Source organism: Anarhichas minor, unplaced genomic scaffold, assembly GCF_050575085.1.
Source record: "Anarhichas minor isolate MPS153535 unplaced genomic scaffold, ASM5057508v1 ptg000011l, whole genome shotgun sequence".
In the NCBI taxonomy this organism is placed as follows: Eukaryota; Metazoa; Chordata; class Actinopteri; order Perciformes; family Anarhichadidae; genus Anarhichas; species Anarhichas minor.
Genome location: NW_027466457.1, coordinates 9,723,463 through 9,867,641, shown reverse-complemented (window position 1 = coordinate 9,867,641; position 144,179 = coordinate 9,723,463). Strand labels below are relative to the sequence as shown.

General features: G+C 41.2%; 4 protein-coding genes across 5 annotated transcripts; 2 read left to right on the top strand and 2 right to left on the bottom strand.

The window, feature by feature from the left end:
- Positions 1–46,390: 46,390 nt before the first annotated feature.
- On the top strand, positions 46,391–47,707 carry LOC142947912 (G-protein coupled receptor 22-like). Its single transcript, XM_076089784.1, has one exon. The coding sequence runs from the start codon at positions 46,391–46,393 to the stop codon at positions 47,705–47,707; it is 1,317 nt and encodes a 438-aa protein (XP_075945899.1).
- Positions 47,708–55,887: 8,180 nt separating this feature from the next.
- Positions 55,888–60,265, top strand: LOC142948071 (B-cell receptor-associated protein 29-like). Its single transcript, XM_076089950.1, has 8 exons — positions 55,888–55,919; positions 58,389–58,523; positions 58,785–58,885; positions 58,987–59,134; positions 59,290–59,425; positions 59,691–59,787; positions 59,983–60,083; positions 60,230–60,265. Exons 1-8 carry the CDS (start codon positions 55,888–55,890, stop codon positions 60,263–60,265), a joined length of 786 nt encoding a protein of 261 aa, XP_075946065.1.
- Positions 60,266–61,106: 841 nt separating this feature from the next.
- LOC142948070 (solute carrier organic anion transporter family member 1C1-like) lies at positions 61,107–69,214 on the bottom strand. Its single transcript, XM_076089949.1, has 13 exons — positions 68,344–69,214; positions 67,113–67,245; positions 66,774–66,895; positions 66,270–66,416; positions 65,401–65,499; positions 64,710–64,958; positions 64,167–64,331; positions 63,341–63,536; positions 62,934–63,099; positions 62,518–62,702; positions 62,161–62,225; positions 61,825–61,942; positions 61,107–61,565 (listed from the first exon to the last, which is right to left on the bottom strand). Exons 1-13 carry the CDS (start codon positions 68,483–68,485, stop codon positions 61,340–61,342), a joined length of 2,013 nt encoding a protein of 670 aa, XP_075946064.1. The 5' UTR covers positions 68,486–69,214; the 3' UTR covers positions 61,107–61,339.
- Positions 69,215–75,891: 6,677 nt separating this feature from the next.
- LOC142947618 (cGMP-inhibited 3',5'-cyclic phosphodiesterase 3A-like) lies at positions 75,892–139,768 on the bottom strand. Of its 2 annotated transcripts, XM_076089306.1 has the most exons (15): positions 138,951–139,089; positions 138,171–138,769; positions 104,441–104,491; positions 95,249–95,509; positions 92,815–92,972; positions 86,543–86,616; positions 85,654–85,805; positions 85,378–85,527; positions 85,009–85,120; positions 84,672–84,785; positions 83,822–84,021; positions 83,065–83,268; positions 81,740–81,901; positions 80,243–80,501; positions 75,892–79,610 (listed from the first exon to the last, which is right to left on the bottom strand). In XM_076089306.1, exons 2-15 carry the CDS (start codon positions 138,513–138,515, stop codon positions 79,297–79,299), a joined length of 2,556 nt encoding a protein of 851 aa, XP_075945421.1. In that variant the 5' UTR covers positions 138,516–138,769; positions 138,951–139,089; the 3' UTR covers positions 75,892–79,296. The 2 variants fall into 2 exon arrangements, with proteins under 2 accessions (XP_075945421.1, XP_075945420.1); XM_076089305.1 differs by having other exon boundaries at positions 138,171–139,768.
- Between the last annotated feature and the right edge of the window lie 4,411 nt (positions 139,769–144,179).

The following is a 144,179-nucleotide window of genomic DNA, read 5'->3' as shown; positions in this document are numbered from 1 at the left end:
CTGATGTTAAGCAGTTGTAATATTTACTAGAATGATGGTGCTGGATGAAAAAGTCAGGGGATTACCAAAGTAATATTACAATTTATTCAGAGGAAGGAACATGTATGTATGCAACACATTTCTTTCTTTAAAAAGTCATACAATGTGGCCACTGTGGCTAAGTGGATAGCAGGGCCGACCTACAATCAGAGGATCGGCGGTTCGATCTCCGGCTCCACTAGCCGCATGCCGATATGTCCTTGAGCAAGACACTTAACCCCAAAATTGCTCTTGTGTAGAAATGTGATAGAATCTGAATTGTAAGTTGCTTTGGATAAAAGTGTCTGCTAAATGACTGTAATGTCATGAAGTCATAAAAATGCTATAAAACATGTCATAGTATAGTATGTCACAAAAAAAATCACTCACTGTAGCACACTCCAAGCAGCCACACCCCCAAAAAGCGAGGGTACTGCACTGGTTGTTAAAAATCTGAGGCTGTTGTAATCTGAGGCTGTTGTATTTTAACAATAAAAAAATCATCTAGTACAATATAATTTCTACAGACCTAAAAAGACCAATAGTGTGTGACAATGAACCGTATGTCTACTGGTCTACAAGCCTAATAAGACTCATGGTGGTGGCCCCATTATAATTAAGAAGTGACGTGAAATTACAGAGTTATAATAATGTACATATGGTGTGATCTTAATCAGTTCCACACTTCATTTGGTATACGATAGGTACATAGAGAAAGCCTGAGTTTGGACTTTTGGATCTAAGGAATTTAAGGGAGAAATAATTTGATTGTTGCATCCTTCGGGAAAGAAAGAGCTTGTTTGGTGAATCCTTAGAATGGCATAGCCCATCAAAAAAATAATTGTATCATTAGTTGATAAAGAATATAACTGTCCATTGCAACCCTAATATAATGGAAATGAAATGGAAGTCAGAAAGCAAAAGTTAATCCTTCTGTGAAAATGGTCAGACAATGAGATGAGTGAGCTATTATTACTGCCATACACTCATCGATTAGTCCGTTCAGAGAAATTATCCTCAGGGTTCAGACAGAGGCTCAAGCTAGTACATGACTGAAAACAGTAAACATAATAAGCCTCAGATCCTCATTTCCTGTGTTTATTATATCGAAAGATACAACTCAATCTTTGATAATTCAATTAACCGCTCCCCGGGATCAATAACCCTAGAGAACATCGCTAATGAGACATCAAGACATGACAGAGAGAGACAGAGAGAGACAGAGAGAGAGCGAGAGACAGAGAGAGAGCGAGAGAGAGAGAGAGAGAGAGAGAGAGACAGAGAGAGAGAGAGCGAGAGAGAGAGAGAGAGAGAGAGAGAGAGAGAGAGAGAGAGAGAGAGACAGAGAGAGAGACAGAGACAGAGAGAGAGACAGAGAGAGAGAGACAGAGAGAGAGACAGAGACAGAGAGAGAGAGACAGAGAGAGAGAGACAGAGAGAGAGAGACAGACAGAGAAAGAGAGAGAGCGAGACAGACAGACAGCGACAGACACCTGGCTCGACAAACATTATGCTCTAATGATGTACTGAGAGTGAATGAATGGGAGCTTAATAAATATATTTTGTTCTATTGGGCACCATAAAATTCTAGTTAGTGAGATCTCAACAGGAAATTATTAATTTATCGTTGACATATTATAGGGTGATTAAAATCTAATGTGATCATCCAATGTTATTGCCTTCTTACTTGCTCAGGAGCCCTTGTGAGTAGTCTAAGCTGTTTGCCTGAAGTGAGCTGCAGTATTAGGAGACCAATAAAGATATTTGAAATCATGCAGCCGAACAATTCATCACAACAGAGAAGCTACCAGATCTAACATGACATGCAAGCAGCAGAACGGTTATGATCATTCCGTGATGCAGGCGTCCTCGTATTTTAGAGTTGCGCACAAGTACAAAGATGACAATGGGTCATGGACTAGTTCACAAGCTACAGACTGAATGTACTACAGATGTCCATGGAGAAGCAGTGAGAGTTTGTAATTAAGCTGTGACTGCGCAGTGGGAAATAATTTTGGTTTCAAAGCCTTTATGCTTATGTGCATAACAATGTTAAACGACTAAAACAAAAAAACAGGAACACAATACTGTTACTTTAACAGACCATGTCATTAAAAGTGACAACAATAACTCAAATGTATGTTAACATATTAATTAAAAAGAGAATGCCAGTAAATCTGTGACTGTATGCTTTTTAAATGTGCTAAATCCTCTATTACAATATATATAATTTTAAATAACAAAAACAGTATGCTGTGATAATATTAGTGGAGAATCTTGAACATCAATTCAAAACTGTTGATGTGTGATAACCAGAGAGAAACATCTGTTGGCTAGTCGTGTATATTCAATACAAATCAATGCACATTGACGCTAAAATATCATATAACAAAACTAAGAGTCTCTAGCTCTATGAGGCTGCAAATAGGCAAAGCAGAGTTTTGAGCTGCAGTAAATGTGGCATGCTAGCATGCTCTCAATGACAAAACTAACATGCTGATGTTTGGCAGGTATAATGTTTACCATGTCCACCATCTGAGCTTAGCCTGTAAGCAGTTAACATTTGCTAAAGGCGGATGGGTAAGTCATTTGTTTCGCGGGTATTTGGTCCAAAACCATGCATTTTTGTACTACATGGCAATCCATCAAATAGTCATTGAGATATCCTACGCTGAGCCAAAGAACCTTTCATAAAGCCACGCTGCTAGCTGGGCTACATATCCAATATAGTCATGAAGCATTTTTGTTCCATTGATTTGCAAAATTGCCCACAACAACCTAATACAACCAAATACATTACCAGAAAAGACGGAACAGTATAAACAATAAAGTCAAACTTGTGATGACAAATTTTCATTTCCCCACAATAGTTATTGTCCTAAATCACACAACTCTAGTTCAAAGTGCCCCCTCACACACATCATTCCAAAGTAAAAGATGAATTCCTTAACCTGAGAGTCAACCTGTGCTTCACACCATAAACATGCCAGCATGAGTGAGAATTAGCCCACGCTAAGGACACAGAAGAAGGTAAGCAAGCACTGCTTTGGGGATCTGGGCGCCTTATCTTTTATTGAATCTTTGGAGACGTCAATGACAACCAAATAGGCTGCTGCTCTTAGCTCGCCTGTGGTACTGTATGGGCAGATCCCCGATCACTGGTCTGCCCCTCACGTGTGTATATCACAACCAACATTGGTACTCAAAAACACTGGCACAACTCTGATCTCTGATAAGGGTTTTTCCGTTTGCAATTTCAGACTGTAAAACAAAAAGGTACATGATCTTGCAGGAGACGAGCTGTGATTTTGGGGACTAATTCTCTAAAACTCAGACATCTTCTCTGAGAAGTGTTTACTTTTTGTTAGTGTTTCTTAGAATTATTCTATATTTTATATTTGTAGCACAGAAGTGAATACATATATATATATATATATATATATATTTCACAGAGCTCACAACAGCTTTTTGCAAATACAATATAGTGTCTGTTATGCTTCCTAGCTTGAGGGTTCATAGCTCATCAACAGACTTTTTTCTGTCATATATTTGCCATATGTATTTCTGTATTTCCATATCTTTTGCTATTTGTTACTGTGCATAGATAACCACACTAGTAATTAAGTTAACCAATCTAATAACAACATTGTTCTTCAAATACATTTTTTGTCTAGAAATTGCTAAGAAACTAAGGCTGAAACTGACAATTATTTTCATCAGAAACTTATCTGTAGATTTTTTTCTCAATTAATTGATTTAATGACAGAAATAGTAGAAATGTCCATCACAATTTCCACAAGCCCCAGGTGACTGACTACTGTAAATATGTATTATCAATAATAGCAATAGCGACTACCTTTCTATCGATCGGCCTCACAGTTTTAGCTCCACTTGAAACACGATGCTTGGAGGGTTGAATATAGAACAAACAATCGGCTATTGTACAGTATAGAACATCTTTTAAGATAGCAAGTAATTGAGCCTTGCAGTCAATCATCAACATGAGCCCCAAATTGAGAAGCATGACTGATTTACAGCAGCATGTTAATGTTGGCATGTCTGGTCGGTTCTCCATCTCCAGTGCAACAACAGACACAGAGAAGAGCTTTCATAGACCTCAGCTATCATCAATCAAAGTCACCTCCCTCTTAAACTAAGGCTCACCTTTTGATGACATCTCACTTCTACCTTCCAACATGAATAATTCCTCTCCAGGTTATTAAATATTTCACCACGTGCAGCCATTTCATTTTATTACTTAATTTGTTAGGGAATGATGTTAGTGGACAAGGGAGGGGACTCATTTTAATGTGACAAATTGTACTTGATACATTAAGGGGCACTGAAAAAAATACTATTATGTCAAGACTATTATGTTTTTATGTCAGACAAGTATTGCCTGATTGTATCGTATAATAAGGTCAACCTATACAGGAGCCTAAAATAATAGGTACACATTACAACGCAATACAACAAAAGGACAAACTATGGTCTCAAATACGAGTTGAATTACCATATTTCATACAGTCTTAATAAAAAAAGTTTAAAGTAGGGCTACAAGTTGTTCATATTTATTCTAAATGTGTAGCTTTTATAGTGTTTACCACATTTACATAGACAGAATAAGTCTTCATTTCGGCTTGGTTATTTGACTCATCTTTGACATTCTTCGCAACAGGGCGTGCAGGCATAGGCTACTTTCCTGTGACCAGGGGCCACAACGTCCAGAACAAAGAGCGGCAAACATCCCGTTCAGGAGAAAGCGACCAGACATTTAGGAGGTACGCGCCAGCAGGATAGTAGGGATGGCACAGCAGAGAGAAGCCTCACCTACAACCTAGAGCAAAGTCTAGATGGTAAACTGGAAGTGGACCTCGGCAAGCAGCTGAAGTTCCCGGCCTCGATGACATCAACACGGCTTCATCCAGACATGATCATCGTTTCAGATTTCCACCAAACAACTGATCATGCTGGAACTCATGGTTCCCTGGTAAAAGTGTATGGATGAGGCCAATGAGAGGAATCTCACCAAGTACTAGGAGCTTGTGGAAGAGTGCAGAAGGCAAGGCTGGCGAACTCGCCGTTCACCCTGCTAATTGTTACGCTTCCGAGCATCACTGGGGAGGCAAAAAGGAAGGTCATTAGAACCGTGCTTGTACGCATGTGGTGTACACACAGACAGCATTGCTGCGAGTCTTTAGATGAGCCGCCCTCAGCCGAGCTGCTCACAGTCCATGCGTCTCTTTCTTCATGTTGGTTAAGATGTAAAAGGTTATGTCAGCTTTCCAATTCTTTTTAAGTTTCATGTAAATTTGTCTGGGGTGAAAAAAGATGAAATGAACTTTGAAATAAAAAAAAGTTAATGTGATAAAAATGAATCTGAATCACAAACCATTTACATTATGGGCATACTCCTCCCAAAACAATAGATGTCTATACGTCATTTTCATTCTTATTTTGGCGCCAATGAAAATATACAAAAACACCAGTTGCTTTATTTACAGTGATGTCCTGTGAACTGCAGCCGACTGAAGTGGACAGGGTTTGTCACACTGACATTCTTTAGATTGATTACAGTGGGGACACTCTGTTGCAGCTGTATACCTGCAGGCCACAGCCCATCGGGCAGAGTCTACGACCTGATCTGATCATGATGGATGGTAAAGTCGGCCCATCAGGACCACCCCAAACTCATGAATATGCACACAAACACACACAAGCTCCGGGTATGTAAGGTGAGAGGATTCTATTTTTCCTAATTTCATTTGTTTATTATTTATCTTCATTTATCTTCTGCTCTTGCATAAACAAAGCATGTGGGGAAAAAAACTAAAACTAAAACCATTATATATCTACAGATTATCTCGGTAAAGAGCTTTTGTCCCAGGATTTCTCCAAATAACTGGCGAAATGTATATGTGTCACATGTAAAGAGCCATCTCATCTTTACTAAATCAATATCCATTTCTATCTTACTAAACAAAGCATCACACTGTTTGCAGTAAAAAGGACAGTAGGAAACAAAATGCAACTCATTTTCTGTATTGTTTAAACAACCCATCAGACAGATCCGCCTTTCTTCTTCTAGATTAACATGATTAACAGTTTCAAAAGTCAAAGGTAAAACACCAGATCAGAACTGAGCACATAGAGATCTTTGCTTTTTTGACTCATTTTATTCAACCTCATTTTCCGTACCATATTCAGTTTTTATCATCATAAAAATCTGCAATTTAGGTTTTGTCCACAAATCCATCCTTGGCAAATATAGATTATCTAACAAACCAATGATGAGTATTTCATTATTAATGCCTCAAAACAATGGGCATATCTTTAGATCAAGAAACAATATTTTGTTCATCCCAGATCAATATTTGCCTCATCAACCTACTTTCACCCATATCGACTAACCGGTTCCATAAATACATATCACATGATTCCCATCCCAATTTTGGTGCGTATTTGCATTATATGTTATGGAAACACTCTAAATATAGTTGAAAAAGACAATAAAACGAGAATCAAAATGTAATAAAGGGAAAAGGGAACAGAAAGAGACACTTGAAGTAGGTGACACTTAATGAGAAGAAAGAGCGAGCACAGAGAGAGCTGTCATGGTAACGTTCTAAAAATGACAGAACAACAGTTAATTACCACCTCCACCCACAGGTATGATGCATACATAATGGGGAAGGTGACAGGACACCTGCTACAAAACCTCAGCTAGTTATCACCTGTAGGTATTTCTGGAGCGCCGTGTGCCGGGAGACTAGACCAGTGTGATTATTTTTTCTTCTTTTTTTACAGAGTACATAAGGAAGATGTGAAAGTGTGAGGGGAAATACCAAGAGATTTGCTGCTGCCAGAGATACACCGTGGCATGTGGTCCCTGCAGGTTTCGCAAGAGACAACTTAAGAGGTTGCTAGTTGTAGCTACTATCGACCCTTTGTGGGTGGTTACTACATGCAGGATATAAATGCAGTGTACCCCTAAAGATGTTTACAACCTAATAAAGTGGTGAAGACATCCCAGTAAATATCAGCTATAATCGTAGCTTAAGTATGTATCATTATGACACGGCTGCCGCATTGCTACGATGTTGTTTCAAGCCCAGGTGTGCTGTCACCCACTGACTGAGGCACTTAGTTAATCTGTCTAGTCCTTCTGTTATATGTCAGACTTCAGACGCAAATCAGTCACTACTCAGACAAACTGCAAGTTCATCAGATAAGATGTTTGAGAGCTCTGGTATCATTACAACAGCAGGGATAAAACGGCAATTGACCCGACACCTTTAAGTGACCTTAAGCTGGCAAAATGCAGACGAAGCAACTGCAAAATGGGCTACAGGCTCAAACAGGAAGATTCCCACACCTCTGATAAAATGACTGCCAGACACTACACAAAGCAATCAGCCTGAATGGCCATGGAATTAAAGATACAACTACATTACACACTTTTGTTTTTGTCTCAGGGCAGCAAAATGTAATCGTACTTCTGCCACCTGCTAGTCCTAAAGCAATTACCTCAGTGACCTTTGTTGTTCCTATACAACCTCTCTGTGCAGCCGTATATACTGCTGTATGCTTCAGAATGTCACAGACACACAACTCACCCAGTATAATACAGTTATAAGAGGAGGAAATGTAAAAAGACAGGTCTTACACACTTGTTACATTTGTAAGTGGCTCACTCACTTTAATTCCGGAGATGGAGTGTGATGAACTGTGTGACACAAACCTCTGAAGACAATTGAGGTCAAATTTGAAGTAAAGTAAAGCCCCTCATCAGCACCAGGCCTGGGAAAGACAATTGTACGGTGCATTATTTTTAATAATACAAGGTTACTCTATAAGTAATGGTGCTGAGCATGAGATACTGTTTCCATCAGTGCCGACTCAGAACACCCATCTTTCTCTTTCTCTCGGCTCCCAGGGCTGAATATGACCGGTGGCTGCAAGCTGTATTTTATATTAAGAAGGTTTTCCACACTTCCATCAATGTGCAGCTAAATGAGGTGCTTCTTTGATCAACCTCCGCCACGATCTCATACGTTCTCTTCTCTGGTGCATTTGACATATGTAAATAAGGGCTAGTGTTATGCCATGATCTGTCCTCAGTTACTCGTAAAAACAAAAAAATCCATGCATAAAAAAGGAGACTGATAAACAGCAATAAACATTTCTTCGATATAAAGACTTCAGGGTTTGTAGCCACAAAAAGTAACGCACTATAATTTTAATATTACCAACTTAATCAATTCGTATCGATTCCTAAACCGAACCAAGTAGTTTTGTTGCCTAATCACCACAGAGGCTTCTGATCACTGGTGTTGCTGGATATCTCATTTGGTAAAGATTTCTCACGATGAAATTAAAAGCAAAAAAATCACCATAAAACATTGATAGCATTTAGGAGTTATAAGCTAAACAACAGCATTGTTGGCTTGTTTCCCACACTACATTGTAGAAGTGTAATTAGTGTCTACTCTTACATTCATCTGTGCTCACTAAGCAGGGGTGCAGCACAACATTCTGGCCCCTAAGCAGCCCCTGTGGGCCAAGTTATGCATACAGGATTGACTTAGACTCGTAACCTGCGTATAATAGGAGACACATCCCTTTTTTTCAAGACTACTTCTTTTAAAGATCAAATCCGTTTCTTTATAAAGAAAATAATTAAAGCTGACCAGAAAGCACCAGGGCCAGTAACACACTGAAAAGGTAAGCTGATGTATGTCTTATGGATAAGGCAAAAATTAAACTGCAGTCAACTGGTAGGCCAATTTCTAACATAATTTAACCACCGAAAAATGTAAAATGGAACCATAGCTTATATTTCAATTTGACTCAGAGATTACCATGATTTAAAAATTGAAATGACTCTCCTCTTCTCAGTTCTTGGTTTACTTGGCCTACTTTTAACCCTCTGAACATGATGTGGGATTATCTGGCATTAACATTACTGTCTTTTGAAGGCCATTGCAGGTTTTTACAGCAGAGGTATCACATGAATTCGTTGATACGAAACATGTCATGCTGGCTTAAAAAGGGGCTAAATATCACTCCAAAGTTGAGCTGTCTTTACTGCGAGGTCCACGACCCATCAATGTCAAATGGTTGCTTGTAATAACTTTTAGTAGCCACATCATGAGCTCACCTTGTCCCATGTCCTCGGTAACATTATGAGACGATAAGGGACATGCCGATGATGTTGATAAGTTTATGATTATGATTTGATTTCAACCAAAACAACTTCTGTTATTAGCTTAAACCGTTAAACAGGGTTGTGTTCACCTTCATTTCGTAAGAAATCAGTCAAAAGCTGTTTTCCCTCAGTTTGCTTTCTGTCCTGAATCCTATAGTGCAGGGCCGACTCAGCCCGTTTGTGCTTTTTGTAAGGGGTGAGAGAACCTCCACTATTTCATCTCTTTGTTTGATTAAAAGTTCAGTCACTTAACCAATTCATTCAACCAATTTCAATGCAGTTATAACACTAATATCTTAAAAATAAAAAATGGCAAACAAAAACAAACTTTCAATTCCAGGCTTTCTGAGGGCCCTCCCACTCCCCATGCTTTTGATTTTACGGGGCACAGACAGCAAGAAGGGGAACAATGAAATACAAGGCTACTGTTACTTATTGAGAAACCTCCACACTCTTGTACCCACTTAACATAAAGGCAGAGGTCAAATCTGACTACTTCTCACTTGCCGCCATTTCTCTTAAAGGTTGTCCAGTTCAGTGCGGTCCAGAGGGAGGATGGAAGATGAAACACCGGCGTAGCCTGCACTTGGGGAAACAAGATCTTCAAAGCGAAGAAGCCGAGCTAAGGCCACGGCTGACCGCTACACTCTGGGGATGAGAAAGACGGGAATGAGGAGACTGCATCGTGTTGCTTGTTATCGGATTCTTACTGCTGCTGTTATTACTATCAAACAAACAGGACAATTGTTATTACTAGAGCAACTGGGTTTGGTCTGAAGAAAATGGATTTCAAGAGGTCAGCGATCGCTTATTTTGGGATGATGATATCACTGCTGTTTTTGAAAGGAACATACAAAACTCTGACCTCTTCTCACCTCACACAGGCACATACATCCTTCCAGCTTGACGGTTCATCTTTGAACAGATGGCTTTTTGGCCGGCTAAAGCAGCGATAAGAGCCCTAAGACAAGCTAATAATCACGGTTTCCTCCCAACAGATGGAGAAAAAATGTCTGGACTTTCACACTTACAATAGGTGATGATCTAACTAGCAGCGATAAGTGGTGGCACTTCAGAAACTCTCCAGTTTAAGACCGTTAAGCGTTTGCTGCATACAGACAGAGTCAAAAGCAAACAGCTCTCACCAGAATTGCTGAGGAAGTCTCCCCAGATGTATCTACTTCAGAAGTTAATCTTTATAGACAACTGGTGTAGTATCCTCATAAGAGTTTAAAATGTAAAAGCTGGAGGTAAAAGGAGGGCAAAAAGTTTATTTCCATCTCTGCAAATCCACACTCTTTAAATCTCCAAAGCAAAAAAAACTCACAAATTCATCACTCCCTTTTTTCAGGAGCTTTAATGTCGAGCAGCAAGTTCCCCATCATAGACTCAAGATCCTCTCAAACTGTAACACATCCAAATGTACACAAAAAACAGGCCTTGTAGGACAGTCTCTGAATACCAGTATAATCAGCTGGAAAGAATATTGCTGTCTACTTTCTTTTCTATTTAAACATAAATATACTACTCAACAGACTTCAGCTACCTTACAAAAGGACAAAAGGACCCCTCCACCAAACAGCACATATTCAATCGCTGCTTGGCAAAAACTAAAACTAAGCACAGCAGGTAAGTTTGAAATGGTGTGAATGGAGCTTGTCTTACACCTCGTTACCACACAGTTTTGTTTTGTGTCCATCATTTTGCATAGTATATGAAGCATGTCCCCTAGTGTTCAACGCAAGGAAATGCATCACTTTGCAGATAGGTAGAATTATTATCATTAACTCGCTAACACAGTGCATAGTCTTCCTACATCTGCTACAAAAGTACATTTTTTCTTTTACATACTTAAGGCGATTCTGGACTGCAAAAATAAATAAATAAACAGAAGGAGGAGTTTCGCAAACACATCAGAGATCAGGGAGATTCTCATTTGAATGGACTTGCGGTTGACTCGCATACGTACCCAGAGATACGTGGAAAGGCTTAAGAGTGACACATTTAAAAGGGTTTTGTCTTATTTTAGCTTTTCCAGAAGCAAATGGAGAGCAAAAGCCTAAAGAATAGACACAACTTGTTGTGGCTGTGGTGTGCCAAATTGACTTTCCATGGAGGTTCCCAGTCGGCTCTGGTGGCAAGTGACACATGCACACATTAGCACAAGGGAAACTCTCAGCTTCCATTGGAATTACTGACATGACTGCATTTGAACAAATACAGAATAGGCTGAAACAGGTAAGCCTTCCCAAATGATGCAGGCAGAGATAAATAGAATTGGAAAAGAAAATGAAGACAATATGATGAGAGATTACCATCCAAAACAACTGGGATGTGAAGGAAAGTTTAATGCTTTATTTTTTTTCATTAAGCAGGCGTGCACACTCTGCTGCTCGTCCTGTGAGCTTTTTGTTGTCTTCATCATATGACATACGTGCTTTTTCTCTGGGAAGGGCCCTCAAAAACAATGTGTGGACAAAGCTGATCACAGACCTTCTTTGCCCACCACAAAATTCTTATATCTTCAAAATCTCATTTCATCACTGATATGTGTGAGTGTAAGCGATTATAGCATGTGCAGGGTGCACTATTTATTCACTGCAAATTTAAACAGTATTGAAAATCAGTGCCAAGGACAAAATTTGTGATTTGGGCTGAACATTTTGCTGCAGACAAGGTTTTGGACTGCTGGAGTTGATTTAGCTTTTTAGTTTGAATGGTAGATGAAACACATCACTGTCCTAACACTTTCTGACAGCACCAAATGTTGCCGTGAGAAGAATATGTAACATGAGAGTAAAGTAGTACAACACCAGTTGTGTGCCTGAACGGCCTGTTACGTATTCTAACACTACAGAATATGTACAGCATTGATATTTGGCGTCTAGGTTCAGCCTCTGGGCAATGACCCAGCTCCGCTGTTTGGATCTAATTATGATATGAAGAGTATCATAATTATGTCAACAGCATAAAGCATCGTTGTGTGTGTGTGTGTGCCAACAACAACCAAAAAGAAAAAAAATCTGCTCAGCCACTACATGGAATTAATCACAACAGCTAATAACTTCACATAGAGTCTTATAGATGCAGCAGCCTAAAAATAGCAGAACTTAGCAGCCAGCAGACACAATGACATGACATGTACACTGTACACAGTGCAGCAAAGCACATACTAAAGTCAAGGGGAAATAGTTTTTTGTATTCCACTGCTCTGCTTTCCCACTGCATCACACATAAAACATTTTAATAGTATGCAGTAAAAAATGTTCTGTTTCGCAACCGTCCAGAGAGGACTTTTTGGTAAAGCATTACATTTCCTCTTGAAAAACACCAGAATCAAGTGTTACAGAAACCTGTACATCAAACTGGAACATGTCAAAACTCTGTGACCTGGCTGAGCGAAGGATTCATGAACACATCATCGCTTTTCCATAAACACAATGTTATGAGCAGTGATACTGGCAGCTGTTGAGGTCATGAAGAGGTGCTCCTTGAAGCTTTATAAAAAAGTTTAAAGGCAACATTTTATTGCAGGTGTTGGGGAATAGCCTGCGGATCAGAGCAGAGCTTTCTTTGCTCAACAATCATTTACAAAATAAAGCTATGATATCCTCTAATGTGTGTCTGATAGACTATTATTAACTGTTTTAAATGATTGTATCACTATAGTCGTACAGCTATGGGGTCATTACTCAGAAACAAAATGTTCATTGTCTTTCCAGTGTCACCAATTTTAAGTAATTCCAAGGTTTCAACATTGATTCTTTTGAGTTTTACTCACAATTGGAAATTAGACTAACTCCACACTAAGCTAGACCTAGTAAGATGTATGTTTTGGGGTCAATTTATGCTTTTGTAATGATTGAAAAAACTCCCACCCAAACTGGGAAAGTAGACCGGAGAAAAACAATGAGTTCTCTCTGACAACAATAGGACTCCATACAGTATCCCAACAGTAAATACACACATTTCTGCTCCTGCAAAGTCGATATGGGCTACGTCTTGAGCTACAGCCTTTCAACCTCTTTAGTACTACTTTTATCTCCTGAAAAGGTTAATGTAGCGCCAAACCTCTGCACCTCTTTATACCCGACATGCTGCCGTTAAATACTAGAAAACCATTTCTCAGCATCAGTAGAAATAGCTACTTTGAGATGGATGTTGTTTGAGCCCATGGATTATCACAATGATTAGCCTATGCAGGTGGTCTAACTCTCTCGATAATGTTGTGCCATCAATTGCGTTTGCTTCCCTGTCTGTGTGGACCAGCATTAAATGGCCATATAGTCTGTTGTGGCCCACTTTCAGCCTCTCTTCCCCCACCAAGCTATATGCAGCAGGGGTTATTAATGAGAAGTGTGAAGCAATGCATCACCACAGAGCCAGGATGGAGGAGTGGGTTTGTAATGGGTTGCAGCAACACTACACTAAGCCCAGAATTATAATGACGACCACAGCCTCAAACCTGGAGCACTTGCCCCATGAAATGTAAGGCATGGAGAGGCCAAGTAGATCTGGGTCCTACAGGACCAACACGCTGTGAATCCTGGAGAAATGAAATCTCATTGGGAAGACCGTAATGTATTTACATTAATACAGATGGCAGTTTTATAGCCCTGAGCCCAAAGAAAAACAGACATCATTAAGAACACCCGTAGCCCTGATTAGCGTTCACACAGATGTCAAAATTACTGGGGTTAATCAGATAACCAGGAAGTGCAGTGTAACACCCTGAAGTGGGGACACACCAATTGCCAACAGAAGGAAATGTACACCATTGAGCTTAGCATCAACAGCTCAGCAGACAACTTAAACACAGTATATTAAGGTGTATTGACATCCATACTTGAAGCTGCAGCTTAGCAGAGGATCTGTGCACACATTTGCACGTGTTAACATGGATGGCACACTATCAATTTTGCATTTGCAACATACAATAATCTTTCTCTTTGACAGGAGACTAAACCATTTAGAGTCCGAGACGCGGGAGCAAATAATGACCTAAACATGGCTTTGGCCAACAGGACCAGTGACATCTTGAAAATACATTTTATATGATACCCAGTCTGACAACATATGGCTTCTAAAATTAACCATGATGAATCAATGCACAGGATATGCATTGGTAAAGGTCTACAGACTGCATGGCCTTCACTAACCATCCTCGCACACCAATTCAACTTATTCCCACATTCAAGAAGTCAGACGGGAACGGTTTGCTAAATTAACTGCACCGCTATTGTTGCCGCCAAGTGGCTAAAATAGACCAGTTAAGAGGACCTCATCAAAATTCTTTATTTATGTTACGCGCTTATGTTCAAAAACTAAATATGCCGATATATTATTACCAGACGTTTTACTCCCAAAACCTAGTTATCTGTATTAGCTGCAAACTGTCAGTCTCCGTCTGGCTCTTGCTGTTACTAACTATGATGAGACAAAATGACTCTCGGTGGGATTGAGATCATTGCCTTTTTGATTAATGCATGCATCATTTTTTGAAAAGATAAATCATCGTTGCAGCTTTCGCATAGGCTTAATTACAACAAATATTTCTAATTCACTCCAAAAGACTCTGCAGAGAATGTTGCCTAGCAGTGCAGCTAAAAGACAGCTGGATAAATAAAAGGAGCACAGGTGTGCAGAGCAAGTAATAGTCCTGTGTCTGAAGGTGACAGGAAGGAAGTCAGTGAAAACAAACCCTCACTATAAGCCTGACAGGAAGGGGATGAAATGGAAATGTTATCTAAAGAGCAACATGTCATGTACCAAAGACAGGTGGAGGACCCGAATTCTACACCACAAGTAACACAATTAAAGCTACAAAAGCATCAAATCCCTGCATCAAACACAACCTCCACTTTGGGATCCAGGTTCTGGGAGTCATGGCAAGGACCAATAACAGGTCTTGCTTACAGAGAATCTCATTCACTAATGGCTGACCCGTGTGACATTTCCACTTGCTGATGTCTTTACATTCGCAACCAAGACAGGATCCCCCTCTTTTATAAAAAATAAAGAGGCCTGCTTTTCCTCCACAATCATAATACACGAAAAAAAACTTCTCATGAGAATGAAAGTTCTGTTGTTCTATCAGTGCAATAAGGGAAATGAAAGGATATCATCATCAAAGAGCCTCAGTGCTAAAGATACTGCAAAAAAAAGTTATTTTAAGTACAAGGCGAAACAGTGCAAAAAAGAAGACGAGTTTTTCTAGAGTCTGTGGTGCATAACTCCACTGTGTTGTTTATAGAGACACTGTCATCCATTTCCACAGTGCACTGAAGCAGAGGGCAACAAAAACACTTGGTCTGCATGTAAAAGAAGCCAATAGTCTCTGTTCAGACAGGCAGTCCAACACATCAATAGGCAGAAACTGAGGGCTTTGTTTTTGGTGAACAAAACAACTTCTGAAGACACTTCAACATTTCCTCACAATACATTTGACTTATATTTCTAAAGTTTTATATTTTCCTCACTGCACAATGATGTGATATGACACTTCAACACCTATTTTCAATAATGGTCATTGTATTTGGTTTTGGTAAATGACTTGTGAAAATGACACAGCTTAACATACGGTTATCTCTTCAGGAAGCTGATGCATTGTTTGGGCTAGCAATGTTTATAAATCCCACAAAACAGACACAAACCAGCCACAGTATAATGCAGATATAAAATATGCTCGATAAATATGGATGACAGTGGCAGAGGTAGAAGATGAATGTGGGATGATAACTGAATGCAGAAACTGATTTACATGCGGCTGAAGACAAGATTCCTGCATAATAATATTGAATCACTATACAAGGAATACATGACGATCGCTGCTGCTGACACAGGGTACACTGATTTTATTAGAAGAAAGCAGCAGTACATTTATGAAGGTTCAACACTACTTTTAAAGCTGAATTTATGCATGGCGTCACCCTCTTCAGAAGCCACAGATCTACAACAAAAAAAGCTGGAGTTGTGGGAGATTTCGAGGAAGCCTGCAGCTAGTTTTAATCAGTACACTGTGATCCAAAATTGGGTTTATTCTGATTTGTCTGATAATACAAAAATAGAGTGGAATGCATTGCAGTGAATTTTCAAATTGTCATCTTTACAGTTAACCCGGAGAGGTGACATCCCACCACAGTAGATTTGGATTGTTTTGACTATATATAATTCATTTGAGCTGCATCAAATACAGATAAATACATTTCCTTACCTATAAAATAATAACTCAATTTTAAAATGAATTTCACGTTTAAAAATAGTCATGACCATTTAAAAAAAATTGAAATGAGCTTTCACCACTCATTTTTCATCACACATTCACTAAAAAGCACAGTTAAGATTAATCATAGCTTAATTGGTTCATTAACAAATAATTATTTATTGATTTAATCTGGTAATAAAACCCTACCAATATTGGAGTTGTAAGGCCAATACCAATTTTAATATTTAAAAGTGAAAACAAATGCGAGAGCCATATAATTAGTTTCACATAAGTAGGCGACATCATTTTAGACAAAGATCCCTTCTATTTGATTAATGAAGAGTTGTGATGATTACAGTAACTATATGTAATGGTGACTACTTTATATCGTCTCAAACATATCTCTGGAAATGCTGTACTGCAAGTTTTTGTCAATCATAAGCATACATACATGACAATACTGATGTATCTGCAATAAGTTATGTAATATCAGCAGATAATATCAACCAGCTGATTAACTAGTCAAGACTATTATACTACTATAAGACTAGTAGACTACTTTAGAAACGGATCAAAGGTGATCTCAGGTGTTACTTAACTAATTATTTAAAACTATATATGTATACATAAAATAGCTTCATCATATTGATAATTTATGAATGATAGCTTCTGTAAAGTGCCAAAAAACACACCCAGCAGCACAAAAGTAAGCCAGAGACAATCAGCAGTACCTGTCTGAGACACCGCAGAAAAAGTTATTACTGCCAGGTTCAGCTCAATATGTGACCTGAGGCGGGAGCAGAAATAACTACCCAAACAAGCGGTGTGTGCAAACATTTCCTCAGCCCAGTGGAGGCGAGACGGGAGGAGAACAACAAGCACTGGAGGACAAACGCAGGAATCGATTGGTGCGATGGTAGCTGTGATCATCTGAGCTCTATGGATCAAAAGGGTATGCTTAAACGGCTCCTCCACTACTAGCACACAACAACAATCCCTTCCTTTTGACACAAATTACACTTCTGGGAGATGTTCACACTCTGGGAGCTCGCACTGAGCCACTATACCCTGAGACTTAAATCCATTTTTATACCTACACCTATCTTTCCCGCTAAATTCTTATTAGTCAATATAAATCACAGTCTTTCAAACCATAAACATAATAATTTGTCCAAAGTATATTTCAGAGTATGAATTCACTTCTGGAATAATTTATTAATGACGTTTGATTGATTAAGAGGTACTGACTCGGTACATAACGATTCATTTTAAATTCCAATTTAAAGCAATGAGCTGTCAAATTGTTTTTTCATAATGTCCGTGTCTGCTTATTGAGTGTCTTTTGGGTTTTATTCTCCAACAAAGTAATCTATAAATGTCATGCTGATCAACAGCCTACTTTCATTTCGGAGATTTCAGATGCAGCCTCTTACCAGCATTCATATGTGTGTATCAGTAGAGGCAAGCAGCCAGCTGAAAGTTAACAGTGCATCACTAAATATAGATTCACGGAGATAGCCAGCTTTCAAACGTTCACAATGTACTAGATGTAAACAAATCATTGCCTGAAAGGTTGGAACTACTGCTCTGGAAAATGTTCAGCACACGCATTAAGAATATGTTAAATAGAAACCCCATAAAAGACATTTTTCAAAGTGACAAAAGGAATTTTCATAATAGGCTTCTGAATACAAACAATACAAAAACAGAGAGAACACATTTGCTTTGAATATTAGCTATGCAGAATAATGCTTTAAAATGTAGGATACCTCCATAATCCAAATTGTTAAAACAGATGAATGTTCTCTGTATTGAGGTTATAACAAAAGCTGTCCCAATTCAAAGTGAAAAATGCTGCTCTCATGTTTTTGTTGCTCACATTCAGATCTGTGTCACTTATGAGGGCAACATCATGTAAACTGGGACACCTTAGTCTGTAGTGTGAACACAGTGCTGCTGAGAGATGCACAGAACAAAAGTTTAGTTCGTGATGGAGTTTTCCGTCGGGCTCATATTTTTATTATAATGCAGCACAGTACTAGAAATGTCAAAATGTGCACCCTCATGCCAGCGGCTCCTCTATGTGCCGGAGCGCCTTGCTCTGCATACCAGAAACCCAACAGTAACTGCTGTCACTATACTCCACATAACATCCCAAAGGGTTTTGGCAGCACAACATGGCAAGGATTTAAATATGTGATGAGTTTTCAAGTGAGCTCAAAGTCAGGCCCATGTACAACCGTGCCACCTGAAGGCATACCTGTTTCACATCTCCTGCACCTTTAAACTACCCAGATTAGTAATGGTAATGAAAAAAATGAGGTGGCAAACCAAATGTCCTGTATTCACTGACTGAGTTAAAAGGGAAGCTGAAGAGACGACACCGCTGAGATCAGATGAACATAAGCACCATCACATACGATATTAAAGTGTATTAACTATCCAGTGGACTTAAAAGTGTTTAGGAAAACAGCTGGTTGGTGTGCATCCTGACTGAAGTGTCTGTTCAGTAATCTGAAAGGCAGTGGAGCATCTGTACAGGGGCATAGCAGACTCCTCCAGGAGCACAGGCAGAATGCTAATGCTGTAATGCTCACCTCCGTCCTCTCTCTTCTCTGAAACATACAAGGGCAATGCTGCATTAATCATGGATTCACAACCCTCCTTCTTCACTCTCACCTCCCTCCTAACACACACACTCTGCCTTCCTGTTTCTCTCTGTCACGATCACACACACACACACACACACACACACACACACACACACACACACACACACACACACACACACACACACACACACACACACACACACACACACACACACACACACACACACACACACACACACACACACACACACACAGCCTTCCATCATGTGCAACATCATTAAAAGAGACCTAACACAGACTGCAAAATCTAAATGACACTTAACCTGGGAGGCATGAGACTGTCAAATCAATGTAATCAGATTGTCCACAAAATAATCTGGATGTCCCTGAAGCACAACAGAAAATACAGCATAATTCGCATATCTCTAAAACAACACCCACTCCAAACATGCACGAGTACGTGCGCCCACACACACACACACACACACACACACACACACACACACACACACACACACACACACACACACACACACACACACACACACACACACACACACACACACACACACACACACACACACACACACACACACACACACACACACATTCTTTGCTCCACTTCTCTGGGCAAAATGAGTGGGAAAGAGATACAGAAGCACACAGTTGTATCTGTGAATTTCATTTCAAAAACCACTTTGAGAGAAACAAAAGGATCAGACGCACATAATGGCCAAAGACCTGTGCAGAAAATGCAAGTGTTCAGATATTCTAAACCTTTTTCTTCATGGAGGGGTGCAGGTTCTGCACGTTAGTTTCAAACTATGTAACAAAATGGTGCCAGCCGCCCAAAGGTTGGAGCGGTTTGAAGAGGAGGTGAAATATGTGCAATGACATTATGAGATTTCACTTTATTCATAATTAATAGATGTTACAGAGGAAGGCAGATTGCCCTGTGCCAGACAAGAGAGTGGGCAATTAGCTGTGTTAACTCTGTGATTAAGTGACACCATGAGGACATTGTGCACAGCAGACGCAACAACTCAGGACAGGAATGTAATTGAACCTTAATATTACTTTGTACTATCCCTAGAAATTTGTACAGACTCATTTGTAACAATAGGTGAGGAGTAAGCTAATGTGCGGCATAAATGGTTAGAGATGTCAGCCAATGCTGATGATCGGTATCGGCGCATATCCGGGGGTAAAAGGAACCAGATTGAGCAAAAATAAAGCCAATCAAATATCAATCCTTTACTATGGGGCCTACATTTTGCTGCATAGGCCAGTAAAATACAGTGTCAATATTAAAGTCAGTATCTCTGTGTTCAATCACATGTGGAGTGTTTTAGTAGTTCCGATCGAGACATCCCTTGTTTCTCATATAAAGGCCTTCTCATATTCATTGCTTTGGCTGTTACACACACAAAGAATTACTCTGAAACTGATTATCATAAATGTTGCATGTCAAACAATTACACGGGGCGGTTTTGGGAAACTTTACCCACCCTGTTTTTGAGCTCCTCAAAAAGGTCAAAGAACAAGATCAGGTGCACAACTTCACTCTTGTGGCTGGGACACTTCAGCAGAGCTTTGCTTTCTCTCATTATGGCTTCTACCAGAGCTTGGTTCAAGGATGGACTCCACGCCCGCTTCACCACTCTGCTACCCAACGGAATTCATTTGTAAAGAAACCATTAAATAATAATCAAGTTTCAGCTTAGTAAGCAATCTAGTGCACCAGCTGTTGAAGTTATTATTGAAGCAACACGTCATCTCATACCGGTCAATTACAAGCTACCAATACACAAATACAAAATAGGCAGCTGTCAGAGGAGCAGCATGATCAATAACCCCTTTATTGCTTTACCAGCCTGACAGCGAGAGTCCATGTTTAGGCACTAATGCACTCCCCACTCTGATCAATAACGAGAGCTGCTGATTTGAATAAAGGGGAGGGACGAGATTGATACTTTTATTTTAGGTCTTTTGCAGCAATGTGACTTTGCCTTAAGTTAACACTGTCTGGACATCAGTATTGCCAGACAAATGTTTTGGCTAAGATTAGACAAAAATATGAGAATCATTAGGAAAATATAGCAGGTGGTATTGGTGATGTTGCCGTGTGTCCTTCGGCCAGGTCAGAAAAAAAAGGCTTTAAAAAGGGCACATAGAGATGGACTTTGAGATGACAAGTCGGCTCCAAAAAGAGAGCACTGCGAGGGAATGATAATGGAAAGTGTAAAATGGACCTTAGGAGAGGGATATTGGAAAGAAGATTGAAGTTGGTAAGAGGCTAGACAAAATGCAGGGTGCAGAGAAATGTGTTGTGTGGAGGAATGAGAGGCTTTAAGAAAAATGAAAGAAGGATGTGTGGTGGTGCAATAGCAAAGGGAGTTTTAAAGCACTGATGCAGCTGTGCCACATAAAATGTACCCAATATACCCAGAAAATTAGCAAAGTTGATACTGTAATTTTTGTATTTTTGTTCTATGTCTATGTTAGCAATTCAGAAGAGTGTCACTGGAAGCCAGGAATGTGCTTACAAAGTCCTAAATACTGAATTGTGCCACTTGGAATATAAACATTGTACAAAAGCAGGTGTGTATTTGGTGTGTTGATGCATTCTTTTACACTTTTGGCAGACAAATTGAGTAAAATAGATGTCAAAGCTGAACAGCATGACATGACAGCATGCTGCACGTTAAGCAGTGGGGTGAAAACCAGATTGAGAGACAGGATGATGCTTATAGACTGAGGACATTGCTTCCTGCTGGTCACTGTGAAATATAAAATTATAATAAAAAAACAAACAAAAAAATAGCATGGTGGAGATCTGCGTCCTGCTCACATTGTTTCCATTTAACCCCCACAACAGGTAGACTACCTGTGGAGACTCAATTAGAAATCCATTAGCCGATGACAGACTGAGGGCTAATTACTACCTGAGGGGAATTCAGAAATGGGAGGATTCCATGTACAAGGACATGAACACACCATGAAATCCATCAACCAGCAACATATTTCACAAGGACAGGAAGCCTCTTTCACTGAGCAGACATTACTGAAGTTTGATTAATTTTTCTGGCAGACAGAACGGCATTGAGGCAAACAAACAAATCTGCCCCGTGTATGTAATCAGCTATTATTAGTAATGAAAACCACTCACATCGTAGTCCAGAGGCTTTCACAGGACAACAGCAATGTTTGAGATTTATATATTCCTATGAGTAGTGGAGAATCAATACAATCACTACAATTGTGCTCCATACTCCAAGCCCGGCAACTCTGAAACAAAAAGCAGGGCTATTAACAGATGCAACTGATGCTTTGAAAAGAGTACTGTAATGGGAAAATATGTCATAGTCTCATGTACAGGTTTAAAGAATGTAAGTCCTAAAAGAGCAGACACCAAACTGTAGTTTCAGTAGATTACTTTAATTAGTTTAGTATCCAGGTGTCTTGTTATCTGTTATCATTGTGCACTGTTTCTTTCTTCTTCGTAAGACAGAGACACAGAGAGGCCTTGATTAACAGAGATCCTCTGTTTGAAATACTTTTGACTTCCTTTGCAGACGCGTTATCTGAAGTTGTAAAGGCGTAAACCTTTGCATGCAGATATGATGTGTGAGGGTAAAGAATGTCTATTCTGTCTCTGCAATGGTCATTTTAACAATGTCACAGTGGCTTCAAAGGAAGCATCTGTTGTGAGTTTAAACTGTTTATTGTAAGGCAGACTGTGAACAAAGGGATTTGCAAACAGGAGATAAAGCATCTTCCTGACTGTCTTAAATGATCAAGTATACTAAGGCTCGAAGGATGACCTGCCTTTAACTGTGTTCTTTGTGTATTCTTGTTAGCTAAAGCAGATAACAGGAAGCTGTCTGAGTATAAATGTCCATGCATTCTGACTGTTGGGCAGAGCACTCATACAGATCACTGCAATGTGTCTGTGAGACTGTTCTCTTTGCTTGCAAGCAAATAAATTGACTTTACAAACCTTGATCGTTCATCAAAACTCTGTTTTACTTTATATTGATAGAAAACCTCAACTTTCTTCTCCCGACTAGTCATAAGAAATATTCCACAACAACTTGGTGTCAGAAGTGGGATCGCTGACCGTCCATCAGGCTCCAGGGGGACCGTCCGGAGAAAAGGCCTTTCCAGGTTCAATAACTGTTTCCTGTCTCAATACCTCCTTAGACAAGAGAAGAGAGAGCCGGCGGAAACCGAGGAGTTTCTGATTGGCGGCACGCGAATTCAACGACAAAGAATTAATTTCTACAATATCGGGTAAGGAAGTTAAAATTCCAATTGTAAAAGTAATTGTAAAAGTAATTGTAAAATTGTACTAAGATCGTATAATTTAGCAGACACAGATGAATGATCAAGTAGTCATTATTATTTGGGTAACACAATTGTTTTTGACGTTTGTGGTTTTGTTTTACGAATGGTTCATGTAAACTCCCTTTTTCGTTTTCTGACGTATCACTATTACACGCTTTTACGTAGGAGACAGGATTGTGTTATACGGTGATGATTTAACTCAGAATAAAAACATTTTGAGATCGTAACACAGATCGCTTGACTACAATTGTTATAGGTTTGATGTAAGACCGTTGTTAAATTATCCAATACGTGAATTCTACTAACGAAACTGATAGGATAAGAATCGTGATAAACTAACTTAACGTGAACTTCAAATAAGGTTTTTGCAATAGTTTTTTCCTTCGGTAAAGAAACTTACGCTTTATAGTGACGACTATATTGTTTTTAAGATAACGTTAACGTGTCCACGCCTGAAAGATGGGTGGTAAGCAGAGTAAAAGCAGGGAACCCTCGGGTCCGATAGTGAATATGATGCGACAGAAACACGGAGACGGGTGTTTAGAATGCCTCACGTACTGGTCAAAGGAATTTGGGTTTCCTGAAAACGGCTCATTGAGCGCCGCTAAGCTCAAAATGTTACGAGGGGATTTAGAAGGTAAATTGAAAAAGATGAAAAATGGCAAGAAAGTCAAAGTTAAAGACTTGGAAATGTAAGAGAAAAACCAGAGGTGTTTGACACAGTGGGAAAATGAGTGTGAAACTAGGGACAGAAAACAGTTTTTCTTCAGATATCTCACATTTTGGGGTAATACTTCTGTTGTTATTGAAATGTCTTATAACATATTTTTACTATATTGTGTGATTACTGTATAATCAAAAGAGTGGAATGTAATGGGAAAATATGTCATAGTCTCATGTACAGGTTTAAAGAATGTAAGTCCTAAAAGAGCAGACACCAAACTGTAGTTTCAGTAGATTACTTTAATTAGTTTAGTATCCAGGTGTCTTGTTATCTGTTATCATTGTGCACTGTTTCTTTCTTCTTCGTAAGACAGAGACACAGAGAGGCCTTGATTAACAGAGATCCTCTGTTTGAAATACTTTTGACTTCCTTTGCAGACGCGTTATCTGAAGTTGTAAAGGCGTAAACCTTTGCATGCAGATATGATGTGTGAGGGTAAAGAATGTCTATTCTGTCTCTGCAATGGTCATTTTAACAATGTCACAGTGGCTTCAAAGGAAGCATCTGTTGTGAGTTTAAACTGTTTATTGTAAGGCAGACTGTGAACAAAGGGATTTGCAAACAGGAGATAAAGCATCTTCCTGACTGTCTTAAATGATCAAGTATACTAAGGCTCGAAGGATGACCTGCCTTTAACTGTGTTCTTTGTGTATTCTTGTTAGCTAAAGCAGATAACAGGAAGCTGTCTGAGTATAAATGTCCATGCATTCTGACTGTTGGGCAGAGCACTCATACAGATCACTGCAATGTGTCTGTGAGACTGTTCTCTTTGCTTGCAAGCAAATAAATTGACTTTACAAACCTTGATCGTTCATCAAAACTCTGTTTTACTTTATATTGATAGAAAACCTCAACTTTCTTCTCCCGACTAGTCATAAGAAATATTCCACAACAGTACTTCACCTATATATATATATATATATATATATATATATATATATATATATGTATATAAAAGCGTGGGCTTTCTCCGGTTTCTCCTGCTTCCTCGCAGTCTAAAACGTAGGATAATTAACCCTAAGATTGCCCCTAGGTTTGAAAGTGAGCGTGAATGGTTATCTGTCTCTGTGTGTCAGCCCTGTGATAGCCTGGCCCTGCCCTGCCTTCGCCCAATGTCAGCTAAGATCATCTGCAGCCCACCCACGACCCAGAATAGGATAATTGAACAGATAATCGAAAACCGGATGTCGACATAACCAGACAGCACACAATTTGATGGGAGATTTGGATGCGTTATGTCAATAGTGGCTCATGGAACCTCGGAGCCGCTAGCTGCTAGCCTCAAGCAGAGACGAGGAGCAGGCTACAGAGGTCTCTTAACATCACTGGCTGGCAATTTCCATGTGTTCATAGACGCAACACTCGAGGACCCTAATAAAGCGTTTGCCTAAAAAGCTATAATACCAACAAACTCGTTTTGTAAAGCCGTTTGACTGATTCAGCCATTGTTGGCCAGAATAATTACAACAAAACAAAAGATCATGAAGAGACTGAATAGTGTGTTCCTATTAAATAGTCCATAAAAGAAAGGTTATTAGATTAGGTGTGTAAACAAAGAGAATCTCCACATTGTAATAAAATAAAACAACCGGGTTAATGGCTTGAGAGCATTCATTGGAAAATTAGGTTTATTACAGCATGTTACTGAGCTGTTGCTGTCAGTAGATTATTGATATCTCAATAACGTATTTAGATGCTTATTGGCTGTGACTGACTGACTTATGTAGAATCAGATTACATATGATGTAGCTATTCTCTTTCACTGATTCTTTTACACGATATTAAAGATATTTAAACTGAAGGATTTTGGAAAACATAACTAGTTCTGAGTCCATTGAAATCAGTAGCTTTAAAATTATTATGCTGTTGAGGTCGAAGAGGCTTAAAACTTCAAACAGAATGTTCCCATAGTGCTGCATGCCGCATAGGGTTCCTAAAATTTCAACAGACGTCTTTGGCTTCATGCTGAAGTTGTCAGGCCTCCAGCGTTTCAGACAGTGACGTCAGCAAGACGCAAGTAAATCTCCTAAAACTGGGTCATATTCAAATCTTTCTCTGCAATTGGCAACAATTGCTGGATTCAAAGTGATCGTTGTCTGGGCTTTTTAAGTAGTCACCCGTTTCAGCTAAACACAGCATTCATACCGTATGGGCACCATGAAGGATTTATGGGTTTAGGAACTATAAAATGATTTATTTTCATGTTGGTAGTGTTTGTTAGCACTAGAGGAAAATACCCACTGCATTATAAAACTCTCTCTAAAAGCTTACTGACAAGATAAAGTCTTGAAGAGCAAATGTAAATAACCTCAAACTAACCTTCACAGATTATCTCAAAAGCAGACGCTCTCACTTGCCAACAAAACTGGATTAAAGTTTTGTATGTTTATTGTATGTGCATTGTTGGGACTGGATGTTTGGATTCGTCTTACCTTTGGAAAATATAAAAGATTTTTTTAATTCACTTTCACATCCAACAAAAAAAATGTTGCACTTGTGTTCCGTGGAACTGAGTGTTGAGGTACTTCTTCTTGAAGGCTTCTCCTTGACCTACTGTGGCTTGTTTGTGTGTCATTTGTACATTTCTTTAGACAAAAGCGCAAAATGCAAATGTATTATTGTTATTTTGATGGAACATATTTCAAAATTGCCATATTGTTAATCACTAGTCTGCTTGTAAATGTGCATACCTAATTTGACATTCAATTTATTGAGTCATGCATCTTAATTAGTCTCAATTACTAGGAACACTCACACAAGACAGATGACATGATTAAGTGTCAACCCACTCTCCTGATTATTCTTTCTGTTTCCCTCTCATCCTCTTCACATGAAACCACTTTTGCATCGTAGAGAATCACTTTGATGGCATTGGAGAACAATAATGGTCAAAAATAACAGTATTGTCTAATGGTGTGTAACAGAAGGAAGCAGGCTGATAAGGTCTTGTTGTTCTAGTCTGTATGAGGGTAATGCAATTTTGATGCAGAGTGATTAAGCACAAAAAAAGAGCCACTGAGCTACTGATACAAATTCAATATGTTGGCCTCAGACCCTCGGCCATGGATGACTCCTCACCAAAGTTAATAAATAAGATATTTTTCTACTGTAACTATGATACCCTTTCTACAGTACAACCCGCTCCAAGGCGATGTTGAGTTCTGTTCCAAGAACTCAATTTACTTTATTGTAGCAGGTTTGAGTGATTCAGTTTCCTTTCAGGAAGAGCGAATGGCACGAAATGGCTTTGGCCGACAATTTGTAAATTCTGAGAGCAATAGGAAGACCTTCAAAGAACAAAATATACCTTTGATTGGATAAGCTAGTGAGGTGACTTCACCCTCTGAAAGCTTTTTTAATTTTAAAGTCTCAGTGAATTTCAAAACAAGATCAGTCATCTCATATTAGTGCAGCTAACTTAATGAAAGCCATTGGGTGCAATGACTTTATTGCACAAGTTGTGTTGGACATTTTATTTGAAATTGTGTCAAGACTTCTAATTTCATGTCCACCTTGATCAGCTCTGGAATAAATCTATCACTTTCTCTGTCCATCTGTCCCTCTCTCTATCTATCTCCATCTCTTTCTCCTGTAGCATTGTGCTTGCAAGATGGGCTGATATGGACATGCATTATTCATCCTTGTGTCCTTTCTGTCATTGCTGAGCTGAGCTGTGAGAAGAGGGGTGCGGAGCAGGACTACAATCAATCAACCAGGGTCTGACACTCGACACAATGGGATACGTTGATTGGATGTCACAAGATATCCATGCAAATAGAGAAGTGTTGTGAGTCCATTCTGTACACACTGAGATTGTCTGGGCCCTCTTCACACCAGCAACAGTTGAAGTTCATTGATATTCTACTCCTCAGCCGATGAAATACTCAAACCACCTGTTTCAGAAAAGACCCAACTGCTCGCCACAGTGATGGCCTGGATATGAATACGGTTACTTTGTGGGGTGCTCGAAGAGTTAATCATAGTGATATAAATGCAAATGAAGAAAAGCCAACGCATGTCATGCAAGAACATTTTCCCATAGCATCCTAAACATCTGATTCAGTAATCTCTCTTTACTGCGTAAAGTTGTCATAAGTTGCTCATTTCGACTTGATGAACGCCACCTGTTCATAAGTAGGAATGAATTCAAGAGATGTGATGATTCGCATAATTGATGCCCATAAATGTTTACATCAGGCTACATCCATTTTCTCACTAACTGAAACGTTGCTGAAGAGTAGAATATGAAGTCCTGATGTTGGATGGAAACATAAAACATTTAGCAGTGTACGTAGTCGTGTTCGAGGTCCTGAAGTAATTAGAAAGTAATTGATACAGTTACCAACGACGTGTCATCAGATTTATGAACTGCAACAGAATAAAAAGGGAAAAGAGTAACGTAACGATAAATAGTCCTGCTAAAGCTATACAAACCATGACTTAGGATGGGAAGAGGTCAACTTCTACAAGCTTGGACCAGTCGAGAGCTCTGTTTGCAATGTCGGTACATAAACAGGTGAATTGAAGAAGGTGAATCTTTTGAATTATCTGTAAGAACTAATCTTTTGTTGCAAGAGGTTATTGCATGAGGCCCATTGTTGCTTCCTGTCTGACTTTTAAGTATACCCCCCGTGTTGGAAGACAAATCACGTTCATTGTCATGCAGTAATTAAAGGCAGACAGAAGACATTTGCACTAGGAGGTCCTAACGTTTGCAAAGTGTCATCAGAGCAGTTGATTAAAACGCTATTTCAGCCAGCATGGAAGTTTGCATTTGCTGATTGAGTCATTTGTTGACACACTGCCTTGAATATTAGCATTCCATTATTTATGCAGTTTGGACACTTTCTAAACGCTGGCTGTGGCGTGGGGGTTAATGCTTTTAACCCAGAAAATTGGTCCAATCAATATTCTGCAGCACACGTTAAAGAAGTCGCGAAGTAGAAAACTCGATAAAGAAGAACTCCTGTGCACATGTGCAAATCCAGTTGTTTGAAAAAAAAGTACTGATTTTCAAATGTAATTATGAATTTCAAACAAAAGGGTTGGAATGCGGAATTGGTCCCCTAAACTCTCATCGGTTCTTTATTTATCAGAAAAGTCAATTTCATGGCTAATAGGTTCATTACTGTGGTCATGCTTGAAGAGCCTTCTCTGATAAAACCCAGAGTGCTGGAGCACAGGTCTTAATACGGCTCTTTCTCCGTCTCTCTGCTTCTCTTTCTCGCTGCAATATTACAGTGAAGTCAAACTTCGACCCTTTTGTTCATACAACTCCTGTATTTTAGACTATTGTGACTGCCGTGAGGAGCAAATCCAACCACACAAGAGAAATCTCCTTGTGTAGAAAAGGGCACAGCTTTGCCTCAGCTGCTCTATTCACTACAGACAATTTATCTGCTGTTCTGGGAGAGAGAGTTTCTGCAAAGGTCCAGCTAGACAAGACGGGTCTGTGCTGCATACTAATGACAGCAGACTGTTTCTACCACACAGCCTTGGCACATCATGCATTCGAGGCATGTTCTCATGCTGTCACGCTGCGGTGGAGATGGAGCGCTTTATGAGGCGATGCGTTGCTACAGCACGTGCTAGCTCCGACTTGTGTTTGAAATTGAATTCCTTATTGTCATGCAGATAGGCCCAGACCCAACCTGCGTCATGCCGCCATATATATATATATATATATATATATATATATATATATATATATATATATATATATATATATATATATATATATATATGTATATTTTTTTTTTAGCAAGTTCAACATACCACACCGCGATATCCTGACTCAGCACATCCTGACAGAGGCTGAGAAAGCGTTCTGCCAGCTCGTCCACCTGCTTAATCCCACATGCATGTGCAAGGTGCATTAACACAAGTTGCTCTCCAGAAATCTCATTTCACCCTCTGCTCCCCGCCCAACTGCATATTCTGATTTAAAAATGCATCCGGCAAACAAAGTGCAATTAAATCTTCAATATGTGTATGCACAACTTGGCTGGGCTAGAGTTCTCCCTTTCATCTGTTCTAATCTAACACTCTCATGTAATATTCACCAGAAGGCTCTCGGCTTATCATAATGAACCATGAGGGCTAAATAATCCACTCTTTTGTTCCCAATCTGATTACTTCAGTTTTTTCTCTCCGCTTAGATTTCCTGCTCTCTCTCTTTTTGTCATTCACACTTTCAACCTTCAAGAACACTGTTCCAAGGTTTAACAGTGCATGCTTAGCACTGCAGTTAGCACTGCAGGTACCACACACACACACACACACACACACACACACACACACACACACACACACACACACACACACACACACACACACACACACACACACACACACACACACACACACACACACACACACACACACACACACACACACACACACACACACACACACACACACACACACGCACACGCACGCACACATATAAATAATGGAGCTTGTAATGTTGTGGTCAGGAAAAACAAAAGAACAGTGGTTCACGTGTTTGCAAGCTATTTGGCGGAGCAGGATCAGTGCTCCTGTCTAATCCAGTATAACTGACCGGCCTCACCGGTCCGTATTGATTTCCAACTTAAGTGGAAGATAGATCCTCAGAAGAAAGATGGAGTGAATATCTCGGGCTGCCAGGGAAAGGGAATTACACATATTTATACGTTGCTTCTAAACTGTTGGCGTGACTTTAGCTGGAAGAGGTGAGATGACAGAGTTTGAATCAATACACAACACATTTATCTGTGCTGAACACACGAGGAAACTGTAGCATCCGACCAGCGTTTTGGGTCAAGTGCTTCATAAGGAGCCTCATGGAAACTAAACCCTCTTTTAGGTTTTCAGTTGGCTAAACTAGAAAGGGGGAAGAAATAAAGCTCTAAAAGTTCGTGCTCCTTGGCAAAACGGCAATCAGCTCTATAAATAGCTTCCGCAGACGGTTCTGGCCAATTATTTATGAATAATAATGGAATGACTTGCATGGAGACACGTCACAGTTCAACACAACATCATCCATCTCTCCCTCTCCATCTTAGCTCTCATTGCCCAAGGGGAGGTGGTGGAATTGGGGGTGAAAGGGGGTGGGGGTGTTGGAAGTAAAACAAAGCAGAATAATCTGTGATTTTGAGCAATGCGCGAGGTGAATGCCTGCCTGGGTAAACCACACTGACACGTAACACATCAATCAGAAGGAGAGGCTCCAGAAATAGCAAGAAATCAAAATGTCTTCATCAAACAGTGTTTCAGGGTCAGAGGAAATTGTGAGGTGAAAGTATTTCTGGATCAAAGATGCATCTCCGTTCCCTGCCTCACTCTGTAAAACACAGAGAATATCACTATTCAACCGCTAATGAGAATAAAGAGATTTCAGCTCTACAACACACAGTCACAGTTTCAAAAGCATTTAAATGATGTCCACAAAAGTATACGAGCAGTATGCCTTTGGCATAAATTCAGCAAAGTTATACGGTTGTGATACTTAACTAAATAATATTTTAAAACTGATGGTTTCTACGTGACTGTAATGCAGTGTCTAGCTGTTTATTACAGAACTCCTGTCATTAAAAGTGCTTTCTAAAGCATGCTGGCTCCGAGTATAATAACTAAAGCCACTGGAGCGTATCACATTTTGGGAATTGGACAAGCTTGGCCCATCATCAAACATTACTCAGCATCAGTGTTCAGTTTAGTGTAAATATCAACCGCGGGGGCACACAGAAAAGCCTGTGCCATCCTTCTAGTGTTGCCTCATTTGCATTTATACAATGAAACACTGACATATTATTGTGTGACAGTCGTGATGGTGGTGAAATTGGTTGTAGACTGAGTAATGGAAGTTTCTAGGCAAGTGTAGAACTTAACCCAACATAAATACAACTCTAACCTGGAGCTAAGTCACTAACTTGCAATATCATGCAGTCCTAAGTACACTTGTGTCCATGGCTCTGGATGGATGGTACAGGCTTTGTATTGTGTATTAAGAAAGAATGGCGCAGCTCATGTGATAGAACATATTGCATAACTCTGGAACTGAATATTGTGTAATAAAACAAAATCTACCAATAACTTAAATTTGAATTACTTTAAACAACCGTTCAACCAATCAGGGACCCATGAGAGCAAAGAAAGCACCACCTCAACCCTCATTGTGGACACCAATGGTTGGTTCAATAATCTCCATAATTTGTATATTATACCAAATTCTGTAGTTGCTGGATGAAGGCAGGGATCATCTCCATGCATTATTTACTTCCTCATTTTTACTCGCTGTTCATCCTTCCATTGGTCCCGCATGTGGATTACATCTAAATCAGGGCAATGCCCCCTGAGTTCTCCTCGACCTTTCTGGGTCACGATGATAAGAGACTGAGCCGGTGTTTCTTATCCCGAGTTGAAAACATCTTGCATGACATTTTGGCTTCTATTGACTGTCACTCGAGAAAAAAAAGAAAGAAAAAAAAAAAGGTGCAAATATGCATTAAAAGGTCTCAGACTGTTATCAATCAAAATACATTCTACAAAGAAAGTCATCTTACACTGGCCTGAAAACATTCACGTATAACAATGATCCACATGGCTCCAGGTGGAATACAGCTGTATGGACTGACGCTTTTCATTCAGCAGGAATAAAACTGCCTTTGCAATGATTACAAAGAATGGGTCTATTTGCTACTCAGCCAAGTTTATTATCCCATCACAACATCATTTTAACAAAAAGGTCTTCCATTGTCGACAAGATAAAGGGTACTTGGAGTAACTGGGTGTGAACGAGCTCAGACGATCAATCATGAAATTATTCTACTCGCAAGTGTCTGGACACTGACGCATATTCTTGATTTTAGGGGTGGGAATCTTTGAAAATCTCTTGATTCAATTCTGATTCTTGGTGTCACAATTAGATTCAGTATCAGTGTGCCAAACCCTTCCCTTTTGGCAGAGCTCCACTGGGTTTGCTACTAATGTTATGTCTCCAGCAATGGTGAACAAAATGAAACAGATTGTACATCTAATTACTTGCTTCGTCTGATCATTGGTCAAGTCACTAGTGCTGAAGATCGGTCTTTAGGTGATGGTGTTCTTAGTATTTCCCAAAGATTTCACCTTCGTCTTGAAAATCTAATTATTAAGTCCAGGTGGTGCCTTGTTCAGTCATTTTATTAATGTACAAAATCCTTTTTTGAAAATTGTGAATCGACTCAGAATCGGAAAAATTATAAATGTGATTTAGTGTGAATCAACGCTTTTCGCTACTTTATATTGTGTCATTTTTGGAAACATCACCGAGCTAAGATATTGTGCCAGAATAAACATGACCATCCTTGCCGCCACAAAGTGGTTTGGATCTGCTGTGTTCGAAGCAGGAATAGATGACAGCACCTCCTCTTTGCTGCCTACACTTAGTGTTGTCTTGTAAATGGAAAATGTGCACCACCTGCTACAGTAGAGCAAGCCAGCAGCCTCTAAGCCAGGCCCAGACACACATCTCCTGGTCTTCTGAGTGTGTAGGCGGACAAACTCCCTTTCACTTGGTAACAGCCGGAATGTCTCCCCAGTACATGTGTGTGAACTTCAGTGCCTCCTTCAGCAGGCAGCTTCTTCATATGTACTGTATGTCACTGTAGTCTTTTGAGAGAGAGAGGGGGGGAATTTAACAGCATCATTTCTGGCCTCCCCCCCATGAACCACAATGCAACCTGATACAGTGCAAGATCAGAGACGGAGGGGGAGACAGACAGTGGGGGGGGGGCAAAGAAAAAGTAGAGTACTGTAAAGGTACAACGAGGAGATTCATCAGTGCCGCTACGCTGTATCCTTAAACAAATTGAGAAATGTTAAAACAAACATCATTATGCAACGGACACTGTGGGATTTGGTTGCATAAAAAGTCAAAGACAGAGGAGGCAATGGCACAGTTGTTGTGCTATCTGCTGTAAAGATCAGATCTGAAGAAAGAGCGTGAGCGAGTTTTCCACCCGCTTAAAAATGACACCTATAGTTGTAATGCAGACAGATGGCCTGATATCATCCATCCAGGCCATTTTTTTTCCCTATGAGTTCTTCCAAACGCACAACCCTACACTGGACTGCAGGGCCCTGTTGCTTGCCATCTGCTTGCCATGTTTGGCACTAGAGCACGCGTTTCCTGTTCGAGTTCTCTTCTATTGGGGACACTATTGACTACTCAATTTGACAACCCTGTCATAAAGAGTTAGTCAGTATTTACATTCCAAATTGCAAAGAAAAAAATAACTTTTTTGCTTAATCTTTTCTATTGGGAGTTTCCCCAAAACGGTGTTATTTCATGCAGAAGTGATTCTCAGTCTCTGGGTAATGCAAAAAGAGCATTTGAATCAAGACTGAGCAGTTGTTAGATGTTTGTTTTGCTAATGCCTCCCTGTGAATTTCTTACAGAGCCCAGCAGAAATCCAATCTCTACCGATCATCCAGCCAGCAAAAGAAATTACAGTCAATTTGTCAAGTGGAACCAAAATCTAATCTGTTTGTTTAATGATACGAGGCTCCTATCTACAAGGCCCACTAAACAGCCTGTTTTTAAGTCCCAGTGCCTTGATTGCTTATCACAAACAACATTTAAATAGCCCCAAAAACACATCCATCAGTCTCAGAACTGTCATGATTTTAGTATATTATGGTCATAGCTTCGGTGTATATTACATATATTACAAGCAGATAAAATGTTGAGTATTTATTCAAGGTGTCCTACATGATTTCACATTAGTAGAGGGCAATATGAAGATGTGAATATGTCAACTATCATAGATTTCTCTATATCGTTTATATACTGTACAAATTATCGCTTAATATTTTGGTTGGTTGGACTATAACAATATCAATAAATCTGTTGATTAAATCTCGTTAATTGGATTAAAAAACAAAAGAAAAATGATATTTCCAGCATTTTATTTAAAAACCTTAACTTATTCATCTTCTTGTACAATGCTATTTAACTACAATTAAAAAATAATTAAATAAATGGACATTGATTTAGCCATGCACTGAAAATAAAAGGGAAATATAATATATATTTGATCATGATATTGCTCACGTCTCTGACTGAAATAAGAAACAATAAATAAATGGGAATAAGTAGAGTTTGTGAATTAGGAGAGTACTGGCACTTATTTTCTTCCACTTCATGCAGTGGATTAATGAGAACTAACGTAATTTGGTATTTGTGTGTTAATTTGAATGAAACCCATGTAGCCTGATCCCAAAACTACGTTGTAGAATTAACTTTGACCCGTTTACTGACCGTACCTTTGCTGCTTCGTTTCAACGAGTGCCAACGTAAGTCAGTTGCATTTTACAATGTAAGGCAAGAGCTTGGTGTCAAATTCTAAATCTTCCCCAGATTGCTCTTCAGTTAGTTTAGTGTAACTATTATCCGCTCAGCCCGACTTGTTAGTTTCCTCCATATAGCGTTTACAAACTGAACAATAATAGCAGCATAGTTAACTGATTGGGAAACAGATTACCCAGTGCTAGAGTACAAGACACGGCCCATTCAAACTTTAAATTCAATCAGATCAACCTGATAGATCAGATTAAATCATTTCCATGTTTGAATATTAGTTAGAATTTCAACACTTTTCCGACACATCACCACTATTTTACTTCATCCCCCTTTTAATTCAATTTCCAAGTCACTCTGCCTGGATTTCTGCCCGGAGAAAGTACGATCAATTCATATTCTGCAGAGATGAGTAACAGCCTGAGAGCCTCAGCATCCTCCATGCTGATAGAGAGACTAATTCACAGTGGAGGCAAACATTTCTTAATGGAAAATGATCACTAAATACCACAGACACTCAATAATATTCTTGGTTCTTCCTACTTTCGAATGAACTAGTGCTTGATTTCCCGTAGTTGATAGAAGTATTTGATACAACTAAGTGCACAGCACAGGATGTACATGTAACAGTGCAGCGTATGAGTCAGTGTCATCAGCAAGGACGCACTGATTATATAGAAATAGTTTGCCTCCTTTAACATGACTCATAGCGATACACAGAGAAGCACTAATAGCATAGCAACATTCTAATAGCAAAAAGACACACACTTTCAGCCACCCAGTGGTGTTAAGAGTGTGTACCTCGACAGTGAGAAATGCTGATGGTAGTGACCAGCCCTGCGTTACCTTGACCCTGTGCCAGACGATCAAGGGCAACAGCCTGTTACATGAGGGGCAGAGCCAACACCCTACTGCTGCCACCCACACAGGCTGTTACAGTCATCCCACTGCTGCACGGGAGACTGGACTAAACTGGACCTGGTGTCTCTGAAGCTCGAAAAGGCTAAATATTCTGCAGTGATTTAGAGACAGCAGACTAATTCTGAAAATGGCAAGATAAATTACCATTCATTCCACACCTGTCAACGGTTAAGTTATGTGCCCTTAGGTACCATAAAGAGCTCAATTCACTGCTACACATCCTCACTACAGTATACAGAACAAGAATGAGCAGCTTATTGCTGAATTTAACTCTTAATTACATATAATTGACATCTATTTCCTGCCATTCAAACAGTGGAGAAGTTACAGGAAAAGATACTGGCTTAACATTTTGCGGCATACACCCAGACTCTTAACATCCTGCAGTGTGGATTAAAAGTTAGGCTGATATCAAGGTTCGGCTTTTATATGATTGAGAACAATCGGCATCAGATCCATTCAGTTCACACTTCGGACGAGAGGGGAGATATGCATCCATGCTCCCGCCATCCTGACTCAAATTGCTGGACTGGATAACGTTAACAATAGGCCGATCTGGTATCGGAAACCACTATTTTAAGAAATAGTAATTCAGTAAATTTATATCTGTGTATTATTGGTTCCATTTGTTTGTTTTTTAAAATTAGGAAAACAATATTTAAGTCCAGCTTGATGCTGCCTTACACATAAAAGAATGATCCGTGTCTGTTCCACACCATAAAGCATTCAGATTATTCATTTAAAACAGGTATTGGATTAGTACTACTCGGTATCGGCCGGTACCCAAAGCCCAGGTATCAGTATCGGGACTGAAAAAGTGCATCTCTATATCGGCACTTGGATATTGACCTAGGTGGGAGGAGGAGCTGAGGTGCTGTGAAGATCCCCATCTGGTGTGACAGACACAAGGTGCTGATCTTTGTGCCACAGTAGCTTGAGGCAGGTCTTAATGAAAAAAAAGATTCATCCTGGCTGTCAGAGCCAAGGCAGTGGCCCATTAGTGGTCGGCCGCAGACAGGAGAGGCCTCGCTGACAAGGTGCGACTAGGGACAGGCACTCGTCGACAGCTAGCAGTGGCTAACTATTGTTGGGTGCTAGGAAGGGTAGTGAAGAGAAAGAGTGAGGCCAGGTGAAGGCAAAAAAAAAAAAATTTGCAATTTAAGCGTGGGAACTATACAGCAAAAGGTTTGTGTCATGTCATCTATATTTACAAGGTGTAATAGTGGAACTTCTCCCTGGAGGCATTAGATTGTATTTAAAATAGGCCAGTTGTCAAGAGCCAAATAAATTACTGTACAGGGAATCTGCTCTAGTGTAAAAATAAGAATTAAGAATAAGGAATCCCCTCGTTGGCTTTTTTCATTTTTGTGGAAGAGTTTAGCTTCCTTAACAGCATAGCTTACTAGTCTCGATAAGGATAACTTGTGACTATGTATTAACGCAAATGTACAAAGTATACAAATTGTTGTGTTTGTTTGTCTGTCGGCCTGTGTGTGAATACACACGTACGTGTACAATGAAGAGCAACTCTGCTTATTAGTGGGCCTCCTGTTGGTGTTCACTGGCCCATTTATTTGAGGTTGATCCAGTCATCCCTCTGAAGACTACAACTCAAAAGGAGATACAGAAGAGAAAAACAAGCTTTGTTTGGCGCCAGCAACCACAAGGCCACAGTGTTCCAACTACAAAGCCTTCTTTACATTACTGATCAGCACATTACACACAGTACATGTGCCGATAAGTGCCACAACAAACTAGTTACACATATCTCACCATCAATGGAGCCTTATAGGACCTTTAAAGTCACTGCTACATGACAATAGTGCTGCTTTTCAGAAACAGATGACAGAATGAAACCAACACCAGAATAAGAGATAACAACTAGTTCCTTGACTAAATATAGCAGGACTAACTTCAAAGTAAGTGCTATTTCTACCTTTCTAATGGTGAAGTAACCCAACATGGATAACGTCCTTGAAGGAAATGCCAACCCTGTCTCCATATTGGCGAGCTACTCTGTGACAAACAGCATAAAATGTCACTGTGCTCCATTAAGAAGTCCTTTGTCTATGTTTCCGTTGTGGCGTGGTCTTCAGAGGCTAATGGTCTTTGTGGTCCAAAAGTAATTTCTTTAGAGAAGGGAATTCCCTCTCTGTCGGATCCCCTGTGAGCACTGAGCACAGGGATAAGGCATTCTTATTAGCAGATAGTCAGGAACGCCAACGGGGCCGAGAGGCTTAAATCACAGACAGCATGGTGGTCTCAGCTCTTAATAACACAAACAAACTAAGACAGACTTAAACACACATGTGCGCTCGCACACACACACACACACACACACACACACACACACACACACACACACACACACACACACACACACACACACACACACACACACACACACACACACACACACACACACACACACACACACACACACACACACACACACACACACACACAGATATACAGCCTCAGGGGTGGAAATGTCCTTTGTCCAAAGCATGCGTAATCAATTTTTCCTGATTTGCATTTAAAACAAAGGCAACTCAAAATCACGTTTACCCTGAAGTTAGTCAATGAAAACAAATGGGTTACTGAAGTCCTTAAACTAGTTGTTAAAGGAGAGAAAACTGTGTAACATCTACATGGACTCCCAGGGGTAGAAACATGATGAAATGAGATGACAAACACTGAGTGCTCTGATGGCTGAGTGCCTGCTGTAGGGAGGAGCATGCATGTGAGCATTTGTGTTTATCTGCAGAGTGTGAGCGGTTGTCCTCTACGTGCTTCCTCAAAGATTCAGCCCTCCGCTGCACTCGCACCTCCCTGCGAGTGTGCGTTCCCACGCCTTTGTCGATGCTCTTCGACATGACAAACGTAAACAGATGTTGCGCTGTGACAGGAAGTGGCCGACTTCTGAGGGGCTGATGGAAAAGGAGCTGTTCTTGTCCGTGACAGAGGACAGCGAAGGGGTCACAGTACAGCAGGAAACGGCAAAGAATCCGTCCCAGGCGAGCATGTGTGTAGGTTCATGTTGGGGATTGAAAAGGCTGCATTTATAATCTCTAACCCCGTGGTTCAGGGTTAAACAGCTGACTACTACACCTTCATGGCTCCAACCTTATTGAGCCGCAATACCACCAGGACTGTAAATCAATGGCAGAACACAGAGATTATATCTAACCAAAACAGGCAGAAGGACAAGTGATTAAATAAAAGAGAGCGAGAGAGAGAGAAAGAGAGAGCGCGATAGAGAGAGATTATACAACTTTGGCACCTAATGAGTAATAGCTGTAGAACTAAGATAATAAATAACCCTTGAATGACAGAAACAAAGAATATTGCAGCAAATCATGAGCTACGTGTAAAGTGCACTTGATGGGAGCAATTCACTTACAGCAGCACCGGCCTCTATGTCTGTTGCACTTCTGATCACAGCTGGGCGTCATATTAAGTGCTCCACTCTACTTGTTACCACACCTAAATGTGATGTAGTTTGGTACTTTAGTGCTACGCTACATCACTGGTACTCAAGGTGTGGAAAAGGCATGTTGTAGCCATTAGTTGGCAGGGCAACACCAACTAAAGTTAATCTTTAAAATTAGTTAAAGAATGTATTCTTATTCCCTGGTGAGTATTTCCCAGATTGATTTTTCACAAATTCAGTCGGCCTCAATTATCTAATCCACTATATGCTACTAAAGCCTCGGACATACTTTCATGCACACAGTTTCAATCATGCTACAATTGAGGGGCCGCGTCGGTTGAGGGTTGTAATCTATTGTGTAACCAAATTAACTTTGTCTTTTTTTTTAACTGTATTCACCGATGATACCAAAAAAAACCTTGTACAATATACTGTACTAAATTACATGCACAAATGAAGACAATTTCTTTTGCTGTGGTGCTCTATGCTTTGGGAAGTGGATGTAAATGATATGGAATAAGTAGAAAAACTGGGGAACAAAAACAGCAGCTTTTAGGGACACCTTTAAGACACCTCATTTGTCTTTCTCCATTTCTGTATGACCCCCACAGATCCATGTGAGTTTGGACCACAAGTTCCAGAGGGTTTGCGAAAAGGACAATTTAAATAGATCAGATGACAGCAGTCCACTACAACATTTGAAACCAGCCACTCCATTAGCGCTGAGCTAGCTCTGTTCTGGAGCAAATCACAGTGGCATCAAATGGAAGTGCAGGGCGCCTGCTGCAGGGAGGAGATAAAAGTCTGTGTGCTGGGTCCTCTGGGCCTGCAGGCTGCCATCCTACTGTTGAAAGATTGCCTGCTGATGTTTGGCATGCAGATGAGATGGCACTTTTGACAGAAACACCACATACACAGTGCTGAAGATGGCGTGCACATGCAGTAAGTGTAGGATATGCAAAAAATGCACACATTTAAGGATCAACAGGCGCATCAATGGACGTCTACAGGCACTCAGAGTGAAAGGGGAGAAAAACTGTAGTGTATGACAGACAGAGGAGTCTGGGGACAGACAGAAAAAGCTGGATGAAATATTAATGGGAATGAAATATTCACGTCATTCTTCTATTGAACTCTGAAGTTTTGGGAATGCAGTGATTTTGCAGCATCATGTTAACCCCTCTTTAAACTAGGATTCCTGAAGAGACGTGGGAAGGCTGTCATGTGGTCCGTCCTGTCTTTTCATATAAATGTGCACTTTCTACTTTCTTCAGGATGCTTCTTATGAAACGCCTTTAGTTGCAGGCTTTTGCACTGATGTGCTGTGTAATTATAGTCTGACAGCCAGAGGCCTACAGATGGATCCCGTGTAGGAGGCAGGTGATGTTGGCTGCAGACATCGAGGTACACAAACATGCAATCCAAGGGACACATAGGCACCCAACCTTATTGACAAATAGATATGTACAAAAGACTTGCTCACGAACTAACAACAACCACGGATAAGGCTTTTTCATTTTACTCCATCCACACATACAACTTCTGTTGACACGTGCCAAGCTCCATCACATGTATTCCAGTGAGAATTAATGACAGGCTTAACAAAATAAAAGTATTTGCTCTTCTTAATCCTCTAATTAGTGGCGGTCTCCTGTGTCAAGTGGAAGGGAAACACGTATCTCTGTATGAGCAAGAGCATCCAATGCCCTCAATAATAACAGATTGTAATTTACGTTTTCCCCATAACCTCCAATTCTACATTGGCACTGTATCAGGGACGTAAACTGCAAAGCCTACCATGCCGCTTACAACATGTATGACCTAAGGGCAAGGTCATATGTAGATAATGTGGAGACATAAAATTGTCAACATTTAGCCACGAGGTATAAGGCTGCAATTATTATTGTCATTATCAATTTTTGTGTGAATTACTTCAATGATAAATTGATTCTTAAAACTGTCAATTAATTTTCTGTCAATCAAAAACTTAATTGAGAAATAGTTTCCTTACTACCAAGGTAATACAACATCACAAGCCCTTCTAAAGCTTTAAACACTGTTCCAATGCAGCAAGCCAACTTTAAATGCCTTGAAAACAAGCCGAAGCATCTGCCTGGCAAAGTGCAATTATTGAACTGTCACCACCAGAATAACTACACCTGATGTATTTTCTGTGGGCTTTAATCGTTAAGTTATCAGTTAGCCATGCCAACGCGACAGATGCCCCCCCTCTTCTTAACTGGACGCTGTCAGGTACCAGGATGGCCGTCAATAATTGCACCTGACAAAGAAATGGAGGGTGGTCAAGCTCTTACTGATCTGACGAAGCAACTTAATTGAAACTATCAATCAGAGAGCCACTATACTCTTCTTTTCTGACTTTCATTCCTTCCTGCATAATCCAGTCCTCCCAGTCACAGCTTCAAGAATGTATCTTCTCTCTGTCACTTTTGCTGTCTCTCATGCTCACTTGCACACGCATATTAAGAGCTATGCATGTGTGCAAAATCAATATAAAAAACATTTCTCCATCCTCATCATTCCCCCTACTATGCAAAAACACATTGTCCATGACATAGTGACAGAGCTAATTAATACATCATTCCTGTATTTTCTGCTGTTTTTCCTTCAACAGTCTGCCTATCTGACTCTGCAGCAGGTTGTGTGTTTAGCGCAGTGTCATCTAAGGTCCCTACGCTAAAGCGTAGTACTGTAGAAGCTTTTTTCCAAATCACTACAGCCCCACAAGGGATGTCACAGTCACTGTCAGGGAAGAGAGGTTAGAGTGAGAACAAAAGGAAATACCTCCCCTCGCTGGAGAGGAAAGGGTTAAGCCTATTACAGAACACCAATCATGACTGGGGGAGCACTGCAAACCTCCGCAGTAAGAGAGAGAGAGAGAGAGAGAGGGAAAGAGAGGAGAGGAGTGCAAAGCGGGAGATAGAGAGATACCAGGAGTGTGATGGTTTGCACTTCTATCTAGACAGTTAGGCACGGAGGGAGCGCAACAGAGAGTTGGTGAGATGAGTGTTCACAAACCTGTCCCTATGGATGGTTAAGAATTAAAGGGAGGAGAAGAATCCCACCAACATCCCTGTCAGGACTAATCTCTGTGGACTTTGTCTTCCTCGGTCTGGGACTCCGGAGGGAAAGAACATCTTTCAGTTGTGTGACCCTTGCATGTTCATCGATATTCAATCTCTATTCGTGGATTACTGCTTGAAGGAGCAGGAGATCAACCAGCAGTTTCAATCGGTCGACCTAGATTGCTGCAGGGCTGCAAGGAGAGGGGACAGCGTGGTGTGTGGACCAGCTCCGAAGCATCTGTGTTTACCCTGCATGGTGAGCTCTGCCGTGTTTTGATGGGGCACTCTTATTCATTGGTTTGATTTTCTGCCATAAGTGGCGTAGAAGGTGTGTGATGACAAAAAAAAACTCATTGCCAAACAGCTCTGTCACCACAACAAATGCATTGGATTAGAAACTATCAATATTATTTCCTGAATAACTTCAGGTATAATGTATTGTTGACTTATTGAGTAACACTGGTTATGGTTCAAGTGAAACCTATTAGTAACTGATTAAAAAAGCTTGTCTTGCAATTCCAAGTAGCATGTAATGTAAACATCACACTCTAAAAGGCTCTTGATCATTTGTTTATGCACTACGATACCTCACATGCTGGGAGCAGATCTGTTTGTGTCGTATTCCTACACATATAAATATTCCAAACTGTCTAGGCTGAATATAGGAGAAACTTGATATGCAATTGTTCACTTTAAGATCTTCATGACGTACATGATCCTCTTTTTAATCTAGTCCTGAAGCATGGTACTTAGTGACCATTTCTGCTGACATTGTGGCATAGTAAAGCATGGCATCCCTCACTGAGACAACCTTGAAAAATGACCGACGTGTTCCTCTGAAGAGATTACATGGATGATATATAGTGACACACGAGAGGGCATCCATGTCTTCATGACAAGTTCCCAGAGGAATCACACGGCACTAAAGCTCTAAGCAAGTCTGGCCTATAATGAAAATGGTATGACCCTTTTAGCACCCCTGTTGCTGTACAAGTGACATACACTAATTACCACTAAGCACGTTACTGTAATATTTTACACAAAAACAACAAGAATAGCAACATATTACTACAGTTAATCCGAAAAACGGGAAGGTGGGATTATCTAATACCAGTTGCTTTTATTGGAAGCCCTTGATTAGTGCTACTGTTATGTTAATGCAATAGCAAAGATGTAAAGTGAATCAGGCGATACGCAGGAACATGATAAGACATCAGAGGCTTGTTGCTATGCTAATGAGAGTTTCCTTGTCGCCTCGCTGCTGAGGATATCTTTATTTTCAATAATGCATCCCCCACACATCCCTGTCCTACTCCTCCTACTCTCTCTCTCTCTCTCTCTCTCTAATCCATTACCCTATCATTTCTGTCTCTTCAGGTCGCTGTGAGAGAAAGATGTGGAATTGACGGACAGACAGATGATGCATGCAGCTCCCTCTACCTGAAGTCCATTTCTTAGTCCGGGATCTTTTTGCAAATCCACAAGGTTCATGAACTCGCTCCTACTACCTCATGAGGATGACCTTCTCCTGAATTCCTGAATCAACCCCCCCCCACTACCACTACATATAAAAAAAAGTGATGATCACAAATGTCTCAGTGATCACACATGCCATGGTGATTGGACACACACGTGCTCTCAAATAATCTGCTCTACTCACGCCATTTCTGGTGATTGAGGGTTCAGCATGTCGAGGGCAAACGGGAGACCTGTGCTCGATTTACATGTCAATGGCAGCTGGAGCCAGGCGTACAGAGACTGATGAGAAAGGTGGAGAATAAAGGTCTGTTCCATTAGTGGTCCCAGGGGGGACATGGGCCTGGATGCTGCCCGGACACACTGACCTCTCCTGGACAGATTCTGGACAATACTATGGTGTACACCGGGGGACTCCACATGGCCGACTGACAAACTCTGCCTCTTGGAGTACAAGCTGATGGATGTAACTGTTTTTTTGTATTTACAGATCTGAGTACTATCTTCTCATTGAAGACAAAAAGGCAAGGCTTTGAATCATCGCACAATGAGCAGTACATTCCAGCCCTGCGCAGGGGAAAGAGACTGTGTGTCTATGTTTTCTTGGTTGGCTGCGTCTCTCCTGCCTGGGAATATCATGAGATTATAAACAGGAGGTGGCTCCAACATCTTATCCCTGTTCCACTCATCCATCAGAGCTCCCACCATCACCAAAGAAAACGGACCAGACATCTGAAAAAAAGTTTGTAGAGGACATTAGCCTATATACTCTAAAACCCACTGGGTGCAGGTGGCTGATTCCTTAGCTTTCTTATCACTGGGGTCAGGAAGAAAAGACTGGCTGCCCACAGACAGTCTTTGGCGAGACGGACAGGTGTTTTTTGGGCTGTCAGCCTCTCTGGGAGGGACTAGCAGTGAAAGGAAAGGCCTCGCTGGGGGGCTCTTCTGGAGCGGAAACTCTTTTCCAAGGGCTATGTTTGGATGTGATGCTCGTCTCTGTGGATGCAACATGGACTTTATGGCCTGATTACACAGCCCTGGTATTCAGATAGTGCTGGCGGGAAGGGTAAATATGTTTAAAAAAAACACTTGTTTCTCTCCCTGTCAGCTTTTATTAGTATCATTATTATAGAGTGCATGTGTAATAGATTTCTCTCCTCTAACCCATTATTGATTACAGCTTCAAATAAGTTTCTTTTTTTGGTGCACTACTTGATCCTCCAATTATTGAAGTTCTGTCTGAACAAACATCTTGTATTCTGAAGTGCGTCTCTTAGAGTTGGACGAGTGCTGTAGACAAACTTAACATAATCTTCTGGCAGAATATTCTTGTCAGTTATGAACCACCTCCTTTAATTTGGCAATGGCTGAAATGCTGCCAGAAACGACGAGTTTAGTTAGCAAAGACCATATAAACCATGTTGTTTCCTAACTCCCCCCTATATCATATTAATCACAGCCAATTGGGGCTAAAATAAGCTTTCTTCATCATGGCCTTCATGACCTCTGGTTTATATTCAGTATGTATACGGTAAATGCTAAAAAACTATGTCAGCTTGAATGTGCTGTTCAGCTGAGGCTCAGACGAACACTAAGCCACAGCTAAGCCACTACAAAGCCTCAACATACTAAGCCATTAAGGCTATGAGGTTATTATAATTTAATTTCTTCCAAAGTGTTTCTGTTATGTGCCTCCGCTGTGGATGCAACGGTCTGATCAAGGATGGTGATAGCAAAAGCAGAAGCTGATTGAGGCAAGATAGTTACTAGTTAGTCATGCCATGTACGTAGTGAGACAATCTAATCTGCAGGGCATGATAGGAAAAAAAGTTCCAGCACTGTGTCTGAGAGTCTGATCTCAGCATTTCTTATTCAAAACTCAATACGCTTCCTATCGTTTGATAACTGGCAGCATTACGTCTGACAAGATTTCTCAGATGTGTGTTAATTACAACTTTCTAGGGACGCACATGAACATGGACCTCTTCCTTTTCCTCTTCATGAATTCTCTTTTTCTCTTCTCTCTACACGCAGGATAATGCATATCCTTCCTTGCCCTGAACAAGAAGCCACCATGAGCAACGTCACGGTCACCGACAACACTGAGCCCATCAGCCGCACCATGAGTCCGGCAAGCCCTAGCCCGTATCCCTATCCTGTTAGTTTCCAGGTCTCCCTGACTGGCTTCCTCATGCTGGAAATCCTCCTGGGCATGAGCTCTAACCTCACAGTCCTTGCCCTTTACTGCATGAAGTCGAACCTCATTAGCTCTGTCAGTAACATCGTCACTATGAACCTCCATGTGTTGGATGTGCTAATTTGTGTGTGCTGCATCCCCCTCACAATCGTGGTGGTGTTGCTCTCCCTGGAGGGAGACACTGCACTCGTCTGCTGCTTCCATGAAGCCTGCGTCTCCTTTGCTAGCGTTGCTACTGCTGCTAACGTGCTTGCCATCACCCTCGATCGCTACGACATCTCAGTCAAACCAGCCAACCGGGTGCTGACCATGGGCCGCGCCCTGACCCTGCTGTCTGGCATTTGGGTGCTATCCTTTCTTAGTTTCCTCGTACCCTTTATTGAGGTGGGCTTCTTCGCCCATGGCCAGGCTGATCTGAACCAGACAGTGGTGGAGAATATGGTCCACACTAACCAGTACTACACAGAACTCGGCCTCTACTACCACCTGCTTGCTCAGATTCCTATTTTCTTCTTTACTACCGTTGTCATGCTCATCACCTACTCAAAGATCCTGCAGGCACTCAACATTCGCATTGGCACACGTTTCCACGCTTCACAGAAGAAGAAGGCTCGCAGGAAAAAAAGTCCATCCATGACAGCCATGACAACACAGCATGAGGCCACAGATGCATCCCAGAGCACTGGCAGCCGCAACCCCACACTGGGTATGCGTACCTCCGTCTCTGTCATCATCGCCTTGCGCAGGGCTGTTAAGCGCCACAGAGAAAGGCGAGAGCGCCAAAAGAGGGTTTTCAGAATGTCCCTCCTGATCGTGTCTACCTTCATGCTGTGCTGGACGCCCATCACAGTGCTCAACACAGTCATCCTGAGTGTGGGCCCCAGTGACCTAATGGTCAAGTTGAGACTGGGCTTCCTGGTGATGGCTTATGGGACGACTATCTTTCACCCTCTACTCTATGCCTTCACTCGGCAGAAGTTCCAGAAAGTCTTGAAAAGCAAGATGAAGAAGCGAGTGGTGTCGATCATTGAGGCGGATCCTACCCCTAACAATGCCATTATTCACAACTCCTGGATCGACCCAAAGAGGAACAAAAAGGTGACATTTGAAGACAAAGACGCCCGACAGAAGTGTCTGTCGTCTGAGGACGTGGGGTGAAGGATCTCATTGTCTTTACGGTATACAGTCAATAAAAGCAGCTAAAACTGACATCAGGTCATGATGAAAAAGGGAACATGTTAATCCAAAGCAGTAATGTAAATATGTGCAATAGAATGTACAAAAACAAGAGGTGGATAATTTATTACTATTTATTGAGAACAAGTGTAGGTTTCATAGATAGACTATATACTGTACTGTAGATATTGCATGGCTTTTTGTAATGGTAGCAACATACAGAGCATTGTGTACATACATAATACATGTACAGTATAGGGTAAACAAGGTATTTAAATAGAGAGAAAGAAGTAGGAAGTACTATGTTTATCTATATTTATAATAAATATCGTGTTCACCTACCCAACGCAGGCAAAAGCTTCCTATTCTACCCTCCCCCAAGTTAAGTGTTTGCAATTCCTGTAACAACTGTGAGATTACAACCATTCATCATCATGCCACTTGCTCTGAACACCAGACCTGCAATTCCCAGTGACCACTGACCTTATTGCCTGGGAGCCCTCTGAGGGAAGGCAGACAGGTCAAACATGGAAAGAGACAGGCATGTAATGTATGTTATGTTGCTATAACCGTAAAGCTATGGGGTACTGTTCACAATCACTGCTTTTAGAGTTAAAGAAGAACACTTGCATTCCATAGACACAACAGAAGACCATGGCTCTCATCACCTCTTTGACAAAAAACAGATATAATCAAAGCATAGTCTGTTTTACTTTACCAGTCGCGTCTTTCAGCCAAATGGAAAATATACAGTTGCCTTATTTTGGTTTGATGAATTGAGCATGACTTTACGCTGAGACAGGGAGAGCACATACTAAACACAGCGCACAAAATAATGACAAATATTGTTTTAAACCTGAGTGAATCCTCAGAGGTTATGTTTTCATAAGGTTATTTAATCAAACTAGAGGAAAATGTTGAAAACTGTTGTTTTATCAAAGTGTCTGTTTTTAATAACACAAGCCGAGCAACAATGCTCTCCAAATAAGCAAATCCATAACTGCAATAAAGAACTACTGCAAACATGTTGAAGCCTTATAAAAGATTCTGTTTACAATCCACAATAACAGATAATGAAGTTCTTCTTCCCTGCCTTTGTGTGTCTAGTAGTGCATGTCCTCCTTTGTTTATCAAGGAATACGATAGTGAAACTGTATTTCCCAGGTGGCTGTTGCTGGTAGATTATAAGTCAGCCAGCCTGATATTTTTGGCTCAACTTGTCCTAAATAAGAAGGAATAATATATTCAGAAAAATGCAGAAAAATCTCAGTGGTAATATCAAGAAAAAAAAGCTGTCAGCTTATTACATTCAGGATGCGCTCTAATACCGAATCTAGATGAAAAGTTACAATATCCATTAGCATATAAAACCATGCTCAGCTAGCCTGGCAGTTCACTTCATTACAATCCCTGTGTCAAGTATTACATTCTCTCTAAGATGTGGATCTATACTGTGCAGTGCAGTCACATGCACGCATAAAGGTGCACACACACAAATGCATATGCACACTGTATGCCACAGTTTATCTCAGGAATGAGCTTTGCTGTCTCAGGGACAGTTAAATAAAATTGAAGAGCCCTTTAGATACTAAGAGCACAGGGCTATTGGCTACCAGAGCGATTACACAACCTTGATCAGATGCTTCTCTGGCTGCCAGACCAGTGTGTGGTTTGTAGCACAACAGAGAGGGCTGATATGGGAATATTGATGCAGGCAAGGTTCTTTATGACCCTGCAGTAAATAGGCAGTGTGGATGTCACGGTACCTTGAGGGCATGCCTGTGATTGAGAGAGGAGACGGGATGAGAGCCAGCAACAGAAAATGACCTATGAGATGAAACATTGAGCCGGAGGATAGATTTAACAAACGCATGTGAACAGTATGAGTCCAACTTTTAGTAGGAAAACGTCATAGGCGGTGGATCAATATCCAAATGTAAAGACTTATTCCCATTGCCAACATAACAATGATTCACTACTAACAGCTGTGTTCCACTACTGAATATATCATTTAGCCCTCTGCTCAAATGGTACCAATCCAAACTTAAATCAGTGCTACTGAAAAAAAATCACTTGTATTGATTACCTTTTTAAAATGACCTCTCAAAGACCAATACAATTTACACTATCTAGGTCACAATTAGTTTTTTTATCCTGGGGGTGCAGCCGGCACTGGCTAGGCAAAAAAAAAAAAAAAAAAGAACAGTCAGAATCAGTCAGAACATCGTGCTATGTTGGGTGTGCTTGCACACGATGTTCTGACTGAACTGCCACGTTGTTAATACGCCATTATTCAGTCTGACATTCGCTTCTTGTTTCTCGTCTTTTTCTGTTTGGTGGGGGTGGGGGGGGGGGGGGGGGGGGGGGGTATTTTGCTCTCACTAATCACTGAGCTTGATGTATCCGTTCTCTTGATGTCATTTTCAGCCAAAACTGAAGCCGTGCGAGTACTGGATAGGAGCAGTTAGCTTCAACATTATCATGTTCATTGATGTGAGATGATGCTTTTGTAACATTTAAAGTAATATTAACTATTTGCTATTTTACAGCCAGTTTGCACACCGAGCTACATGACACGCCAAACCCGTCAGCTCCTTTAACTTGATCCTCATTAAGGCCATCAAGAGAGAAAGTACTGAATCTTTTGTAGCACTAAACTTTTCCTTAACTCTCTTGGGGAGAATGGCACAAACTCCTTTCTTTTAAAGAAATGCCTTCAAGGCATGGCGGTGTAAACTGTTTTTATTCACAGGCTGGATAGCTCCACCTTTTTTATTGACGCTTGTTGCTATATTTGTTTGGATTCTGGCTCTGGCACAGGTAGATGATGTTCCTAACCTTGGCCCAACCTATAAAAGGCACCAACAGGCTCAGTCGTTTCTCCAACTGGGGAAAAATCCGTTCATGAGAGCAACAATAACTCTAAACCTCTTACGCCACAAATAACACTGATTCAATATCAGAGTGGATGCACTTTTCCTCAAAATAGCCCTCAATGTGCTCCAGTGCGCTTTTGAAATATTCAGCTTAAACACCGGATCTGTACCAAACCGTTATCTAATATTTGTCTCAATCTCATTATCATGAGAACATTTCATTTCATTTCTAAGCTGCATTACTGAATTATTGATATTGACCATCCACGGCAAAGAAAATGCAACAGAGCGTTGATATACCTTTGCTTATTGAGTTAATGGCTTATTAAGGACTTATAATGTTGTAAAATATAGGTTAGTGAATCAACGTGACGTACATAAACATGCCCTGTTAAGCATGTGTCTAATAACTTAAACAAAAGTTGTACAATTTACACCATCGTCTAATCTCATGTGTCTCCTTTTTCCTTTTAATATGTATATCATTCCAAATAAAATAATATTGTGAGGGGCAAGCATTTACAGTCTTTTATGTTCATACTCTGAACTGAGCAGAAGATACCATCATCTACCCTTATTGTTATGATTGCTATTATATTGACTGTGTGTAGTTTCATGTTTCATTTTGGCCCACATGGGACCACTTTAATGTAGACATTTACAAACGGCTGCCATCTCTCGAGCGCTGCTGGTTAGCATATCGGACAGGTTAGCAGGCTGCCACTGGACCTCTAACCCGAGGTGACCTGCAGAGAAAAAATTAGGTCAATATACTACCATACTCAATAACAAAGCTTCAATGACGCTTTACTGGGAGCCTTAATAGAATCCCTTGACCCTGCTGTGACCTTCTCCTTCTCCCCTATACTCCACAATAAGGCTGGTGTTTACTGCTGTCCCCATCACATACATTATGTCCCTCCCCCTTTCGCTCAGGCAGCCAGCCCAGATTCAGATGCCATCTCTTTTAGGGCTCCTCTCTATCCAGCCGCAGACACAGAATAAAAGCCCGGGAAATCATATTACTCTGTCCGTATGGAGCCTCTATTGCATTAGGTCAGCAAACACTCAACTGTAATTCTGCTATCGTAGAGAAGAAGAACTGAGCACACCAGCCAGCGCAGCTTGACAAATTGTTGCTCGTGGTCATTTTCCAAATGTTGCTATCACCAAGCCACATGCACTGTAGAGACGGAAGGACACTTTACAGAGCCGGAAGATATACGACTCTGATCTACAACATTTACGCTCTGTACAAGAACATCTATGGCTCAGATAGAAACCAGGAATCAGAGGCAGACAGTGGGGTATAACCTCTACCTCCTGTGACCTTAATGGCATCATTGTGTGGTATTGGAGGAAAATAACACACTGGTCTGAATCAATGCTGTGTAAATTACTCCTCTCTGTCAGTATCAGTCCAGCGCAGATGTTTAATGATAAATGAAGTGTTCTTCTTTAATATGCAGTCTACATCAGAGAACAACTTTATCCTACGGGGCAAACACGAAAAAGCTACTTACATGCATGCCAAAGTGGACGATATAGAATATTGTTGTATTGTAATAGAAAAAAAAAATCATGGAATTTATTTGTACACAAATTGTCCATAGCACAATAAATGCTTATGTTATGAAGCATGTTATAGAGACTGTTTAGTGCGTAAGAATTTTACATTTGAAGAAATGTGCCATTATATTGTGAAATCCTCCTTTAGGAAATGTGAGTCAGACAAAGGGAACGACGAGCATAGTCTTATCTCACTAAACCAAAAAATGTGAAGGACAAAACAAAGTCAGAAGTGCCGACATGGCTGGATGCCCAGTCCCTGTGTGTGTGTGTGTGTGATTGTCTGTGTGTGCATCTATTCAGCAACGTGTGCATACTCCAGCAAGTGCAGCTATGTCCAAACAGTATGTGCATGCAGCTATGTGTCATTCCAATTGTTTTATCAGGCAGTGACAGAGTGTCAACCATCGATGTGAGAGGTGACACAGCAGAGAGGAGATTGCTGCCCTCCAGCTCTCTCTCCACATGAAAAGATATGAATGGGACCACCACAACAGAGCTCACTACCACAGCCTGGCAGCTTGAGACACTACAAGGTTACAACATTTGTATTATTAAAGCCAAAAGAGACCAATACATTTTAAATATATTCCACTCTCCTTCAAATAACCTCATGTCAGAATAGAATTGCAAAGTGGTAGAAGTTATTTTGAGTGTCCGGGGCTACTGAAGTAAAGGTCCTATTCATTTTCATAGACAGTGTTGGGCTTGAATGGACTTAAAACTCATTATGGTTGAATCATCAGTACAAAAGGTGAGCACAAGCCGGCTCTTTAACATGAAAAAGTCACAAGCCTGAATATATGAAAACTTAAGGAGAGAAGTTAACCGACTACTAACTAGAGCTGTGTATTGGCAAGAATCTGGCGATATATGAATCATGATACAGGGGTTACGATTCAATGTATTGCGATACATTACAATACTGTAAGCAAGGCGATATATTCCGATTTGTTAAGTCAAATTTTTGGAAAACTGTTTTAGTATAAAGAACAAACCGCGATATAAGGATGCACCAATACCGATATCGGGCCGTTGCTCACTCAAAAAGCTGGATTGAGTATCAGCGACAATGGGGCCGATCTATACAATTTAATGTTTATATATACGATATGTACATTACTTACTGGATTTTAATTCCTGTTTGAGTTTTGACCAAATGGTTGTTAGATTAAAAATATGTACACTTGAACTGTAATTCCTGCTAATTTTGAAGATTTTCTATCAAGTTGCTGGTGTCCGATTCATTATTTTGAAAACAAATAAAAATGTAATAAATGTATGTCTATTTATTTATTTATTTATTACATTTTGTTCTACAAATTTATGAAAGCAAGCACAAGTAAAATAACGATCCCAGTCCTTCCACACAGGGAGGATTATTATTTACGCCTCCCTTTGCCACAAATATTTGCAAGTAGACTTTGATTTCAAAAACATAATATCGTGATACTCAAGTGTATCTATATTTTCTTACACTCCGACTACTAATGTGCATTTCCTTACAAAACAACCAATCTCCATACTTGAAATTCTGTTGTGCAGCCAACACTGAGCTGGAACTAAAGTTTAAATAATTAACACCGATCGCTAGAATATAAACCGATGAGACTCCTGTGTTTCTGTGTGAGGAACCCTGAGGTTGTCATTAAAAGATATTTTAAATATCTAATTAAAAAGGGGGGGGGGGTAGAGACACGGGTACTTCATGGTAGCTTGTTGATTGGCATCAACAAAATACAGCTTCAATATTATGTGTATTGACAACGTTTTAGGCATGCAGTGTACAGTAGACAGCTGATACTGCAGCTCTAACAAGATATGAAGTTATTCATCCTCCATCCAAATTTTCAGTCTGCCTCCTCTATAAAGCCTGAAATACCAGATTTCACCATGTTGCACAAGAAAACTGCTCTCGTTATTAAACTAAACATGAGTGTGCTGCTTCACCTTAAACCAGGTTTTCCCGCACCAATTTCTGGAGAAAACCCATCGTCATCCGACCAAATCCCTGGATGCATATGATTATGTGCTGAAAGGAATTTTAACCTCTTTGATACTGAACATGTCCTACCCATCATTTAATATGATTCCCACAGTTAACAGCACAACAACTCCTCCTCAACTCCTCTTACTGTAGATCTCTGTGAAACTCTCTTCTCTGTATGTGCATCTAAATAGTGTTGCTTGGAAACAGTTTATAGGGAAAGGGCATAATTTACTGTGAATTAATCATGTGGCCTTATTTCATTATAAAACAAACAGTCAAGATATTATAATTTAAATAAGAGGCATTGTTTAAACTGCAAAGGACAGCGGGTTGCTTCTGAGTCTCAAAATCACTCACATCCTGCACATCTAAAGTGATTTAATGATACAAAAGGAAGAAATTGCAACATTTGCCTTTACATGCTTAATGGTCTGTTCAAGTATGTAGCTGTAGCTTGATGAAGCTCACTGGAAGTTTGCAAGAAGGGTTAAAATAAATTGGTCATTGTTTTACTACTGACTGGATACATTAAGTTTGATCTTAAAAACAAAAAAAAGAATGATGTAATGTTGTGAACATGTGAGAAAGTGTTAAATTCTTAACATGATCCATTTTCAGTTCAAAGGGATATAATAACCAGATGAAAGGGTCTTATTGCTCTTTTAAACAAGTCCAAGTCAAAAAGTCTCAAGAAACTTCATCAAGATAATGCAACTACAGCGTATGATCAAGTCCAACGAAAGGCTGACGTTACAAGTACAGCATCAACTAGTTGCAGTGTATGGTAATGACAGTTAAGATCTAAATAATATGTGCATGTTTGTAGCTCGTTTTACATGAAAGTTAGGCTATATGTAACACTAATAAAACATGTGACCCTGCGTTTTCATGAACACACAATTAACAACAAACAAACACTGAAACACTGGAGGAAGTAAACGAGCAACCAATCAAAGTTACAGTTAGCCAAACAGCTAACTTTAGCTAAAACACTGACCTGTTTGAATGTGTCCTCACTGTTGATGGGCTTTAATCCGAGTCTTTTAATTTCACAATCTGTATGCGATGTATGTGATCTTAGTTCTTTCACAGCGGAATGTACCACGTGCTTTCTGTTTTGTCCAGTGTTTTTATAGTTCCTGAGTCCAAGGCTCTCCTCAGCTCAGGATGCAGCTCCAGAGAAAGCCCAGCAGATATGGGTGGTTGGTCTGGATCCATCTTCACACACCTGTGGCTGGCTGGTAAATTCCAGCAGCATGCAGGTTTAGACATGCGCCACCAACAGCCAAGGACAGGAATTACAGTACTAGTTTTAGGCTTGCACATTGTTCATGTCATTCAACTCTAGTGTATGTGCTGCAGGCAAAGGGGTCAGCCAAAGAGAAAACCACTGACTCCTTCGAAAAGGTCCAATTTTAGGCTAGCCGCTTTACCTTGTCCAGTAAGCATTATGTTGCACATTAATAAGGTGGTAACAATATGGCCAAGCAATACCACCTTGTCTGTTGGTGCCCCACTCCAGATGTTTGGCCTCTGGATCTGCTTCCTCCTGGAGGCACGTCCTCACCTTTTGTCTTTCGCCATGTGTGTGCATGATATCCTTGTCTCCCTCTCCCTCTCTGTGTGTGGTTTCATTGTCTCGTCTCTCGATGCGAATGGTGTGCTTGTATTTAGCCTCTCTTGCAGTATGTGTGTCCTCTTTCCAGGTCTCACCCACAAGTACCAACATGCCAGAAAATCTACAAACTTTGCAGTTGCAGAGGCAATAGCTCTTGGTAAGGTCATGGACTAGATGTCTCAGGACAAGAAAGAAAGAAAGTGCACTTTGAAGGAACTCATGTGAGTACAGTTTGCATGTAAGTGACCAAAACAAGTTCTCTTTATGTCACCTGGGGGTGTTTGCTCATTTGGGCCCCAAAGAAAGTCCACTCTTGGCACCATTAGTGACAAATATGGAGCTCATGATAATACCCTATATGTAGGCCTAACTCTACAATGTTGACTGAGTTGCTCACAAATGAGGACAACATAGTAGCTGAGATAGGTCAGAATAGTATCAAATTTCATAAGGTATGGGATGCCATGCCATTATAGTCGCAAAAGAACCTGAGCCTGAAGGCAAAGCTCTCAATTTACAAGTTGATTTATGTTCCAACCTTCAGTCACAAGTTTGTGTAGTGACTGGGATGATAAGATCCAAGGATACAAGCAGCTGAAATGAGAAATCCTTGGCAGGGTAGTGTGCTACTCCTCTGGGACAAGGTGAGGGATTGTGATATACATGAAAAAAGTTGGTCGCCTCTCTGTGGAGGCATTCTGGGCACCCATGTTACACACAACATACTCAATAGGGCCTATATTTCCTCAGTTGGCAGAATGCCCTTGGTTCACAAAGCAGGCAGGAGTTTGTGCATACTTCCCTGCATCAAAACAACCGTATATGTAATATTTTAGAGATCATTTATGGAGTCCATATGCATTGTCGCATTGACTACTGTACCTGTCAAATGTGTATAGACAGGCAATAACTAAAATGAATGGAGCTCACAGGTTACAACACTCCAGCGAGCACACTATCACCATAGCCTGACCATCTGCTTATTGCAGGCATTTTGCTGTAATGACTCTTCAGTCTCCTGAGCTGCGACCTCAGAGATGATGAGGAGAGGGGAGCAATCAAAGCGCATTCAGTTTTTGCTACAGTCATTTGGCCACTCTCAAAAAGCCATCACAGGGTGCAGCTGTAAACATTTTGCTCCTCAGCACTCCTGAGACATGCAGTTAAAGAGGATAGCAGCCATCAGTCTCTTTCACAGAGGAAGCCCGTGTGAATACACTCTGCAAGCTGAATACAGCGCAGAGGGGGAAAACACACAGATCAGTCATTGGAGCTGAATTCGGTGAAAGAAACAAAACAAAAACTCATTTTTGAAAAGGAAGAAGAGTGTACTGAAGGCTGCACTCCAGAATTCCCTCAGTCTCTGTTATTGATGCGCAACACCCATGCAATTCATCTGTTCATGTGCAAGATGAGCAAGCCAATAGAGGTTTGTGTTCCTTTTCAAAAGGTGCACAAAGTCACAAAAAGAGCAATCCTTTCAAGTCTTTTTGTAATGAATACGCTTTTGTAATGAGTTTATATCTGCTATTTCAGTGACAACTATTTATAGTCAGCTGGTGTGTGTGTGTACACAGTGAGCCTTTTATCCACACTGTCAGCTGTTTGTATATCTCCTTGACACACAGGGAATATTTGGATTGAATTCACTGCAATAACTGCAAAAAACACAGGACTTGCTGCTTCCAGCCGCTGTGCTAAAGCTATATTATGTCATTGGATAACCGTCGCCCTCTTGTGGACATTTGTTTCGCTTCTTCTGGGCAGAAAAAGCCCAGTCCGAATAACAGCATAACCAAAGAGATATAGAAAAATGTGTGCTTGTTTATTTGAGTGGTTTTAGGGATAAGTAATGAACACCAAGGCTTAATTATTATTTAAAAAAAGAGACCGAGTGTCCCTCCCTCACATGACTATTTTTGTACCATGACATGAAACATGAGAAGACATCAACAAACACACTCAGACAAAAGACAAAGTGGAGTAGAAGAAGAAATCATGTAAGACAAGTCTTGCACTCATTCCTAACTGAAATCAAACCCTTTGGTTAGATTGATCAGTGAAGTTGTGATCTTTAACAAATCCAAAGTGGCAGACCAATGATATGGACAGTGGAGAATTCTGCAGCCCCTTATATGCTCACCAGCAGCTGTTGTAAATGTGTGTGAGCGCATGCGTGTCTGGACTTTTCCCATTCTCATGTCCCATTCTTCTGATCGCACAACTTTGTCTGGTAAGGCAGCAACTCTGTTCATTGCTTGGAATAGATTGACCTCCTCCTGCTGTTAAACAGAATAAGCCACTCATACTAATGCTGAGGAGTACGAATATATTTAGAGGTAAATGCCTTTAAATAGCAAATAGCTGCAGATTGCCTGTTTCATGTAGCAGTCTTACAGAAACATTTGTGTGTGCTAACTTTACAATATGAGTAGCATATAGTACAATATACTGTATATAGTTTAGTATGTATTCTTCCAATGCCATTTGTTTTGTGGGGGAATGATTGCTGTTGTAATTTAACGTTAGTTGCTACTGTCTTGCTACTACTTATTTTGCTGTGTTGTGCTTCAATATGCAATCCAGATATGTAATAAATTGTATACATGGAGCTAATGAAACCTGTATATCTCCTCAGGAAATCCCAGTCACAATGACTCTCCAGTGGACTGCTGTGGCTTTCTTCCTCTATGTAGAGATAGCAGTCAACCTAATCTTGTGTATACCCTTCATATCAGCACGGAGGTACTGCAATTTAACTCACAAGCCCAAAACATGATCAAAAGTTCATTCAGCAACTCGTCCTCAGCTTCCTGTGCAGAGGCCCATTTTCTGAACCAATAATTTAAAAAAAAAAAGGTCCTATGCAAGAGTCTGATTGTAAATAAGAAAAATGAAAGAGCCACTTCACACAAATCACCAGCAGAGTGCATGCATGTCCTTCCAGGGTAGATCTAATGTGTATTATGTTTCACCCACAATGGCCTTTTTACCGATACTTTGTAGATGGCGTTCAGTTTTCAGCTGGAGAATATGGAACTGGTTATCTCCATATTGGAACAAATGCTTTTTTACCATGATCATGGTTCTCATTGTTCTCTTCCTCGGTAAGCAACCTGCTGTGGCTGACATTGAATAACACTGAGTACACTGACAGCATGTTGTCAGTCCAGCTCATTCATGCTTCTGTCCCCCTGCCCACCCTCAGATGCTCTCCGTGAGGTGCAGAAGTACTCGGGTCCTGAGCCCATGCACGATGCCACGGTGAACCCAAATTTGTACGACAATGTCCACATGAAGCTGTTCAGAGCCCAGAGGAACCTCTACATATCTGGCTTCTCTCTCTTCCTCTGGCTGTTAGTGTTATTTCCTTCCACATTTATTCAGCTTAAGTGTTTGGGGCCTTCGTCAAAGACAAACATTACCATTCAACACAACTGTCCACTTCACTTTCTGAGGCCCCCCGTCTTCTTTTCTTCCGGTTCTCATCTCTTCCTGTCCTCCATCACAGTGTCATGCATCGGATTGTCACCTTGCTAAACCAGGTTGCTGTCACGGGGGAGAACAGTGCAGGTCTTCAGGCACAGATGGACAGTGCTGTCAAAGCAGCCAAGCTGCACCAGGACGACAACTTGATGCTCACAAAAGTAAGAGTTAATCAGAGTCTGACGGCAGAACTAACTCTTTTTGTCTCGTAGTCCTAAAGCCTGTTGTTTTCCTCAACTTCCCCAATGTGTAATATCTACTGCGATTCATATTGTACATTAGTATAACATTACTACAATGCCTACACCTTTTAAAGTGTGTAGGCATTGTTACATACTTTTTCACAGAGGACTGTTTCTGTGATTTGTATTCTATATGTGCTCTGTTGTCTGCTGTTGGTAATCAAGGAGAATATTTTGTGCTCAGGCTCTCCTGGATGAGGAAAAATCCACGTCAGTAACAAAACAGCAACTGAAGCTGGAAGCTGAGAAGCTGGCAGATCAAGTGAAGGTTGCTGAGGAGGGTGAGTGATCATCACTTGCTTCATACAGGTTGATCTGCAGTTCAACTTTTTAAAAATAAAGAAATGTTCTTATAATAAAATGTTCATGAAAAGCTATAATTATGAGAAAAAAATATAAAACACTAGAAGCTAATTCTAAGGGGCATTGATGATATGAAGAGCAATTGATAGATGAAGTACTGTTTGTGTGTGTAGCTGTGCGCAAGTCTCATGCTGAAGTGGAGGCCATGAGGAGGCAGGCCAAAGGTTTGGCACAAGAGTATGACAGACTTTTGACTGAACATCATCAACTCCAGGTATAGTATACACGTACACTCTCTCTCTCTCTCTCTCTCACACACACACACACACACACGCACACACACACGCTACATATTGTATATATTAACCCACCTAATACTGGAGTGTATTAAGAGTTTTTAATCTTGTACTTGATCCACAGAATCTCCAGACTCCTGCAGACAAAAAGGATCAGTAACCACAGGAACACAGTGACAATTGTTTTCATATTCCTCCTCTTTACTCTTTACTCTTTTCTCATGACACTAAAACTGTGTGCCATATGTAGTGGGCCACCAGAGGTTTGTATTATCTTTTACAAATTTTATATTAAACTGAGGCACATATTTTAATTGATGAGATTAAACAAACAATAGGCCATGTTCATTTCTTTCAGTGAGATAAGCACACTTGTCCCTTGACTTGATGTGCTGATTATCAGCGTCTTTGTTTTAACAGATAATAATGAAATAGTGTTTACTAAGCATCCTGGAATGATAGATCTACCTTAAAACCTTAATATGCATAATTTGACAAACAATTTAGAGTTGGCCTGGCATTTCCTGCCACTGACATTTGTGACAGTTTGGTTGGTATATGAACATGACAAATAAACATTTTAAACCCCAGAAAGTGTGTCTCTTATTGTCATGCTGATGTAAAAAATGAAGTCCCTGAAAAGGCTGATACCACAGCAACACAAACAATGGTTTAATCTAAGTGAAGGGATGCTTTTTGTTACATCTGTACAGGAAGTTCCCCAGTTCGCCAACGGGAAAGTCTTTTAGCTGCTGCTGTGCTGCTTTTTAAGCGTTGATCTGCTTGTTGACCTTATTTGTTCACAGAAGACACTAACTTTGCATTTTTGCGTCAGCCAACGTAGTTCCCCTACACGTTTGGCACACAGGGGAAGTTTCAGTTGGCTGAAATCTGCAACGTCACCTCTAAATGCCGCCAGATTCTATACACTGCACCTTTAATATATATGTTGAATCCAAAATGTATTTCATCTAATTTATTCATAAAAACGAAGAGCAACCTAGAAAATACAGCACAATTACATTCTTGTTTTCTACAAAAGTCTTCCAATCACGAAAAACACACATTCCAGAAATAGTATATTTTGTTTTAAAAATGACTCGTCATCTCCACAAATCCCATTCAAATATATACTCTGAATGCTATTAAAAGTGTCCACAGTTTGTGCTTCTCTATGCATCTGACTGAGATGCTCCATGGAGCGGAGTCAGAAGAGAAGAGCTTGTGCTGAGGCTCACAAGTGAGTCTCTCTGTCAGGATTGCAGTCCGAGGCCAGTATAAACGGCTCACAGTGTATGGAACTCTTCTCTTCTTTCCCTAGTGACTCCAACTCTGCACTCCCATTGGTCGGAGCATTTTTCTCCTCCTTCTTTATATGTCTTTTGAGTAGAGCAAAGCCTGAAATACAGAGAAGGAAGGAGATTGTCCTTAAGCCCAGAGTCAGGCCCAGGTACACCATCCTGCAAAAAAAAAAAAAAAGCATTGTACATATGCGTTGTACATTTGTACCACTAGTGGTAAGGGTCTAACAATAGCAACATTGTTTCTCTATTTTTAATCCATCGAATCATTTTGTTTATAAGCATTGCAGCCATGCAGGGCAAGTAACTTGGTTATAGATGTTTTGTTATGTTTGAAAGTAAACTTTAGTTGTAGAAGGCATCCTAGTGGATATTTACACACAGCATTTTATAACAAAAGCCCTACAGATCAAATTACCTGTAAGCTGAGGTGTTGTATATTCTGCATGCTCCTCTTCCTCCACACATCTTGATTCCCCATTTGAGGCACGTTGTGTCGATAATGGCTCCAAAGTATATTGGGGCAGGTATTCCAGCTGTTCAAAATTCAAAATAACTTGTTACTTTAAACAAAGAGCACATTAAGGGTGTTATTGGTGTACTTATTGCAAAGATTATAGTGATGCTTTTTAAAAAGAAAATAGGTTTCTAAAATACTTGGTGATAAAAACGGTTCACGTAGGATCCTGAACATTTTTAGAAATATTTAATGATGATTTTCAAGTAAGAATTTCCACACACACACGGTTCTCACCGAGGGTGCGAGTGGCCAACGTGTAGATTCCAAGAGCAAGGGATTTTAGCTCAGGCTTAATGCACCTATAGAGACAAGACTGAGGGGTTTAAGGAGACTCAACTCTTAAACCTTGCAACACTTTGAGAAAAACAATGATTTACACTTGAAGGCACAAAAGTAAAAATATTATAAAGCAAACTTCTGGAAATACATCAACTTCTGGAAATATCTCCACTGATAATACTAAATGATTAAAATGTTCTGATACGGCAGGAAGTGTCATCTTTTCAAGAATGCCAACATGATGTATCGCTCCAACAACAGGCTGCATGTGTAATGAGTCTAGTGACTCCACAAGGGGGGTTGTCGACGGACCTGACAAGCAGCATGAAGCCGGGTGTTCCCCCAAGAGAGATGATGAAGGAGCTGAGCACAGACAGAGCCAGGAAGTAAGGAAAGATTTTGTCACAGCTGTCTCTGCGTGGACACTGGCCCAGAGTGGCCGTTGAGTTGCCTTGTTGGGTGTCAGCCAGAAATACACAACTGCAATTGTCAAACACCTAACAAAGAAGAATGATAGATGAGCTGCAGCACAGCAGGAAACACTTTTTGTCTTGAGGGAAAATAGTCACGCCAATACAATTGAAATGTCATGTGCTACTCTGTTGGCATCCGTAGGCATGACAGGAAAGAATCACAGCAATTAAGCCCAAATATTAAGCTGCATTTGTTAGTCAACAGTTAAACTGAGAAATATGGATGTGGCATGAAATCAGTGGTGGGTGTCTGACCGTATTTCTGCCGGCCCCAGTGGAGGAGGTGCATCCAGCCAAGCAGGGGGACATGTAGGTGATCCCGTTCTCTCCACACACCGGATCCCACTCTCTTCTTGAGCACAAGCAACCCGAGTTACAGTCAGAGGAGAGAGACTGTTCCTGATAAGACAAGCCTTCCACTCTGCATGTGACAACATGAAGAATATGCATATATTATTGACAGCTCTCTTAAAAAATTTATGAAATATGGAAGCCACAACCACATCAATGTGCATGGAATATGAAAATAGAGACACAGAAAGTGTCTCAGCTGTACTGATTTATTGTAGAATTTCCCTAAATCCAAACCTAGCTCCTTCTTTTGAATGTTTTTTACCTTACACTACACACATATGAGGGAAATGCATCGAGACATCACATACCCGGTATATGAGACTGTGATGCCTGCCACCTTGGAGTTCTCACAGCCCATGACTAAGAAAATGAGCGACAGGAAGTAGCCCAGCAACGAGGTCCCAAAGGTGAATTTAGCTGCTCCCATGATACCCAGCTTGTACTTCTTCATGACGACCCCTCCAGAGAACATACCAAGGGCCACAGCCGGGATGTTGATCATGCCTTGCCAAGCCGGAGAATATAAACAGATTTGTCAAGAAACAACAGGAATAAGCAACACCAGGCAGCAACATCGCTCCCCAAAAGGGATCAAAGAAAGAGCACTCATTCATATGAAAGTAAGCTCATTCATATTTCATGTAAAGTGTACTGCAGTCATGTTGTAAAAGATGAAAATGACTTTTGTTGGCAGAGAGGATAGAAATGCATTTCTCATCATGCAACACCCTCCTCACTCATTCTGTTATGTGGAGGAAAACGCTGTTATTACATCATCTCCAATTCCATAACATTGACCTTATAACTGGTCTCATTACTCTGTGTGCTTTTTAAAAAAAAACAAATGCCAAACTATCCAATGATTTCAGTAAACCTGACTGGCACATGGAAGCTGCAGCGTTTCCTTAAGAGGGATGTGGGAGTTGGAGCATAAAAAAAATCATCAAAAGCTGGCTCATGAAACTCTTATGATGACCATGTAGATCATATCACTTTGCATCCTTTAATACTTTTCTTTCCATGAAGCAACACAGGCTTTGGACAAACATGTAAATCATCTACAAGGATAAAATGACCCAACAAAAGTCATCCAAACAAGGTAAACACTATGAATTATCAAAACACTCTGCTTACCCATGAGAAAATTGGCTTTTGACGCTGACTGGCCGTAGTGTTGCTCGATGTATTTTGGTTTGTAGGTGACCATCCCGATGAGAGAGTTGAACTGAATGATGGTCACGCATAAAAAGGTGATATAAACCGGATTTCCAAGGAGACTCTTCAATGTGGGTAGAAATTCTGTGTGGGGAAGTTTATGAAAATCACTTTGTCATGTGAGAATTTGTTTTATGTTTTTCTTAATTCACAGATTACTGCCTTTATAACAAGTATATGGTCTTCAAAATTACACCCTCAAACATGCTTAAAAGGACGAAGCTTTTGATTAATTGGATTGTTCTGAGGACAATTTAAATTCATAAGAAGAAACACATTTCTTTAAGAAGTTGGGTTGTGGTAGAAATGTAAGTACTGTGGGTTAATAAGGGAAATAAAGAAAGTAGTTGCAAAAGAAGTTTTAACATCACTAAAGATTCCCCGCACTGCATTCAGATTACGATGCCATTACTTAACATTCAAATCTTCCAACATTACAACTTGCTGCGACTATAATCATACCTTTGGCCATCTGATGTAAATTAGCCGGCTCCTCAGGTCTGAACTTGTGCTCCATGGTCGGGGAATCTTTGATAAACCTGGTTTGCTCTGGAGTGCAGCTGGTATCGTGTTTATCCACAGGCATGGGCAGTGATTTAGGCAGGAACCAGAAAGGAACAGCAGACATGAGGGTGATGGTACCAGCGATCAGGTAGCCCAGCCACCATGCCCCCACCCAGCGGGCATCACCAGGGGTGATGGTCACCGTCTCTGGGACGAGAAAAGAACCATCTCAGGACAGGATGCAGATTCAATTTGTTTCATTTGCTTACCATTTACTATAAGTATGTTTACACAAAATGTAAATTGTTTTTAGTTATATTACTTTTTACGGCAAGGCAAGTCCGTTTCAACGCGCTTCATATACGCTATAAACTTTAGACTGCGGTAGACATTCAAATGCCACAGTTCAGAACCAAAGAGACGTCTCCTGACTTCAAAGTGTTTCCCAGTCAGATTACACTGTATCACAGGACTTACCCTGCCCTAATTCATTTCCTCTTGCCAGGTGCATTGTGTCTTACACAGCTTTAACACCGTTGTGTACAACAGCCAATTTCTAAATCCAACTCTCCACGGGGGAGTGTGAGTGCATTTCTGCAGTGTGAACAAATTATGAACAACTTATCAGAGAGATGACAGCTTTACTCACCCATGTCCACATAACCAATGTCAACGTAGATCTTGGCACACAGCGATCCCAGCAGGTACCCAAAGACAGGACCGATGATTGATATAGTTTGGACACATCCTAGAATATCCAACAAAGACGTGTATTTTCATTTAACCGCATTCAACACCTCCTAGCATACAAATAAAACATGAAATGTTTGGACTCAATTCTGCAATTTTTTGACTTTTAAGATTTATTTTTATTTGGTATTTTAAGACATTCCATTGAATAATGCAGTCAATGTCTATTTGTATGCCTCCCCGCTGGCAACAGCCGCAGTCGGAGGTATTATGTTTTCAGGTTGTCCGTCTGGACGTCCGGCCGTATACCATTCTCGTGAACGTGATACCTCAGGAACGATGGAGGGAATTTCTTCAACAGTCACTTGGACTCAAGGATGAACAGATTAGATTTTGGACCTTAAAGGTCACTGTAACCTCACAAAACCTCACATGTTTTTGGCCATAACTCAATAATTCAGATGCTAATTATGACAATTTCACATAAATGTCTGGAAAATGATGAAGTGATGACACTTTGGACAGACATGAATGTAAACAGCAACATAACTTGTTGGCGGTGCCATACAACCATGAGGCGGTAATTCTAGTGCTTTAAGCAGTATTAAACATGTTGTCACCTACTCCCAATGAATCCTTAGTACATCCTATATGCCTACTAATACATACTGAAAAACGCAATTCTTTCTTAGCTGCTTATAAAACCCTTTTATTCAATTATACAAATTCAAAGAAAATCCATTCCTGAATGAATTACATTGATTATGAAGTAATCTTGGTACGGTGCAACGCTATAGTAAGTATGAGTAAATGAGTAAAATGCATTACCAATATAGAGGGCAGCATTCTCTGACTGTGCGTAGTCATCAATATAGGAGATGCCCAAAGGCTGCACTGGAGTCTCTCCAATCCCACGCAGGACATTTCCCAGAAAAACATAGACCCACATTGAAACACTGGACTCTCGCTCACAGCCTACAGTTCAAAATGAAATAGGAAAAATTTGAATTAAAAATTCAAACCTTCAAAAATTTACAAAATATGAACAAAAAATACAAAGAACTTAATACATGCTTTGCCTGCCTCTTCAATATTACTACATTCTTGTTATTCTTATTAACCATGGTAAGAAAGCTAGTTTTGGTCGAACACATCACATGGAGACAACTCCAGTCAAAGTAGACTAGTTTACTGTGGTGGTCTAAATCCTGTCTTGGGATCTGTCTGGTATTGTATTGGAAACAATACACAAATAGTATTGGTAATTTGGCAAATTGTGAATAAAGAAATAAGCAATGTGTTTTTGACCAAGCACACTAATCCCACTCTTACCTCTAGAGGGCAGTATAGCAGGTCTGTCACCTGCCCTGGTGGACTCAGGTGAGCTTGCTGGACATGGAGAGAGGTTATTGGTTGAATTCACAGACCATCTAACTGATGTTTCGATCTTATAGCTGCGTACAAAATATCAATTTGACTGTTAAACAAGGGAAGGGAGAAAGCATCCGGTATCGTTAGATACTCACAATGTAAAGCACAAATACATATAGAATTGTCAAAGTGCAAGGGATACTGTCACTACATTGTGTTTACGATGCTTGAAGACAAAAATCATCATGCGCAGAGTTTGTCAGCTGCAGTGATTGCATACAGACATGACACTTTGCCTACCGGTCAATGATGAAATGAGGCATGGCGATCAAGAAGGTCCCAAAAGACATCAAGATACATCCAATTGCGATGATCTTAGGTCGGTGGAGTTTGGCACCAAAATAGCTCACAAAGGCAATGACCAACAAATTCCCTGCAAGGTTGAGATGATCAGAAAAGCAATAACATATGAGACCTACTGTTGAGGGAATTCTAATTAGTGTAGTATTCTTCAAAGGCTGTATTCCATACATATTGTATATATACGAGAAAAGGTCTGCGAAATACAAAGTATCTAAGAACATCTAACTCATTTAAAAAAAAATAAGTCTGAATAAATTCTATTCAAAATCCTAAAGATTATAAGCGGCTGCAATCTCTTGTAAACCCTGATCCATCTTTGATATGGAGAAACACCATGGAGGGATACATCTGTGAGGTGTACAGTAGGTTACTGTCTTGTTTTGATTACGCTGACAGCTGTAAGATCGCTACCCTCAACACATATAAATACAGAGGAATACAGAGGTCTTTTTATTCAGACAACCATACCACAAACACGCTCGCTTGAACTGAGGATATAATAGCAGACAATCTGCAGCTTTTTCAAGAAACGTATTTATCCTGCAGAGTGGGCTCTGTGATATTCTTTATGTGTCTGCATGTTACACACCGTATATCGATCACTGCAATCTGTCTTTTCACAAAATGTCTGTATATAATGTACCTGTATAGTATCAACAGCCCTACAAGAGGTCTGTGTAGATTTTGATCAAAGTCAATATGACAATTAAGATGTATCTGAGGCATACACAGACATTTTTATATGTTTTGTCCGTAGTCTGTTGTGTAACTACTAAAACCATCACAAAATCCCTCTATTCAAAGCCGACAAAAGCATTATTCACTCATTAGGAGTTGATTAGGTATGCGACCACTGTGACTATTCAAAGCTCAAAGGGGATGCATATATGTTATGGTGCCAAGCTTGCTGGCATGCTGGGGATATATTCTTGTCTTACAGTAGCTTCCAGATAGATAGAGAGAAAAATAGAATAAACAACATGAAGAATATTTAACAATACACTATTAATATACCGAACTATAACAATATAAACAAAAGGATAACAGACTATAAACATTAGACATAAAGGATCTAAATGCATCAAAATGTATCTCAATCGAAGAGCTTCAAAACTATTTAGCCAGCTAACAGAGAGACACATGGACAAAAAGGAATTGGGAAACTCACCTATTTCAAAGCTGCCATCTATGATGCCGATCAGATAACTGGGGATGTCGAATCGCCTTTCTAGTTGTGTAATTGTGCTCTTCATGTAGCTGCCAGTTAAAGCCTTGGCAAAGTAGGCAAAGGACAAAGCTGCAAGAAACATCTAGAGAGATACAGAAAGAGAAGACGTTGTGTCAAACTATGTGGTCCGCACTTTTCCTCTACATTTTCAAAGGCAGTTCAAACACTGTAGTTCAAACACCTCAGAGCCACAGTGGAAAGGAAACACAAAAAGTAGGAGAGTCAAACTCTGGAAAGAAAAATGAATATTGGGATTTTGTAACAAAAAAGCAGTAGCTTGTGACTTTGTGCATGTTTTTCTCCGAGTGAGTGAGCGTGTATGTTTGTACTGTATGATGTGAATTTGTAAGGCAGACACACATTTGTAGAAGGAAAAGCTGTCTGTTAGAGCTTTGGCCAGAGAGTGTTGAGGTAAGCCACCTGTGGACACTGACAGTCAGTAACAAAGAGAGGATCAGAGAAGCCAAACCCACCGGGATGCAAACTCATCCACTGCACTATGAGCTGAGACCGACTGACATCCAGCATAATTGGAAACAGGTGAGAGGTAACCATAGCCTGCTTTTAGGGATGAAAGTAGCCCAAGCTTGGAAGAGAAGCACATGCAAAAAAAACAACTCTTTTTCAGTCAAATTAATTTATTCCATTGCCATTTAATAAACAACTATGACTTCACAAACCACTGGTTCTGACAATAATGGTGTTATAATCAATAATCTACTTTAAAGATACATAACAAAAAAAAATAATCTAAATTGATTCTACAATGTTCAATACAATTCACAGATGAGTGAGTGAGGGACTCTATAATCAGCTGCAGTAAGAGACACACAGGTTTGGTTTGGTCAAATAACACTGAAAACATATGTTGTAAGCACAAATTAATTAGCAGATGGTGAAGAATCAAGCATGCCACATACCACATGTAATATTGGCTAAGTAGATGCTAAATAACATAAGTAATGACCTTAAGCCAGGCGTAATAGTAGGTTAAGAGTGGCTCAAAAACCAGCATGCTTATGGAAATCTCCATCACCAGAAATCTGTCAGCATCGCTCCTACAGCGGACGGCAATGCACTCAAAACTTCATCATGTGAACTGTAACCCCATTTGTCTTTGGCCCAAAGCTCGTCCAAGCTGAGCTGAGCAAGAATCTTAAAAACGGGAAGTGTGGAATGACATTTCCTCAGCATTCATTCAACACTTCTTGTTTATAGATTATGTAAATGACAAGGTGTTAGTGTTGCTATGGCTACCACCTGGGTGGTCTGCAGCTGATTAGTAAACTCTCAATGCAGTGGCTGGCCTAGCTCTAATGTCAAGTGCATAATTGCCGTTTATACCACAGAACATAAGTGGTTATAATGCTTGTGCGGGAATTCTGAGGCACGAAGGGTCTCATTTGACTGCATTAATAATGTTGATATAGAAACCTTACACCACCATCATGGTGTCTGCATTTTCTCCAGACGTCATCATTTAAAGAAGCCTTCACTGCTTTTTGGAACAATGGATGGTGAGGTGTGTGAGGAACATCATGTCAGATCTTAAAACGTACCTTTACCATTGTCTCATCTTTTGTGCTTTATTTCAGCTGTCATAATGTGGTTTTACAAAAAGATGTGTGTAGATCAAATGTATATATATTTAACACAATTTAATAGAACTACAACTAATTAGAGCAAGAAAACATGTGACCTAGCACTGAGCTAACTGAAGGAGTGTTGCACTCTTCGTCTCAAACACGCCGCATGTTAGATACAGTTGTGATTGGCCCGTCACATCTCAATTTGCTGGAAATTTGTCTAAAGCGGAAGGGGACCAGATGAATTTGCCAGACTCAAAAACATGAGGCTGCAGATTCGTCTGGTTTTCAGGCAACGCGTGTGTGCTACAAAGAGACAAAACCACTTTCTCTAGAATGCATGTTGTATTCAAAGCACCTCACTTAGAGGTTCATTGTAAGATTACACGGAGGGAGAACACACATGGATAAAAAGGCATGTTTCTTGTAGTTGCCCTGGTATTTCACTAAGCAGCTTATTAATTTTTCTCCAATGTGCGAACTAATCCAATAAAGAGGTCCACTCTGACCTCTTTTACTTTAGCACACACTTTGTCTTTGGAATTTCTCACTTAATACTTAAAACTTAAAACTTAATACCCAGTCCAAAGGTTAGCGAGAATGTGAGAATGGTCATCCACTTGGCCTCCTAACACGAAGAGATATTTGTGTGCCCCCCTTGAGGCCAGTCAAATGACAAAGAATGGCCATTTCAGGCTGAAATACTTCATATGATACATGTTCTTATGAATGTTCTCTGGTATATAACGCTGAACCCATTTGCCTGTGTAACTGTACTTCAGTACTATTTCTCTCTCTGCCACTTAAAAACTGGATAAAAAAAAAAAAAAAAACACATTCTGCAAGATATGAAATATCAATTGTGGAAATACTGTAAAGGTATTTTGAAGTTTTATATAGATACAATTTTTCTGTATTATTGGAGGTGTGTATTGTCTTTACACAAAACATGAAAACAAAGGAGCTCCAGCACACATTTGACACCACACCACTAGGAAAGCCATTTACAATATGACACAGTTTTGACTAAATTTACCACTACACAACAAACCTTAATTCACGACGTCCATTTAGTGAAGATTTTGTTATATATTCAAGAACTGTAACAAATACGGTTTGGCAAAAGGTCAAACCACGGGTTTGTCAGGGGAGTACAGTACCTTCAGATTGGGATGGCAGGAGTTCTTCCCTGCAGAGGAGGTAGGGTTGTTGTTTAGAGTCCAGCTGCCTGTAGATGTGTCGTCCATTTTCTTCATGGCTGCCTCCTACTGTACTTTGCCTGAGCTGTGGTTTCTCTTTAGATGATTGACTGCGTCTCCTCACTCACAACTGTTGGAAGGAATTTAGATTAAGAAATCTGTCACGCCCATTTTGCTCAACAACAATTAGTAGTATAGTATATAGTAATAGTATTCGTTTAGAACAGCACTATTATTCACAGACATTAGTTCTATGTATTGGGGATAGCATTTTCTTTGGACTAAAATAAGGTGAAATTAGAATTTGCGCATTGCGGTTGTATGCCTCCGCCAACCAGTCATGATTCACTTTACATCCATGTCTGTCCAAATGTCATCACTTCATCGTTTCATCCAATTTGACATTTGTGTGAAAATGTCATAATTATCATCCAAATTCTTGAGTTATGACCAAACACATTGACCTTTGACCGCAAAATTCTAATCAGTTCCTCACTGAATCTGGGTTACCGCTTTTGCCAAAGACATTCCCTCCAGACTTTCCTGAAATATCGGGTTCATGAGAATGGACCGGACAGACCCAAAAACATAATGCCTCCGGCCACGGTTGTCACCAGCTTGGAGACATAGAAACATTAAGCAAGTTCCACAGGTCTAAAACTCTACTCTGACCAATAATGTGACACCCAACAGGTTTCCGGACAAATGTCAACACATTGCAAAACATAGTGATATTTAAAGTATGAATCGGAAATACAAATTGTAACCACCTACTATAGAGAGCAAACTAATGCAATGACTGTCAGCATGAGATAACTGACATGATGAGAGAGAGAGAGGAATATAGAGTCAGAGAAAGTAGAGCAGTTGTAACACCGTTTAAAAGCCAGAATATTTATTCAGTGACAATAAAACTCCCAATGGACTCCTCCTCCATACACCAAACCACAGCGTAGCTTTGAACTCTGCAATAAAGAAATGTAGCTGTAGATGATGACATAAAGGCTTTCATGCTCATCTAATAGACATTCAGCAGAACTGTATGTATACACAAGACCGTCAACAATTATGACCTGCAGCCCACATGTGGAGACTCTGGGCCAAGTATTTCAAACACAACAGTCAAAACATTTCATCAGTTTGTTCTGAAGCTTGTATCTGACTGAGCCGTTTGCTCCAAGAGAGACTGTTAATGACCCACATTCTGTATACACAATTATTAAACTGCCTTCTCTCCAGGGCCACTATGAGAAAATATCACCTATTCAAGTCCACACAGGAGGGAGTTTTTTGTGAATACAAATCCCACTCTTATAATCCTGGTGTTCAAGCTGAATAAAATGTGCACTTTTAACACTAAATATTAGAAATGTTTTTTTTTGGTGTCCTATATGAATTAAAAAATACCCTTATTAATATTGTTAAATTTATTTTTGCCCTTTAATAGGTAATGACTTCCTTGACTACCTGTCAAGATTCTTGACAGTAGGGTAATCCATTAGTGTGCCGCTGTTGAGAATCAGCTGCATGAAAGCAAATCAATATCTTTTAGGGGGCCAAACTCTTTGAAAGCGACTGATAACGACTGCAGATTATCGTCAAACACACTCTGATGTTTAATACACCAGGAAACAGGGTGTAAACTTGTGCTGGGTTCAAAGATAATCACATGATCTCTTTTGAATTATGGGCAATGGTAATACCACATGCACTCAGGTTAATTGGTCAATGCATATTGAGTAATGTGATAAGCATCTGTACAGCTGTGCACTGCTGGTTAAGTGTTTGTTGATGCAGAGTTGATGCTTCACTAGCCAGGATTCCATCCAGATAAATATTATATAGCCTATTATATAGCCTTTTTAATAGATTTAATATTTAAAAAACACAAAACTTCGACCGAAGGGAATTCTCATGTGCCATTAAAACATTACAGAAGAAAAGGATGCAATGTGGTGTCATGATGTCAGTCAAACATAAAAATGATAAAATATTATGTAAATATGTAATTGATGTTTTACAGTCTGCTCATGGCTCCAGACAGATCTGATACATACACTGATATCTGAGATATATAGGGATTAAAAGCAAAAAACATAAACATAAAGTAATATGATCTAATATGGTTTACCATCATGTTTCGTCTCTTCAGTGACGTTTAAGTCACATGCTTCGTATAGGCTGCGTCATGATTAATTCCCTCAATCTGCTTTCGTTGCACTTTTTTATATTGTTCTTCTATCGATACACCATTTCAACATCAGCCAAGCGTAAAAAGTTTCCTGCAGTGTTTGTTTCACACATTTTTTACGTTTTCATGCTCAAATTTAAAATGTGCACATAAAAACAGGTGGACGAAAACGCACCTAAACTGGGGAAGTTTCGGTCGATCACCTGCCTTTACAAGTCATCTCAAATCACATCGCTGCAACTTTACTTAATTGTAGTCCTGAAAAGAAACTGTCAAGAAAACAAAAGGCGCATGCTTTTTCTCTGTGACAGAGGAAATCATGCTACTTACCCAACTCGAAGCTTCAACCTTCTCCCTTAAAGACGTCTCTAACTTATTGAAATACAAATTGAGGCAGAAGGATCCTGTTGTTTCGCAAGGCTTCACCGACAGTGATCCTCTTCTAATAAAGTCACCGACTCACACTGCAGCCGACACGCTCCTCGGCGGCGGAGAAGACTGTGTTTCACAGGAGGCGACAGGGTGTATGTATACAGGGAGCAACGTGTTCACAGGGAGGCACACGTGATGTGCTGAAGAGAGCTGCGAAAACGAATATCCAGACATAAGCCAGACTTAAGCTTTAAGCGGTGAAGTGTTAATGCAAACATCTGCAATGTGTCGGTATACCCTCAACACAAAGCCATGATTCAGTTCCCGCAGCATGCTGTGGAGGGACTGTATCATTTAGCTCAGACAACATGGATGGATTTATTATTCACCCTCTGCTTACTACAGTATGAAGTGTTTACAGCTTTCAAGGGTGTCTCACTTATAAAAAAAACAAGATATGCTGGCAAAACTATGTCATTTAGATTGATTTGACTCATGTCAACAGAAAAAATGTGATCCTGATTGAGATAGGTGGACTACTTCTTAAGTCACTGACGACTTTTTTTTATAGTTAATGGAGTGCAATGGGACCTTTAAACTGTACACTCACTGTACAATTAAACTGATAAGCTTATTTAGCCAAACTGTCTTCCATCATGAACCATCAGCAAATCATTTATCCTCAACAATCTAGATACTGTAATAATGTAGCAGATTTCAGGCTCTTCCATGGCTATAGAGAGAAAATATGTATGGTAGTCAATGGCGAGAGACTATTATCTTCTTGATCCCGTTTGAATTGTGGCATGATTTACACATTATGATGTTTGTCAATTTAAAAGATCATTTTGCACGTCAAGACAGTCGCAGTTTGTTTGTCAAAGTACCTTTTAGTTTTGTAATAGATCATGTTTTGGGTTAAAATAATCTCTTTCTGGCAGAAAGCACTGGAGGCATACTTGTCCCGTGTACATCTCTCGTCTCGAATAACGTATATTTTCAGTCTTATACTTACAAACTGTGTGACAAACTGCGACTTTGTTGACGTACAAAATTATCTTTTAAATTGACAAACGTGTGTAATTCATGGTGCAATTCAAACAGCATCAAAAAAATATTTTCCTCTCGCAGTTGATTACCATACCTAATTTTTCCAAAACATGGTCCCATGGTGGACAATAGTAGGGACTTCGCCTTTCTTTAAACTTGTGTTCAAATATAGTGAGCTCTGTGCTCTATCTCTTATCTAATTTAACGAATCACAAAACTTTGTGGAAAGCCGTGGAATTTGAAATGTGTTAAAGCTTGACTGACCTAATATCATCTAACTGCAGTAAGCTTCAATAAAATTAGTCATAAAGGCTCACAAACCCTTAATTAAGGTTCAATCAAATTTGAAAATTTAATCAAGTTCTTTGCATGAATTGAATTGTTGTTGGTTTCAGCTTTTTCTTAATTCATCCCAGAGACAATCTTCATGAAAGAAAGTCAGATGAAATACGTTTTTAAAGGCCTTCAAGACCAAGTGGGTGCCAATGCATCATTAATGCTTCGTAGATAGACAGATAAGGTCATAATATTCCTCTGTTGAGCCTACTCACACAGCAGCTGGTCAGACCTCATTTTCCAAGTTTCTCTGTTGCCATGAGTACAGCAGACCGCTTGTTATGAATGATACCTCTCTCTATACAGGTAAACATAACCTACTGCTTTAACCACCCAATTAGATGCTACATTGGCTGTTACCTTAGCAAGAGTGAATTATTATGTTGTTATAGGACTGGGCAATATCAACTACAATCTTCAAACACGACAGGAATGTTTGTTTTCGGCAATGGACTGACTTACTCCATCTGTGCTCAGAGAGCGACTAATGGAGTATCTTTGGTCTGCTTCTGACCAATTCAACATAGCCAAATATTTCTGAAAAGCATTTGAATAACACTTTAAAATGATAAAAAAAATGGATAAGACTCTATATGTTCTAGACTTAAACTGTGTCCTAGCACAAAGGTGCTCTTGATGAAGCGCAACACCTAGATCTTCAAAGGATATTATATCGTGATGTACCGTGACGATTTTAATACAAAGCCATTTCTAAAGTCAAAGATGGAAAATAAACACAACACAGACACGGGGATACCACAGAAATTATAGTCTTGTAATTCAATGTATTCACATTACAACATCCACATGGTTCAGTTTGTGACAACTTCTAATGATCTTCAAATATATTCACTGTATGATACATAATACCAATATAGGCACTTCCAGTAAGTCTGGCAATATTGAAGCTACAGTATAGTGTCTAAATTACAAAATGGTAAAAATAAATAATGTATATCTAAAAGAGTTTTTGTAGTTTTAAAATTTCTCTACTGTACAGCATATATGTATATATTGTACAAAATGGAGCGTCAACCTGCAAGAAGATTATTTTACTTTCACAAATACTGTGTATTTGGACATATTCTTCCTTGTGTAAGTATTAGTACATGTGATAAGTGCAAGGTACTAGTGAGAAGAAAGCAATTATTTAATCATGTGTCAACTATATAAAAATACTCATCTCATTTTGTTTTACATAATTGTAAAGCTTGTTTGTTTCCCATGGTTACAATTATGCGTTGTGTGTGAATAAGTATATGACAATGAAATAAAACCAATTAAGACACAAAAAATACACTGTCAAACCTGATATACTGTATCAGTTCAAAAGTATTGACTTCAGACTGATGTGACAGGGGACAAAATGCATCACTAAAAAAAAGAGAAAGACCCCCAACAAACTAACACAGTGGACAGAATCTCATCACCTTTAAAGATGAGAGACGTGTGACGCATGCTCGACTGCTGTTGCCAGTGAGGATCTCTGATCTGCACACTGAGCACTTGGCAGATCAAAGAGGAAGCACAAGGAAAAATATGCTGTAGGACCTTCTGTGAATAACAATTTCATCTGAGCATCTGAGAAGAATTGAAGAACGACTTCCTGCATCACTTTACCCTTCATTATTTCATCACCTCTACTCGTGAGTAAGCCTCTACTCAACAGTAAACGCTGGCCAAATAAAGTCACATTAGAGAGGCCAATGGAAGAAATCAAACAGACACAGATACAAACACACATTATCTTGCTCGCTCTCTCTCACACGCACGCACACACACACACACACACACACACACACACACACACACACACACACACACACACACACACACACACACACACACAGTTTAAGTTGATGTAATTATATATATTAATAATTCTGGACCACTTTAGCAAAGAAGTTTGTGTTGTATGGAATTGCTTGCCTATATTACATTGGTTTGATCGCATCAGGTTTTTAAAAATGCTGAATAAAATGTGTTTATTGTATATGTCATGATGATTATATAGCTCATTCGGGATGAATTGCAGGCAACATAGAGAAAACCGGAGGGATTTTGTATATAAAATACAATGAGTGAGGCAACGCATTCAGTGTCTGATTCAGTGGCTGCCTCAAGTTTGATCTGATTTGCTGTCTAATGCCTTTCTAATCAGTGGGTCAACCAATTATATTCAACTTGCTTGGCCTAAAAGCTGCAGTTCCTGAGTTCGTCCTCTTCCCCTTTACACTGTAGCAGAGAGGCGCGTCAGGGCAGCAGTTAACAGGCCGTTACGGATGGAGTCACCACAGCTGGGAACATTGGGTGATATTAGAGCATATCAATGCAGGACACAAGGGCCTGAAGCTCTACACCCATTGTAAGTTACATCACAGGAAAGCTCTATGTAGACGATTGCTACAACTAACATACTCACTACCTTGCGTTATAGGTAGACAATGTCATCTCTGAATATAATCGCATTGTGCTACTAATGCAATTATTTTCCACCATAAAAACTGATGGGACATAAACTTTTAGGGCCAAATGTTGGGATGAATTCACAAGGACTAAGTATAAGAGACGGAACATTGGGAGAAAATCCAAACGACAAACTTGATGTTCCAAAGAGTAAAAGTTAAATAAGACATACTGCATGCCATCACCGTCGTCTTGGCCATTACTGAAAATCAAACTTTTACTGCAATGTATACCCATTTCATTAAGAGCAATATTTTCTACTTTAGATGCAAAGATGTTATAATAGTCAAAGGGGTTGTGGCATAAAGGCTCTTGGCCTTCTATGAACATATTCAAAGCTTACTATCCCTGCATATTTGTAACCGTAACTGTAACTTACTGTCCTCACAGATGATACAGATGTTTACTTTGAATTTCAACAGTTGAGTTTTTCCTGAGGGTTAAAGGTCAGCATCATTTGCAGGTTTTTACATAATGAGAACCAGTAAATAAAGAATCCAAATACATAGTCAGAGTCAAAAATTGCAAAAAAAAACAACAAATAAAAAGACAAAAAAGTTGTAGGACAGTGTATTAGTTAGTCTACCTATGGCCATCTTCAAAGAACTTTGTATGATTTTACATCTCATTTATTTTAGTGACTTTTGTTGAATATATTTAGATGGTTCTTTGTGTTTTAAGAATGCAGTTGTTTGTCCCTTAACACTTTGGTAGTATTACTGTATGTTCTGTGCACTGTATTCCCTTTTTGGTTTTGTATTCAGCACAGATTCATTTCCAACATCCCTTTGTTGCCTCATCAGAGCAGGCCTCTGGACTACATTAGAAACAGTGAACCCTGTAATGACCACTATATTCACCTTGGGGCTGGAGACCAGAGGTGGCACGGATAAATCTGCCTTATCTATCTATGTTCTCTGCAGAAGGATTGTGCATTTGAGCGCACTAATTTAAACATGCAGACACACACGCACGCACACAAATACAGAGTGTAAGGAGCCTTGAGTCTCCAACCATAAAGTCATATGGATACACCAAATCGTATAAAGTACTTCATTTGGCAACAAATGTAAGACAAAAAAGTGCTATCATTTGATTTCATATGCTAAATCCTACGGGTGAGTGATTCATTTTGGCTGAAGTTGGAAGGAATAAATGATACGCCAATGTTCCTCATTTGATTGACCCCCTTTATAATCCATATATAGAAAAAGAAAACATATTATGGCCCATGTGAGACCTCCAAAAACTCTTGCTAAAATTGAAACACAAGTACAAGTAACTGTGATGTCTATATATAATTGCATTCAGAAAATAATTATGTATAAATTGGCAGCAAATTTCTGCAGTCCTGTGTTACCACATTGGGTTGAGGTCTGTGCGAGCAGTTTTCCTCTTCTCTCGACAGTAGCAAAAGAGTCTGTATCCCAAAGTACACAAATAATCCTGTATTGCAAAATGGAAAGCTCCTTTAACTGTTTGGTGAAACCAGATATTCAGATAAAATGTGTAAAGCACAAATTTTCCCACCCTGTTTTTTTTTTTCTGTATAGGCACACATTTCCCAAACATCTACAGTGTTGTGTCAAAGTGAAGTGCTGGCAAAGACAGGAGTCAGTTGATAGGATAAGAAAACAAGAAATACTTCTTCATGTCCTTGCCCTGACTGGCGCCATATTTCCAAAAGGCTGTTTCACTGTGGGTCCCCCTCCGCTAGTTCCACTGGAGGTTTAGAGTCCTCCTGCGGAGAAACGGGCCACTCTGGTTCCTCCACCCCCTCCTCTGGATCCTCTCCTTCTACTAGCTCCTCTCGGCTGCCTGGCTCCTCCTCCTCCTCGTGAATAGCCAGGATTGGCTCGGCTACATTGTTTAAATGGACAGATTCTGCTCCTTGGCCCTGTTTCTGGGCCTCCTCTGCGATCACCTTCTTCCACATCTCGTGGTTCTCCAGCAGGTGGTGGGTGATCTGGCAGAAGACTTTCCTTCTGTTCTTGGATGTTCCTTTCTCTGGAAAATAAATGTTTTCAACTGATTTTTCACTTTGTCCGAATGGAAAAGTAACCAACCGTTGCAGTCATTCATCAGCAAGCAAACCAACCGCCTCTAGCTTCAAGTGATTGGTCTCTCTGTCAGACTGTGTGGCCAGACCTTTTAGACAGAGGCTGAACAATAACACAAAAGCAGCTCCAAATAGCTCAATCACTCACCACTCTTCTCTGTATTTCATATAATTATTAAAGCTGTGGGGGACTGATATGTTGTACAAGTGCACACGACAACATGTACAGTGCGACTCCCAGTCTGGTCAAGAGGCTTAATAAAAAATTGCACTTCCCTTTTCTAATGAGTTCTCACTAGCATTAATAACATACAGTATTCTGATCAGAGGCTTTGCAATCTAATGTTGCAATGCTTTTTGTAGATACAAAAATCTGCTCAATTTATTTCACATCGTTCACATGAGAAACCACTGCTTAATGTCCTTCAGAATATCATATTGTCTAATCAAATCGCTTTAAAGAGAGTACGTGGCTATAACAAGCAATTTCATGCAAAAGTTCACATATCTCTGATCACTTCCTCTTTATGCTTGTGCGACTACTTCAGGTTTATAGTTTTCGTTTTAGACAAGTTCTTACGTGATGCTTCTGAACTGGTGGACGTGTCTTCCTCTGCAGTGTCCTCATCGTCCTCCTCCTCGATCTCGGTGATCTCTGGCTCCTCTGCCTCCGGGTTGGGCTCCACCCATCGTCCAGGAATGAGGCTGGCTGAGTCGTAGGAGTTGCACAGCGGTCCCACAATGTGTGTGATGAATGATTCCTGGAGTTTGGCCAACTGTGGTGCCGCTCGGTCCATGAAGGGGCTGATCGTGAGGCCCTGGCTGGACTCCTCATCGCCCTACATGAAGCATGGCCCACATTAGTTCATGAATGTCAAGACATGGCACGATTCACCTTCCAACATACAAAAGAACTGAGTCATTCAGGCCGAAATGCATACGTGGGAAAGATGGCAAGCCAATGTCTATCGAATTATTTGTTTCACTACAAGATTAAGAATGCAGATCTGCAACTTGTTGGAATTTCTTGACAGGTGAGCGTACATAAAAGAAGAGGAGGCGGAGCTCTGAGATCCAGCTGCCACCATTACTACGTCCTAAACAGATGGGTAGATTTCAGAGGCATTGCAAGGTAAGCTATCTTATGTCTATGAGATATGTTTAAGAAACAGTGTGATGAATACAGTGGCTGCACTGCCATATATATCTCAATATGTCCAAAAGATTTAATGAAAAATAAATTAAAGGGAGTAAAACCAATCAAGCTTGAGTCCAAAGTCTATAAAGAGGAAAAAATAAAGAGGGGAGGACTGTATTTCAGTTTCTGTACTTGCTTCTTTGAGACTAAATATAATGAACTTCTGAAACACACAGACAGGAGTCCTTCTGTTCTGCTCCTCTACTTTATTTGAGACAAATTCAAGTAGATTAAATACAGTATATTTACCCACTCTGTATGTGAATGTGTATATTTGTTTGCGTTTCACCAGTTATATTTTTAGACATTTACATAGTGAGGAAATTCTAGTTGGTGAGGGATCTGATTAAAGTGAAGAGGTTTAGAGGTTGGTTTCAGGGTTAAAGTTTAAATTATGGGTATGATATGCATGTTAAGATTAAGATAAGGCGTATAGTTTTGGTGCTGAAATGATAAGGTTGGCAATTTTCTATGTGCTGTCTTTATTTTTTATTTTTGTTAAACAAATCCCATGAAAAGATCAAAACTATAAATGTGTTGCATCCATTTGTTTCTACAAAATGTAAATCTTAAACAACAACAAAAAAACATCACAAATACTAAATACTAAACTTAAATGACGAGAAGCTTGGGTTGGAGTTAATTTAAAGACAGAATAACATATGTGTTATAATATTTATATAAACCAAAATTTCAAATGATAAAATGACGTCCTCAGAAATTACAATAACACCGACACCAAAACATTTACCACATCGGACAGTGTGTTATACTGAACACGTGTTCGTTTCCCTCTTCACGTAAACATGACAATAGATTGATCTCTACTTAAACAAATACAAACAAGGTCTAAGTTCCCATTGGGGACAGTTCACACACCTGTTCATAGAACTCGTTGACGATGCCCTCGGTCCATAGCAGATGCAGGTCCTTGTGCTTCAGAGGCCCGTTGATGTCAGCCAGTTTAATGCACATCTGGCAGACCAGCAACCTGTCGTTCTCATTAGACCAATCAATACCCGTGGATGGATCATCCCCCACCTAGGGGATCGACAGACAGACATTTAATATTTAACATAGTCAAATATGTTGTCAGCATTTGATATGTGGATATTGTGTTAATGTGATGCCATTAATCTGTTGTTCAAAGATTGTGTGTTCATTTTAATGTCTCGAAGGTTTATTGAGGTATTTTAATTGTACCTCCCACTCTTATTATGAGTTACATGAACAGACTTGCTCCTGATAAAGTGGAGAGGTTTTCATTACTGCTTTAAATACATTTTGACCACTCATAGTTTGTGTAAGATATAACTAAATCGGTGCACTTTTTAATTATTTACGTATTTCTACAGACGCCGTAGCTCTCAAACACATGAGCTTACCGCTTGCATTGATAACGACACGGTTTGAATTACTTTGTTATTTCTAGTTTTGCTTTATGAGCTTCAGGTCTGAAGAGTGAGCAGCAGTCTTATCATTCTCAACTAATAATTCAAGAAGCTGACGAGATCGAGTGAGAAACTTGATGGGTACTTCACAGAAAGCTAATTTGTTTCGAGGAAGAGCAGAGCGGGGTGCACTACAGCAAGAGACATTGCTGTTACTTTTGCTGCCAAGCCAGCAAGCTCAGTGCTAGCTGACAGGCCCTGGCCATCGAGCACCACCACTGTACTAATACTCAAAATGGAAAAACCTCAAATCCAAAGCCAACATTCTGTCTGCAGTTCTTGAAAAGCTGCAGGGCACTATGTGTCGTGAACTCGAGCGGAACATACTACAAGTGCTGCAATGTTCTGCACAAACAGACCTGTTCTTCGAAAACCACTGGACATTTCTCTTTCAATAAATGAGGTATGAATGTTTGAGACAAGCACCTCTCATACTTTGGACTCATACAACTGAATAATGCTGCTATAAATTAAAGTTCGTCCGGAAAATTCATCATTCAGCCTCGTTTCCAAAGACAACAAAATAAATTAAAACGTAAACATTTAGGTAAGGTATTCGTAGAGTTGAGCTATAATCCAAAACCCCCCAAATGACTTAAATCAAAGGTCAATGAACAATCCGAGAAGTTTTTAAGTTCATGACGTTGTCAACTTAACATTTTCATAGGATTTAATCACTACATTCATAAACTCTTCTGATCTAAAAGTCACATACTTGAACATTTAATGTCAAACAATTGATTGTGGAACTACCTTGGCATTGAACTCAGCTAGGAAGTCAAAGTGCTTCTTCAGATCAGTGGCCAATATGGCCTCAATGACCAGGAAACGGAAACGCTTGAACTCCCCGTGGTTCAGGTTGACGAGGAAGTTGTACTCCGGCTGCGACATGAAGAGGTTCCAGGCTGAGGCAGCGTGGTGGTTTTCCAGGACAGATCGATCATTGTAAAGCACTGCCTGCAAACACACAAACACTTTACATTTACATGTACAAGTACAGAAATGACTGTATGTGAATCCAGCATTCCTGCATATACACTAGCTAAGAGAGTGGATGATGTAGATGACTTAAATGCTTCTAGTGTGTTAGTATTGTCAAGAGGAATAGAGCCACTGCACTGCACTGCTTCCTCCTGGTTGATAAGCAATCTTTCAGTATTATGACGGTGTGTTTACCTACATTTAGGACGCATGTCTAGACAGAAGATACTCAAATCTCAACAGAACTTTACAAATCCAACACTGACATTTCCTCCTCATTACTTATCAATTTCTAAAAGCCACGGGAAGCTACTGTAACGGGTGATTGTCTGATCATGCTGTCAAAGATTGATGATTTGCGTCAGGTTTGCCAGTGCAGTTTGGCAGTGAAATAGACAAAGTGGAAGAAAATTGGCAATCAAATGATCAACTGAAAAACTGAGTGTGTAACAGTAAATTAAGCGATTAGACTTCTACTGACTTTGCTCGAAAATCAGATGTCATTTTCTTGGCTGAATAGCACGAGTACCTGTGGGGCACTGGTGGCCACGAGGAAAGCATTGGTCCGCCCAGGGTGGTCGTAGTCGTGCATTGCAGCGGCCACATAAAGGGCCATGAGCTCCAGAGCAGGTATGAGGCCTGACAGGCAGCCGTAACCATCTTCTGACACAGTGTAGGTCTTTGAAACCAGGAAGCCCATATGACTGTGTGTTATTCCACTGTCGGAGTCTAGCCGCAGGGGACCAGACAAAGAGAGGAGGTTGAAGAGCAGGGTGGCAGAATTTACACAAACACACAATGTACTTTCATGTGCACATGCCTAAATACGGACTCTGGAGCACAAACACACGCGCACACACACACACACACACACACAGTAACACACACTTGAACATTGAAATCCACTTATATGTGGATCAAAGGGATGGCCCTAGTAAGGCATACAAATGAGGTTATGGAAATATGGGTGAGAGGGAACTCTAATCTGCCTGCAATTTCATGGAGTTCTAGACTTCAAATAGTGTTTGGTACGTAACTGCAAGTGCCAAAAGCCTGAGTAAGATAGGACAAACTGTGAGTAGGATAAGAACACACACACTCCTGCAGGTTTGATGCTCCGACATTAATGAGATGGCTCACAGTGAAGCTGCAGGCAGATGGTAAAAAATAAATAAAAAGGTCTGACCTACATATAGACAGTCCTTATGATAATACATGGCTTATTAAAAGTTAGAAAACTCGACAAAAAGGTATGCAGAGCTCATATGTTCTTAATGTGACACCTTCTAACACACTTTTATTGAGTGATGGATTCACATACACACCAGCACTCCCACCAGGACATGCAAATGTCTGCATGTATGTACTAACGGACACACCTGAGTCACTGGCAGAGCCGTGGTCAGTAATGAGGCTGGGCAGACCAGGCACAGCCTGCGTGGTGAGGTACCAGACCGCATGAAGCACATCTGTGGCGTGGACCCGGTTGTGATCTGGGTCAGAAAATACATTTCAAAAAAAGTCTGTCAGATCTTCCCCACCAGGGCGCACTGTTTGGCTGCTTATGTTTCTTGTCACAACATAAAGGCTGCAAACAGTCATATGATGGTATGACATCTCCCTCTAGTGGCTGGTTTCAATGTTACAGCTGCAAACAAGACGATAAGAAAACTGAAGCAAACTCAAAAACAGGAGGAGAGAGTGGTTCAAGCTTACATGGTATGTCTCTGTAACCATTCTCAAGGGCATGGAAGTAGTTCATGAATTCATTTACAGGGATCTTGAAGGTCTCAAACAGGCCAGTGTCTTCAAAGAGCCTGTAGGAGACCTGAAAGACAGAAAGAGGGCCTGTGAACATCACAAGGCTCGGATAATCATCACATCACATTTAAGAGGGGCATAATCATTACACGCTAGTCCATCCATTTATCAATGCTAACAAACATAATGTTACTCAGCAGTTTTTATTACTTTCAAGCATTTTATTGCTGGACATTTCTCCATCATTATGCAAACAATCAACAGTTTTATTGACACTCTGGCTGACCTCTGAGCTTAATCGTTGGTGTTCTCAGATGTGCTCACCTGACTGAGGATCCGTCCACATTTCCCATTTGTCTTCTCCATCAAACTGAAGATGGGGAAGTTCCAATTATTTAGCTGACTCATCAAAGGCTCTAAGTCCTCCATAACTAACGGCTCTGGAGCCAGAATTGGTTTGTCCTGTGACAAGTGCTGAAAAGCATTGAGACAAATAGATACAATGTTAATAATGTCCCGATATGACGAGTGCGATTGCAGGTTTGTTGCGTCTTATTAACAGAGTTCTATTGTAAGAGCAGTCGTTCTGCCTCGCCTTACCTCAGGAGGTATTAGTGGGTGGAGGATGACATTCTGGGCGGGGTTTTTTCCTTCCTCTGTGTCCTCCTCTGTGTGTGCTACATCACTGCTGTCACCGTGGTTGGCTTCGTGGGTGCTGTCATAGTCTGATGACGCCACCACTTGGTCCTCCGCTAGTAAAAGACAAAAACAAAGAGATGTCACACTGCGGCCTAGAGGAAACTGATAAACTGATGCATATCGTCCGGCTTTTTGGAGTGTGTTGAATTTACTTCTCTGGTAAATCCCCTTCCTATAATCCCACTTTGTTTATAGCTGGTTATTTTCTGCAATTCTCAAACTCCCAGAGATGCTGGGTGCTCTTCTTCACAACACGTCTCAGTGACTGCTGCCACGCCTCTGACACAAAACATGTCATATAGTGTGTCCGATGGCAGAAGTGCTTTAGACTGAAGTCTGATTTTGTATCATCGGAAAAACTGGTTTATCTGCATTTTCAGCGCTGGATTTCAAACTGATGCCTTGTGACTAAGGGATTGAGACCAACATCTGATGGTCACCTTTAAATGATTATTATCTTGAAATGATATTGATTTGACATCACAACATCTAGGCTAGTCCAGTTAGGTATGGAGCACCAACATTTTAAAATAAACAGACACAAGATACATTGGAATTATTTATATTTTTCCTGTAACAACAAAAGTAATACTTGGGATGGAATTTGATTTTGAGGGTTTTATGCAGCCGTTCAGATTGGAACATACATTTTTTATTTATTTTAACATATCTACTGTATATATTTGACTCCTATATCAGCACATTGTAATGCGTGCAGGCAGTCTGAGAAGAGATAAAGTATATGTGGTAGTGGTGGTAGTGATAGGAGGGAAGAAGACTGAGAGCATACCTGACCGTGGTATCCTGTCTCCCTTGTCTATAGAACCCTCCCCATGGCTCAGTCTGATGTATGGTCTCCCACAGCTGTAGACAAGAGGGGTGTAACAGGTTAGAGATAAAGTGCATTAAAGGGAAATGTTATATTTGACGTTCCCTGTTGTAATTCTGGGGTATGAGCAGCTGGTGCTGTGTTGCATCTCAGACTACTGCATATATATGTCAGAATGAATCAATTTGAATGAGCTTTAAAGAAAAACATCTTCAACCTCAATGCTCATGAAACTACACACTGAAAAACTGCTAAATGTAAAAAAAAAAAAAAAAAAATCTGGGTCAAATGTATCTTTTTCTAAGACATATTGCATCCAAATGTGTATTAAACCATCTGCAAATCAAATGCTAGAATAAGTAATGTAGTTTTTGTAGGATGAGATCAAATTCAGAACAGATGATTATAAACCAAAAAAAACAGAAAATAATAAAATAAAACACATTGGGGGACAAATGCAGACGGGTACTGTACATGTGTGTTTGTTTGTAGAGAGCAAAATGTGCAAGCCTTTGCTGTCTGTAGCTGCGCCAAAGAATTGGGAATAACGCCATTCACTACATCTGTCTTTGATATCTAACCGGTTGGCAGAAGTTGTCAAGAAACATTTTTTAATGGGATTCCTACTGTGCTGTCCCCACATGAAACAGACGTTGTACAGATGCTCCAAGAAGAATACTCATTAATGAACATAATGGATGCACACATTAACACAATGAGATTAAACAAGCAAACCAATTCGAAACAGTTGCTGGTACTGGCGCTGTTATAAATGACTCATAAGAAATTGAGCCCACCCTCTTTGAGCTTTATGACAAATCACTTGCCTCCCGAGCTGCTCTCAACAGCTTTTCCATGTTTCTCCACCGAGGCCACTGTCAAGCTGTACATGTAGGTGTTTCCAATTAAAATACCTCTCTCTAAATGTTGTAAAACCTGCCTTTTCAGGGCAGGAAGTGCCTGCCGTTAGAGCATGGTGTCACAGGGAGCACAAAGTCCCATAGTGTGTCTATCTCCTTCTGATAAATTGTTTCTTGAACACTTTTGAGCTGTACCCACCCTGCCTAATGGCCCTGAGGCCCCAACAAAGGCAGTTCTGTTGTGTTTGCATGGCCAGGTAATCCACTGTAATGCCTAGCAGGTGTGGAATATAAAATAGTTTGATAGTTTGGCGGGCGAACAGTTAGTACATTATTGTCAGGGGGGTCTGGGCAGGTAGCAGCGCTTGGCTTAAAAGGTTTACTTTTAATGAAAGTTGAAGAACTGGCAGACACTCTTCCTATTCTGCTAATGCAGCAGAATAACCTCAGCTACTGACATTGAGCCTTCGGCACTGAATGTAAATAAGAAAGCCGGCCGCCTCCACTCGAGGAATCTGTCAGTCATGTATCGAGTGACTCTGCTTTTATCACAGTAAATCTTCTTAAGAGTAGTTACAGTGGTTAGCACTGTAGTTACAGTACTTTAACTGTCCCAGTGAGATGTACCTACAGTACCAACACAAAATGCACGTATCCTTTGTTTACGTTTCACCCGTGTCTCAAAGAAAATCATTTATTTGGCCTGATACCTTTGGGAAGACTGTAACTGCTGTCTGCAAATATGTTTGTTCGGTCAAAGAAACAACCTGCATCCACAAGACTAATAATGCAAAGGTCAAAGGTCAAAGTTGCTTTCTCGCCTCAAACATAATTTTAACAAATGTTAATGCAGCCAATGTGAATTGTCGACAGTTACGTTTTTCTCTGAAGTAGAAAACGACTCCTGTTCTCATACAAAAGCACCTTGGTATTCTCCAGAATAAACCTTCATCAAGTTAATTATCCTGCAATAGGAAATACTGTATGAATTGCAACATTGTCTGCATTTTCCATGTTGCTTATCTGAATAGTTTCGAGCCATGCAATAAGCTCCAACTGGCCTCCGCCCGCTCCCCTATCCGCTGCAGTTTACTCCAAGATTTTATACTCAACCACTCACAGCAGGTTGACAGATTACCTTTGGTTCACAGCCCAAACGGACAGTGTCCAAGCCAGGATAAACACAGCAGCCATTATTTCTGCTTCCAGTAATCTACCTCGTCTCAAGCCAGATGACGTGAAGAAGATAACAGCACAGTGGCCGGAGCTCAGGGAAATAGCAGGTATTCAATCGCCCCCCTTTTTACCGGGTCTGTGTGATAAAAAAGCCGATATTGTAGCTTTGAAGTTGATGTTATTCCATCTTAACAACGTACGTCACTGAAAGCTGACATGATGGAAAAAGGAGGGAGAAAAAAAAGAAGCCTAATGTCCTAATTAAGATTGTACAGATTTGATGATGGAGCAGAGAGAAGGCAATTGAAGCCATGTGCTCATTTTCTCCCCTCCATGTGTTCTCTCTCGCCTTCACCCAAACATTTCTGCCTCTCACTCTTCTGATGGGACTCATTACATATCATAAATTATTATTGATGGTTTGTTTGATCTGTGAATAAATTTAGATGTTACTGCGTCTTGGCCAGCTCTCGAAAAAGCATAACAAATACAGTTTAAAGTACATAAATTACAGAAAACACTCCCTACTACTTCCCAAAACGTGTGATTGTTGTGTTAAAGCCCACTTAAGAGATGATGTGTTGGCAGGTTGCCGATTGCTCATCGAACCATCACAGTTTTAACCCCAAAAACGGCAAGTGGTTGTCAGTAGGCACTGCCCTGTTTAAGTTCGTCACGGAAGCCTTAACCAGATCTCTTTTTAATTTTAGGCATCTGGAAAAGAGCCAAATGCCTAAAACAAAATGTAAATGAAGTGTTGCTCTGAAGAGAGCCCTCTCAGCTGCAGTAAACTAAACCCAGAGACTCTCTGTTCTCTCCAATTGTGTCTGTATAACCCCTGCCAAAAGAAGCAGCTGTGAAAGTGTGTCTAAGCGTGTGTGTGTGTGTGTGTTAATTGTGAGGTTGCGGTGACTGGGGAGAGGCCCAGGTGTTTGTTTATACTCACACCACCATAAGTGGCCATAGCTGGGGCCTGCTGCTGGGCCGGGCTGAGCTTTAAGACCAGGCGACAGGGCTTTGTGTACAGAAGCTGCTCAGTGTGCTTACATTTACAGAACTTGTTCAAGTATCACACTGTCAATGTGCAAACAGACCCAAACAGGTCACTGACAGACGCAATTCTTTGGAGGGCTCAAGTCACAAGACTAGACAGTGTGCAGATCATTTTTTTACTAAGCGCAGTAAACAATACAATTTTGAGCTGAAGGTTGAATATATACTGTGTAGTCAACAGACGTAGACTTTTTTTTATCAGTTTTTCTATTAATTAATCTATTCTATTACGGCAATTTAACATTAAGGTCTCAGTTGTATGCATGACACCTTGCATGTGTAATATGCAATTAATGTTTTGTTTTATTTCTCTAAATGTTTGCCTCTGCATCTCCCACGTTTTTGTTGTGTAAATACTTTAACAAGTGTGATATGTATTGATTGTTTATGAGAGAATTAAAAAAAAACAAAAAAACACTAGCTTTTTATCAACCAGCAGATACACAATGTGACAGTTATGTTGTCCACAGATAAATAATGTATATTGAAGACTCCTCCCTGACTGAAGCTGTTTTAAAAGTTTGCAACTTTGTTGAAAGTTTTCTTGAGATATTTTAACTTTATATTTAATTGTTCAGTAATATTGATAAATGATTTAAAACACAGATCTTAAGGTGAGTCGGTAGGTGAGTCTTTGTAAAAGTGCTGTATCATTAGTACACGTTTTTATTAGTATGAGGATGTCAAACGTCACCATGAGCTCTTTCTAAAGCATTTCTACAATTCAAAGAATTCGTTCTGGTAAGTTGAATACAGAGAAACGTATCTGGAAAGCTGTCTGCAGAGTGTTGAGAGATGTTAAATAATCTCACCTGAACCCCCAGAATCTGCAAGTAATGTGCTTTCTTAGTGGTCAGCAAAGAATGTACTAAGTTTGCAGGGAACATTCAGAAAGAGGACCTTCTACTGTATGTAAGCACTGTACTGCCAATAAGGTAAAAAGCCAGAAATATAACTGCACCTAATATTTGAATCCAACACTACTTGAGGGTCAGGTAAGGATCATAAACTGAGCAATAGCATGTAAGCTATACAAACTATAGTTAATAGTGCATTGAGCCAATATCCTCCTGATCTAGTGAGATGTATTCAGTCTGAAATTGACAGGTTGTATTATGCATAAATCTTCATTTATTAGAATTAAATATGTCTTAATACTAGCCTAAAATACAGTAAGCGAGAAACGAGATACATCAACTGTTGTTCTGTATGTCTGCACATACACTTCCAAACAAATGCAACCGAACAACACAAAGGCTATCATCAGTTGAAACTGTGTTGTTTGAAACCAAGCAGGCTGTTCAGCGTGTCTTTGAGCCAGGCATCAGACGTGGCTTTCTGAAGTTCTTTTCCCGTTAATAATTGAGCTCCAGCTTCAGTTTAGAGATCTGACAAAAGTTCTTTTGCAACATTTGAAAATCAAACAAACTAACTACAACACGTACACACATATACACAAACCTACACCATGTACTAGCTGTCCCAGTATTTGGCGCATGACAAGCATCCGTGGCGCTGCTTGGCAGGACAGAGACGCCCAGCAGCATCTGTATTTACAGACTAACGCTGATCTTCATCTGAGGGCTTTCATGCCGGCGACACTAACTCCACAAGGGAGAAACTGAATACGGTAGATGAAAAACGAAGAGACTCTTTCTTGTTGAGAGATGCTTAATATTTTAGAGACAGGGAGCATGTGCTGTCTGGTACTGCTTGTGCATCCACATCATAAAAACATTGTGTGCACGATAACTCATATTCAAGTACACACGATCATGCACAGCTGAACATTTTCAAGTTGAATCGCCAATGTTCTGCCCCTTTTGAAATTCATAAAAAACATGAGCTGTTCTAAGATAATCCAAACATAACGTCACAGTAATCACAAAGTAATTGTCAGGAATGCAATCTCTGCACTGATCACAGTAAATGATGCTGAAATGTTTTACTTAGTAATCATAACTACTCTAATACATTGTGTTTATTCTAGTTTCAATGCATCAATGCGATTTTTCTAACAAAACATGAAATTATTATTTGTTGTTATTTGTTACAACATGGGTTTGTCGTGTCTTGGCATCTCTACTGATTCACTGCATCTGTATTAGTCCGGTCTGAACACAATGGAGCAAGCAGGCCACATTTTCTCAGCAGCTTACGCAAAACAAAATGCAGCCGAGCATAAAGCCCAGCACAAAAATACATGCTTTCATGCACACACAAACCCATGAAAGCACACAAACGCTCATCAGTACTTACACATATTCTATCCAACGCCCCCCAACATTTATATATATATATATATATATATATATATATATATTCAAATACATTTTTAATTTACTTGAAAACACAGTCACCACTTAGAGTAACTGCTAATCACATTATAATGCATTACACAAGTGATTATAATGTATTACAACTACGGGAATTATACACTATGATCTACAATAATACACTATGATCCTGAGCATGAGCAAAATAAACGTCAGTCAACTATGTATATTGTTGTAGGGCATTATTGATATATCATAATATAAATTGCAAATATATGTAAATCTACGTGACATTTTGTGGTTGTACTGATTTATGATTTTATTGCATTACAAGTATATATAAAAAATAAAACTAAATAAAAATGATATCACATGCATACATATCTACTTCTGAACCATGATACTTGCCGGAGTCTCGTGCTGTCTTCAGCACAGCGTGCAGAGAGATTTTGTGTGTCTTAGTTATTCAGGTTAATGCGTTCGCCTGTGGGGCATATTTCCATTCTGGCTCCCATGCACACACATCCTCTTCCGAACTGCTGCGCCATTACTGTTCACTCAAGCTGTCTTTGGTATAACTACAGCCACACTGCTGGGAATAAACCTCTAAACCCTGAGAGTGATGTGTCATACTGTGCTAGCCATTGTAGGATTCCTCCTTAAAGCAATTGCACCATAGTTATGTATAACTATGGTAGAATGTTGCACAGCAGGACCTAATTAGTGTACTGAAATACAAAATAGTTTTTTCTTTTTTTCCATGTAGCTCCCTCTGGGGAGCAACTGGAGCACAAGTAAAAGTAAGTTTCTGAGGATAGGATGCTGAGAGAAGAATGAAACATCAGTTGTTCAGCTGTAGCTCAGGTACCTGCAGGTGAGTGCTTCATGGTAGGGTTTGATGCTGGCGCTGCGGTCCCTTCGGACGGGCCCAGGCTCAATGGTGGGCAGGCCTGTGGCGGAGGTGGTGGTGGTCCACGTGGAAGAGATCCTCCTCAGAAGACCAGGGTGGAGACTCCGCCTCAGACGCTGCACACACACAGGAGAATGTTCCTTTTTCTAAAAATGAATAAAATCCTCCTATTCATACCTAACTACAGGAATGAAAAAAACATGGCTCCTAAAGTACTCCCACCTGGGAGATAAGATTAATGCTCAATTGCTTCGTCTGCAGTCAAATTGATCATAGATGAAGATAAAACAAATGATGCAGCTGATAGAACAAGGAAAAATATTTCATCTGGCACCAAAACAGAATCAACACAGTAATCACTGACGGGAAGATATTGGCTGGCAGCTGTAACGATGCCTCTCACGGTACATTGTTAGATACAATGTCAGTATTGCATTGCACAGATATATTTCATCACAGGGATTCTGCCTCTCTGCTTCTTATTCTCTCCGTAAGTCTCTTTTGTCTCGTTCTCTCAGTCTCTTTCTTTAATCTGTCTCGTCTTTGCTCTTTCTCTGGGATTCCCAGTGGTCTGTGCCCTTGTGGTGCCTCCATCTGTTCGGTGCTATGCAGCAGCTTGGCACAGCAGCGCTAAACATGGCAGGCTCTCTCTCTCTCAGTCTTCTGCAGGGTGACCTAGTAAAGATCGCCTCAGAATCCTGAATGAGCCCATTCACAGCAAGGCGTCATTTACTGAGTGCGAGCACACACACTCAAACACGCCGTCGGTTTAACCGCTTTAGTGGACATTTCACTGGCTTTTTCTTGAGGCTTTACCATAACCTGTGCTGATTTCAGTTGCAGATTAACCAATTTCTGAAGGCAAATGCATAGAAAACACACACACACACACACACACACACACACACTTACAACAGAACAATGGCCAATTAGTGTATACTATATGTACACACACAGACAGCACTGACACACTTGTGCAAGCAAAAGTTAATTTAAAATGACATACCAGGGTTGTCCCCAAAACATCCTGTGTATGATGCTGTTACGATTAGAGAAACGTATTACACACATGTTCTGCACAGTACAGTGTATACTAAGACTATACTATACGTATATAAAAATATACGTATAAATCCTGATTTTGAAAGAGGAATAATGGTTCCTCGGTATGATTTTGCAGCACCGTAGATCCATTCTTTAATGAATGCCCTTCAGACGCACACCAAAAGCAAAAAAACACATCACAGAAACACACGCATCACCATCGGCAGCAGCATGGCAAAAACTAGGCCATCCTCACAAAAAAAGTCAGTGTTGAATGAGGTCTATAACTGAACTTATCCCTATAATTGTTTAGTAAAAAAAGCAAGATTGATGAAACTTCAAATATTTCATAATCAGTTCTGAATTTATTTATGTACAGTTATGTGCTTCTTCTTTTTTTGCAGCACATGCTGTCGGACAGAAAATGGGTTTTGGAAAAGTGCTTGAAAGGCATCAGTATGCACCACGATGGACATCAAACTCTTAGCCAAGAGGCAGAAAAGCAAGCGCAGGGCTTTCCACTCCTGCATTAACCACCTTCACTCCTCCTGCTATTCTCCTCCCGGGCAGTCAGAGGCTGCACGTCATCTCTGGGGAGCAGAGTCTTAATGAGGGCAGCCTCACCGGCCGCTCCACAGGCACAGTTTGTCTTAGCTACTTTTACAAATTTTAGACCGACGTAAAAAAAGAAAACACCTGTCAGCCAAATTACTGGCTTGATGGCATGGCAGCCATCGACCACACGCCAGCTTCCAAGACAGCCGGGATAGGTTCCTCAGATTAATAACTGGATCCGTAATTGTGGTGAGGTGTCCAACTTTGTTGACACATAGACGTCCCTCTTTGTAACCTTTTGAGAGATGCGTTCACCTTCATGTTGCCTCTCCCTTTTCTCGACTACACACACACACACACACACACACACACACACATACACACTGTCTGGCTCTGCACATCTGTCATGTTGACACAGCTGTAGCTATGAAAGGGAGAACAGCGCTCGGAGCAGTAGACACGCTCTATTTTTCTTCACTCAACTCTATGAAAATACGCTCCTTCATTTGATGCTAAAAGCTCTGAGAGCAGGAAGCACTCATTAGCTGAAACATGGGCTAAAAGATGAACATGTGTGTGGAGCGCAGTGTGGTGTATAAATCATTTGGCCCTAATAAAGGGAACAGCATTTCCATTATTTCTGCCGTTTCACAAAAAAAAAGTTGTATTACCACCTTTGATTAACAATTATGACTTTTGATATGTGGATGAAATATCCTCACTTTCATCTAGACTTCCTGTTACTGCATATCTTTAAAAAATCATGACACATGATCTTCATTTAGGTCTTTACCTTATGGATGGACGTCTTCTCCCCTTTCTCTGGTCCCTCCTCTGAGTCGGAGAATGTGTAGGCATCGCCGGGGCTAAGCAGTGGAGCGGGGCGCGGCCGGTGCAGCGACTGGAAGGTGAGCTGGGTGGTTAGCAGGTTGCTGACGGCCCGCAGTGAGGTGCAGGTGTTGGGGGGCAGAGAGGGGTCAGCCAGCAGGTCTGTGATTAGTCCGTGGGCTTCTCCCATCACTGCAATGTCCACCATGACAGTGGTGCCGGATGACTGTGGGGTGACGGGGAGAAAGACAAAGGAGAAATAAACATCACTGCTGCTGTGGCTAATGTGAGTCGATGCTAATTAATGGCTGGATCTGATAGTGGCTGTGTGCAGCTTCTTGGCGGCAGGTGTGAAGAGCAGGTGTGTAAACTATGTCAGCAGCTCGTGTGTGAACATAATGTGTTTAAAGGTGACATTGGCATCACTTGAGTTGTTAATTCTGCCGAAATGGAAGTCAAACTATCTACGTAAAGACGAACAGGTCTCACTCTCTCAGTGGTGGAAACTGGTGTATTTACTCAAATACTTTAATTCATTTTGGATAATTCTGAGGTATTTGTACTTTAAGTTGCACTTATTACTAGAAGATGTTGACCATAGAAACAAACCCACAAAGAAATATAACTTCACTCTACATTTTCCTTCAACTCTACAGTGTTTTGGCACCTTAAGCTCAATGTTTTTGCTTTATTGTTTTGGTTCAGTCTCACCGCTCCCATCGGCAAAAAGCTGCTATAGCTCTAACAAACCCACTGTACTATTCCTGCCCAGCGCCAAACCACCGACGGACAGAGTTAGTGACTAGCTGGTGAACATAGTGGAGCATTTAGCAGCTAAAGAGCCAGATATGTTACACTGGAGAACAAGATGGAACCACAAGGATTCAGGAATTTTTATTGGACTTGCAATAACAACTTTATCAGTATATGTGCCCAGAAAAAGCACATGGTCGTCGTTTAACCACAAGGTTCAATCCCCTGCTCCTCCTGTCTGCATGTCGAAGTGCCCTTGAGAAAGACATTGATTACTCCCTGGGTGCTTTACAGCAGCCGACTGCTCCTACATTTTCAGGATGGGTTAAATGCAGAGGTCAAATTTCATGCATGTACCTGTTTTATATGTTGATTCTAATAAAGTTTACATTTTCAAGTAAATAAAATGGCTTCAAGATTAAAGAGCAACTCAACAGCAGCTCAAACTCTGGTTTTTGCTGACTTCCAGGGGGTTTAACTTAATTCTTATCTTGCTGCAGTGATGCAGAGGTGTACTCCAGGGTGTGTCAGTGCACAGTGATGTCATTGTTAGATGAGAGTGCAATACACACTATTACACCCATTGGTAACGCTAACTGTGGTTAGATATACACACTAGCACTGCTTTTTAGCGCAGGTATTATTAAGTTGCTCTTTAAATGCACATTTATGCATCAGTGATGATAGTCAAATATCATATTATATAATAATATAATACCGATGGAGGCACTTCAGCCTGCAGAATGACTACTTTTACATTTTGCTGATAATTCTAACATACTTTTCTTTGAATGCAGAACTTGTAATGGAGTATTATTACATTGCTGTATTGCTTCTTTTACTTAATAAAGGATCTGAATACGTCTTTCACCATTAGTCATTCTTCACTACAACATATTCTATCACAGCAGAAGCTAATGCTGATACAACAAAGACTGATTTGAAAACTATTACAGTCTCTATTCAGAAATTATCTGGGGAGGCCAATTGTCCAGCAGCAAAAATGAACATTCATCAGCTTTGTCCCATTTTTATGGAGAATGCATTATAAGAGGACAATGACAGTGAGCACAGCCATCACCAAAGTGTGTCTCAATAGGGCACTTAGCTCAGGGAAAAACCAACATGGCACAAATGATACCTATAAACAATACCCAAACACAACAATATAAAAGTAGGAAAACAATAGACAATTTACTTTAGACCACTATCATAGGAGACATATTCAATCACAGTGTCAGACTGAGATCCGGCCAAGCTTTATAAAGTGTATTTTAATTGTGTTATCACACGCACATGCACACATCCATCCACTCACACATCAAAGGCTTTCATCGACACCTTATATGGCTCCTTTCAGCTCAGAGAAAGCCAAAACGTGAGGAGGAGCAGGGAGTGGTACTTCACAGCTGTAGGAGTTGACATACTTTTAGACATGTGAACAACGACATGAGGTTAACCATGTTCAGCACAGCTGTGCTATACTTAATGCTTAATGAATGGACTCGTTAGCAATGTCTCAGCTAGAGACGGCCAACAGCCCTCGTCTGTTTCTCACCGTCTGCCCTGTGATTTGAAGGCAGCAGCGTCGTTCGAGCCGGCCCTGTTTTTGCAGGGTAAAGTGAAAAGTTCACAACCAACTCTTAATTGCTGTGCCTAGAGCAGTTGAACAACCACAACTAAACACAGGTCAGTCTTGGCTGCCAACAAGTTTATCTAATAAGCTCACAAGTTCCCTTTTTCTCCAAAGAATGTTATCAGATTTTTCTCGCCCCATGTCCCATTCACTTTGACACCAGCTGCCAGGCACCCAGAATTATACTGTTTACACTGGCTCAGTGGCAAGAGGTTGACCTGAACAACACATGTGCGAGCACCTTTCATTCGTCTCGACTTGTGGGAACAGTGAAGGTTTCGCGTTTTATTTTCCTAGTTATATCAGATAAGTCACTGTATTTATGCACTTTTTCTTTTAGTCTGCAAAAGGACAAAAGCCGTGTGTTCGGCGGGTGTGAGGCCATTCCTCCACATGTGGTGATCCACACATGATAATGACACACTTATTGATAAATCTGACACATGGTCAGCACTGGGACTAAGCTAATCCCTTGTAAAGACAAGGAGACGTCCTGTGGAATGGCTGATGGAACGTTTCTGGACAGAAGGCTATTGTACCCCCCTCATCCCTCCTCTCCTCTCCACTTCTCTTCTTCTTATCCTCCCTCTCCTCTTTCCCATATTCTGCTTTAATGCATGCTGTGAGCATACGATGTAAACACCTGTCTCTCAGCTCATTTACAGGCTGATTTAGGAGTTTGCTTAAGAGAGGGTTTAAGCAGAATATAGCTGCTGGAGAACATCTGTCTGGTCAGAGCATCTCCAACCACGCATGCGGGCACACACAAACAAGTTGTGCAATTTCTAGAAACTTAACCCCTAGTTCTCACACCACAGTCAACACGAAAGTTAAGTAAAACACACGCTGCATAGACAAAGACTGACACACAAGACTGTCACTAAGCTTGACTACCTAAAAAATTGGACTGAAGTGGCCATATAGGAGGAGGGAAGGATGTGCACGGTTTGATTTTGCACTGGGGGCAAGCCACTTAATGCCCAAAGCATGACATTGAAAAATAAATTGTGGTGAAAGGCTCCAGGTGCATGAGTAGCATTTGAGATTTGGGGACACGGTGGGGATCTTGCTTCCACTGAATTTGTACTGTTCTTATTGACCTGAAAAAAATGGCAATACCTGCTCTGCTAAAACAAGCCAAGATCTAAAAGGTCATGCTGTCAAAAAACACTGTCCATCTACCTTTAAAAATGCTCCCTCGAAAGGTATCTAAAGAATGTTTGTGAGACGAGGAGCAAGATTCTTTGAGCTATCAAACAAAGCTGATTGCAAGGAAAGATTAAGAAGGTAAAGTCCCGACCATCACTGGCGCAAGTTGGTCTTGGCTGGACGATAAGTCCTGATGCTCCAAATCTTCTGCAAACTAAAAATTAAGAATCTTCAATGGACCTCCTGTAACAGATTGAATTGTGAGCAAGTTACATAATATCATAAGGTTATATAAGCACTTCCTGTCAGGTTAGATGATCGGTTTCATTCATCAGCCACAGGCACGTCTGTAGCGGCTCCACTTGTGTAAGGATAGATCTCATACAAGCCCCACTCACTGACCACTGTCTGGGGAAACAGCATTGTGAGTATCATAGAAAAAAGCTTTTGGACAGATGTTATGATGGAGCATTTCAAAATTCGTAACATTTTTCTGAAAGCACCATGGTGTTCTTTCCTCGGTCACGTCTGCAGTGTTTGTAAACTCCATTAAACACCTTCCAGTGAAGCTGTATACTGAATTATGTTGGATGAATTATTTCTCTAAATGGTTCCATAAGCATACATTCTCTTTTTATGCAGCCCGAGCAACACACATTCACATCTGGGAACTGTCAACAACTGTCTGGCTCACACTCCTCTCTGTAGAGATTGTTCTGAGAAATAGACCCTTCAGAGTTAATCAGTGATCCAGCACCTCCGAGAGTTGTGTAGAGGAGATTTGGGAGTAACTACCTTAAATTATAGAGTAAAAAGACAACGGTTGTCTCTTTGATCATCGAAACAACACTATCCTTGGTTTGAAAATGATTCATCATTCTTCTGTGTCTAAGTCAAATGTATCAATCTTACTTGGTGGCCATGAAAAGCTGCGGTACCACCAGCAACTCCCGTTGCTCCTAAAGTAACGTTATTATGGTAAGGAAGCCCGCTGAGCGAGGTGGTTCTGCACTTGGCGGCTCAGGTCTTGGAAAGGGAGGAGTGAGCGAAGGTGTTTTCAATTGATTGCAATCTGCAACAACACCGCTAGATGCCACCAAATACTACAAACTGTACTTTCAACTTTTCATTATGAAGTAATTGATGATTGCACAATGTAATGGCTACAGAATAATGACACCATCTGCGTTTCGATTGGCTCCCTACAAGCCTGGCTTGCACTATGCAACTCTATCTGCCAACAGCTTTCGATCTCCTGGGATAATGAAGGCTTGTTTCACGGCACAAAGAAGGTGCAACCATTGTGCAACTAAAACAGGAAATTGATAGCACTTTTGTTTTACCCAGAAGCTATCATCAGCTATCCCCAGTTGCCAAAACGTATCGATGTAGTTCTTTGGTACTCTCACTTGCAGCGGAAATTCCAGAAGATGTAACAACCAAAGTAACCGTGGAAAACAAAATGCTGTGTGTCCTGTGTTGTCTAGAACCACTTGGAAACGCTAGGGGGGGAAGTTGAAAAGTTGTGTGCTTCCACTTTAAATAAATAAAGCAGCCATACAACACTTTGCGCTGCACTTTAGCCTGTGGGCTGGTGTTCTTAACGAATGAAAAGTGAATGATGATTACAATTTCAAAGCAGTGAAATACATTGCTCAAGTCATTTAGAAAAATACTTATTTCAATTCAAAAAGTAATATTTGTGGAGCATGTGGATTCTCTCATGCTTGCAGCCATTTGGTATTTTTGTGGCTGGCCAATCTTCTGCATTTAACTGCCAGGAGGCATGTTGATTTTAAAAAGGCAAGAAAGTTCCTGTTTCGACTGATGCCAGCCCTTCACACACACACCCACTGATCCTCCTAATCCGGCCCCTGTGCCAAGCACCCCTGGTCACAAATTTACCGCAAAATCGGTGTGATATTCGGTCACAAGCCGCCAGCGTTTGTTGACATGCTACATTTGATAAAACTGACTACCAGCATTAACAAACAGTTATTATGATTCTTCAACGAGCCAAGCCATATACTAAACCTTGCTGCTATGACATTTTACTATGACTAACAACAGTGTATAAGTGAATAACACAGTTTGGAACACTACGTCAATAGACATGCCATATATTAACACCCGCGCAGCAGTTCATGTAAACCAAACCAAGGGCCAGTCAAAACAAACCAGCAATCACTCCTGAAGAGTGAAAAGCTATTTGTCCACACAGCTTCTCTGTACTCAAGACCCTACTCTGCGTGTAGTTGCAGTAATTTGCACCAAAGATTGACCAAATAATAATTACAAATAACTCTTAGTGCCGGTTTAGTCTGGATATTGTACCAGATCGATGAAATGAGTCAATGACCAGAAACATTTAATATAAAAGTTTTGGAGGAATTAATAACTCAAACATATGTATAACAAAATATCCATAAAACAATGCTGTACATGCTAAATGCTGGTATGCACACATGCATTTACAATATTTAAACTTCAGATATGTGTATGCACACATTTTTTCATGTGACACATCACAGATTACAAGCATGGACTATGACTGTTGCATAAACACTGAGTGTCTGAAGTATGACTGCTGGTGTTCCTGCTGCAGCCGCATGTTTTTGCAAATAACTCTGCAGAAGACAGATGAAGTGCATTTGATGCAACAAACACATCACTGATCCTTCTGTCTAATGATTATTATTAATGGAATACACAGGCAAAGAGGTCACATTTTTGCAATTTCTGAGACGGTCCAATCAATGCACTTTTAACCCCTTGGCTCCCTCATATAAACATAAAGCCCTCTAAGCCTCAAGTAAAATACCCGTGATATGTGAAGCTTCTTAAAATTGTGCAATGGTGAGAATATGATGTATCCCACAGGAGAGCTAGAGACTGGACAAAGGCCTCAGGGGCCTACTGGAGAACGAAAGGTATTTGATTCTCTTAGTAAACACATTTCAATAATGTAAGCAACTCTGGATCTTCATAAAGCACACGGATACACACATTGTGGGGCTTGTTTGCAATTAACCCCCCGCACACTCTGAGATATACAGGAATTTGCTGAGCAAGAAGCTGGGGAATATATTAAATAAAAAATACTTAAGTGCATTCATTATTTTTTCTTAGGTTGATTTCATTTACACAGAACTCTCTGCATGTTTGAAAAATCATTACCGTGCAGTTTTGTATTTCAGTGGCAGTGCAGTAATGGCCCTGATCACATCTGTCCAGATGGATTAGCTGAAGAGAAGCCTGGGAGTTGGTGATGTTCTCGACTTGAATTAACGGAGCGGTGATAAAGTGTGAATCACAGCAGAACGGTAACAGAAAACTCCACTGAGACACTCTTTGCTCCTCGCCTGAGCTCCTACAGCCAAAACTGTATTTCCCACTTCCCAACGAAACCCCCACCAATGCCCAACTCCCCTCACATCCCCTCTGTCAACACAAACCAATGCTGTGCTGAGCCAGGTCCTCAGCTGCAGCCAGGATACAATTACACACTATTACATATTTTATTAAAGGGGGTGTGCTGTGGGATCTGAGGGGTATTAACACAAAACAAACAATAATAACTGCCTCATTAATGATTTACTTGGAAAGGTCAAGCCAATTGACCCCGAACATGCAGCCATCTCATCTCCAAGGAGCGGCTTGTTTTTCCTTACACATATTTCAGGGGGTTTGATTCCAACAAAGGAACCAAGTAAGATTAAAAAAACAGAGCTAGAGAGACACACAAACAGACCAGTAGAGGCAGAAGCAAACAAGAAATGCTGGCATAAAGGACAAATGGCACCAGCTCAGAGGTGTTTTACTGTCGCACATCATAAAAGGTAGGAGTTTGAAAACTGCTAATGCTTCTGTATCATTTGCGGATACAATTGTTTACCAGGCAGAGGACGGTCACAAGCTCAGGTAGTTGAATGTTTTCAGTCTCTTTCAGCCTTAAATTCAGCCATGCCACAGGACCCAATTTAATGAGAAAATACTCTCCTGGACTGTCATGTCGGGGCCAACCAGAAGAAGGGCAGTGACCTTTAACAACTCGAAAAACCCGCAGTTTAAGAAACGCTGGTCCCAAGTGTTTGAAGTGCTCAGAGTGATTTTGAGAAATCTTCAACATGACTGCAATGTCATGGCTTGTCTGCTTCACATACGACTCTTCCAGCCTTTCTGTAATTTAGAATAACAGTCTCGAGACACTCGAGGCCTACAGACACTCTTTTCTCCGATAATCTCCCCGGGTAATGTTCCAAAACCAATGTGTTTTCAAGTCGAATACAAATATTTAAATAGCTCTTTCCATACATAACTTCACTGTCAATTCCTAGGCTAAAACATCCACCGCAAAAAAACGCGGTTTGGAAAATGAGCCTGCTAATGTGTGCATGTTGGCGACTGTGACAAAGTGGAGATCAATCAAACGCTCTGGTCACTGGCTAAAGAGCAGAGTGTGTGATTTACACACTCTACGAGGTGCCGTGGCGTAGTCGAGCGCTACCAGCCTCTCTGACCAACAACCTGGTCCAAGAGAGCAGAGCCAAGGGAAAATAGCCATGAGATGGAGAGGGATGCCAACATAAGCCTTGACTTCTTACACGTCTTGTCAGTCTCTGGACTATTACAGGATTCCACCGACGAACGCAGAGCACCGATCCAAAAAAAAAAAAGAAAAAAAAGAAAACTGAGCTGACCACTGAGTCTAAATGGCAGCTTAGGGAATGCATCAATCAAGAAATATGTGCTTGCCTACAGCACTAACCCCACATAACAAATTGATATGAGCCTTGGACAATATTTCAAAAGGGTAACATGCTATTTGAAAATGTCTCCGCTCAAAGAGGATCATATTGTAAGGCTGATCTGGGAACAGATATACCGCTATATGAGACTTAGCATCTCTAGGACATTACAGTGTGTAATTTGATTTCAAGGCCAATCCTGCGCTGCACAGTTACGAACGCTATTCATAAAAAATGCCCCAATTCACCCCCCAACCACAACTTTTTATTGCTACCCCAGCATAAAGTGTCAGCACGAATGCATTGTCTATTCATTTCTAAAGGATATCCTCCTGATAGCAGAACATACTGTATATGGCCATGTCAACACCAAGGGCAATGTTTGTTCATCATGTACTCCAGAGCTCTGCCCTGTGGCACCTCAACACACCAATCCCCAAACACGCACACACATTCTCACCCCCCAAAGATGGAAAAAGGTAATCTCCAGGATGTGTTTGTGTGTGTCTGCCCTCTACGAGCTGTGCCACCTGAGTCCCTCTAGTTTCAATTCCCTGGCCTTTAATGGCTTGTGCAGCACCTTCCAGCTACATCACAGACCTGCGTCCTTTAGACTAAAAGAGTACAAGGACTCTGGTGGGAAGTGACACCTCTGGACATGCTGTTTAACCAGGGCTGAAATGAGTGGGTGAACGGGCCTGTTAGTGGTGGGATTTCTGCTATTTGCGTCATTTAAAAGGTGTGTGTAGGCGAGTGACAGAGATGAGGGAACTAGTTCCTGTGTGTGTGCGTGTGTGTGTGTGTTTTCCTGTCAGCTGTTAAACATCATTGTTATTACTAGTGTGTCTCTTTTTGTGTGGACAGTGCTAACCTGTGATCCCCGGGAGCCTCTCTTGTGGTCCCAATCCGAACGGGGGAGCATCTGTGGGAAAAGAGAGACATGTTCAAACCACAGTCATGAACATCCTGTTCCTGTTCGCGTCCTACAGCAGAACTTCTGCACAAAGGCAACACCATAGTTGAGATTTACTGTGCTGGAGCGAAAAAGAGGAGGAGCAGGGATGGTGATGCAAAGAGTCGAAGAAGTGTGTGTGGGGGGGGGGGGGGGTGGGGGGGCGGGAATGGAAACGCTCGTAAATGCAAAAATGGGTTTTGTCTATTTTGTTTCACTTTCCATTAAGCGCAGACGTCTAATGCAATTTCACAGTCAGGTTTGGTTTACTTTAGCTCCTATTCACTGCCTAAGGGTCTGGTGGGGGCTGAATCTTTTTACGCTGTCTAATTACCAGCCACTGTGTCCTCCCACAGGCCTCGTAAACCCGTTTTCCACTTTCTTGGGAGTCACCGAATGCATCAGTGCAGCTCTGTCACTGGTTTTTGGTGAGCACGTTGCAGGAGAGCCAAGTCAACATTACCCCCCCCCCCAATGTTCGGGCTTTCTGCCCCAGAACTGAGAAGCCCTGAGAAACCCAGCATGTTGCTGTGACAAATTGCGGCTGCACACACTGAGGCAAGGGGCTCAGCATAAGAGCCAAATTGATAATTCAGGTGTAATGTACTGTGTCAGAGGAGGTCATTGAGTTGTGTCATGCTGTGAGAGAAAACATTAGGAAAACATTGGTTTTCGGTCGCCTGTGCTACTGGTCCGTCTGGACAGAAGTGTTGTTTTGTGGCGTGTTTTTCAACAGTGCTGCTTAGTTCTAAACAAATTGCTCCTGTTGCCAGGAGATAATCAGTTCGGTCTTGTGTTTGCGTGACTGAGTGTGTGTGTGTGTGTGTGTGTGTGTGTGCATCTCTGTGTCTGTCCACAGCTAATCTTGCATACTGTTGGACCAAAAGTGACTCACACTTTGTCAAAACACCTTTTATTTGATACTGCATTACTCTGCAGCCCCTACCTGGGCAGGTGAGGTGAGACAAGGCAAGTGAGACACAGTGAGAAAAGCACTTTGCCCACTTTTATTGTTTTGGACGGTGTATTTGGCTATCAGCTAACAGCTAACATGACGACACACGCAGCTAACTGCATCGCCGCCGCTCAGCCACTGGTCTGCAGCCGGAAACACCGTTATCTCATGCCTTTTATTGGGCAACATCCTCACATTTACACGTGCATTGTCGGAAAAAAATAGATTTGAAGCCTCAATAAATGCTTCAAGTCACAGTTACGTCTGTGAGACGGAGCGGAGACGAGCACCTGCACAGAGCCGGTGCAGACATCTGCATAGATTAAAATGAGAGCTTAGCCAATTGTGGGTTGTCTTCATTCAATCAAACATTTCAGCAGTGGCCGTTGCAGACACACCGGGTGGAGTCTGCACTCTACTGAGCGCACCTTTGTAGTTATAAGATATTTTCGTTTGTACATTTAAAAAAACTAAAGGTATATTTGAATGTATATTGATCGGTCGCAGTAAGAATTTTATTGAGAATCACGGTCCTGAAAATCAATTTTGCTAATGGCTCCACAAAACGGTGGTGACCCTGACAGTAAGTAAACAAGGGCAGCATCATTACAATCACACACAGCACAATGCACATCCATTCATGAAGCACAACGGCTTTACCACAGTTTGACATTAAGGATCTTCTTTTATTTGAATGCAATATGAGGGAGTTGCCCTTTCTCAACATATTCTTCACTCATGCTCCATTTTCTAGCCCAAGGACTGCAGCTATGAAGAGCCTGGATTCTTCTATCATAAGCATGATTATATCTGTGAGTCACTTTAAAGCTCCGTCAAGCGTGTGTGTACCTTCTCATGCATTAATATAACCATACTCGATAAAAAGGAAGTCAAACAGGCAATCATCTGTGTGAAAGGCCCACGTATGAGATGTAAATTACTGTGAATGATAATATTAGCCATCCAGTGAGCTGCTTGTCTTGTTTTACTGCTCTGACGAGGGGGTTTCGCTTTTAAAGTAAGGAGTTGGCAGCAGCTCCTCTATGGTCACGGCTGAGTCCGGCTCCATTAGAAGGTCTTAGTATCAGTGAGGCTCTCCAGGCGCACACACATAAACAGCCTATTCGGTCTTGCAGTCTTATGTAACCCACCCTTTCATCTCCATGCTCTGAGAGACAGACCCAGACTACACAGAAGTCTACATGCAGCCTTTGATGTGCCAAAACAAAAGAAACACACAAAATCAAAGCTGAGCATAGAATTTGAGCGCCGCAGATAGCCTCTTGCACAGAGTGACTTTACAGGCCACAGTGGAGTTAATTTCCTCTGAGACTGGCTCAAAACATTTCATCAACAAATACATGTGGATGGTGTGCTACTCACTTACTAAACCAAACAGTGGATGCAGTCTGGTGCCACTGTGTTTGAATGTTCTTTACCAGTGCTGGAAGATCAGTAAACAAAGGTTTTGGTGTTAGTGCTTCCAGCCTTCAAATCACCGGTGTCATAACAAACAAGAAAAGACAAATCTATTTTTCAAAGACAAAAAGCAGAAATTTCCATCACAAGAGTCAAAAGAAGCAAAACCAGATAATAACCTCACGGAGGCTGAATTGTACATTGCCAATAAAAGAGCAAAGAAAAATATGACGATACAAAGAGGATATACGTCTTCTTTTCCAGCTAGTTAATGCTTTCCAAACAAGAATAAACATTGATAAGAAACAAGAAAAACTAGAGACCATCATCCGCCGACCTTGTTACCACAACCATCTTCACACTTGGCCTTCCTTTTGATCTCAGCTACACACATATAAAGCTCCGTGACTGCATCTTGCACTTGTGACACTATCACGTTGTTCAAATATGTCCACAGACAGAGAGACTTGAGTATAAACACCTGGTAAAGTATTTCCTGCTACAGTAGGTGTCTCCATGACCATATTTTACCATGATGACACACACACACACACACACACACACACTCAGACTCAGACTCACAAGATGAAAACAATACCAGCCACATGCTGTCACGGCTGGTAACAAAAAGACTTGTTCAAACTTTATTACCTTGTTTTGCTTCAGGAGAACGAAGATTATACCTAAAACATATGACAGTTCACTGCCAATATTATGTCTAAAGAGGTAAAACCACACATGAATGATTTCTTAGAGATCTCCTGGTTTTTCATGGACACCCTCCAGGCAGCACAACACAGCCGAAGCAGTAAAATTTCCAAATGGATTTGTTTTTGTCCTAAAGCTCCAGTGCACCTACTGGGAAAAATAACAACTTTGTAGAAGTTATGCCCTTTGTTTCACCCTCTGCTAGATTCATTACCGCCCCATAACTCAGGTCGAGCAGTGGCTTTCACTTATAGCAATACTGGTGATTTATAAGAGACTGAAACCAGTTTTCAAGAGAAAAAATGCGTTGCGTCTTTGAAAGTGGAAGTATGTCTTTCAATCACGGCGCAATAGCTACCAGAGTAACACGACACACTCAATAAGGTCGAAGGCATTTTTATGGAACTCTGGCTCCATTCTGAACGCATTCTGAAGATTTGCTGTACTTTCATGATCCAGAGTGATACTAGAAAGAAAGAAACAAACAAGAGAAAGCAATTATAATGGTGTAGTTCACCTTCGTCAAGGTGCAGCCAATAAACTAAATTGAAAATGATAAAATCATACTGAGCTCATGTGAGCCCTCATCTGCACCACTGGTCATGTTTGAAATGTGTCAATTTGAATTAAATTCAAACTGGATGTTATTTAACACAGATGAAAAGCCATAAGGATTCTAATATTGTCAGCATTAAGGTTTGGTCCCTTTTTTCCAATAGGTTTGGCCTAGTTTGCATTCATACTACCTCTTGGTGTGTCAAGACGGGAAGTTTGAACTATTTTTCCATTGCTTTTACGACTTGCTAACTAGATTTCACACACTTGTATTCTCGCAATTTACAACTGCAGAGGAACCCTCAAGGGTTCAAACTTCAACAACAATGTGTCTTTCCAGGAACAACGTCCCATTTACTGTGGAATAGCCCAAAGACCTCACTGTCAATAGTTTTCTTTGGAACCGTTTTCTGCTTTTGAAGTCTTCACACACAGAGTTACCGAGACATTGGTCCTTAAAGAGATGTTGAACTTTCAGAGATTTATATCTTTATACACCGACAAATTTAACTAGTATATTCTGCATGGCTACATACCATTAAAAGTATGAAACTACTTATTTTTCTTTAATTTGGATTAACTGACCTCTTGAGGGAGACTCCAGTCTGAGCAAGTTAGCCAAATAAAGTGAGTGTTTTCCAAATGTTACAGTCTTTTTAGTGCAAAATTCCCTCTTTATTTTAACTCGGATGGTTTCATTGCTAAGCTGAGGCAGAAGGATTCTTCCTGTAGTTACACATAGGTTTTTTTACAGAAACAAAACGATGACAAATAACCTTCACAAGGACAAAGATACAGACTGGATTCAGACTGAAAACCTCATATTAGTTTCGGGTGATTTTTTGTCTTTTTGCCCAAACAAGGACTGTCCCTTGTCCCAAATTTCTTACGGTGTGTTCACTCTGATGGAATCGCTTAAGGAGAAGAGGGATGTTTACAGATTTAGATTATAACCTGTGTCATGACAAGAAGTCCTGTCTTTTACTGATGAGAGTTTGTTTAGATTTTAGGCACAAAGGAAAATAATGAAAAGCGCACTCCTAAGTACAGTAGATGATATAAAAACTGTCACACATACAAAGAAAGCAGCCAGCCAAAATATACCCTTTTCCCTCTGAAAATGAGCTGCACTCTCATGACTCAAAATGAAATAGTGCCAGGCGAGTAAACTCCCAGCCTTCCTCTCACCCAGAGTGTTAAGAGGGCAGCAGCGTGGATGCCAGTATGCAGCCATGCCCTGTCCACCACCATGGCTCCGAGCCACGGCCCACAGCAAGCTGCCGTGCCTCTGAGGTGCTGGGTAAACACCACAGTGTCAAAGCACAAACAAACTACTGGAATATGCTTGTTGTTTGACTTGCTCCCACCAGAGAACCACTTCCCTATAAGTGTGAAGTGGCGGACAGCAACCCATAGTGGAGCTCCACTTTCACACCGATGGTTCTGAAGCCTCGCAATGAGTCTGACCCGCTGTCATCGACTTACTACCGAGTACCTTTCTAAATGCGTCTGGAAAGGGAACCGGAAACTGCTTCGTCCTAATATAGCTCAGTGCATGATAACTGCTAGCAGTGTTTCTTAATCATTCATTCATGATCGGGCCTTCATTCTTCTCTGCCTCCCTCTTTCTTTCTCCGCCTCCCGCGTCCTACTTCGACCCTCGTTACTGGCTTCATATGAGTGGAGTTGACGTGCGTCTACTTGGATCTTCAGTAGCTGTGCTAGCTTGTTAGTGAACTGGATTCACTCTGGGACCCAAATGCAGTGTCAATTGAGGACATGGTTACAAGAAGTACCAACTAAAGATCTCCTGGTTGAGGGAAGGGATGAAGAAAGAGAGAGAGTGCTGATCTTACAGTATGGTTGGGTTAATTAATGGCCAGCAGATCAGTCCGCAGGATTTCCAATCAGCTTCACCCAAGGGGTTTAATGCACCACCTCTCTGTCCAATTGAACTCACTGTGCTCTAACTTACAATCAGGTCTGCAAAGTCATGAATTCACACATGTGCCTGCTTACATAAGTGCACACACACGCATGCACTCAGACTGACATTCACTGCCTCGAGGTCTCGAATATTTTCTTACTTATTCCTCCTTTGTTCTTTTATCACTGCTCTCTGTCTAAGATATTCTGACATCTGCAATGCTTGACTCAGACATCACTTTCATTCCAGCCGACAAAAGGAAACTAGGTCAGATTCAACTAAGTCTCGCTATAGGAAGGCTTCAGAAATGACAGCGGCTTAGCTGTAAGGACACCATCAAAGCAACAATCAAAGATCCTCGTACTCACTTTCATGGTTGTTAGAGCCACAGTAAACTCTGTCTTGCTCATCACAGCTCTGAGAGTGAGCTGTAATCTTCTTTTGCACCCACAGGTGGAGGTATTCTCATGATGAGTGCCATATAGCACCCTTTGGGAAACTGCCCTTTTTGTTTTAATACAGTTTTTTTTACAGAATCATGACAATGTATAATTACAGGATATCCCTTCTAATGAAATATGTTTTTCTGCACCAGTTGGAGAAACTTATGTAGTATAATAGTGTACATTAATGTTTAACATCTCCATTAATTGCTACCTAAGCTTTGAGTGCAGGAAGCTTCGATAATTGGACCCTCTGGTCTACCATGGTGTTCTTCATCCATTTCTTTCTCTGAGGTGTAGACAGATACAGATTTTCTTTATAACTGTCAGCCCTTCAGATATCTGAATTTAGCATTTGGACTCCAGAAACAGCTACATACATTTCACTGAGATTATAACAAGCTAGACTTTTGATCCATAATGTAGGTACTTTCCCTGTCTTGAATTTTCACTGAATAAACTATCATCCTCCTTGAAAAACTCTCGTCATAAGCTGTTCTGAAGTTAATTGGACACGAGGCAATAGTAATGCTATGAGGCAAAAGGAAAGAAGACATTAAGTGCTATGAATTAATAGGGGTGGGTATTTTCCCCGTACACTATACACTGCAGGAAAAGAGTGTGGAAAGACTCAAGTACAGGCAGACACATTTGTGACACAAACGGCCTGGCTCCTTGTCCAGGTGACTCCTTCTCCTCTGCCACATCCTCTTTGAGCACGGCAGCAGTCCGCCGGGAGGACTATTTAAAATAAATAAATAAATAATTGAATAAATCCTTCAGTGCCTGCATGCTGTGGGTAGAGTATGGAGAGTCATTCCTATTCAAGCTGGTTAATGTTTTACAGGTTTTACCGCGGGGGTCAGTCATCGTGGGTCATTTGCGTCATCGCTGGAGGGAAGGGAACTATTGAGGTGGGCTGCCAAAGCGGAGCGGGCCATGTGCAGGGAATGAGGAACACACTTGTTTGAATGCAAAGATTAGCAACACACTCACACCTAAAAGCTGTTTGGCATCCACACACTCTCACATTCTCTGTCTCATGCACCGGCCTGCAAAGCAAACATGCACGCTTAATGAGAAAAACCACGATTGCATGTGCATTAACAATGCTCACATGCATACATATGATTCCATGATATAGTTCACACACCAGAACTGCATTTGCACTCTGTTTAGCCCTCCCATACTCTTCACACTTTCGTACTCAGACTCCGCTAATTTCAGAAGTGGGACTGATGGGATTTGTCTTTGCGTTTCCTGGGAGAGACTTAGTCTGATCCTAGAAGAAACCCAGTGTCTGAGGCTCTACCAGAGATAGATCTGTCAGTCTCCAAGGGTGAAAGCACCGGCCACAAGGATGACGTGGCCCAGAGAAAACCTCTCTGGGAGTACCCCATATTCTGACCTCGAAAATCATCAAACACGATGGCCTGAAATGTGCCAAAGACAAACCGAAAATCTCCTATTAAACTAAACTAAAACTATGTTTTAAAGTCTCATCCATGTAAATGATTAAAAAGCATAATCTTTTATTCTTTTGTAATATTATTTGTGTACACGCTGCTTTTCCTAGCTTATGAGCTCTGACCGACTCCTCCTCGAGGTTCCCAGCTTCGCACATTCAACTTGGTTAGAAAGGGGGGATCTGGCTCGGTAGACCTGGCAGCCCACCTCAAAACAGCATGCCAACGCCATTAGTGTATAATAGTCCAGTCAGGATTACTGCTGGGGCCTGGAAAGCTGAGAAGGGAACACAGCACTCACTAGTTTGTTTGTTTTACAGGCCTCTGCTCTGTTCAGTCTGCAAGGTGCCAGTAGGCTTTGTGTGGTTTAATTCACAGTTGCTTCAAACTGTGACAACACTAGTGGCTACTCTATGGCCACAGCACACTTGTTTCAAAAAGCTATGTCACAACAAATAGTTTGTGACGCTGCAATTCATTTACTAAATGCAAGCTAACTTTTCTTCCTCTGGAATATATTAAGGCTGCGCTGTCACTCATTCTGTGTTCAACACATTTCCCCAAAGGTGACTGCACCTGCTTGTTGATCGGCTAATTACATACCCATCAAGGGGACAACAGATTCTCTCTTATGTGTGTGTCATTGGCCCGGCTACATGTTCATCCAAAAAGATGGACAGCATTGAGATAAAGAGTGCATTTCCCCATCATCCATCAACTCGGTGATTCAGCCTGTCAGCCTGCTTCAGCCACTTGGGTATTTTCCAGCTGAGCTTTCATTACAAAATGGAAATGGTAATATCGATTTATGTGTCTTCTTAAAGACTTTCTGTCACATTTATGAATTACATTATGAAAGGCCAGAGGATAAGGAGCGTAGGCTGATAAAAAAAAAAGGGTGAAGCCACATTTTACTGTATTTTGCTGCTCATTGGTCTTATTTAAGCAATGATAAATGGATGGATGTGAGCTGGTTTAGTGCACAGTGCAGGTCTCAGACAACAGGGCTGGGTGTTACAGTTCCACTGTAAAATGTTTTTATGAAGCCATAAGTCTAACTGGGACAGAAGGCAATATTTCTTTTGGAGGAGGCGACCTACGTCAAGAGGGGATTTTAAAGTTAATGAGCAGTTGAATAACAAAACAATTTGGACCTGATCTTGACATGAGAACTGAAGCAAACACACTGAACTTTTGAATTTAGTTAGTTTTGGCGCAATAGTGACATCTGAAATCGACTATATTTGATATTCAACCATTCTAGCTTTAGCATCTAACTTAATAATGCATTAATAATGCAGTTAGTAGGGAATGAGACTCTGAGAACACAGAGTTCAGTCAACGGCAACATTATGAAAGCAGTATGGGAATTTGTTCATGCATGCCTCCAGTGCATACATTATTTCATCTTTTATTCACAGGCCTGACTCAGCTAGGTCTGTGTTCAGTTTTTTGTCTGTGCTCATCAGACCCCCACTATTTCAGCTGCACGTAGAACATTTACAATCCCATCAAGATTCCCACAGGACTCCAGTAAACAAACAGACAGCGACTGCCCGCTCAAGCATATGCCTTTAAATCACATCCCTACATCCTTTATAAATCACTGCTGTAAAAATATAAATGTACAATCAAGACAGCACCCATGTACTGACTGATGTACTCAAAGCCTGCGTGTGCATGCATGGAAGTGTGTGAATGCCAGCCGCTAATAAACAGCATGTGTACCTGTGTGCGAGCATAAATCTCTGCTTCCTCTTTTTGCAGGTGGACGGATTTGCATTACAGAGCCTGTTCCCCTTGAAGAGGCTAAGGTCAGCCCCATGGGCAGGTTTTCCACCATTAGCTTGTTAAACGCTTGCTTTGTCAGTGAAATTCCCAGAGGGGTCTATTTCTCCATGTAGAAGGAATGCATGGGGTCTGCAGGGACCATGAAGGTACGGGAGACCAAGAGACGGCGTTCTCTGACACACTCTGGCGGGCTTCTCCCGATGAGGCCAAACATAGAGCCATTTGAAATGGACCATCATGCTGATAGCCTTCCTAGAAACCTGGCTTAGAGTAAAGCAAACAGGGGGATAATATATAGGAGATGCTGGTTTGTCCTCTGGGGAAATAGGCTGCAGGCTCCATGAGTGAAAGGAAAGCCATCTTCTCTGATCACACCCTCGCTGGGGCCCACAGACTCTTAGCAAGCACCACACAACATATACTATCGAAAAGCTCTCTGTCTCGCTCACCCAAGTGATGGATGATGTGATAATAACCAAAAGATACAGTCGTAAAAATATGTTGTCACTGTGCCGTGCAGCGGTTATGCCTTTGGCAAAGGTATATCAGGATGTACGGTTTCAGTAGAGCTCTACTGAAACGTGACAACAGCTCTGTCACCGGACCACCCAGAGTGATTGTTCACGGGCCCGCTGTGGAGGCACACATATTTCAAAAGCATATTTCTGCTGTTTATCTCCCCAACGTTGTGACATTGTTGCATTAATGAGCAAACTAATTGGCCCTATTTGCATCTGACATTACAATCTCCATATATGTTTTGTATTTACAATCCTAATCATCGTAGTAGCTAATAACTGTAGGTGTCGGATAAATGTAGTTCAGTAAAAAGTGCAATATTTCCCTTTTGAAATGTAGCCGAGATATGATGTTGCATAACATTGAATTATTCAAGTAAAGGCACTTTCTACAACTGTTGTTAGCAAATGACTGAGTTTGAATGCATGTTTGTGTGTTACAGTACATCTCTGTATCTATAAGAAAGTTGTTTTTTTGCGTGTTTACACTGCATGTCTGTAAGTTTATCTCCAAAAAATGTACAATAAACATTAATGATGTCCCTATACATATGTTTGTGCATGGCTCAGGTTTCAGGTCTGCGTGTGCATACAGACTTGTACAGTAATAGTGTCCATGTATGCATGTGTGCTCAGGATCTAGAACAGCATTAAGGCCAACCACAAGCTAGAAAAACATTGTTAAAAAACTTTGTTGGGCTGCTGTTCAAACATAGAAGGAATCCTAGTAAAAATACACAAAGCATTTGTTTCTTTTTTCAAAACACGGAGCAAAAACTCTCTTGAAGGAACACTTTGCTCCTGGGTCTTCTTGATCAGAGCCACTGGTGCCCCCCACACACACCCACACACACACAAATCAGGCCAAACGGCTACTTGTGTTTACCTAGCCATGTGACTGAAGCTACGGTGCGTGCAGTGACGTCAGCTTACATTCCTCACATTCATCAGTCTCAGTTCTCACTGATACTGTCTCAGATGCTGCAGAACAGAGGGAGCAGAGATCACACGTTATAAAAGCAGCAATCATTCACCGGGCCTGTGTTTGCTATATTCATCTTTCCTGATAAAATAAATAAGCACTGCGTTGTGTTTGCCATATGTTTTCATAAGCAGTTGTGCGCTCATGAAAAGCTATTGCCTGAAATAGTCTTCCTGTTCCACTTAAAACACGGAATCCATAAATAATTGCAAAACTGCTGTCAGGAGATGGATACAGGGAACAAACAACTCACTCCATAAATATGCATGAACGCCTCAGTTCTAAACTACAATATGTTTTGTTTGGTGTCGTGTCTGAGGCTTATTGTTAAATTAGTGCACAACAGTGGAAATGAGGAACTTATAATATAAGGTATGTGGGATAATGTATGATATGTGAATGAAACATTTGAATCTGTACAAGCGGTAAATCATTTACAATTAGTGTGAAAGGTTATGTTATGTGTTTGATGTAATTTTGGTTGTTGGCTAAAAGGTTTAGCTTTGCACCATGTGCTCATCAAAACCCTGTCTCGGAATTATGTTTATATACATTAATTTTGCAACATTAAATTATGTTTTTAAGGAAATTGCTCTTATTCCCTATTGCAATATAATATCCACTCGTAACATGTGAGGCATAGGTCAACGGTTCAGGCACTCGCAGCACTTAAGTGACAAGTGATAAGTGATAAGTGACAGATGGTGGTTTTTATTTAATACTGAAAAAGTCAACAGTGAGTTGAAGCACAAGACGCAACGTGTTTACTTAAACGAGGAGTTGTGTAGCATTTCGGGGGATCTATTTGCAGAAATGGAATATAATATTCATAACTATGTTTTCATTGGGTTACACCTGAAACTAAGAATTGTTCTGTTTTCTTTAGCTTGAATGAGCCCTTATCTACATTGGGAGCGGGTCATTTTCACTGTTGAGTTCACCATGTTGCACCGCCATGTTTCTATCAAGAGCATCTTTCTTTCGCTTGTGATAGTACGGGAACATGAGCCACAGAGAAAACTGTGGACTGCCGATGACCTTAAAGTAGTGTTTTTATGGTATGCATGGCCTCTGAGCAAGGCGAATGGCGTAAGCAAGGTGTTGCACTTGGCGGATCACGTTATCGCAGTCTTCGAAAGGGAGGAGTGAGCGGAGGGGTATTCAGTTGGTCGCATATGCGACCACACCGCTAAATGCAACAAAATTCTACACACTGTTCCTTTAACATCACACAAAAACCACAACTACACTTAAACAAAGGGATTTTGTTGCCAAATCCAAATCCACTCGGTTCACAGGATGCAAACTCCGGTCTTTGTAGCACCTCCTTTACCTCCTCTTTCCCAAAAAATCGCCAAATCGTAATTTGTTATCCTATAACAAATGTGTGACATGGAAAGGTCATTTATTTAATTTGGTAATCTGTAGGTGTATGATATATGATCATGAACACAGGAAACAGCAGAGTTTGAGATGTTGTTGTTGTTTGGATAACAACATCTAATTCCCTCTCCTGACGTTTTTTTTCTCCTTCACAAAATGGTGGCGTACTTTGCATTTGTTACTGAAAGCCACAAAAACTCTCACAGCAGAGAAAGTTTAAGACAACACAACTTTAAAAGGGCTTCTCCATTCTTAGCCTATCCTAAACACTCCCCTCTGCAGCACAGCTGAGGAAACAATTTGCTGAGACCTTTGCCTTTCACATTCTGCTCTCCGCGACATGATCCAAAGACACCGCAGAACAGCGGGCTCATCTTGCTACCATCTGAAGAAGCAGAGAAAACATGATGGAGAGTGTGATGCAGGCTGCGGTTAACCTCACTCAGCCATTACACTGTCCAAATCCTCATTTGTTGTACTCTTAATTGGCCAATCAGTAACGGTGGCAGTACAATTAATCAAACAATGAAAAGAAAGATTAGTCCTGGTTTTAACATTGTGTTCAACAGAGGTTCACAACCCGTATTAGTCCGACAAAATGGGTCTATAGCCTGAAGCTAGTGTGACTCCTCATCTGTAATTGCTGTAATTGCACTTTCCGTAGACCATGTAAAAGCAGAAACAAATAATGTCTGCTGCAACTCCGGATAAATGATGACCATCAGCCAGGATTGTTTCCACAATCCTGGCTCGAAAATGCCCAATTGGAAAGGATAATCTAGTATAATGGGAAGTAGTTCAATTAATTAGGGAGGTAGACTAGAAGAGAGGAATCATAAAACTGAGCCATAAACAGTTACAACGGCACGGTTGATAAGGCTGTACTGTGCAAGACTTGTAAATACAAAATGGCCACCTTGGAGTTAAAAACTGTGAAAATTTGGTCAAATGGTTATTTTTTTCCATCTAAAAAAAATCTGCATGTGTATTATCTGTGTGTGTGCATTAATCTAATGGAAAACAGACCCCAAACAGAATTACTTCTCCCCATATAACCTGATTAGTACAACTGCCTGAAGCAGATGGATCTGTGCAGACAACCAGCGGGCATAAAGAGAAGGGGGGAACGGGGGAACGGGGTGTGGACGGAGGGGTCTCAGATCTGGCCGTCACTGCCACTGTCACACTGAAGAACACTGGAGGAATAAACTGGAGACAGATCTCGCCCGACCTGCACCCACATCCAAAACATTTGCTGTCAGTGATTACAACATTACAGAACTAATCACAGCAACAATAATGAGCTGTCAGCAGTTGGAAGCCAATAGCTAAGTGACTCTTGTCAGGTCGAAGGGTGATTGTTTTAGTAGGACAGTGCATTCTCCATGTGTCACATTTCATTCCAATCTTTTTTACACTGTTATACCAACTGGCGGATTAACACTGATGGGCTCTGACGCGACAGCATTGCTGATGAGACGGGTTCACTTAAAGGAATAGTTCAGTATTTTGGAAAACACTTTGCTTTTTTTCCAGAGAATTTAATTAGAACCACTTTCGTATATGTCCATTGAATATGAAGCTACAACCAGGACACGCTAGCTTAGCTTAGCATGAAGACTGGAAAATGTGTTCTTTGTATGGATTAAACAAATTAGATTTAACGTTAATTAATGAGTTAAAGAGATGCTGCAGACAAACAGAGCAAGGATAGCAGATTCACATGTTAACAGTCTTTATGCTAAGCTAAGCTAAGCTATTTTCAGGCTGTAGCTTCATATTTAACGGACGAACATAAGAGTTCTACTGATCTTTAGATCAATATCTTGGCAAGGAAGCAGATAACTGTATTTTCAAGAATGTCTAACTATTTCTTTGACAATTATTCCCCCACTTTTCAAACATTTTTGCAGTGGGAAAGTCCACCCTGCCCGGCTCTGACTCTCACCTTGTCCTCGTCCTTGGCTGGATTCGATCCCTCTGCTGAGCTGGCAGTGCCACGCTACACTGTGCAAAACCAGGGGACCTGTGTTGGCAGAATGGACCTCGCCCCGGGCAATAACGCTCTCAACTGTGGCCCATTGGGTTACGGTTCGATAGTGCTCCCAGACTCTCGGGTCAAAACTCCAGTCACATGCACTTCACAACGCACTAATGCGTATGGCTCTGTCTGTTCCTGGGCCTCAGAAACAAGTCAAGGGCAAGTCAGCCAGAAACCCAGCCGTGACATCGGGGCTGAGCTGCAAGGCGGCACTTTTTTTATGGCCGTCATCTGGTAAGGCTGCCTTTCTGGCAAACTACACAGAATCACACACACTCATGCACTGCCCCTCATGTTTCCTCTGTCTGCCTCTTTTTCCTCTCTCAAACACACATCCGCAGGGACATTTTGCACACACGCATGCACCTGTGTCAGACGGCCTGTTTTCCACTGGAGTCTAATTGATTGGAAAATGAAGACGGATGCCTGTACGAGGCAAGCCCTGCTGAAGAGACACAAAGTCTATTACAGTGGTCCTGCTCCCGACCTAAACACATCACCCAGACAACCAGTCTGTCTTCATTGTTAGTCACCAATCACACTCCTGACTGGATGACTGACAGAGACGAGTATCCACATGACAGAGCGGCAGGGGCGGTAGATCACCGCTGGTTTGGGAGACAGCAATACCCCTTTCCTGAGCAGCGATACACCACTTTCAACAGGGGAAGGAAATGGGTTGGAAATAGGCCGTGTAATGCTTTCAGCCCCGGCTGCTCCGAGCAACGACAACAGACATAACACAGAGCCATTAACGGCTTCACTGTGTGAGTGTTTGACTATAGCCAGACAGACCATCCGCTGCTAGCTACAGATTGAGGCGGCTGGCCTTATTATTGACATTTTGACGGTTTTCAGGCTGGTAAAAAGCAAGACTAACTCTGACGCTTTAAAAGCTTCAGCTGAACTTTGAATTACGGATGTACGATGGTTATTGGAATGGTGCATCCAAATGTTTCTGACTTAATGTGAAATCGGGGCTTAATACTAACTTTAAAAGTGGTTGCCACGCTGGCAATCAGCTTTGGTTGCCGTAACTGAAAATACGGCTGCCATTTTTGTTATATTTTTAGTAATAGATACTCTGCAGTTATACGTCAGCTTATTAATGAAAATGTGAAGTAACAGAATAAAATCTTTACTACAGAAACTAGACAAAATTCGTGTATACCCTCAAGTCCTGGTATACAAAATATCAGTAGTGCATGCTCTTCACAGAACCTTCAAAAATGAATCCAACAAGTCACTGGTTCCTTTTTCATCCATTCTTTCCCTTTCAAAAAAATTTTTTTCTGGACCTTTGTGCTTATTCCCTCCACAGATGGATTGGCCCTTCAGCATTGAAGTCATCTATACTTTCAGAGATGACCTTCATGACCGCTGAGTCTCCTCGCACATACAGTTGAAGAGACTAGGGTGCTGTCCCTGTTTTCTATGTGTTAAAAATGAGTTGCCCTGGTGAAACTCAATACAAACAAATTAACAGAGTGCAGCTAATAGATCTGTGCACTCTAGCAAGTTATCACTTTTAACGGTGCTTCTTTTTTCTATTCAGTAATAAACTAGACCTGAACTTGCTATATTGTCCTCTGGCTCCCTGGGAGATGGCTGGAGCAGTATTAATCTTATGTAGGCACGGGTACACAAGGGAGTATGTTTCCTTTTCATCCGGGCCTGTCCTCTCACCAGAGCGAGGAACGAGAAAGGAAAAGGCAAAACTGTGAAGAGGAAGAGCCTGTAGAAAAGAGAGGGGTCGGCCGTTCGCTGGAATTCAACAGCGCATGAAAGGCAAGGAGAAAAACGAATACATCTGGCGTGGAAATAGGAGAGGTGGTTTGTCGGGCATGACAGAGTTTGGAGAAGAGAAGAAAGGAGAGGGGAAGGGAGAAGACGGAGAGTAAAATGGGGGCTAATCACAAAAGAGACAGAGCTGGGAGGCAAGAGGAGACAGAGGATGACTAAAATAGGGACAGTGAAGTGAGAGAGGGAGAGGCTCAGAGAGAGAGGCTCAGAGAGATGGACCATAATAAAAGTGGAAGGTAAAAAAGGAGAAAAGTGTGCCGCTCTAATCATACGAGCACATTGTGAAACTATAGATTAGGGGGAGGTGATTTTAGCTCGAGGAGTAATGTCTCCACCCGGAGCCGGAGCTTTGAGCGCACATAGGACGGGATGTAGGGAAGAAAAAAAAACAAAAAAACTAACGCACCTCCCCTGAGTGGTGAGCACTGTGTTGTCATGGAAACTGCTCTGACGTCAAAGCAGGCATTATGTGATTACTCATAGAGTCTGTTGAGGAGCGGGCCAATAAAACAGGGACCATTACTCACACACAGGGAGATGGCCAGAGCTCAGGTTACACACACACACACACACACACACACACACACACACACACACACATACATACACTAGACACACAAATAAAAGCATATAGAAACACACTTGTGTACACACACAAAGTACCAACTCATTCTAGCAGCTCCACCTTTAATGAAAAGCAGACCGCTGATAAACTGCATGCACATTTTTACAATCCAGACACAGTGAATTGGTCACACTTTTACAAGGGCTCCTGATTTGGAATGCAAAACGTGCAAATTCACCGTTTGCTTGATACCGTTGGTGCTGAGGAATGAAGCGAAAACTTGAACACTCATCCCTCGGCGCTAAAACCTCGACACGAGCGTCCTCGCGATGACTGCAGACCACAAGTCTGACTCTCCGTCTCGACAACGAGGAGTGCAAACACAACCTCGTCGTCACAACCAAGATATCGCTGGCAGAATTTGCGTGTTCTGCATTCCACACACTCTGACCCATGTCTGACAAAGTACATCAAGCATGCACGCTGACATGTACACTATTGTGCGTCACATCACACACACACACACACACACACACACACACACGCACACACACACACACACACACACGCACACGCACACGCTCACTTCCTCTCGCCATCTCCCACACATTCTCCACTGGGAGTTAAAACACTGTTAGGGCTGATAAGGATCCAGGCAAACAGTGTGGATAAACAGTCACTCTGGTAATTAAGAACCACGGGCCTATCAGAGAAGACTATGCCGAGACAAACATGTGATCCAGACTCCATTACTGGGGCCGTACGCATTCCCACCAGAAAGACCATTAGGTGGGAATAGACAGACGGCGAGGGTCAACAGAACTCAAAAAGCCAGACTGGCTCCAGTAGGTTCAGCTGTCATCATATTAACTGTGTTTTCACCCTAAATGTCTACTGTGTGTCTCTGGTGTCGAGAGAAATAATTACATTACATTACATTACAGTCATTTAGCAGACGCTTTTATCCAAAGCGACTTACAATTCAGATTCTATATTATTTCTACACCGTAGGCACAGCTACGGGAGCAATTAATGTTCTCTGATGCACAGTGCCCCAAATTTAAAGAGCTGCACATGTATGATATCTTGATAAACAGTAAAGATCTGTTCGGACATGAAATATGTACTGCTGGAGAAAAGCAGTGAGTTGAAAAGTAATGAAATTAAGGGAGAAGAGTTTATCTCTGTTCTCTCGTATGTTGCGTCAATGATGGATTTTAAAACGGATTTCGCTGTTGAAAACGTATTAAATGACCATCATGGCATGCGATGCTCGGCTCCAATACAAAAAGCTGCTGGTTAGTGTGGTTGTGACATTTTTATTGCTCTATCGTCCTGGACTGAGAAGAGAACAAAAAAAAAATCAACCAGTGTATTACATTGCTCTTAATAAGACGAACAAGCATATTTGGGGTCATCCACATCAGTGCTTCCAGTCAGATGTTTCACTGTTTTTTTAAGTGCAGTGCTTATAATAAATGCAGAGATATTCACAGTTTTTTAAACGCTAAAATAAAAATAATGAGCTCTAATTATGAGCAAATGTCTCGCCTGGACATCAATACTATTCCAACTTTGAGTGTCATTTTACAGTAAAAACACATCAAATACTGCAAACTGAAGCCTCTCTTTGTAATGACACTCTTCCTTTTTTTTCAGATTAGCACTGATCAAAAGACACATTGCAACTGCAGCTCCAGTCAGAAGTATCTGTCTCTCTCTGTTTGTACGTGAAGTTACACAAGTGAGCTTCATCCAGCGTCAGTCTATCTTCCTCTGCAGTATCTGTATTTTCAACTGTCCTTAATGTGCATGACGCAAGTTCAGTTATTGCATTTGGCACAAGTGCTCCGTGTCACTTCTCTGCCACAAATGTGACTGAGCTCTGGCCAAAACCTGATATACTATACTCTGCATCATCACTAATTTGGTTACAATGATACCATATCTGAGTTGATCTGATTACAAGCCCAGTAGCTCTCCCTCCCTCCGTCTGTCCCTGCAAAGTGTGTGAACGGGTCTTACTTGTGCAACTATCAACAGGCACACATGTACACATCCATGCATCATGGTGCATGCGAGTGTGTGTGTGTGTGTGTGTGTGTGTGTGTGTATGTGCTGGAACAAGCTGCAGTCCACCTGGCAGGCCAGCGAACTTAATGAGTCTCGTATTCATGCAGCATGCGCAGCCACATCCGCTGCCTGAGGCTCTGACCAGGTGCTCTGACACAACACACATTCAAATGAGCAGGATCCTCCCAGAGGGTTGTACCTCTCGTAATATCACCATGACCAACAGCGTACCACCCAGAAGGAGCAGTTTTCTTTAGACCTTCGCTCTAATATCATGACCTCACCATAACTAACTTTTTAAAATGTTGGAGGCTCTACAAAAAAATGATTGGAAAAAGGGTGATTGAGTTACCTTTCCAAATGTAATTTATTACTGACTAACTTCTGAGAAGAATAACCACATTGCATACGATCGTGTTGCTTTCAACTGCATTTATAATTGTAGCACTTCAAGTTAAATGGGCAATCTATTCCAATTTCACGGGAGTGAAATTATTTAAAGTACTCAAACTGCTACAAGCTAACCCTATTCATGTGAAGTTATGCCAAATGTTGTGTGTCTATAATTTTTGAATCAGCGCCTTTATGTTTCTGGACACTCAGTTCAATGTAATAATAACCAGATTTTCCCTTCAACAATAATGCGTAGAAAATGTTGCATTCAAAAGTGTAACATTTCACATGGGTTACAAGATCAATATCAAATGCCGTTCAAGAGAAATTATTACATACAGATGCCAGTGCAGTAACAAATATGTCACATAAAATATCTCAAATAAGATGTCATGCTCAGTAGATGAGAAAAAATAAACTCAATTATGAGCCATAAATACAGTGCAAAGATCATCATGTTTTATCCATTACACATTTAATAGGAATGTCTCTATGCACTCTGGTATGAAAACAGTGAGGAAAGTTCAGATATATGGGGGCAGAACAGTTGGCCCAGTAGGAAGTATCCTGGCCTGGGTCCATACATGGTTCAGTCAACTCAGACCTAGCAACACAAATATACTAATGAATCACAGCTGTAGCATCCAAAGACAAAGACTCCTCCTTACTTAACTTCCCAAAAAATCTCTACAAAATACTCCCTCACTCTCCTTTCTTCAATCACTCCTCTTCTCTCACTAAAGTCAAGTAGACCTGCACTCCAGGGAGCCATTTCAGCAGCCATTACAGTAGGGTTTTGCTGCAATAATAACTGTGTTGCTACTGATGAGGCCCTCTCGGAGTTCACTTTCTCCCACACCCTTTACTCATGAACAAATGTCAAACTCTTCAGGGCCTTTGATTCAAGGAGTGACCCTGGAGGAGATGAGTGTTAGAATATTTTGAGGCTCCAAATGTGAGAGAGTGAGGGTTTATTTGCAAGTCGCCGGGTAGCTGTCTGCTCCGACCTGCAGCCAGGCCCTGCGGATATCAACGACTTGGCCAGAGCAATGCTACAGTACCAGGGGCGCGGTGAAGGGCACTACAGGACTTTGAAGGGTGCGTGTGTGATTGTGTCCAATATGCATCATCTCCCCTAATGTTTTCTCTCAAATGTGACCCCTGGTTCCAGTTCCTTTCCAGCAGCTGACCACCATATGTAAAAGGCCCGCACCGGTCCACTGAATCCCTGTCTAATGGGCTGCACAGATGCCACTTTCCTGGAACAATTACTCCTGTGTGTGTGTGTGTGTGTGTGTGTGTGTGTGTGCGTGTGCGTCCCTGTCTTTCTCCGTGCAAACAGACTCGAAGGTTCCACACATTTCCCTCAATATGTTTCACCACTGTCTGGAAACAATGAACGGTGCTGGGTGAGAAGTGGGGAGGGGAGAAAAAGTGGAAGAATTGTGGAAAATGGCACGATGGGAGAAAGTGAAACACATAAGGGGGAAAGTTCTGCTGCTGTTTGGACAAGCGTTGTTGAGGGTAAGTAAAAAGGGAAGTACGTAAACTAACAGCAGGTCAGTCGTGAGGGGAGGAGAGAGCAGGACGAGAAGGAGAGAGCGAGGGCTATTGACTCAATGGCAGAATCGAGGCTGTCGAGGGCTTTAGAGACACTGTTTGTGTAGTTTGGACTGGGCCTGGTAGAGCGTGCGGCGTGATGATGGAAATCTTACACTCACTCAAAACAAGCCCGCTGACCTTTTCATCTACCGGCCCCTGAATCAGTCTTAACATTCTGCCAATGTGGAAATGAATGAGTGCTTATTACATCTGCGGCAACATCACAGGCTCCGGCCCCTTTTTACGCAGGTGTGTGTGTGTGTGTGTGCGTGTGTTTCATGAATGTGTGTTTCATGAACGTTTTTACTTCCTTTGACACCCAAGCGCATTCCTGCCGTCAAGCAATAATATCGGCACATGTGAAATGAAGCACGGCTAATCTCTATAAGCATGAAATGTTGTCTGCTCTCAGCTCACTGTGCCTCAGCAACAGAGTACACAACGGCGAGGAACAGGGCGTGACGAGGAACGTAAAGACCTCAGTCACAGTAAATTTGGTTGCTTCTTGAAGGTGACCAATCTTCATTACCACTGACAATTCAGAACTAATGAGCTCATCATAGACAGCGTGAGCAGCATCTCACTGGAGGAGCCACCATTTTGTTTTCTGGACTTTGTCTGAATTCTGAACACATAGAAAAAGGTCCTGACCCGACGTCTGCCTGAAACGATAGAGCCTTTGACTTGTCCCTGGGGAATAAATAACAAATGGCCAAAAGGAGCTAGATTAAAAACTAAACAATATCAACATATAAATAGCACACAGCCAAGCGTATGGTTGAGAGCAATAGACTTTGACGTTTCCCTTTTCCATAGATCCGGGATATTCATCCGATTTTTCTCAGAAGTTAGGATGGGACTGCCAGCTGCGGCTTGGCAGAAAGTGCAAAAAAATGCATTTTTTTTTTTTGCAATGGATAAATGCTCTGACCCCATTACGGACAGAGAGACTTACATGCAACTAAGATGAAATCCAAACATATCAAGCAAAAGTGCTCCAAATGATTGTAAAGAAGGATTCGAGGGAAAATGCCCTGAAATGAGTTGTGTGTATAGAGAATACGTCAAACCTGTGATGTTCATACACAAATCACATGAACTCTCCGATGGCAGGCTGGACCGTTCAGCCCACGTATCCAACAAAGACAAAATTGCTGCAAGCATTGTGAACATACTTTATCCACAATTTGATTTAATCAACAGAAATTTGTCAAATGCCAGAGAGTTTTTTCCCCTCATTACAACAAATTATATAAAAGATCGGTCACACCACAAATTGTGACGTGGGTACCAGGTTTAGGAGGTGAAATTAGATTAGATGAAACACTATCATCTCCCACAGGGGACTGAGTTCTGATCCACCTGGTGGCCCATGAAAAAACAATGAACTGACAAAAAAAACTTATAATAATAATAAAGTAGAATCTTTTCTAAATCCTGCAATATCATATTTTTTGCCCACTTGGGACAACAAGCTGTAAATACAGCAATTACATATTATCACCATTTAAATTTAAATGTTGAACATGTTTGCGAATGTTGCGTACATATTTTACACTTTTATCTTTGTAAATAATTGGTTCTTTAAATGCTAAATGTTTACAACTCTATTTTTTTCAACATTACAGGTGTAAATGTCAGGTGCTCAATAAAAAGACTGGTCTCTGGCTGCAGAGCAGCAGCTGGGGGTTCGGCGTTGCACTCAGCTGTGTGAGCACTTGTAGCCCCTACTGGCCGGGGCTGGTGACGATTAGTGCGCGAGGAGACAGCCGGCATCAATGCCAGTATAAAACGAGCAACAAAAGGTCTTTTGAGAAAGTATGAGCTACCGCAATAACGAGAGGTCCTTGAGCATGCAGCCATAACTGGCTACCCAAAATATTATGCAGTGTGCTGCAGCAGAAACGCACACACGAGAGCGATTGCATGATCCTCCTGGCGGAGATAATAAAAGATGCAAAATAGCAGAGAGATAAAGAGAGCCTATAGTCACACGTCAAACTAAGTGACAGACCAGAAAGAAAGGCATTATGTAACGTCTGAAAGAGCCAGAGCGATGGCAGAGAGGAGGAGGAGGAGATCGCCCCTGGCTGACAGGTAGTAGGAGCCAGTGGAGAACTAAACTAGCAGTTCTCTCTGGCCCGTCATCACCTTGTCTTCCCTTCATCCACCATTCATAACAGGAGCAATGTAGCTGAAAGGCATTAAGCTGCTTCTGGTTCCTTAGAACCCCTCTGAGACCCGTTTCGTGAAAACCCACCTGTACGACCTAGATGACCCACTAACACCCTCTCTTTTGTCATGCTGTACCTCTTTTGCAAGCGCACACGCTGGCGGCGACACCAGTTATCGCCTGTGCACAACCACAAACCCAAATGAGGCCGTTGCTTCTTTTTCTGTGGCTGTTTTAATGGGACATAAAGGCAGAGTAGAAAGTGTGCACATGCCTGTGTGTGCGTGTGAGGGCGTGTGTGTGTGTGTGCTTGTGTGTGAGTGTGCGCAGGCTCATCTGTGCAACATCTGCTCAACCACCCAAGGCTCCTCGCCTCTTGAGAAGTGGGTCACGTTTCCCGATGACGTCAAAAGTCCTTCTGCCTCTCCAGTTTGTGGAGCGTTGCCAAAACCACCGCATGCCATTCCTCGTCCTGACAATGGAAACGCTCTCTCCAGAAGCCTTGATGAATCACCTGCCAAACCTCTAACAATTCTCAAATCTTAACACTGAAGTGGGTCTGACCATGACAGCGAGACACAAGGTGAAGGGTTGATTATTAACAGGGGAAAAAAAAAAAACATGATAAAAAAAATGTCAACACATTACTCCACTCTACTAAAAGATTTTATCTGCAATGTGATCCAGAGCCATCACTGTGATGCAGGATCTGAGGCTGCTGAACTGCCTTGAGCCTGAAGACCTCACACTAAACTCTTTCCACTGTCCATGGAGAGGACAGATCAGGGAAAAAGAAAAGAAAAAAACAGAGAGAAGAGAAGAGGGGTCTGCTACAGTAGGTGTAGAGATTTCATTTAAGCTGTCCAGTCCCGAGAGGACACGACGCAAGGTCAGCGAGAGTATGAATGGAACAGGAGCTAATGGAAAAAAAGAGAGATGGTGTAGAGGAGAAACCTGAGGTACATAAGCATTAAAATAAAGGCTCAGTACGCATATTCTGTCCCTCTCTTTATAACACAGAGAGACTTTTCAGAGACATACAGCATGTGGCGATGAGTTATCTGGGTAGACGAAGGGCTGCGGATCCATTTGAAGTTTTCTAAAAACAATGGCTTTTCTCACGTCTTGTTTTCCGGGCGGAGATGTGACCAGCTTCCATGGCTTGCACTCCACAAAGCAATTAGCGGGTGAGCTTGGCTATCTTTGGCAGGAATGATTGCTTGGAACCAACAGACCACTATCTACACTACACAGCACTTGTCTGACCACACACACACACACACACACATACACACACAGACAGAAGAGCCTGCTGTTCATAGCCATCGATTGTGGCCGAGTATAAAACGGATGTCACCTACACAAGAACACGTCAGCTCTGACATCGTTTATTGTCACCAGGCAATGCAGAGCATAGCGGCAACAAATCAATAAGGCCTTGCCTAGCCAGTCTGCTGGGCCCTTTGTGTGTGTGTGTGTGTGTGTGTGTGTGTGTGTGTGTGTGTGTGTGTGTGTGTGTGTGTGTGTGTATTAGCAGGTGTTTACAGTGTACAGAAGAGAAAAACTGGAGGGGGGGGGGGGGGTCAACACTTTATCATACTCCTCATGGACAAGAAGCCGAGGGCCAAAGCAAGGTTGAGGGAAAACGAGCCATAGCTCCTGCCTTCATGTCACCGATTCTCTTACAATCGAGTGGAGACTCAGACTTTCAAACTGAATAATACAGTGTGTAGTTGAACTCTATCCCAGGGCCCTCTGGATGTCTTGTCCTAACCAAATACCTAACACGTGGAAGTTAACTTGAGACGACATTCACTTTAAGAATATGATTAAATATTCATTGAGCTTAGAACATTGAGGGGGGAAAAAACTTCTTCTAAACTTTTTCTAGTGCCGCATATTAATAAGTGATAATGTGCACAGACCTTTTTACAATTAATGGTGCTAACAAATACAGATGAATGTTAGAAAAGCAGATTGCTATTTTTAATTAATAAAAAGAACTAATTTCCTTGAGCTGACCATAAGCGGTTTCTGTTTGCAGAGTAGATTCAGAAATGTGACCAAGGTACCAAAATAACGTCACACTGTTTACCTCAGCATCATAACCAGCATTCCAACATTGGTATTTGTTCGTACACACTATGCGTCCATAAACGTCTAAATCATATAGACACTGTATACCATCATCCAGCACAGCACTGCAGCTATACATTCTGCTTTTGATATCTGACTAATTGAAAGTGACTGCACGAAAACAGCCCTTAACCCAAAACCCTAAGACTCTCGCCGCTGCAAGGGGCGAAATAACCCGACTGACAGACAGATGTACAGACAGATTTTTCTCTCTAACATATTTAGAGAGTAAAACATGGCATTGAGCAGGGAACAGCAGAAGCCTTGTTGGCTGCAGGGACAGACAGGCTCATGGCGAGCCAGTGAGGCAGCGGGCTGGACGGACGGCCGGGGGGGCTCACCAGGCAGAGGGTACAATAACACATTTCCTCGCACCACGCCATCGAGCTAGACAGACATGCAGCCTGCTGACAGAGGGAAATATATATATATTTTTACTCCACTAATTGAGAGTTACTTTAGTTACTTTACAGATCAAGATTTTATACAAAACACAAGATCAGTATATAAAATATAACACATTCTCTTTACAAGCTAACTTTAAGCCAATATAAAGCTAAATCATGGTCAGACAATAGCCGATGGGTTCCACAAAGGCCTCTACAAAGCTTTCTTAAACGTGATTGGTCAATACTACAAACAAAAACCTGAACGTTTCCGAGACCAAAATCTTGTCCAGCTGCCTACAGACTACTTTGCATAATGCACAGTCTGTTCATAAAGATTCAGCCATTAGTAACCAACCAGGCAGTGGATTACTAAATACAACCATCCGTTACTGAAAACATCCTTCCTGTTCAAGCTCCTGAAATATACAATCAATTATTAGCTGACAAATGTTTGGATTTAGTGGATGGCCCCACTCAGAGAGGTTCAAAATGTTTCTGCTGTTAAATGAATGATGGCAGCAGCAGCAGCAGCAGCAGCGACTGTGTCCTGCTCTGCTTCTAGTGGAGACAAAATGGCCAGACTGGACCTGAGGGACTTGCTGCACTTCCTCTCCGACACCAATCACAGGCCATGAGATCAATTCTTTTGAACACCGCTTCACGTGAACACTCTGAGATGGGAAATTAACAGTTGGTTCTTCCATTTGTTTTTCACACATCTACTGACTGCAGCTATTTACGTCCAGGACTGCTCTCCCCCCTCTCTCCGCTGCTACCTTCCTCTCACAAACATGCACACATACACACTCACGCACACACTTCCCGGGGCGATGTGAGAGTGTCCATTCATTCGTCAGAGGCCAGCTGCACACCTGGTGACAGCCCAGGATGGTGGTGTTGGCTCAGGTCAGTGTGTGCGGGGAGAGGAGGAACGTGGAAAGGAGGGGGGGATGCTGGGTGAATGGGCCTGTCCTTCAGGGTCTGCTCAACCTGCACATTCCAGTACATTTAGCGCCGGGGCTAGCACAGGAATGTCCCCTCATGTAAAGGATCACTGTCTTAAAGGTGGGCTCCTCGTGTGATTGAAAAAGCCCTTCAGGAGGATAAATAGAGATGAAAGCAGAACATGCTGCGTTCAGTTCCCCAAAGGGATGTGCTGCCCTGCCGGATACCTACTGGCACCCATCAACCTGCCCAACCTATAAAGAGCAAAAAACACTGCTTCAACATTGCAAACACAAGCTTGCTGCGTACAAAGAGCCGGGAATCAAACTTCAGTCCTTTTTGGTACCGAAAGGAGTCGTACAGATCTAAAACTGTCAAGTGCCGAGAGTCATGCTTGGATGAATTAATGGTTATTCTTTGATCAGATATGTCTGTTTGATTATAATTTTTCCAATTTCAGACTGTGTTGAAACTTCCTAAATGCCTGTTTGTATTTATTTTTTTATATTTTTTGGTTTATTTGATAAGGGACAATGAACATTAATAAAAACATTGCTGTAAATGCGCCAGAGTTAGCCAAGAGGCTATTTTTCATCTGTAGTCCCAAGAGGCAGATTGTGTTAAGATGTTAGAGGTTAGGCGTATTTAGCTAAATGAAGAAGGGTTTGGGAGAAAACAACATTCATATTCCTCTGGTATGCTCATATGGCACCAAGGTGGGGGGAGATGGCTTTAGCCCTACCAAGAAATAACTAGATGTTTGATTCTCTTTGAAGCTTTTTCTCCGACTCCCAGTTGATCCAGTCCAATCTACGCACTGGGATGCCCTCGGGATCTACCCGTTCGAGTATAAAGATATTCAGTGTGCTTCGGTAAACTAAAAACTTGCAAAAGATGCATTGTTTCAAACAACCTCGTCAAGAGGTTCAAGAAACTAGTGAAAGTTGAAGTTGAACAGCGGGCGAAGACCACTTGACAGACTACCTCCTCCAGTACAGCACAACAAACACAACCATCATCTGAAGCTGGAATGAGCAGTATTTCTGCTGCAGTATTCTGTCTCCAGAGAAGCAACTTGTTGTCGACATTTCCTGTGGTCCCTTTCTGTGTTGCTTGTTTGTCTAGATGTGTAGTTTCTGTGCAATTCTTCGATCTTTCAGTCGGTTTTCACCGTTTTCTAAAGTCGTCTATTCCTACATTTGTCCTATCCACCATTCCTATCAGAGTGCTGAATATTGTTCTACATTTTAAAGCGTGTATTTGATAAAGCTGTGATTGTTTTTGCTAGTGAGAGGTACAGTAGTTTAGGCATATCACACTTGAAATTGACTTTCAAACATGTCTGCATATACATGTAGCCTTGTTTATTCATGTATTTACTACCTGCTTGGGTTTTCTAATCTAACATTTGAGAAGTTTGGCTTCTACATTTCTAAAATATGTAAAATATATCAACAAATGTATCATTATGGTAACAATACCCAGCCCTATTCATGCATACACCTAATATATGTGCATATGCAAATGCTTCCAATTCTTCACAAACACACACTCTCTCCTCTCTGTCTCTATCTTTGCCTCACAAACACACTCCTGCACAAGCACACACACCCACGTACTGTACGGATACACACATTTGTGCCAGGAACATTCTGTTCACCTCCATCACTGAAATAGTCTCATAACACAGAAAACTTGAGTGACATAATTGCCTTAGTTTAGATCAGACAGCGGAAGAAAAAAAGTGCAGCGTGTAATCTACCCTTCAACACACACACACACATCAATAATGTGCTTCAGATTTACTATTCCATTCAAATGTGAGGCAGTTATTAGGATCCCGAGGTGTTAATATATGTGCTGTGTGTCAGGACTGGAGGCCTGTGCCTGTCTAGCAGTTCCAGCTGCGTTGGGTTGTGTCTGTGGTTTGAGGCCCTCCGTGTTTCTACGAGCGGATTCAACCTCTCAGCCTGCAGCAGCTGGCAGCCATCAAGCTGCTGGCAACACACACACGCTTACATGTACACACATGCTCACACAGACGTCCTTCCATAATTTCCATGGTAATCAGTAGGGAGCCAGATCGTGGTTGCGCCAGGGGAAGGGAAGAGAGGGAAGAGGGGCACTCAGCTTAGTCCTGGACTTCTGGTTTGGTTGGCTTATAGGGGATCAGAAACACAGGGCAAGAACCAGAATACAAGCTACTCTTGTTGCTTTAAATTAAGGTGATGAAGGAACTGGACACAGATGGGTGAACTATGTAATGTAGAGTTTCAGGGTAATTCCGCTTTACTACAACTTGGGTTTCATTTATTTTGTTTTTTCCCATTGTTGCTATTGGTTTTAACAATATATTGTTCTCACACGGTTCATGGTTGAGATCTAGGAACACAGCAAACTCACTAAAAGGAGTTGAAATGGGGTTCCTTAGATGATCATACAGGTTTAGTTCTACAATTTAGGCTAGCTGTTTCAAATCTCTATGCAAAGCTAAGCGAATAAACCACTAGCTGTTTCTTCATATTTACTACAGACATGAGATTTCGTACATTAAACTTCTCATCACTGCAAGAAAGTTAATGACAATATTTCCCAAAATGTCAAACTATTCATTTAAACAGGCCCACTTAGACTTTTTGGGAAGAGAGGCTAATAGTAAAATTATAACACACAGTGTTAGTTGTAAACATTTATCAGAGTTTAGCGAAAATGGCATGTTTCAGCTTTACAGTGTGCAGTGTGTAGGGTTTGGCGACTTCTAGCGGTGTGGTTGCAGATTGCAACCAACTAAATCTCCTCTCGTGTGCCAAGCATGCAGCAGAACTACTGTGGTCGAGGCAAAAGTTTGAAAATAAGAATGTCCCTCTCTAGCCAGTGTTTGGTTTGTCCGTTCTGGGCTACTGTAGAAACATGGCGGACTCCGTGAAGAGGATCCGCTCGTTATGTAGCTATGAAGCGTTCATTCTAATGCTTCGAAAACACAGTGATTATTATTTCATGTGATCATACACTAAAGAAACATACTTATTAACACTGTATTACATTTATGCCAATAGATTCAGGTGCTCTCACTTTTGGTTTAAACCCTCTCTTCCACCATATTGTGTGTGTGTGTGTGTGGGGGGGGGGGGGGGGGGGCTATTGCCTGGCCACTGAACAAAACCTTGAATGACCTACTTTCATTCCTATCCCAGTACCTCCACCCTTTGCCTCCTCACACACGCACAGCGCAGCAGATAGACTGAGACTGAACGGGAATTGAAAGTGTGAACTGGATCGCCCAATCACAAGACACACAGCCCCATGCTGCTATCAGCTTCCTTTCCAAACGTAGGGGGAGGCTCAATGAGACCGTTTCTAACCCAGAGGCCAGTCCAGTCAAAAAAAGAAAAAAGAAAAAAAACATCACATCCCACGAGGCTATGTGTTTGGAATACAAACAAGCTGTTTGGGATGAGAGTGTGCAGTGGCCCAGTGGTAAATCTCTGCCCTACAGGCTATCAACAACCTCCTCCATCCAAAACACAATTCAATTATGGACGGTGCAGCAAAAATAGAGTAACAGGAAACATTTACAACAGCAACAGTAATTGTGTTTGGATCCAATTCCACAGGAAGTCATTACCATAGATTTCAAGAATATCTTTATCATCCAAGTTAAGAAAGAATGTCTTCCTCTGGTGGGATAATATTTGTGTTGGTGTCAGTGAGAGGACAGAGAGTCGAGGGCTGTGGAGAGGGATGGAGTTACTGACAGAAAAGGGAGTGGCTTCGAAACGCCTCCTAAAAAGCAGAAGTGTCTTGCTCATGTCTACTCCCCTTCCTGGCTAATCAGCTCTGCCGCTCAGGTAGGTTCAGTTAAAAACATTCGATGTGTGTTGGTAACATGGCAGACTGCTTTCCTCTGCATGAGAGGAGAGGAATTTCTATGACAGTGCTGATGTCTGCAGCGGGAGAGCCTCGGACTCAGATTTCCTGACACACTGTGAAAAGCGATCCACACCTCTTCCTCCGGTTCAATATCGCCAGCTGAAATACAGAAGACCGGCCTGTCATTTTGTATTAACCCAAGAAGAACTATCCCACAGAGGCCCCCACTAACCACTATCAGATCAGCTGATAATTACTTTCTTTTATTATCATGATGGGAAGGACGACCCCAGCGTTCTGAAATGCACCGACTAAGTGAGCTGATAGATGCTGGCAGCCAATTTGTAATCAAAAGGAGGGAAAATGTCTGTTTATTAAATCTACAGTTGTGCAGAGTGAAGCATAGCCTCGGAGCATGCTTCTGGCAGAGCGGCGGAGGGCAACATGGCAGCTTTAAGGCCTGTGAGGAAGAGGAGACAGAAGGATTCCTCTTTGCTCTATTTATTTTCTGAATAAACTGTTTTTACACAGTGACTATCAATCTGAAGGGCCTTTATATAAGACTCGAAGGTCTGCGGGAGAAGCTTCCTTAGAAGAAAAAAGTTAAGCATCAACTGTAATCCTTCCTCCAGCCTCGCACTATTCTTCACACACTTCAGGCGGACAGCACTAATGCAAACATTGTCACGTCAACAAAGTGCAGATCTACTCCTTGTCACGGCGCTCTTACAGCTTCTTTAAAACATCGTAACTCTGTTGAACACAGCAGAAACACAAACGTCATTCAGCCGCTTTAGATCATCTCACTGAGAAGCGGTATTTGGGAAATTTTGGCCACTATACTGCCATGCAGTTAGCCTACATTTTGGCCTCCAGGCAGACTCAGTTCGACACGTTATGCTGCGCTGCTCCAGTCACCATGTGGTGGTTGCATGGTGGCCCCCAAACGTGTGTCGACCCCCCTTAGGGAGGCCAGAGCCCCGTGTGAGCGAGGTGATGACTAGTGTGGGTCAGCATGGGCTTGTTTACACATTACAGACCACACAGACAAGACACGGTTAAGACAGCATATGTCCGCCATGTGTGTCTCAATTACAGGAAGGCCATGACTGCTCAACTGCTTAGCACCGCCACCAAAGATGAGAGCAAACGCTAGAACACTCAGGTTTCGTTCGAGATAATCCAATGAATTCTTAACTTTCACGTATACTATCAAGAATGTCAGAGCACTGTCTTTATGCGCCACAACAGAGACATGTAATAGAGATCATCACGCAGCAGAGGGCTCCAGTCTGGCCGAGGTGACGGAGCAGAGAAGAGTCAGAGATGCTGGAAATGTTGAGCATCTTTGCATGATAATGTCTACTTCGTTTGTCTGGTGGTTCCATCCTGCTCAGCTTTTATTGGGAAAAAATAAATCTGAAGCACAAAAAGAAACGTGTCAATTGCCACAGTTGCATCAATAGTAGCTGTTTACGACTAACGTCTTGATTTTAGGGCTGTTTTTATTGTTCTCTGAGTAACTCCATCTTGAAGTCCTTAAAGTAAAGGAGTCTGAATCCAAGAGCAATGGTATTCATCCTCTTGTTTTTTACACATTTGGTGTCTTTGAAATAGTGAATTTATTACAGCTTGGTTGTCTAATGCCCATGTTCGCTCTTACCGTAATAGAAACATTACTTTGTGAAGTGGAAAAAATGTTTCTTTGTTTCTAAACGTATATCCAGTTTTCTTCTTGTTTTTTTATTGGGTAATCACAGAGATTATAGAAAAAAAAGCTATAACTTTATTATCTAATGCAACAACACCAACAAATATATACAGAGAAGTATACAAAATGTAATATTATCGTTGTGTATGTAAATATATATTTGTAAGTTATGAGCATTTGTTTCTTTCCATCACTTGCAACATTGATCTTTAAAACACAACAGAGTGTAAAATAATCTGCTACCTGTGCACATGCTTGTTTACAGCCATACAGTAACTCTTCAATGCAAACTATACAGCCAGACATTTTCAAACTCATCACTCATTAAAACAACAAAGATGCATCCTCACTCCATCACCGCAGCAAACCAACGACTGAATATCAAATGAATGATGATTGACACTCGAACAAGCTTCAGCTGAGACATCAAACCTAAAGCAGAGTAAAGTGTGAACTGTAAAATATCTAAGGATTTTTTCACATCTGATTTGTGTACGCAGGAGTGTGTGAGCAACACCACAAAGAAACACAAACAAGCACACTACAACGCTAACCAGCTCTGAGAGCTGAGGGCATCTCAGAGGCAAGTGGCCGGGCCGACAGTGCAGCCTCTCATCGCCAACCTAACCGCACTCACAGGTCACAACCAGAGCTTTGATCACTCCAAAAATCTGTTTCCAATTCACATGCTCAGCGTGCTCATTGATTTTCCATAAGGAGGGCTGAGGAGCTGATATGAGTCAGCTCCCCTCCTTTTAACACAGGTATGCATGTGTATCAGTATCACAGGAGGTTTAAAAGCCAGCTGCTACATTCCTGGAGTTTAAGGACTGCAATCCCCGATAAGTGATGAGGAGCAAGTGGTATTAAAGTCCAGGACAGAAAGATAATAATGCACTTGTCAGTGTTGTGGCAGTGGCTCAGAGATCATCTGGGGAGAATGTTTGACATAAATAATTAGGGATGAGATGAATCATTGGAATCGTGTCCTCAGCTTCCCCTTCTCATCAGCACTTGAAAGCTGTTACTAAAATAGCCTCCCTTCAGCTACAAAATACCAAATGTAAACTATACTGTATATATACATGAATAAATGACCACCTTGGTCTAATGGGTGCAACGTTTTTAGAGAAAAGATTTTGGAAAATTTGGCCTAGTTGATCATTTTAGTAGGAGACGTATCATTTTCTAAGGAAAAAACATTGAATGAAGCATTACTGTATATAACAATGTTCCTGAGAAGGCAAAGAAGAAGAAGAAACATTGTAAAGTGTTATAATTCCATGTTTGCCTTCAAATGGCTGCAAGTGTCTCCACAGAATATGAAAAGAGATCAGTCCAAAGAGGATCTGTGCAGATCAGAGAAAAACAACTGAGCAGAGATCAAATCACAACTGTATAATACACACTGCAATGTAAAACAGGAGCATGACATGTAAACACATAATAATAGCTAGTTACAGTATTATTATTATTATTATTATCAATTGTATGATTAATCTTATTCTTTCTTATTGTTGTTGTTGTTGTTGTTGTTGTTGTTGTTGTGTGATACACTACACATGATAGTGACACACATCATTTAAAAAAAAAAACTCTGCAACCCTCAATATTATGCATTAACAGCCGTAATAATAATAATCATAATAATTCGAATCAGTCATAAAAGGCCAACAGTTCTTTTTTTTAATTGCCATTCCACTGCTCCCTCCTTTCGCCTCGCCTCAAATACAAAACTCATCATTGGAAAGAAGAAAACAAGGCAGAAACAGAAAAGTTGAATGGGACAGAAACTTCTTACCTGGTCCCTCTGGATGCATGGCAGAGAGGTCCGGCGATGTGACTTACTGTTGGACTGACTGTGTGCCATGTCTGAGGCTATCACAGAACTGGACCTCCTGCGCCTTTTAAATACAGGGATCTCTTCCCTAGCTCCAGTCACGGGGGTGCAGCCCTCCTTGTGTCTCCCTTGGTTGGGAAGGAGCTTGTCAGCATACCTCGCCAGCAGGATGCCCAGCACTCCAACCAGGTACGCTACGTACGGTCTCCAAGTGGCCCGTACTTTGTGCAGCGAGAAAAGTGAGACAGTCCTGACTAGGCTAATGAAAACGACCACAGATATGCCCTGATTCAGCCGCGCTACCATGAGTGCGCCGGTGGCCACGCAGATGAGCACGACCACGGCTGCTGTCGTGAATGAAAATAGCTGCTCATCTGTCCCGTCCAGGAGAGACCACGCTGCTGCTTCGCCCAGGTGGCACAAGGTTAGGAGGGAGAGGGCGGTCTGGATTAGAACTCCGCAGCGGATTAAGTAGACACCGACCCAAAAGAAGGCACATACCAGGGTGAACAAAGAGGAAACAACACTCCAGCAAGTTTGCGACAGCTCCGCCGCGCAGCCTGAAACGAAGTGAAGGAGAGACGATGAATGCGAGGGTCTGTTGTCAGCGCTGCTGCTGCTGGCTTCAGCTCTCCAGTCTGCACATTTGACCAACAGAGCGAGAAAAACAGAGAGCGACCCCACACACACCGCACTCCGGAGTCTCTGGGAACTCCGTATTTTTGTGAACATTAGCCTCACCCACGACTCGTAATCTCGGTCACTGCACAGTGGGATGACACATGTTTTCACATAACCATTGCGATCCGGTGCGCCGAAGCTTTTTTCATGAGCGCTCTGCGCACCGGCACTGTCAGATTCTGCAGGCATCGCCATCACTCATGGTAGATATGAAGTATGAGGAAGTCTATAATGCATCTATAGCAGTGTGGTCATGGGACAGGACAAGAGTTAGTGACAACCGTAATTTATTATACTGAAAAAGTGCAGCGAATACGCGCCGACGGGTCTCCATTTACGCATGGAGATGTGCTGCCACTGAACGCATTTCCCTTTGTTTTTCCAGGTGCGGGTTGAAAAATGGCATGAACAGAGCCCTGAATGACAGAGAAGCTCAGCGGTTATTCAGATCTAGGGCACTGCTTCTCTGCACACACGCGTCCTGCGCTGCCCTCCTTCCTTTGTGGAGCGCCGTCTCTTTGACTGTCCTTCTCTTCGCTTTGTGGCTCCTCCACGGCCCGGTCCGTGCAGCAGCGGCAGTCTTTACAAAACATCAGTCCCGTTCCGTGAGCATTCAGCGATAAAACGCGCTCTCCCTGTCCATTGTTTGACCACTTCCCGGTCCCTCCTGAAAAAGTAGAGGCTGCCTTTTACTTTTGAGGATAAACGCTGCTGAGGAATTTAAGCAGTTTGACCGTCCGTCAGGTTTTGAGGTGCCAATCCGGACTGTTTGTCACCAGCTCTCCAACCAGTCGCGAGTTTCTGCTCATTCACACAGTTCCGACTCCACGCAGGGAGCAAGATAGTGCAGCAGCAATGAATCCCCCTCATATCTTTCCCCAGACAGACCAGCAGGCGTTGGCCTCATTATATCTGACTTTGGTCTAGATTGGTCTTTTTTTCTTCAACATTTTTGAATGTCATATTTTTGTAAAAAAAAAAAAATATATATATACACATACACACACACACCCGTATATTCTTATGTTGTTGACATTTTTATTCAAACTGCAACAAAACCTGTTTTTGTATCAAATGGAGTTGACCTATATTTTCCCAGTGAGTTCCACTCTGAATGGAATAAACATGGTGTATTTAGGCACACACATTTAAGGCCATATTTTATCCCAATGGGTGCATTTTGATTTGTGGTTTTGGTGGCCAAGCCAAACTGAGGGCTTTAATTAAACTGTCTTGCCATGAATTGATCTTTAATTAGAGAGAAGAACATAGATGCTGATGAGAGAAATGGCCCTCTTCATGCAAACTGTTTTGCCGTGAAATTCTTGTGGTTGCCCTCCAGCTTGACTCCTGATGCCCCCACTCTACCGGGTCATTGAAATATTCATCCCACTTTAAGTGTCACCGACGGTGTGTCTCCATCAATGTTTCAGCATGCAGATCTTCCGTGGGCTAAAAAGTACATCACAGTTCAGGAGGCACACGTGTGTACCCTCATATGCAACGCTCTCATGGGATCACACCCTCTCACATATACAGTTTAGACATCTACAGCCAAGCATGCACATGTAATCTCGCTCACGTTTGCTGATGCAAACACAAAGAAGGTGACGCACATACTGTGTAGTCAGTCTGTTTCTCGACTTTCTTTAGCCCTGAAGCTTTTCAACATCTGGTCTTCTCACAGCATCTAAATGAGGTCGGGGGCGTTCTAATAGACAATGCTCTATCGTGCCACGCTCTTGCTTTTGCAACCCCAAGTCCTTCATTAATTTATGGAAATCCTGCTGCAACCTTCAAAACAGAGAAGGAGCTAATTAGGACTCATTTCTGTGATGCTGATGTTCTCTACCTGTGCTCATTCCCGGCTGAGACAGGTCAGCGGGACTCCTTCTATCTATCGGTGTAGACAGAGTCCTGTGTATCCCTTGTCGGTTGTGATTAGCAGGAGGCACGGGAGGAGTAGAAGCGCTAACAGGGAGCGATAGGAGCAGGAGGAGGCCAGGTCCTGTCCCTCACCTCTCAGCACATGCTCACTGAGTGCCAGACAGCTCTTTCAATGCAGTGCATCACACAGGAAGCGGCTGGCTCCAAGTAGGAGCAGATTCTTGCGACAACATCTTCGTTTTTTTTTCCATCTTATCAAAGCCCATGGGTAACTTTTCTTTGGAAGAGTTGAAACAATACTGCTTCATCTGACTGGTTTATTTCATGGATGACGGGAACAGAAACATTCCCTCTACAAACAGAAGATAAGAGCACGACAAAGGAGAGAGGAGTTGAAGTCAGCCAGAAAACAGGATACAAGCATTCACTTTTCTTGTAGGATACCATGGTGCACTCATGGTGTGACGTTGTTGGCCCTCATTTGCAATTCAGAGGCAAATCCATTATGTGAGGGCCAAAAGCTTATCCAAAGTAACTATATCAGTGTGTGGTGATATAATGTGAAACGATGCAGGTTATGTTATAGGCTGGAAAACAAGAAATAAATTACAGTTATGCCAGATGTGAAATATCTGGAACAAAACCTGTGTTGTCAACTGTGAAAGCCAACAGCTGTCCTTGTTTTCCTGCAAACTGTCAATGGCCATGAATGAAACTCATCATAACCTGCATCTTCCTCCTGTGAAAAGCATCACTTTGTGGTTTTAGATGAAGATGAATCACCACAGTTCTCAGCAACCACTGCAAGGAGCATCTCCGGACAAGATCATTGTGGAAAAAAAGAATCCCGGTCGTCCCTACCAACACGTCTAGAGGCCATTCTGAATTACCCGTAAGAATTTTTTAATGACTGGGGAATGCACACGTAACTGTCTTACCCTATTTGGCAATGTCACGGTCCATTGTAAAAGAGGAATCTTTTCATGAAGAGCAATTAATCAAACATCTGGTTTGGATGTTGAGGGCAGCATGGGGGGGGGGCAGTCACCTACGCTGTACGCTGGCCTGATGTATACTCAGGAAGTGTGAATGTCCTGCAGAGTTGTTTACCACTCGACCCCCTCACCATGCAGCCCCTACATGCTGTACTCACATCCAACATGACAATGAACTGATGACCTAACTCACACTTGATCTACACTTCAGGCAAATCTGGTTGTGAATAGCTTTCAATTATCTTAAATACAATTATCCATCAAGAGGAGCTGTCTGACACTTTGGCAGGACTTGTAATGAGGTTACAGCGGGATTCAGAGTTGAAAGACTAAATCAGAGGGAAAGAAGAGGCTGAATAGAGTGATGGAAACAAGTTTACATTGTGTTTGGCACTTGTGTGCATAGTGAGATCCATCGCAGCGTTTTTTACCAGCCCTCATGGGCAACGGTCGGCTCATGGCCAAGTTTCCACTAAGGTGCTGTGGACACCCGTCTCCCGCCATCATATACGCAGACATGCACGTGCACACACTTCCTGACACAGTCATTTATCTGCCCGTGTGTGTACACACAGTTGTCCACAGAACAGGGGCCTTCTAGTCTGGACACCCGCAGGAATCACCAAGCTTCCTTTCTCTTTAGAGACATGGATCTGACCGTACGTTGTTACCCTAACTGTAATTAGTCCGTGCTTTCTTGTATTACACAATCACAGCAATAACGGAGCAGGAACCTACAGCAGAGCCAACTGCATAATGTATGAGTCTGGGTCAATGATTTCAACATCCGCCAAAATGTTCCTATCAATATTCCAATTTAAATCATGTACAACCCAAGGATTCATTGGCACAAGACAGCTACAAGATTTAGATGTCTTGATACAAGTTTATTAATGCTCTATCTACTGAAATAAAATGCTTGAGCCAAAGATGATGACACAAAGTCAATATAATGAATGCAAACTGTAATTCTCCTCTAGTTTTATGGCAAATACAAGAATATGTGATCTGGAGCTGCAACAATAACGCGATTAATCGATCAACAGAAGGTTAATCTGGAACAATTTTGATTACCCAAACATTTGATGGTCCCAGTTTATCAAATGTTTGGACTTGCTTTTCTTTGTCTTACATTATAGTTCACTGAATATCTTTGTTTTTTTAATTGTTAGTCATACAAAACAAGGTAATTGATGCATTAACTAAAATTCCAATTAATCGAGAAAATCTGCAGATGAACCAATAACTAAAATAATCCACTGCTTACAGTCCAATATAGTCTACTGTTGAAGAGGAAATGCTCTGTCTCTGTCTCCTGTGTTTGTTGGTAAATATAACTGCTGACTCTCTAGACATGACGAACTGTAACATACTGTATCTAGAAGAAGGGTTATAAAATGTCACTCCAAAACAGGAGTCTATATACAGGCACATGCAAACTAATACACACACACGCACACACACACACACAAACGCGGACAGATGGATTTCTAAAAACTGATGCCAATAAAAATTCTGTACTACGCACAGAGACTGCGAATAGTTGTTTTGGTTTTGATTCAGTATCTTAAATGTTGCTCGTTTTCATGGCAGACAAAGTGTCACCGCCTGAATATTTCCTCTGAAATTACATTCAACCGATGGGACACAAACTCTTAACCAAAGCCCAGCGCTAATTTAATCATTTTGGCAGCTGAAGGTCTCATTAATAGAAAAGCAAACTGTAAGATCTTTGACAGACTTCAAATGAAAAATATATTTGTTAAAAACTTTATTGAACATCTAAACAAATCAAGAATCAACAAACCTGCTTCAGGAGAAACTTTTATAATTTTGATGGTTATTATTTAATAAAAGGTCAAATTATAAGACTAATTACTCTACTATTTTCCACCTATAAGATACAAATTAAGATTTTACCTAAAAAAAAACACGATGAGCTCATAAATATGATGCATGTTTATAGAATAAACTAACCTGCACTTTACAACATAGTTGAAGTTAGCTCCCGCTCTCCCAACTACAACGGTAAAATGCTGCTTACACGTTAATGCGTTGGTATTATAATCCAATATTATAATATATTACACTATAACACTCACAGGAGCAGCACCTATTCTTTTACAGTAGTACTTTTACAGCGTGGTATTGTTACTTACATATAACACAATTATACATTTTGTTATGGACAAACACATCATACACCAACGTGGCATGCTTAGGTAAAAAGGTTTCATACGTCCCCACCGTGCACACACAGACAGAACGTGTGCACACTAGTGGGGCTCAGTTTTTGGAGAATGACGGGGAAGAATATTGGGATTGAATTAGAAGACGAGTAGTTAATTCACTGGTGTGGGTGGGAGCACTGCGGGCAGAGAAAGAGAGAAAGTTGAAACACTGCCTC

Bases quoted from the DNA above. Each gene is read 5' to 3' on its own strand.
- LOC142947912 (XM_076089784.1), top strand. From the start codon at position 46,391: ATGCATATCCTTCCTTGCCCTGAACAAGAAGCCACCATGAGCAACGTC.
- LOC142948071 (XM_076089950.1), top strand. From the start codon at position 55,888: ATGCCAGAAAATCTACAAACTTTGCAGTTGCA. The intron at 55,920-58,388 runs GAGGCAATAGCT...TTGTATACATGG, and splicing joins CTACAAACTTTGCAGTTGCA to AGCTAATGAAACCTGTATAT. The intron at 58,524-58,784 runs GTACTGCAATTT...GATACTTTGTAG, and splicing joins CCCTTCATATCAGCACGGAG to ATGGCGTTCAGTTTTCAGCT.
- LOC142948070 (XM_076089949.1), bottom strand. From the start codon at position 68,485: ATGTTTCTTGCAGCTTTGTCCTTTGCCTACTTTGCCAAGGCTTTAACT. The intron at 64,332-64,709 runs GTATGATTATAG...TTCCCCACACAG, and splicing joins TTTACATCAGATGGCCAAAG to AATTTCTACCCACATTGAAG. The intron at 63,537-64,166 runs GTAAGCAGAGTG...CGGCTTGGCAAG, and splicing joins AAAAGCCAATTTTCTCATGG to GCATGATCAACATCCCGGCT.
- LOC142947618 (XM_076089305.1), bottom strand. From the start codon at position 139,085: ATGGCGATGCCTGCAGAATCTGACAGTGCCGGTGCGCAGAGCGCTCAT. The intron at 84,786-85,008 runs GTAAGCTTGAAC...TTTCTGACCCAG, and splicing joins TGGTTACAGAGACATACCAT to ATCACAACCGGGTCCACGCC. The intron at 81,902-83,064 runs GTAGTTCCACAA...TCGATCCCCTAG, and splicing joins TAGCTGAGTTCAATGCCAAG to GTGGGGGATGATCCATCCAC.